General features: G+C 48.0%; 1 protein-coding gene and 1 long non-coding RNA gene across 9 annotated transcripts; one reads left to right on the forward strand and one right to left on the reverse strand.

Moving 5' to 3' along the window:
• Positions 1–10,439: 10,439 nt before the first annotated feature.
• mef2d (myocyte enhancer factor 2d) lies at positions 10,440–91,369 on the reverse strand. 7 transcript variants are annotated; one of them, XM_070965559.1, is made up of 13 exons: positions 91,150–91,369; positions 57,302–57,672; positions 50,446–50,649; positions 39,172–39,306; positions 33,210–33,441; positions 31,041–31,097; positions 23,056–23,234; positions 22,051–22,071; positions 19,469–19,586; positions 19,007–19,175; positions 17,615–17,683; positions 14,065–14,115; positions 10,440–11,062 (listed from the first exon to the last, which is right to left on the reverse strand). In XM_070965559.1, exons 2-13 carry the CDS (start codon positions 57,353–57,355, stop codon positions 10,612–10,614), a joined length of 1,740 nt encoding a protein of 579 aa, XP_070821660.1. In that variant the 5' UTR covers positions 57,356–57,672; positions 91,150–91,369; the 3' UTR covers positions 10,440–10,611. The 7 variants fall into 7 exon arrangements, with proteins under 7 accessions (XP_070821660.1, XP_070821659.1, XP_070821661.1 ...); XM_070965558.1 differs by having other exon boundaries at positions 22,042–22,071; XM_070965560.1 differs by lacking the exon at positions 22,051–22,071.
• Positions 91,370–115,302: 23,933 nt separating this feature from the next.
• LOC139333584 (uncharacterized) lies at positions 115,303–130,494 on the forward strand. 2 transcript variants are annotated; one of them, XR_011602340.1, is made up of 4 exons: positions 115,303–115,584; positions 120,717–120,994; positions 125,944–126,222; positions 129,314–130,494. It is a non-coding gene; the product is annotated as an uncharacterized lncRNA (long non-coding RNA). The 2 variants fall into 2 exon arrangements; XR_011602341.1 differs by lacking the exon at positions 120,717–120,994.
• Positions 130,495–144,179: the final 13,685 nt, after the last annotated feature.

Here is a 144,179-nt window from a genome sequence, read left to right on the forward strand (position 1 = left end):
TTAGGACAAACCAGTTGTATGGAAAATATACTGTTCAGTCACTTTATCACCAAGAGAGTCATAAAGGTCAGATGCAGAAAGCTGTCAGCAGGCAGCATACAAGCCAACATATAAGGACAGTTAGGTTTCCAATCATAGATTAATTATCAATAAATCTTTGCTTGTTAAATGCAGCTGCTCTTTTAAGACATAAAATCCCATAATAGTCACCAAATCACATTGTTCTTTCCAGGAAACTTCCTAGAATCTAAGCCATAAACCCATAAAGGGCAGTTAAACAATCACACCTTGACTAGCGAACACCAGGAGGAGGTTTTGGTCGGTAACTCTGCTGCTGAAGACCTTCGACGTGCAGCAGTGAACTGATTTATTAGACAGGCCTGCGAGCCTCTGAACCTGCTCTGGAGCTCAGCACACAGTCACATCTGTAAGACAAGGTCAGCAGCTGCTCGACGCCTTCCAGCAACATCCACCTTTGTTTCCTTTGGAGTTTTGTATTGAAGAAGACTCTGTGTGTGTGTGTGTGTGTGTGTGTGTGTGTGTGTGTGTGTGTGTGTGTGTGTGTGTGTGTGTGTAACCCTTGGCAGCATCCCAGCATCAGCGACCTCAAAGTGAGCAAGCTAACAAAGCAGCACCGGGGCCGTCCGCAAGCAAACAGCCGTCCCACGAGACGCCCGAGGAAAAAGTATGAAAGAGGGAACAATGTATGACCTCACCTCCTCTCCCTCCCACCCCCGCCTCCCTCCAACCCCCCTCCCCCTTGTCATTCATTAGTCAGTTTGCTGAACAATGAGGGCTATTTCAGCCTGTGCTCGCCTCCTCGCTGCCCAAATCTGCCCAATGAGAGTCTGAGAGAGGAAGGAAAGTCGCATTCACCGCGAGGAGGCCACAGTGCTGGAATGGCGTTACGGCAGCTGTCTGGCATGCTCATGTTCTCCGCCTGTCAATAGAGCCGTTCTACCAGGAACACCCAGCACACAATCACTGACTGTGATGAGAGGAGCTGTGCTGATGCTCGAGAGGAGAGCAGCAACAAAAGAGACGCAAACAGAACTCATTTGATTCGGTGGAGGATCAGAGTTCTCCGTCTCAGTCTGCTGGAAACGATCAAACACAACACGAACAAATTAAAATGTGTGTAAATCTGCGTGTGACAAACAGTCACATGTGTGCCGAGCTAATTAATGTAATGAATTTGGCCTGGTGTCACGTCATCCGCTGAGCAGCAGCTCCTGATCTTTACGGTCTCGTCGGGTACGTTTGACTCATAAATCTTTAAAAATGTATTCAATCGATGAAATTTACTCGTCAGATTTAAGATCCTCGTACGATGTGGTTTCACTGTTGTTTCAGCTGCTCTTCATCATGTTCAATCTTCAATTTCATCTTCACTTGTGCACAAAAGCATTCTGTGTTTTCAGGGTTGATTAAAGGAGTTTGGCTTTTGTTAATAAGGCTCCATGTGCTGTGGAAGAGTGTGTGTGTGTGTGTGTGTGTGTGTGTGTGTGTGTGTGTGTGTGTGTGTGTGTGTGTGTGTGTGTGTGTCGTTAAAAGTTAATCTGGCACAAATCAGTTGTTAGCACCAAATCGTTCTAGAGGTGGGTTGTATCTTTGAATGGCTGCATGAATCATTTCATTCCTTGGCAACTTAACACAATAAACCCTGTTTGTGAGGGTCAAACCGAGCGTCAACAACACGTGTTTCCCGTGTGCCAAGTTTTCACTAACAAGCTCCCTGGTTACCAAAAATCTTGGCAGAGCTGCGAATGAAGTATTGTTGCGTTCAGGGTGACTTATCAGCACAGTTAGGGCATGTTTTCAGCCAATTACAGCCAGTTAGAAAAAGTTAGAAATGTAGAAGTATGACTGGACCAGACTTCTGTTCTGCCTGTTCAAACGCTGGCTCATCTTCAGGTCTTGGTGCCACAAAACTGTGCCTCCAAAGGCATCGACCAGTCAATGCGCTGGGTCCGAACACGCCTGACCAGTCCAGCCGTGACCACTGGCCTCTTAACATGGGGGAGGCGTGTTGGTACGATCCATTAGGGGAGACGTAAACCTCCTCCAGCTCTCTGTGGCGGTGTGTGTGTGTGCCCACGCTCTGATAGCCGTCCGCCATCCGTCATCCCGTCACCATTGATTAACTGCTGATGTCATTGGTGAGAGTGATGGAGGAGCTGCAGAGCTGGGCTGAGGAGGTGCTGCTGTCCCACTTTAGATCTCCATCACATCTGGAAAGAAAAGGCGTGACGGCACAGAGAAGCTGTGAGATGACAGCATGAGTAAACCGAAGGCCTCAATTCAACCACCGAACAAACAACACCAGCAGATTCAGAGCGAATTTTACAAAGTGGACATTTCTGCCTGATGGAGGCTCCACAACAAAGGTAGGATTCATCCTCTGGGAACATGAATGTCTGCAGAAAACATCACGCTCCCTCTCATTCCCCAAAGAGTTCGTTCAGTGGGAAAGTCTGGCCTGATGACAACAGGTGAAGGGCTCACCAAAACCAGAACGGATCATCCTCTGGAGACCTTGAATATTCACAGGAAATGTACGAAATGTTGTGGAGAAAATCTCAGAAGCCGTGATTCTGTGCAGAACTGTGACAATCAGAAAACTTTTGATAGAGATTTAGCGCTCAGGGTGCTGAGCCTCTGACAGTCAGCGTTGAATCTCACTGCATTTCCTCACATCTGTTAGTACAAACGTTTCCGCCTCTCTCTAAACGTTGCATCAGAAGAGGATGTCAAGTTACCCCTGCAGCTCCGTCTCATCTTAATTCTTCTACTCTACTTCTTATCCAGTACAGTAGTTTCTGTGCATCTGACCGACCTCAGGTCAGTTTGGTGTAAGTTATGTGTTTTATGTGAAACACTGTGATTTCCCTGAGGCGCTGAGTTTAATGCGACATGATGACGTTCTCTGACCACAGCACATGAAAACGGTTTCAGGAGTTAAAAACCGTTCCAAACTTTTTGCACCTCATGTTTCAAGAAACAGTTGCGTCACCCCCCCTCGCCTAAACACTCGAGTTGCCTTGTGTCTATCTGTGTGTGAGCAGAGCTTCAGGCATCTGACAGCATTACAAATCCTTCCTATCAAGTCATCAGCGAGCGCGTATGAAAATAGAGCAGAGGTTGCTCTGCAGCGTGCAATCTGCTGCTGACAGCTGCAGGTCGGTGCGCTGATCCAGGATGAGTGAGGCTGACTCCTCGATGGAAAATAAAAACTTTAATCCTCCACGGGAACAATATTAGCGAAGGTTGTGACCTGAATGTTTGAGCTCACAGTCATCTGTTTTACTTCTGACCAACGCTGCTGCTGTCTCATCAGTCTCAAACGACTGAATCAGATGTTTACGTCCTCTGAGAAATCAGCCTTTAAATTGATCCCATCAGAGGATAAAAGCCTCGTTTCCCCCCGCTTTGACGTCCTCGTCACGGCCGTGGTTCAGCTTTTTGTCTGCCCTTCCCGTCCCTCCCTCCTGTCTGTCTGTCTGTCTGTCTGTCTGTCTGTCTGTCTGTCTGTCTGTCTGTCTGTCTGTCTGTCTGTCTGTCTGTCTGTCTGTCTGTCTGTCTGTCTGTCTGTCTGTCTGTCTGTCTGTCTGTCTGTCTGTCTGTCTGTCTGTCTGTCTGTCTGTCTGTCTGTCTGTCTGTGATTGGCAGAGTGGACACAGGTGTGCTGAAGCTGAAGCAGAACCTCTCCAGCTGCTTCTAATCCTGCATTAAATCCTCCAACAAACACTGATCCAAGAACCTGCTCAGTCTTTCTGTTCGTCTTTGCTTCATACCTGTTGACTCTGACCAATCCTGTTTCTCGTCTCAAGCAGACCCCTCCGCTCTGATCTGGACCCCTTTGTCTCGTCTGCTTGGCCTCAGACTCCTGTTGAGCCCAGAAACTTCCTGGACTCTGCAGCTCTGTTATCCACCCACTGGTCTCTCTTCATATTCGACTCCCTTCCCCTGAAATAAATGACCTTACCTGACTCTGTGTGTGCACCTGTCTTCACCTCTGCCTCAGGTTGGGGGTTGGGCGAGGACATGAGGTGAAGGTGGGAACATTTTCTGTCCAATGACAAACTGTCCTTGAAGCAGCATCATGTCCAGGTGAACGCTGACTTCAGAGATTCAGTGTGGAGTTCCTCTTTCATGACTCTTTAGTTTCAGTTTGATGGACCTCAGGTGTTCCTCAGCAGTTTGAATTTCCATGAGACATGATGGACAGACATCAGCTAGAGACAGGATTTCAACTCAAATAACAAGAGACGATAACAACACAAAGGCAAGAGGACGCACAAACGTCCAATTCTGTCCAAATACTCCAAATGTCACAAAACCAAACCAAGAGGGAGATTCTGCGAGGATGAGGACTTAAATAATTTTTTCTTATTCAACTGATGGATTAAACTGAAGGGAAGACAAACTTTCCACGTAACAATCAGAGCTGTCATGATATCAACGTGACGAAGCGTGGGCGAGCCGAGGCGGTCACTTCCTCTCTTGGTGTGTGTCTGCCAGCAGATGCCCACACAATAATCTGATCAGCGTCTGGAAACGAGGTTACAAGCAGACGGGCCACACCCATGAAGACCCAGACAACAGAGGACGGCGAAGAGGAAGAGGATGACTCACTCCTCCTCCTCTCTGAGCCTCAGAAAAACTGAATTCACGACGTTTTCAGGCGTCCTTTGGGTGCTTCGCACTGTGCGGCCTGATGCTAATGCTAACCTACACTGTTAAACGTGATACACTGAAAACTCGACACTTCACACACATTTTGACATTTTAACTCCTGAAGTGCAGAGACAAGATCAGAAAAATGGCTGCCTCCATCTCTCAGTGGATGACCGCTGCAGAACAATCGGAGAGTGTGTGTGGTTATTATTAGCGGCCTGTTGAGCTGTGTGTGTGTCTGTCGGAGACATGAGTCCACCGGCTGCTGTGGACAGACCAGCTGAATGTGGCAGCTGACCTGGCAGGGTTTCCCAAAAAGCTTCACAAGTGACGTGAAGACATAAAGCTGGACATCCTGTTTGGAGACAGAGCACGCTGAAACAAACAAAACGTGTCTGTCCTCGTCTTCATTCACACTGGACAGAGCTCAGGTTTCCCACGTTTGGGTTTGCTGTGAACGCCTCACAGACACGTTGACTCCTACCAGCTAACAGCTGCTTTTACACACCCAGCATTCCCAGCATTCCCTCTGCTTTTAGCTCGGTTTGGGTCTCCACCAACCCTTGAGAGAAATGTCCGTCCCTTCAGCTGCGAGAAGCTCGTCCAGCTCATCTCCGACTGTGTCTGCAGAGACAGTGACCCCGCTCACCTCTCATGTATTCGTCTGATTCGTTGTTAAAATAAAATACTGATCAGTGCAGCTTTAAGGAAGGCGCCAAACTACAGCGTGAAAATACCAAAAGTAAAAAGTCTCGCACTCAAAATGAGTACAAATACTGAATCTTATCAGATGTAAAAATACCCATTATTTAAAATGTAAGAGTAAGAGGTAGCAGTGAAGTGATACTTTTTGCCAGACTCACCTGTTGCTGCTCACTCATTGGCCGCCTAATGTAAAGTGGAAACAGGTAAAACAGACTTTACTGACTATAAAGAAGCTTTTCCTTCTCTGAAGATCATTGACGTTGACATACGTTGTTTTTCCTGATCACAAAAAGCTAATTCTTCGCTGTCACACGTCAACATGTGATTGAGAGTTTTGACGTTACGTCGAGATGAAAGAACAAAGACTTCTTATGTTAAGATGAGACAAACTGCTGTCGTGTGATTTATCTCAAGGAAACAACATTTAAATGTATTAAAATGTGTCATTTCAAACATTTTGGGCTTCACTCTGTGCGCAGGTGGTGCTTTGGCTTCCTGATTGTGTCTCTGAACGCACCTCTGTCACGTTTTGTCCACTTTGACGAATGGTTTTACTAAAACATCCAAGAATCAGATTTGTCTCTGAGGGCTTCACAGTATGAAGCAAACATTCATCCTGAGACCTTTGACCTCATCTGTGGGAAGAAGAGGAGGAGGATGAGAGGAAGAGCAGCTTATTCCTCTTCTGCACTGAATCAAGAAGTTTCTGATGAATCTCTTTATTAGAAATGAACATCGTGGTTATTTTGCATTAAACATCTTTTTTAAAACTCTGGCTCTTTCGAGGTCACTGGAGACTTTGGTTTGTGTTGCTGAGTGAAAATCAACTGAAGGTTTATCCAAGTAAACAAACTGCAGCTTCCTCGTCCCTCTCACAGATGTAAATGCAGCTTTTAAAGTTATTTTTTTAATGTTTTCAAAGTCTGCTCAAAATGTAGATTATGGTATTTTTAGTTATTCCACTGCAGCGTCACACACTTAGAGTCATAAAAAATCAGGATGAAGTTAAAGTTTAGAAACATAATGAACACATGGTGGAGAAGCTCTTCCATTCTTTCAGTTTGGGGCTTTAGGAGTCAAACATTTACTAGAAAAACAAACTGCAGTGGTTTCACATCTGAAAATGAAGGTCAGAGGTTGAGAAGATTCTTTCACTGCTTTGGAAAAAACCTTTCCACACTAAAAAAAAGAGCAGTTTTATTCAAAATCAAGTGGACATGTTGGAAATTTGAGCTTCTCCAGCCACCAGCAGCTTCCAGTGCAGCCCTGCAGCACCGGCAGCAAACGTTAGACTGCCATCTAGTGGCCACAGCGCGGTACTGCCGCCACATCCCAGACAGGAGAAAGGACACAGACTCAAACCTTCTGTAGGTCAACTTGTCTATTTAATATATAAAATACGGTAAAACATACGCAAAAAGGGGAGGAGGGTAAGAGGGGACCAATGATACTTTGGTACAATAACAAACACTTTTTTTGTAAAAGCAGTATAGAATTTGTAATAACATATCAGTGCATACTTTATTTATGAAAATATACACAAATTGTATATCATTCTCCAAAAACAACAAAAAATTATCTTTACAACAAAAAAGCAGACTAGCCGAACACAATATATTAGCTATAATTTATTTTAAACTTTTTCTTCAGTTTTTTTTCTTAAATGTATTTCTGTGTGATGTATATTTGTGTCGATATTACATTTTATTTCCTATAACATGATTCACTCTTTGCTTGTTTTAACGCCCACATGCATTGACATCATTGTGTCTGGTCAGAAATAAGTTAGACGTGTCACGCCGCCCCCCCCCCCTCCCCCCGTGCGTCAGCCCGTGTGGACCGAGACGTTTGTCCGTTGGACTCCAGTCCGCCGCGCTCGCCTCCGTCGGCGGCCACACGTGCACTAACATCGCTACCCTCGTGTTGTTTCATGTCATAAAAATCGTGCAACATTAGTAACACCCTTTTTGAAGAAAAAAGAAAACCCAAAAAGAGAAAACAAAAAATATATTTATAGAATATTTTTATATCATAAAATAAAATAAAATTCCAAATAAAACAAGATGCCTAACCTACACAAAAAAAAAACAACGCAGGTTGCTACATCATCATCGTCATCATGGCGACCCGTCGGCGGGACGACGATGACGATGATGATGATGATGATGATAATATCAATTCTCAGAGAACAGTTAAAACAGACTGTCACCAGCACAAAGTAACACTGGAAAGTGAGTGAGACTTCTAAACATCATTATACAGGAGCTGTTTTTGGGGGTGGGGGGGTGGGGGGGGTCTTAAAACTCTTCATCAGCTCGATTGTCTGTCTATTTCGGGATTACAGCGCCCCCTGGTGGCGCGCTAAAGACCGTGCACGAGCCGCCACAGAGGACGGCACGTCTTCAGCGGGGGAGGGGGGGTCGAGGGGGCTTTGTTCGAAGCTCAGGTGGGACAGTCCTAACAGTCAAAGTGTTTCCACTCGGGGTGGGGGGGTACGTTAACCCAGACAACCACTACTCACACACACACAGACACACACACACACGTGGATGAGCGATTGAGTGACAGGCAGAGAGGATGATGGGAGTCGTGTGCGGTGAGGCCGGGAGTCGGGGGCTGTGTCACCCGTGGAAATGACCCCCCCGTAATCTGACGTGGTGTCATTTCAGCTCTGACGCGTGCTGTCTGGACGGAGTCAACACAAAGAGTGTGTGTGTGTGTGATGAAGTGTGTGTGTGTGTGTGTGTGTGTGTGTGAGATTAAGCAGAAAAGCCAAACTGAGCGAGCGACGGGGTGAGCGCGAGGTGACGCGGGGCTGCGCTCGGGCAGGACGTGGTGAAAGCCGCCGTCGACACGTCGGCGCTGCATCGAGGAGGTAGTCATTAAAAGATGAAGAGTCGCTCTGAAAGCTCCGGATTAACGGCGAGCGACAGCTTTTAACGAGCTGGACGGAGGCGGCGCGAGCGTCAGCGAAAACACACGTGCACTCCCGACCTGGACGTCTCTGAAATCTGTCCCCGGCCAACTAGAGACCAACTACGACTTCCTTCAATGTCTTTTAAATACAAACATGGCTTTTAACGCGAGGACACAGAGGCAGGGACAGGACCGGGGACGTCCTCGGCTCTGGCTCTTTGATATGTTGACAGACGATGTCTGTCTTCTGCTCTGATATGAAAAAAGACAAAAAGCTTCTCTGCAAACCTTCTGATTGAGACTCTGAACCAATCAGGTTTCAGCTGGAGAGACTGAAACGACATTTTAGAGGTCAATTAATCACTTAATTGATTTTTTTTTAAATATTTTGATTGAGTTTACAGTTGGTAAACAAAACAATAACATGCTCATTAATATGCCTGATGTTTCTGTCATTATTCAGATTTTTTAAATAAAAATGTAAACACTTTTACTTTGAAACTTCCTTCGATCCCTTTTTAACGATAAATACGTTTTAAATACATTTACAGCCTTTTGGAAAGGCTTTTAAATTACATATCGTCCTACATATCCGATTTAATTACGATTAAATCCGATCAATTACGAGCACAGTGGTCCAGACAGAACAGGAAGAAATGATTTAAATCAAACTCCAACAAAACTGAATTTGTTGGATTAAATAAAAAGTGCACGCATGAATCTGAATGAACCAGCCAGCCCCGGTCTCACCCCGGCGTGTGTGTGTGTGTGTGTGTGTGTGTGTGTGTGTGTGTGTGTGCCTGTCGTGGGCAGGTGTGTGAAGGTGTGTGGGGGGGTGGGGTGGGGGCTCAGGTAAAGTGCGCTCCGTCGGTGACAGAGTCCGAACCCTCGCTCACTCCGAACAGTCTGAGTCGCCACGGCTACGTCTTCCCTTTCCGCCTCTGCAGCGCCCTCTCTTGGCTTGTCGACATGTTACACGTTATTTATTTACACGCATAAATAACAATAAAAAAGAGACGATCCGCTGAGATTCAACGTTTCTCCTTTTGTCTCGCTGAGGGACGTCCTGCCGAATACGTGGTTAATATGTACAATCCCTGCTGTCGCTCCGCCTGAAGCTCTTTAAATATCTGCTAGCATAGGACGGACGCCTCGTCCCCGTCACAGCAAAGCCACACAGCTGACAGATTGCTTATGTACACGCCCCCCCACCCCGCCCCCCTGGCCCCCCCATCGTCCCCAATTCAGCATCAACCGTCGATTCAAAACACGAGTTGCTTCACAAAAATAATTTCAGCTGTGAGACTGAGAACGAACATTTGCCCAAATTACTGTTAAAAAACGACCAGTTGAGGTAACAAACCCGCACGCACACACACACACGCGCACACACACACATCAAACACACACACTTCTCAGCATCTGTTGGCGAGATGCGGCGACGTTAGGAGAATCTGCGTCGTGTCATCGAGCTGCAGCAGCTCGTCCCTGATTCAAAGAGAAGCAGTCTTTGACCACGTTCAGGTTAAGACCTCAGGGGTCGTCAGTCTCCTACGGGGGCTGGGGAGGGACATTTTCATTTAGTGTCTTCATATTCAAAACTGAGGCGAATCCAAACTCTAAAGATCAACAGTCAAAAGGAGAAAACGGCCCCGGCGCTCCAGAACAAACAAGAATCTACAGCGACAGCATCACGACGGCGGCGGGGCCTCACCTGCCGCAGCGCAGGTGTGCGTGACCAAAACTTACTGAGGAACAGGAAGGACACGAGGGCGCCGCTGAGCCAGCGCAGGGCATGCTGGGAAACCACGCCTGTCTGCTCTGCCGGCGGCTGCCAACGCGTCCGCAGAAAGAGTCCGAATTTCGGGTTTTGATTGGAAACTCACTGACCGGTATTGAAACAGCTGAGTGAAGTCCAGCGGCGCCACGCTCTGATTGGTCGTCCCTGGTCGCCGGCTCAACCCCTCGAGGGTTTGTGTGAGTGAAAGTACGTTACAGTTCACACGTGTGTGCACGTTGAGTGTCAGTGTCCATACATGAGTGTGTGTTAGCATGCTTGTGTGTGTGTGTGTGTGTGTGTGTGTGTGTGTGTGTGTGTGTGTGTGAGGTCAGCGTTTCCTGTGTGGACAGAAGGTTGATGGCGGGCGTGTGTGTGTGTGTGTGTGTGTGTGTGTGTGTGTGTGTGCGCGCGGGGAAGGAGATCAGGGGCATCAGGGCTGGTGGGGGCATGTACACAAGCCACAAGTACACATCTCCATCTCCATCCTCCGTCTGTCCATCCGTCCGTCCGTCCGTCCCTCTCCGCCGCACTCTTCATGTCACCCAGGTGTCCAGTCTCATCCTCTTCACGTTGGTCCCGTCCTGCTCCTGGGGCTCGGCCGAGGAGGGCCGCAGGAGGACCATGGTGGGCTGCTGGGCCCCGGCGCTGGCCTGGTGGTGGAAGTCTGGCCCCCCGCCTCGTCCCTGGGCGCCGTCGTCCCGGTCGCTGCCCTCGTACGAGCTGCCGTTGCTGCTGAGGCTGTCGACCGGCGAGCGGCCTTGACCTCCCACATCCAGGCGCAGGGTCCCGGGGTAGGCGACCGTCACCAGACCTTGTCCCTGGAGCTGAACCTGGCCTCCTCCGCCCACGCCGCTGCCGCCGCCGCCGCTGGTGGAGCTGGGAGTGCTGCGGTCGCGGTTTGGCGAGACAGGCTCGGACTTGATGTTGACGTTGGGGTTTGTGTTGACTGTCAGCGCGGCGCCCTGAGGTATCTGACCCACCGGCCTGCAGAGACGGAGGAAGAAAAGGAGAACAAAGGGAAACAGAGTGAGAACCGACAGGAACAGGAACTTCACTGAAGAACCACCTGTGACATCACACGACAGCAGACCTTCATCACGACAGTTTGATGGAACACAAAGTTCAGCCAGTGTTACAAAAACGTCGATGGACGCCGTCGAATGAATGCACGAAGACTCTGAGGCGATGCTGTAACCCAGGCGACGGTGGGCGACATGGACGACAAGGACACACACTCAAGAGGACTACATGTAAGACCACACAGAAGCACAGTCCAGAAGCCATGCAGCCCGAACCGCTTCGCTCTCCGGATCTGGTCCGTCAAGGCTGATTCAAAGCAAATGGCAGCTCGTGACACAAGTCTGACGCTAAGTCAGTGGAAACTTTGGACCTGCCAGGTGAGACGAACAAAATCAACTCCAAATGTCCAGAAAGGGACAGAAAAGTCCAAGCGAGCGGCTTCTGAACTCGAGTTTCAAGAGCAGCTTAACTGCCTGTCAGCTCATCGTAGAACACGCCTCGTCCTCACCAAAGCGTCCAACATCACCAGCTCCGATCAAATCAAACCTGAACTCACGGACGTTTGAGGACGTTTGAGGAACACATGGACGAGTTTTAAAGGCTCAGAGACACGAGCAGGAGGAAGACGTCTGACTATCTGTCACGAACAGCAGAATTACGCTGTTCACATTAGAAACCATCTATCAGGACTGTGTGTTTCCCCTCTGACAGGCCGACGCCGCGCTCTGCTGCGTCACATCGCCCGCTGTGGCTGGACTTTTCCCTGCAGGATGACTTTAACTCTGACTTTCGTGCTGAGCCGCGGCGTGTTGACCAGGATCCGCCTGAAACGGACCTCTTTAGCCGCCGGCAGCGCCTACACGTCGGCGTCCTCTCTTCCTTCCTCACTGGCCTATTTTTAAAGAATGACCACATCCCTGACTGCTGTTCACCGTTTCCAGCTGACGGTGTTTCACTGAGCTCTGAGCTTCACGTCTGCGCTCGTGCGTTCAGGACAAACGTGCCACAAAGCTTCCGTCTGTCAGCGTCTGTGCTTCCACCTGCCACGACTCTTTGATCAGCGCCTCCACCCTCACACTGAGCCTTCACCCCCTCCTCCTCCTCCTCCTCCTCCTCCGCTGGCTGCAGGCTGAGTCGGACCTGTCACTGAGGCTGACGCCGGCTGTCGACGCTGCAGCGCGGCTCGCTGCTTTGACGACAGGATTTTTGGGATGGAGCTCGTTTTCTCCCTCTCTCCCCCAGCCTGACGCGGTCGATCTGAATTTGAAGCTCCCAATTACTGCGTTTCGCCCCTCGGGTGTGTTCTAATATGTCATATCATGAGCCATCTGCAGCGCTGTATCTCTAATATTCCCTCAATTACTGGCAGGCTGAGAGGGAGTTTAAGATAGCGCCGCTTCGGGCGATGTGGGTCTGCGGCACTCAAATGTGCTCGCTGTCTTGCTCCATCTCTGACACGCTTTAACTCGTGCACTCATGCTGTCTTACATACAAATGCTCCTTCCCTGCTGCGCGCGCACACGCACACACACACACACGCACACGCACACGCACACGCACACACACACACACACACACACACACACACACACACACATTCCTCAGCAGCGGCCATGCCCACTTCATCAAACCTGCGCGTCGCGGCTCAGGCCGGCGCAGGCAGATGGATGGCGGTGCCACGGGGGCGCCGTCGCTGTGGCGAGTGAAAACGGCAGCGTCAGCGGGCCGGTGACAGTGATGAAGGCGGGAGCGGCGGTCTACCTCCGAGCGCTAACGACACAGCGAGCACAGCCAGAAGCAGACACTTGGTTACAGCGTGGTGTGATGGGATGCAGCCGTGTTTCCCAAAATGCACTGCTTTCTGAGGACCTGGACGCCGCAAAGTGACCGAATCTGATGGATTTCCACAGCTACGTGCATAATTAACCGTTTGTTACTTCATCTGACAAAGTGCTGCAGTTCAGACTGTAACCCCAATGATGTCATCAGGGTCATCACATCATGGAGACGAATTTCCAACCCTGATTCCAAAAAGTTGGGATGTTTTTTGGGACATAAACTGACCTGAAATCAGCTCACAGTCAATATATTTGATGTTCTTCCTCATCGGCTTCATTGATTTTTGTCTGAATCTGATGCAGCGACACGTTTCACAGACTGAAAGATGTGGAACGCTGCAGAAACACCTGTTTGGATCGTTCCTCAGGTAAACAGTCTCACTGGTCACAGGTGAGAGGACCATGGTTGGAGAGGATCATGACTGGCTGAAGGAGATGAACACATGAAGCTGCTGTCAGTGAACAGTCTGATTATTGGTGATTGATTCTGGTTTCACTGGTTTTACACGGCGTCCTTTTTTTTTTAACAGGAAGCCTCCTTCACAAACTGGGGTATGAAGCGAACATAAAGATGTTGCATCATGGGAAATGTAGGATCCAGTGTGAGAGGTTTCATCCTCTGCTGCTTTGATTCTGACTTTTCTTTGAATACTAAATCACTGACCTGCTCTTAGTTCATTTTTGCTGCTTATCAAAGCATCCTGATTTCACCTTCCCTGAACACTTCTCTCCATCTCATGTAAAATCCAGGATAAATATGAGCAGAGAGCTCTGAACAGCTCTCCATTCACTCCCTGTTTTTGGCCACTTACAGGATTAAGTGCTGTGCCTTATTTTAACATGGCGGTGTGTGTAGGTGTGTGTTAACGCCCACTGTTCCACTCATAGGTCACCTGAAGAACGTTCAACCTATGTCAAACATGTAGATTAGACTCTCGTCTTTTTGGTCATTGTGGTCAATTTCTCTGTAGCAGCTGCTTTGCTTCATCTTTTATCCACACTGTGAGCATCTCCTCACATCAGCAGTCAAAGATTTGAGTCTGCGCCGAGGGTCCGTCGTGCAGCAGCGGATATTTTGGGAAAGCGGCGTGCTGCAGCTGCGTGGCTGAGGCGGAGAGAGTACAGTACCAGCAGAGGCCGTCCTCCCTGCCAAAGAGCAAGTTGGACTGAGAGGCCAAGCTGTGGAGGGAGGAGGAAAAAGAGACAAGCAGGTTTAAAAAAGCTAAAACAGCAGGAGACAGTGGGACGAGGCCAGTCGCGCTCGGTCCAGACAGCTGCGTCAGTCGTTAGAGGCCGAGCGAACGGGAAGCGTTCAGGCCAACGGGATCCTCATTAAAGGAAAACATCGCCAATTCTCAAATCAGACAGGACGTCAGCAGCTTCCAGTTAAATAACAAGCAGAATTCACAGCGACCGCCTTCATTTCTGCAGACGTTTCACTTCCTGTCTTTCATTTAAGAATTGACGGTACGTTTGTGAGAATCAGACATCTGACGACAGCTGCATGCAGGCGGAGGACAGAGCAGGCGGCGTGTTTGGAGCTGTGTGATCTTCAGGTAGCAGGAAGCCGAACGAAGCCGCCGCTGGTTTCTGCGTCGTGGTTGAAACGTGTGGTCGGGGGGGGACAGCGGTTCCTCTGGGGAGCTGTCACTGAGCAGCCTCTGATAGCATGTGTGCACTGTGCCCTGCTGACAAACACTGTGTCCTGTAAGCAATTTAGCAATGTGTGCACTGTCTGAGTGTTTTTCCTCTAAACCACAGCGGAGAGAGGGAGCGAGGGAGGGGGAGACAGACGGAGACAGAGGAAGTGTGTTTTTGTGGGCGAGAAACAAGAACAGAGAACAAGAGCAGAAACTTCAGCCACCAATGAAGCGCTCCCTCCGCTGCGTTAGCGCCACGCTGATGGATGTGAAGTCACGCACACGGATGGATCAAACGGACAAAACAACACTGATGCGCTGGCAGACGACGCGCCGAGAAGCCGCTCTGTTTATTTCCCGCTGAAGTTTCCCAAATAGAGCCCCGTCTGCCGGTAACACGTCGACTCAGCGAGGAAACAAACAACAAATGGCACCCGGAGAGCAGTCCTATCCAAACAGGCAAAGCAGGCGAGAGCGAGGCGCCGCAGAGAGGCGGCGAAGGGGTCGCCGTGACATTAACATTTAGGCTGGAGGGCGAGGAGGAAGATGAGAGCCAACAGGTGGACGCCGAGTCCGACAAAAGAGCGGGAAATAAGCAGAAGTGGAATTATTAAAACGGGGGATGGGAGAGGGCACAGATGACCCTCCCTCAGCCCGCGGCGAGGAAAAGTGTGGACGATGGCGGCGGCTCAGCCAAACCGCCGTTCACTGTTTGGTTGGAGGAGCTTGTTTGCTCGCTGTGAGGCCGCGCTGCGATGAAACCAAAAGCAAACCGGAGCAGCCTGGGCTGCAGAAGCATCCACGTCTGTCCTAGGACGCCGCGGTTTCCCGCTCAGCCGAGAGAACAGTTTGGTGCGCTGGGAAAGCTTCCCACATTTCTGTGGCGCTGGCTCATTTCCAGCGACAGCGAATCTGTCGCTCTGATCCCACACGACACACCAAACCTGCCTGGTGTTCACTGCGGCGGCGAACCTGAGCGTGGAGGAGCTTCAAACGCCGCCTCGTCAGTCCAATCGTGAAGACTACGAACTACTGATCCCGCGGTCTGAGCGGCGTCTCGGCTGATTTAAAGCATTTTCTCAAAAGGTTTCTGATCAATAGAGCGTCAGTGAAAAGCTAAACTGCCAATCACGTGCCGGCACAGCGTGATTGGCCCAGCAGTCCAGATGCTCAGGTGACATCACAGAAGACAAAGAAAACCAGAATCACATTTGAAGCAGGAAGCTGTGATTTTTTTTGGCAGTTTTTTCTGGAAAAGTCACTTTATCATAATAATCAACATGATTGCAGCTTAATTTGGGATCAATTAACGGACTCAGCTCAGCTCACAATACGACAAAGAACCTGCTGTCCTTCGCCTGCACTCACGATTTTTATTACTTATTCAATTTGGACGTTTTGGTCAGTGGTTAATCTTTTTTTTAAATGATCAAATAATTGTTTAAGTGGTTTATCGAGTTTACCACCATGCTAGCAGCTAATGAGGCACAGCAGAGCTTTGAGCTAAATGCTAACATCAGCATGCTAACATACTCATAAAAACATTATTAGCATGCTAATGTTCAGCAGGTATAATGTTTACCTGAGGCTGATGGGAACGCTATATTTTACTCAAAACCACCACTGACCTGAAGGTGGCGCCAGAGGAAAAGGATTCGTCCTCTGGGGATTATGAATTAATCATTAAATTTTAGGTTTGTTTTCTCGGTTCTATAAAGTGTTTGAATGCAGCCTCTGGGTCTGAAGACGTCGCCTTGGCTTCTGGGAGCTCGATGGTTTTATCTCCATGACCTTTAACATTCATTCGCTTAAATAATAAAAGATGAACCGATGATGAAGCTGAGAGTTCGCTGTGAGGACGCAGGTGACGTGAAAAGCTCTCAGTGGAGAAACAGTCGTCGGACGAGCGCTGGCTGCTTCTTCAGAGCCTCTGAGTGCTTTCACGGATCTGTTTGCTCAACGACTTCATGCAATCTGGACGGCCATTTGTTAACGTTCACCGGGCGATGCGGCGAGTTGTGAGCTGCTGAGCGTTCACTATGTACCGCTTCTTCAACCCCCTGGAGTCACAGCTGTTGTATACAATAACAAACAACCTATTATCATATTTTCATGGACAAATTTCAGCTTGTCAGACAGAGAAACACACAGCAGCCTCACTCCTGACAGCTGGCGTTATTCCTTTAAACACATCTCTGCTGTGCTGAGTCTCTTGTTTGTGGCTGAGATTCAGAGGAGCTCTTAAGTGAACTTCATGCCAGGCTGCATTGAGAGGGATGTTAAATGTTAAAGGCTTATTTTGTATAAAACAAAAACAGCCAAGATGAACTCCGACCCGAGCGTGTTGCAGGCTGTTTAACTGATGATCAGACTCCAAATCGCGTTTCATTTAAAGCCATCTATCTAAATTAACCGGCTCTGACAGCGAAGCTACATCTAAATTATTCTCCGTCGTCATGCTGCTGCAGGCACTCGAGGCCTGCGTGTATCTGAGGGACTGAAACCTATGTCTGACTGTCAGCTGACACTGACAGCTAAATGGTGGCAAAGTAAAATTTTAATGCAGTAAGCATGTTGGCGGCGCACAGCTGTGCTCTGGGATGGCGTTCGGGCCTGAAAGCAGCACCCAGAGACGCCTTTCATCGGAGAAGCTCGCAAGGCGCCGCTGCTGTCACACTGCAGCATCTTCCTCTTTGTTCACGACACTTCCAAAGAGCTTCAGATCTAAGCCTGAGGTGGCACGAAAACTCTTCCAACCACCAGTAAAGTGATAATCTGGGGAAAAAAAAGCACCTTGACGAAAGTGAAAGAGCGATGAAGCACAGACACAGCAAAGCAACAACAGGCATCACATTCAAAACACACGGAGAGAGAAGAGGGGTTGACACCATGTTTGTCATGTAGCTGCAGCTACTCTGTAATGTCTGTGGGTTGTTTTGTTATGTTGGCTCCTAACTGAGCCTGCGAGCAGTGCGCTAACTTCACAGATAACAGGCATGGCAGAGCTGCGCAGCGCTAGATGCTATCGTGTCATTCACCTCAGGTTAGCAGCAAAATTGGAGATGCAGTTAACCATCTCCGCATTCTGTTTCTCTGCACCCCACATGCTGTGGAGAAAAGGGGGGAGGGAGGACAAAACAAGAGGGGGTTACAAGCCGCTCCCCGATGCACAGGTTAGCCTAGCCTAGCCTAGCCTAGCACAGCCAGACTGCTACACAAAGACTGAGCGCTAACGGCTGAAATGCTACGACACAGACGCTCTGACGGCGGCTCAGGCCAGGTTAGCTCTGACATTTCAACTTCTACGGATGCAAGACTCGCACGGCCAGCGATGTGCTAACAGAGAGTGGACAAAATAATGTGAACACCTCACTGACACTAACATTTTATCTGCTGTTTGCTGGAGTTTCAAAAGCGACATGAGAAATCTGAAAAACTCGGGCAAAAGCAGTCAGTTAAAGCTGTTTTCATCTGTTTGCTGTATGTGACGGGCTGAGAAAAGGAAGGCTCGCTTTCGAGGGAACTCAAGCTACGGTAGCCTGTTAGGACCAGTTCAGGCTAAACTGAACATTCATGGCTTTGCACAAGCACACAGGAGTTTTCAGTTGTTCTGGATCTGAAAAGAATGACATCTGACAACTCTTTGTTTTCTTTCATCAAGGATGCTTTGGGAGCTAATTTGCATGAACTCGGGGTCGTAGTATCCCAGCATGCACTTGGCATCAACTTAAACTTAACATGACTTCTGTGAAGTTGGAGCTGCTGTGGATGTGAGTTGGCGCTCTGTGTTGAGAGCAGCCTGCAGCCCTGAGACGACGGCTAAACGGGCAAAATAAGTGAAAACACCTGTGTGGGTGGGCCGCAGACGCAGCTTCCTGACTGTAAGCGGCGAAAATAAACAGGGACACTTAAATGACAGGTCGAGTTAGGTCCATTTTGCTTTAAGGTAACAGAGGAAATGTCCTAAAGCTCAGCAGAAGTGCACTTTGGGGGAGTGCAGAGCGACTGGAGGGACACTTTAGACGAGTGAGACCTTCAGGGTAAATTTGTCCTGAAGCTCAGCGTCATTATTCACAAACAAGAAGAGTCTGAAGTAAGAATCAGCCCAACTTTTCCAGTTTAAACGCTGTGTGTGTGTGTGTGTGTGTGTGTGTGTGTGTGTGTGTGTGTGTCTGTCTGTGAGCTGGATGACGCTGCTAGCAGCTAAATGAGGGGGGGCTCCAGCGGGAGTCGGGGGGGAAATCTAGGTCACCACCGAGATGAATCAACCGCAGCTGGGGTGATGCTACAGCTCCGTACGGGCGAGGCCGCGAGTGTTTAGGATCAGCTGACGTGCGCGTCGCCTGGACAAGTCTGCTGGTCGAGGGGAAAGGTCAAAGGTCAGGAAAAGGGCGAATCAATCTCAGCCGAATGAAGAAAAGGGATCTTACACCAAGTTACTGAGCGACGCCAAGCTCAGCTGCTGAGGCTGCTGCTGCTGCTGCTGCTGCTGCTGAGAGACTGCTGGCTGCTGTTGCCAGGCAGCCATGTTGCCAGGCACCAGCCCCGGCGGCGTGAACGTCTGGAGCGCCGTGAGATCAGCGCTCGTCAGCTGGTACTCTGAGACACGGGGAGAAAACAGAGAAAGGGAGAGGAGAGGGGGATTGTTTTACATCACATGTTAATCAGGCTGATCCATATTAATGGAGACCTTTGAAGTGGAGTGAAGCTCGCACACAGCGAACAAAGTGAATATTCATGCTGGTTCGTGGCTTCACGCCGGGAACTTTCCACGTTTCTCTACACCAGCTTTCACCACGTCATGCAGATTTGGTCTTTCCGTTGTTTTAACGCGAGTCTTTCTGCTCTGATGTGAAGGGACACGTCCCATCCTGCCGCCTTCACTGTCTTACCAGTGTTGTAGGACGTCTGCATGCCGGAGAAGGGCGCGAGGAGACTGGGGGTCGCCACGGAGACCACCGGCGTGGTGAGCGGCTGCGCCACCTGGGAGCCACCTAGCCGCTGAGCATTCTGGGAAGACAGAAAGATGGACATTGAGACACTGGAGGTGGAAGAGGTGGGACCTCCAGCTAAACGATGAGCGTTCTGATCTCTTTAGAACTTCAGGAATGTTTTAGAAAATCGATTCTTGGAACGATTATCTGCATCTCACAAATAATGCAATGAGAGTCTGGTACAAGTGTGACTGAATCTGAGATTTTTGGTGGGATTGCAGAATTCTGGTTTACACTGAACAGGATTTGAACCTGTTATCATGTAAAAACTCTCTCATCCATCTGACAATCACAGCCAAAGCCTTTCTTTCTTGGATCTTTGCATCCAGTGTCGTGAGAAAACCTGGTCCGGTTCCACGAGTCGTGCCCTTTTCTCCTTTTATGGGCCGAGCGTAGGAGTCCACGGCACATGACTTCATCCATTTTCGACTGCAGTCATGATAATGGTTAGCATGTGCTCTCCGCTGTACCGGAGAGTGGATGCAGAGACCTCGTAATGCGACTGAGAACAATTTAATGGCACCGTTACTACTGAAATATTTCTCTATAAACACAGCTTGTTCTGCTTGTAGCTGGAATGAAAAACAAATACCTAGCCTCTGCTAACTGAAGCTCGAGTGCAGCTAATTAAGTTTCAAGCCTCAGTTTTCCTGCCACATTTGAAGTTTTATTGGCAGACCAGAGAGTCTAAAACAAACGCATATCTGAAGTCTGACATGATGAAGAGTTACATCACTTGGCCAGCGGTGGATGTTTTATTCATCGTGTCGCAGACGTTTCTGCGAGAGCCTCGGCTCTCTGAGGCGTTTAACTTCTGTCGCACCTTAACATCTGCGTGCAACATGAGAAGCGTCTCGCAGCTCGAGGTGGCGTTTGCACAGCAACGCTGTCGCCGGGGCCGGGCGCTTGTCGATGTAGCGTCACGGTGGGAGGTGTTATGAGCGGCGGCGCCGTGCTGGAGAGTCATGCTGACAGGAACGCATGCATCGACAAGGCTGACAGAGGAGACGAGTGGGGATGAGTGTTTGCGCTGAAAGTGAGTGAATGTGTGCAGAGAGGTATGCTGGGAATTCATACACAACGTGAGTTGTGTGTTTGCTCTGAGGCTTGTGTGTGTTTGTGCGGGGAAATGTGCATGAACACACGTCAGCATGCATGTGTGTGTGCGTGCGGGCTCCAACATGTCCGCCTGCGCTCCAGGTCGGAGACTCTGCGATCGTCCTCCGCTCCGATCCTCGGAGCGTCGACACGCAGGTGAAACCAAACATGCACATGCTGGGCAGCTTCCACACGGAGCGCAGAGTCAGCTGGTCGCTCCGGGTCCCTCAGCATTCCCTCCGTGGACTGTTTGTGCAGCACAAACGTCCCGTTCAGCTCCGCTGTGCCGCCACGTTCAGCTCAGCGCAAACACGATTCTACTTCTGTCTCTTTGTCTTTAAAAAAAATCATTTCTGTCACAAAATGCAACATTGTTACGTTTTTTTTGCTTCTAAACTGGATGTTTGGAAGGAAATAACATGTTTTTATTGGGTGGCTTTTAGATATATTAGTTAGATATAAAAATCAGCAGATTACAGTAAATGCACATTGTTTTCTACATAAAAACAGAAGATTTTTTTGGAAATGGAAAACTGCAGTTTCGTTTCGTTTTGCATTTTAAGCACATTTCCAGAGGGAGTACAAAACACATCTATGCTGCTAAGAGATGTTTTCAAGTCATTAAGACTGAAAAAATATTTCTAAATTTCGGGAAATATGCTTTCTTGCCAAGAGTTAGATGAGAAAATTGATGTCATTCACATCTGTGTGCTAAATCTAAAACTTAGCCAAGAAAAAGTTTGCCACAAAAACTCCTGCACAGACTAAATGAGACACAGTCTGGACACAGCGTGCTATTTAGTGAGCTTTACAGGTGTTTTCAGGCTAGCTTTCGCCTTTGTTTCCAGTTTTTATGCTAAGCTAAGTAAGCTGGCTGCTGCTGGAACCTTCATATTTAACTTAAAGACATGAGCGGTATCAATACTCTCATCTAACGCTCTGCAAGAAAGCAATTAAGTGTATTTGCCAAAATGAAAATGAATATTGTTTTAAATACTAAACGCAAACTGGGAGTGAAAACACTGAAACATGTCCTTTAAAGACTGTGTTCACGCTGTTTTTCTGCATAAATGCTTCCTCTCACTGTTCTGGGACGTCAGCAGGTGAAAGTCCTGTTTGTGACTGGACAGCGAGCGGAGGAAGGAAGCCGTGCGACCAGCTGATCGGCCCGCTGCGTGTCTGTCGCTGCCATGCTCTGAGTCCACCGTGCTCTGACGCTCGAGCCGCTCTTCTTCTATTCTCGTCATAGCGGCGGTGTCACTGAGTCAGCCCTGATGGGATGCGTCTGCTGACAGTGTCACACTCATGCTTGGTGAGATCACACAGAGTTCGACACCACATCCACCAGGCTAAAAGTCTAGAAGTCTATTCACCTCACTCACCAACTCCAGCTCTTCCTCTGTCTGCACGGCCAGTGGAGGGGGGGCGGGGGGGAGAAAACAGAGGACGGTTACCCTCCTACAACAACTGACTGCAGCAAGATATCAACACATGACTCCATCTAAAGTCGACTAAAGTCTAAGTTTGTTCATAGTGAAACTTTTCTCCAGTTTTCCCGTAAAGTCAAAACGCAGCCGCAGTGATCGATGGCTGGCTGAAGGAGAGCGAGTGGATCCAGATGTTGAATGGAGCAACAGAAAGGAGGAACATTCACATCAGGACGTGAGGCATGCTTTTTAAACTGCCTGGGATTCATCGGTGGAAACGTGACTTCTGAGTCAAGTCTGCAGCGTACGACGGAGAGCCTTTGGCTCAAAGGCTGTGGAAACCTAAATTAACTGATGCGCAGAGATGAAAATCTGGAGAGCTGCGTTTATTCTTTATGGTGACAGCCTTTATAGGTCATGGGTGCAGACTATCTCCTGAAATCCAGCTTCCACATAAGGCGAGAACGTTTTCAGATCCTGACGCTAAACCTCCTCCAAACTCCACCTGCACAAACTCGCCTTACGTGCTGGCTTTAACTGGATGAACACCAGCCGTTCATTCGTCAGGGTGCTTTCCTGAGATTTCCTCATTAGCATAAGCAACGCCCCTAAACTGCTACATAAGGTGGCCTGTCGTGGGCTGAGCTCCACCTGCTATCAGACGTCAGCAGAACAAAGCTTTCACGCTGAGATAAAGCTGAACCTGTCGACACATTTAAAGCCTAAATTCAGCCTGAAGGCGCTAAAACTCTGCATCTGTACACGACTTGAACGACAGGAAGGGAAAAATTCTACATGAGAAAAAGGCTGAAGGCGACGATTCTCTCGTCATTCAAACACGTCTCAGCTTCCTGCATGAGGCCCATCGCTCGCAGCTACCAGAAGAGTCCACATTCATCTCTGGCTACATTTTCCGCCCCGTTTGTCCCCGTGTGGCTGCCGTAGCTGTGCCCCCCTCACCAGCTGCATGAGGCTCTTGCCGCTCTGCGAGGTGATGACCCTGAGGTCCGGCTTGCGGCTGTTGACCATCTGAGGGCTGGGCGGAGGCGGAGACTTAGCCAGGACTACTTTCCCCAGGCTGTTCCCGTTGGACACGGAGAGGAGGCCCGGGGAGGCCCTGGCGCTGATGTAGCCGTTAGCTGGGGAGACAGAGACAGAGGGGGACAGAGGTTTAGAGACGAGGGAGGGACGGACGAGGCTGCGTTTGTCTCTTCTGATGTTCTGATGCTACCTGTGAACTCCGCCTGAGCTCGTCAGCCTGCGTGTGCGTGTGCATGCGTGTGTGTGTGTGTGTGTGTGTGTGTTCTCATTAGCGAGTTGGACGGCTCTGTGCACCACATGCTCCTCATCGTTTCTGCGGCTCAAACAGTGATTTTTGGCGGCGCTCTGATTTTTCTGCCGCTCCTCCATCAAACCCTTCCTCTCTCTCTCTCTCCACAACATTTTATTTTCTCTCTCTCCACGTCTTTCCTCCTTTGTTTCAGTCGTCTCGCCGTTCAGTGGAAAACACACTTAATGTCCCTGGACTCTTTCCATCCCACACTGCAAAAAATGTCCTTCTGACTGAATCAGTGTGGACTGTTATTGGGCTCTGAAAGGCTTATTTTCTTAAAGAGGCAGCTTCAGTCCTGGCTGATAGTGACTCGCAGTAACAACAAAACCAGTTTAATACTACAGGTGACAGAATTCAGCGGGAAAACAAACCAATAACAGACTTTTCCATCAGTCTGTGAGCAAACACAGTCTGACTTCATGCTGCAGCAGCTCCAGCAGGACGCAGTGACTCTGAAAGGAGTTTGTTACCTGGCGAGAAGGTGGAGGTGTGCAGCCTGCAGCTCTTCATCCATCACTTCCTGACATACATGAACCTGATCCTGTCAAAAATGGCCAAAAATGACTTTTGTTTTGTTTGTTTTGCAGCCTCACTTTTGATGAGCTCTCTGTCAAACACTGTATTTCCTGTGACTGCTTCGTAATAAAAGTCCATTTCTGCTTGCCAGTTAAATGCTTTTAATGTGAAGCTGCAGCAGCAGGAAATGCTCAGTTTGCATTAGCAGGAACTTCATTTTTATGGGGATGTCAAAAACAACACCCAGTTCATAGTACTGCAATACATAAATACAGCAATCCTTTCATGAGCTGAGAGTCAATCACCACTGTGTGACCTCATCTGAAGACGTTTATTCAAATAAAAGTCTTTAATTATACTTCATATTCTTTTACTTTTAGGCTTTAAAGGATAAGGCTGGTGATATATTTCTTATCGACCAAAGCCAACAATGTGTGGTCCGTCTCTCAACGCTTGGACTTCCTGTCTGTGGCTCATTGGTTCCTGCTGAAGAGGTGAACCTTTAAAAGCAGCTGCTCACTGCAGCGCCTATCAAACATGACTCAAACGGAGGGAAACATGTGTGTGAATTTGTTGGGGACTATTTTTAGTGGTGGATTAATCCATATTTGGTGCTGTAGTGAGTATTTGTGGCAGCAGGACGGCGTGTGTGTGTGAGTCATAGTAAACCACAGTGTGTGTTCATGGTAATGAAGGAACATGTCAGCCGGTGCCACAGTGAGGCTCCTGATGTGTTTTTAATAGTTTTTGGACGACATGGAGCTCCGTGACACAGAGGACGGAGATCAGACGCGCTCGCTGTTCGCTGACGGGAAGGAAACATAACACACCGACTTATTAATTCATGACAGAAAAAAATAAACTTTTGTTTTTTTGCAGTGTGGAGTAACTTTGCTTTTCTGTTTCTTTCTCACGGCCGCATTCCAGCAACATTACAGAGCATCACGTCAGCGAACGCACCCTCCTTTCAAACTGGTCACATTCCAAACTCCTACACTGCAACGCAACAGTTACTCTGAACGAAAGGACAACACCTGAGACACGACAGGCTGTGTGTGCGCGTGTGCGCGTGTGCGCCTGAGACCTCCGCTTCTCAGGAATATTACTGAAACATTCAAACTAAAGTTTCCAATTCTTCCTTTTCACATTTATATCGTTTTGATTCTGTTAAAAGTTTTTTCTGTGCTGCTTCTTTTTTTCAATAAAGCTGAGGAAAAAAAGATGTGTGTATAAAAAGAGGGACAGCAGGGACTTTCCCAGCCTTGACACACACACACACACACACACACACACACACACACACACACACACACACACACACACACACACACACACACACACACACACACACACACACACACACACACACACACACACACACACACACACACACACACACACACACACACAGAGGCTGTATTCCCCTTGGACAGGCAGTCAGGGTGTGTGTGTGTGATAGCAGATAGCAGTCCACCATGATGCCGCCTCCAGACGACAGCGGCATGTGACTCTGCTTCATCTCAGTCACACACACTCCAAGGACACACACACACACACACACACACACACACCCCATGAACTAAACCTGACAACAACAGCAAATGAGCACTAACAGCTCAACGTGAGGTGGCAAGAAGAAAAAACACAGTGACAGTGAAAAGAGGGGTGATGGAGGCGGCGGGGGAGGAAGGGATGAACGGAGGGAGGAGGAGGAGGGAGAAGCCTGAGGTTGTACTGATGAAGAGACCACAGAGGAGGGTTGGGAGTTTGCTGGGGAAAGTTCATCTGGAGTTACTGGTTGTTTCTGACGACCTGCTGCAGACAGAAGCGACTGCTGATTTTAGTGCTTTTAGTCTGAAGGGCTGCCTTTAACACACTCAGTCAGCTTCCTCTTACGTTGTTTGGAGACCCGCGAAGCATCAAAGGCTCGGCTCTGAGCTTATTACTCACATACCTCGGCAGCAGAAGGCTTCCTCTCACTCTGGGCATCACAGTTGAATCGTGGCGTCCCTCCAGGCTCAGTTCTCGGCCCTTTTCTGTTTTCTATATACATCCTGGCCAGATCGTAGCAACCGAGCTAATCTCACAACCCACCTCTCTGATATCAAATCCTGGATGTCCCAGAATATCCTTAAATGTAATGATAACAAGGCTGAAGTCGTTCTGCTCCTCTGGTGCCTGATAGGAATCTGAGGGTGATGTTTAATGCTCAGCTTTGTGTTGATGATCACAAGTGTTTATATCAGGTCATATTTAACTGTAATAGTCCTACATGCTTCCATCTATTCTCAGCTCGATTACTGCAATACGTTTCACTACTCTTCTACTGGCCTGCTGGTGACCCTCGGCCTGCTGAACTCACTCTCTAAATTCTTTTAAATCTCTTCTAGAAACTCACGTCCTTTTCATCGTTTTATGTGCCTTATCTGTTTTTATGTTGTGAAGTACTTTGGAATGTTGTTAAGAAAAGCACAATATAAATATCCTTTACGATTATTTTATTAAAAGCAAATAAACCCAGAAAAGTGCAGCAAAGTCTTCAGAAAATAGGACAGAGGAGGTAGAAAATAAAAAAGGAGGGAAATATTGGTTGAGGGAGAGAGAAAAGTAGAATGTAAGGAACGAGGAAAGGGAGGAAAAGGAGGCAGAGAGTGAAGAAGAGGCAAGGATAGAGAGGAAGGACATAGGGAAGGAGACAGAAGGAGGAAGGACGCTTTGAGGGAAGGGAGGAAATAGAAGTAGGGAGAAAGGGAAGGTGGTAAGGAAAGAAAGGAGGAGGGAGGAAGGAGAGGAATTTATTTCCCAGCAGGCATCTGACAGAGATCACCTGTGTCCTTTGACGCACAGTGGATCCTCCCAGCATCAGGTGTTTCTGGGAAATCCGGCAACCCTGTGTGTGTGTGTATGTGTGTGTGTGTGTTGCGTAACGTGCGCTGAGGAGGCGTGTGTGCGTCAGTGACTGATGGGAATCTGTTGCCGGTTGCGTTAAGTTCATGTTTGTGAGTAAAAGGAGAGGGTGACAGCTTTGTGGTGACCCTGAGTTATGCACACACACACACACACACACACACACACACACACACACACACACACACACACACTGTGTGAAAGTGAGTTTCTGTTTGAGTGTGTAACTGAAATGTGTGTCTCTTGCAGGTGCCCTCAAGCCAACATGAACCCCCCCACAGACACAGCCTGAGGTGTGTGTGTGTGTGTGTGTGTGTGTGTGTGTGTGTGTGTGTGTGTGTTACACTGTACTGTGCAGGTTTTTCAGGCTTTTTTATGTGTTTCTCTGTTCGCTAAAGTCATTTTTAATGGACCCGAGACACTTTCTGGTTTGAAAGTAATTATGAGGATTTCGGGTAAATTGTGGAAAAATATATTTTAACACAAAAACATGTGGAGAAGCAGAGTCCTACCTCAAAAATGTACCACTCCAGCACAGTCAGCCTCAGACAGGGCACAGCCAGAGCAAACTGAAAGCTGTCCTCCTTTATTATATTTGTCATTTTTTAGTGTTTAGAGTTTATTTTTCTAACTTCTGGGACTGAAAAGCGGATTTATCTCCACCCTCGCTTCTTAACCTGTCTGCAGAATAACGTAGTTAGTCTCTGCTCGTCCATGTTGACTGTCGACCGGAGGGGAAACGGATTTCATGAGTGTCCAGGAGAGAAGAGGAGAAAAGACTAAAGAGCTGGAGTCTCTGGTTAATGACGAAGGCAGATTTCGAACAAAGTCGACAAACTTTATCAGCTACTTTGCAAGAGACCCCAAAATACCTCCTCACCCTGCTTCTACACATGCTTCGTTATTACTAGCTTAGCTTACTGACGTGCATTTGGTGAAGCTGAGGGTGAATTTTTAGAGCGCCCTCTGCTGGATCACATGACAAACCTCTTCAAACGGTAAATTTCTGATTCAGAAGGTCACTACAGGTCAAATATTATGCGTCTTTTCCCACAGTCGAACAAATGCTTGAATTTGGGCAGCCCTAGTGTGTGTGTGTGTGTGTGTGTGTGTGTGTGTGTGTGTGTGTGTGTGTGTGTGTGTGTTTGTTGTTTACACTGTTGATGCATGCATGAACACACTCCTATTCTGAGAGTGTGAGTGAGTCAGGAAACATGTTGATGTGTCCGTGGCTTTATTTATGCCTGCTGACTGTTTGTATGTACCCTTTACATGTGCAAGAGTGTTTGAGCGCCCTCAGTGTGTGTGTGTGTGTGTGTGTGTGTGTGTGTGTGTGCGTGTGTGTGTGTGCGCGTGTGTGTGTGATGTCTCCTATTACGCGAGGCCGGGCGTGGGAATGTGAGGAATGCCGAGTGACGTCAATGGTGACATTCCCGGAGCCCCAAGTCCCTGGACAACAGCTGAGAACGACAGATCCAAGAGAGGAGGAGGAGGAGGAGGACGGGGGAGAGAAGGGAGGAAGGGAGGGCGGCAGAGAAGAGGAGAAGATGGGAGAAAAAGGTGGAGATAGAAAGGAAGTGGAAGAGATGAAGGACAAAGAGGAGGAAGATGAGGAGGGGAGATGGAGAAGAAGAGAGGAGGGGACAGAAAAAATGGGGTCAGAGCATGAAGTGAGAGGAACAGGAGGACAGGAGGAAAGGAGACACTGGTGGAGGAGAAGAAGAACGGAGAGAGTGGGGAAAGAAAGAGGAGGAGGACATGAGAAAGGAGGAGGCAGAGAGAGATCAGAGATAACGGAGAGCGAGGGGAGGAAGGAGGTGGATCAGGTCACCTGAGGGGAGTTTTGGGAGGAGGAGGGTTCAGGTTTCGACGCAGGAGGAGTCACCCCGACGTCCGTCACCAAAAAGCAGGAAATATATGTGTAATATACAAATTCAATGTTTCCAAACCTGGAAACTTTAAACCCAGAATAACAGAAACACTCTGAAGTCTGAAGACGCTACACCAACCTAAATCAGAGCACCTGTTGGTCCAAGCTGTCAGCCAATCACATCGCGGTAAGGTCAAGGCTTTTGGAAACGCTGACTCATTAATTTCAAGCAGAACCCAGAGAAACGAGTCCGAACACAACGGCTCACTGCTGAACGTCGTTCAGGAAAGCTTGACTTTAACGGCTTCGACCGCAGAGTGAGAATCCAGAAAGCTGGAAAACGACCAACTACGACTCTATTTATACTCTGACATGCCATCATCCTCCGACAGGAGCGATCTGACTTTGTGATATTACGATCTGCACTTCCTCTTTTGAGCGAATTGTAACACAAACCGGTCTTTCAACAACACTCGTGCATCATAAAACAGACTCATTAATAGCTCTGACACACTAATATCAATATTCCTCTGATACAGCGCAGGGAAGTTAATATAAATGTATTGATTTCTTCAGGCCCACCTCACCGAGACGATGCGTTTATCAAGCGACTATGGAAAGAAAAAGCACCTTCCAACCATATCTGTTACTCCAGGCCGGCTGGCGGTATCTGTGCCGGCTAATGGGATTTAAGGGGAGAGCTCTGGCCAGCGTCAAAGTCACCTCTGAGGAGAGGCCGGTGCCAAGACGAGGGACAGTTGGATCGGGGGGTGGGGCGGCAGATAATTCCAGAGAGGAGACGAGGGGGAACAGCTGAGAGAGACAGGATGAAAGAGGAGGGAGGGGGTGCAGATGGAGAGATGAGGAGGGGGAGGAGCGGCGGGTGAAGACGGGGAGGCCGAGCGGCCAGTCAGGATCCCCGTGTTCGCCGCTCACAGCGAAACTCAAACACTCAAATGTGACGTTCAAAGCTTCCAGCTCGCCTCCTTCCAGAATCACCTCGCAGGCCCCGATTCGCTCAGCCACTCGCACAGTCCGGCTGATCGACCAATCACAGCTCTGCAGGCAGGATTAGGAGCGGGCGGTCAGCCACATGCGTGAAAAATGGCCGTAAGGTGGAATCAGCTGAACAGGCTCGATTTCCTCAATCAGCTGCAGCTTCGCTCTCTTGACATGAGAGACGTCTGTTTCTGAAAGGATTTTATGCACTCTGTGTACTCTATTTATACATTAATACATATTTAACAATGGTAAAGTTATCAATGTCATAGTTTTACTTTGCCTTTATTTTCCATCTCATGCATTCATTTTTCTTTGTTTTTTTTTACTTTAAACATTTGGATTTCTTGCACAAAAGGTGCCTCACAAATAAAGTTTATTGCTATATTTTTTATTTATTTTCTTTCTGTGATCTTCTACACTGGTTTGCGGTGGGCGGGACTCTTCTTCTGTGCACCAATCACGATTTAGCTTCATCTGAACCTGACAGTCGGCGGGTTGGTTGATTCTCAATCACATCCGATCAAACCAGTCGACCGCAGTCTTGATTAGCTGCGTTTGGCAGCGGCTACAGAACTCGACTCAGCAGGAGCGGACGCAGCGTCACTCGCTTCTGATTGGTCAGAGGGAAGGAAACCTGGAGTCTCATTAAGAGGTTTGTTTTCAGCTGATTTCCCACCAAACAGAAATATTCCCAGTGAGGGTTTGTCCGCAGTGACGTCCATGAATCCTTCTGATCAGGTCTTCAAACGTCTCAAAGTGTCAGCACCGTCAGCTGAAGCCATCTGCACGGCTGCACACGAAGGACGAAGAGGGAAATGATGTTTTGTTTGTGTGAATCAGAGAATCAGTCGTCTCAAATTCGTATTAAAATATTGGTTATGGAGCTTCAAGAGACATCGAGCTGGACTTCATGCGTCGGACAAACAGGTGAGAGGAAGGAAAAGTCGAGCTCATACTTTCAGGTATCTGCAGCAGCTGGCGCTCGACGCCGCGTCAGCCATGCTGCCACAGCACGTCGCATGTCTGGAAAAAGCGCAGCTGAGGAGCATCACAAACTTTTCAGCAGTTTTCTGTCCCCCTTTGCAAACTCTCCTCCTGTTTCTCCCCACCAGCCCGAGCCCCTTCTGTTCTTTGGACTGTGGACAAGCAGCTTGACGCTGTGACCTTCAGCTGCTGCCAGTCAACAGGTGTTTGCCTGCTTGTGTGTTTGAGCTGCGCACACGTGACCGCCTGCTGCCACACATAAAACATTCTGCGGCGCTCGGCCGCCTTCGGAGACGTCCGGATAAAACACAGGAGCAGAGAGGGAGTACTCACGGACTGGACTTGGGCACGCTCCGTTTGAGTTCCCCAGATCTCCTCCTAGCAGAGCGCCTGGAAGACAAGAGCACACGAGACGCCGTTCAGAGTATTTACAGCAAACAGAAACCTGAGCTGCACGTGACATTTCGAAAATCATCATTAAATCAAGAGCGTCGTTAAACAAGTGCTGCTGACGCTCACTTCACTCCATGAAGGGCCATAATTGGTTTCAATTCTGCATTAGCAGTTAATTTCAAGTGCCTGTTTCACCGGGTCTCAACTGCTCTTATGGTATATTTAGAGTAAAATCATTTTAAAAGGAGAAAGAACGGATTTAGTTGCCGCCTGTGTTGAAACTAAGGCTGGGCATCGTTTAAAGAACTAAAATATGAACCCCTGAGCTTTTATTTTGAAGTGTATTTTGACATGAGTTGAGCATTTACAGCCAGAGTCGTGAGAAAAGGCTAAACGAGATGCAGACGCCAAACCCTGGTGAAGCAAAGCGAAGCTCTGCGGAGCCTTTTAGCACCTTTCAGTTCATTGTTTTGGGCTTCAGCTTCAGCGTCGCTGCTCAGCTGAACAGAGCTGCAAACACAGAGAGCAACAGTGACCTGAAGGCTAACGCTGCTGGATGTTTAATTAGCTTTATATGTCAATGTTGTGTTTACAGACGCCCCCAAATGGGCAAAAATAAATAAAAATCTATTGCAGCTGCCTTAAAATGTCAAAGATATTCCCAAACAGCACAACATGGATTTACACTTCTGTCTCGTTTTTCCTCCAAAGCAGCATTTTTCTGGCCTGACACTTCTTCCACGTCGCGGTGCACATTCGATTTCTGGCTCTTTAGAAAGGCAGAAACTTGAGGTCATTCAGGGCGGCTGAAGAATATCTGGCTGCTCGGACGCACGGAAAAACACCAATAAGCAAACGGCATGAACCCAATCCATCTCTGGTAATGTGGGATGCATAGCAGGGTACAGCCGAGCATTTGCACGGCTGAAGTTATGAGGAGGAGGAGGAGGAGGAGGAGCGGGTCCATTACTGCTATGTGAAACCCTCTTGCCTCGGAGAACGGCATGTTATGAAAGATGCTGTAATGCATTTGTTGCGCGTTACATCACCTAATTCTGACTTACAATGAGATTACGCTGGTCGGAACAAAGCTTGATAAGTAACCTTGTCTGAGACGCAAAAATGGGGCACAAATCCTTTTAGTCAGAGGGTGAAGGATTGGTTTGCCACACAGAGGCAGCGGGCGGGCGCTCAGGAGCCAAGCAGCCTCGCTCCAGGAAGTGATGGATTCCTGTCATTACGAGGCGCCGCGCACGTCTTTGACAAACAGGAGTTACTCACACGAGGGCCGGACATCAATACAGCGGCTCGCTCTGCTGCTCTGCAAACGCCGTCCTGACGTCTTCACAAACGCGTCTATAAAGGCGGCCCGAAGACGAAGGCGAGCTGTGACACGTGTGGAGGACGCCAAGCGAGCGGACTCGCAGGTGACGACGAGTCAAACTGTCCAGAAAGGAGGCCAAACACAGGAGGAGGGCTAACTAGCCTTCAAATCAGTTTGAGTTTGCAGCGGCCATGTTGTTTCCCTTAAGCTCACTCAGTGAGTGTTCATTGAAATCCTGTCGTTGGCCTGCAGGACGCCGTGATGTGAGGTCAGCTGGAAAGCTACCAGACACCAACAAAAGAGACACTTACAGTCATAATACAACGAACGAAACTGTCTATTTGTCCATAAAGACGAGCGTTTTTCTGTCACATGCTGTTCACATTATTTTGTCTACCTCTGCATACATGTGCTCTGTGCACACACTCCTGTGCTGCTGCGTGCAGTGAAGCATGTCACCTGTCGTCACTTCCGCCTCTCTGAAGCGATTTCAGCGTAGGTTACGGCGCCAAACTCCGGCATTGATCTCTGTGCCGTCGCTGCTTTCAGACATGCAACCCTCATCAGCTGCTGCGCATCAGAGGATTATTCGAGCCAACCAATCAGCTGGCATTTAAAAGAGCGAGCACGTGATGCCGGCCGGACCAATCAGCAGCCGGGAGCGTTCAAACTGGACCTTTATTTCTGTGAAAACGCCACAAATGATTGATTCACATGAGCACAAAGCGGCCGTGGAGCTGCACACGAGCACCTCCAGTCCAGCTGTGCTTCAGCCCGGCGCTTACCTGCGCTCGCAGGTCGCTGCGGTAACCCTGGCGACACGGTGTTCCTCTGCAGAGCTGGTTGCTGTGGCGACAGGAGGCGGGGATCTGTGAGGGTGGAGGTGACAAAGGAGGTGGTGGTGACCAGGGCGCCGCCGGGGTTGTTGCTGAACTGGAGAGCTGCCGCCGCTGCTGCGTTCTGATTGGATACTGGCACGGTGACTGGCATGGAGAAGGTGGGCTGTGGAACTGAAGACTGGTGGAGAGACAGGAAGAGGCGGGGCTCAGATGTGTGCCACCACACACACACGCACACACACACAGTAACGGACAGGTGATCAGTTAGTGATCTGCAGCAGCGCAAACGAGCCCGCAGGTGAAAAACACGCCAACCAATCAGAACAAGAGTCTTTCCAAAACTTCACATCAGGATGAAAACAGCTTCTGTCCAACAGCAACAAACCACAAAGAGAAAAAACCTCGACGTTCATCTGCTCACCTGTCTCCAAAAGAGAAACTACAAATATTCATTTCTGGAAACCTCTGAAGCTTTTTTTTTTTTTTTTTAATGATGTCAAATCAGACGTCAGAAGTTTCCAGAAAGACGTTTTTGGGCTTTTTTGCAGAGTGAAATCGAATGTTTTTAGAGCCCATGAATGAAAGTCTGGAGACTTTTTTCAGGCATACAAACATTTGATTTCAACCTGAAATGACTGAAGAATTGTTTTATCTGATATCAATTTAAAAACGCTGACCTCGGCTCTCATTAAATGAAATAACATTTACCAAAATCTCCACCTTCTCAGTTAATCGACGATATCTGAGTTGTGTTTCTTGAGAGTAAAAGACAATAAATGAACATTTTAGGGCAAAATGACTTGATGAGAAGGTTTCTGAGGACTTCAGTGGCTAAAATGAACAAAAACATTGCAAACAGGATTTTCCTCAAAAGCTACAAAGAGCGTTTTGGAAATGAACTCTTCAAGCCGACACACATCAAATCTCCAACACGCACACACAGTCTCAGCATGCAGGGTGACTCGGTGAAGAGGCCAAAAAGCTGTGCTGCCTTTCACATCTCATGCCGGGTTAAAACTCGTGTGGCAGCAGCGGGTTATTGCGTCGGGTGACGTTCCAGCTACATCCCACCACCCCGCCGACACGCGCTCCTCACCGGGAACGCGAGCGCATCGGACTGCCTGCGAAACGTTCCCGTTAAACACTTTGCATCTCGAGGCCTCGTCGTCGGCTAACGGTTGGAAACCGCTTTGTCGCCTCTCGCTGCTGCTTGCTTTTTAATGGGCGGCTGTGTCGCCTGAGCCGACCTCTGAAGGCAGATGATCGGACAGCTCGGGGTCCTGGAAAAATCAAGGGCGAGGACCTCGGCTCGTCCAGCCACCCGGCCCATTTCACCCTGTTCCAACTCAGTCTGAAAGAAGGACTTCTAATTATAGAATATGGGCCAGCGCTGCGCTGTACTGCACTCAGAGAGCCTGGGACCCAGTTTAACGCAGAGGAGGACGAGGGCACCTTCCTGCCCTCCATCTCTGCCTCTTCGTCCCTCTGCAATGCTTCAGAATTTTGGATTTTCAGCTGAAGTGACTGAAAAGAAGACGACGAAGTCTGGTTCTAATTACAGGGAAAAAAGGAATTTCCTAGAAAGAGAAAAGCTTAATTTAACCCCATATACATTTTTATTTACTATCTATTTGTTATTGGACAGTTAAACCCATAAATCCTCTTGTAAAATGAAGCTGGCACTACATTTTACTGCTGTCTGTTCAAGCAGAAACGACGCGCGAGGTCAAACTAGCAAACGTCAAAGAAACCTGATTCTTCAACTTTGTGAGGCGCAAAGTTCACCCATCAGAGTCTGCACAGGAGACGGAGCTGGACGCTAAGTGGTGACCAAGACAGCAGCTAACAGCACTGCACCACAGCACACCGGCCAAGCAGAGGGTGGAGGGGGGGACGGGTGAATGGAGGGGTGGATGAGGGGGTGGAGGGTTAGTGCAAAGGGGACGGAGGTGTGGAAACACTACAGAAGGGTTATCCTCTCGGGGCTGAAGGGGTTCAGGTGTTTAGGTCTGATCCTGAACAGGACGGGACCGTTTGGCTGAACGGCACGAGGGAATCGAACCGGTGACCTTTTGTTTAGACGACGCGCCAACCTCAAGGCAAACTGTAGATCAAATTAAAGCGAGAGGAAGTCTGAGCAGCATCAGACGGCGCGTTCACAGGAAATACATCTGTGCAGATACATCCATGAAGAAAATCTGACATTTCCTCATTTTAAACACTAAAGTTTTACAGAGTTTGTTGGTGGCTCGTCTGAAATCTCTTGGAGGAATTTAGATTTTTCACCTCTAGTATTTCCATTTCTGAAACTCTCGTCCTGTGTGCATCATTTTAACTGCATCAGGAGTCTCATCAGTCTCTCTGATCCGGCTTCATTTTGAGATTTAAACATCCAGCTTTGGACTGACGCACGGCTCGTTCCTTCTCTAAAGCTTGCAAGGAGACTGACTCCTTTCTGGCAAATTACAAGTGACTTTAAATCAGACGAGGGTTAACTGGGCCCCGCTCGCCGTCCTGCAGGCGCAGGCTGAGAAGCTGTCAGGTGAATAGATGACTGGGAGCTTCTCTGGAGGCTCGGGTGAGAACAAAAAGAGGGAAGAGAAACTACCCTGTTTCCCTCAGAGGAGCTCTCTCAACCAGGGTGTGTTTCCTGGACGCGAGGCTGCATCACAGTGAATTTAACTCATGGCCTGGTCTGCCGTTCCCTCCCTCTTGTCCTGGAAGCCTTTTGGATCTTAGGATCGACGCTTTGTGTTTGTTGTGATCTGAACTCAGAGGCCACATGGAGAAGCGTCTGTTCTCTGTATGTAAATCTGTGCAGCACTGCAGGTCATAACCTCACATCACTGGATCTGAAAGTTTGCACTGCGACAACATTAATCTCAGCGTGATCGTCGGAGTACTGGGTTAAAGTCAGCATTTCACTGAATTACAATCTTAATTATTTTGGTATTTTAACAGGATCTAAATGCCTCGGTGCTGCTGAGGGAACGCCAGAGTTTACTGATTATTCGTTGTGAGGGCCAAAAACGGGAAAAGTGAATTAGGAGCGATTAAATGTGCAGCTCGAGCAGCATTTTCACTTCCATGTTTCTCATTCTGAGCCTCTGCAGCAGACATTCAAGACGCTCAGCTCCTTGCTCAAGGGCACCGCAGAGCGAGCCGTTGAAGGAGGAAATCTATTTCTTATTCAATTTCCCGACACAGAATCTCAGAGCCAGAAAAGGATCAAACCAGAGGCCCTGCGGTGGAAAAGCTCCCGTCTTTCTGGCCTAGCGCGGCGGCAGCGTGACAGCAGCAGCTCTGTTAGCTCAGGGCTCGTCTAGCCAAGTGTCCTGCCCGCTCTGCCTCGCCGCTCTCTCCCCACCTCAGGAGGTATTTTAGTACAAGTGGGATTAAGCTTGTATATCCCGGCCCCTAGCTGTCATGCTGGGGATTATGATGCTGAGGGGAGGAGTGGGTGGTGGTGGTGTATGCTTCCGTTTGCCGGTGCCCTGTGAAAGGTGTGCTGGGCAAACCGGGCAGGCTGGCGGGCAGAGAGGCTGAAGGGCAGCGCGGCGGTGGGGGCGGGGACGCTAGACGCTAGCGGTGCTCGGCCGGCGTCCAATCATCGAGCGCCAAGAGCCGCGGCTCTCCAGGGGCGGTAGATTGAATCTATTCTCCTGCTTTGGCGTCGGAGAGTTGAGAGGCGACTGGTTTTCTCCGTCGCTCTGTGCTGACACACATGAGGTGGATGTGAGAGAGCTTCTGAGCTTTGGAGGAAAAGTCCAGTTTTATGCCTCATTTTGACTTAACACCAGCCCGCCAGCCCTCATGGCAGCGCATTTCTACGCCTTCAGCTGCACACACGCTGCATTTGGATTATTTTAACAACTAGAGGTTCTTCTGAGTCTAATGAATGCATGTATGTTCATACTCATGCAGTCCCTGAAGGCCACACTCGGCGCTCGTGTCCCAGCAGCGGGCTGCTAAAGGTCAAACATTTTGTTCACAACCTTTCTGATACGACTGAGCCTCCAGATTACAACAATCACGTTAAAAAGCATATTTAAGGTAAAAGATGGCTAAAACTGGTGATTTGGTGTCTAACTCTCCTGCAACGCCTCAACGTGACTGCGTCCCGTCCCAAGTGACCAATCAGAGGAGCAGGCAGGCAGGAAGAGGGGCTGTAAATTGAGTGCTACTCATTAAAGTGACATTAATGGCATTATTGAGCACGGAGGAGGAATGAATCACGGAGAAAGTGGCACAGCAGCGGCGGTAAAGAGGGGCCTGGCAGAGCGCCAGTCAGGAGGCACAGCCTGCATCATGTCAGGACCGCGGCGACCTCAGCGAGCGACCAGCAGCTAGCAGCGGACGCCTGGCCTCCTCTCTTACCTGCATCGCTCGGCTTGGCTCAGCGTGTCTGCACGCTGCACGCTCGGTGTCGGTGGCACAACGCACCAAACGTGCGGATCATTACCATAAAGCATGATTTCCTCTCGCGGTAACGGTTGCTATGCCAACTTTTGTGAAATCTGGGGACCTAGTTAGCGCTCCTCTGCCTCTGTTGTTTATTCTTGTACATTACTGAAGCTGCAGAAACAGTGTATTAAAGGCGTAATCCTCCTGAGGAGCGGCTGACTGTGATGACTGAACTTCAGATGAATAATCACAGCAAAGCGCGCCCTGTTTGGTGCGACGCTGCTTTTTCTGAGGATCTCTTACTCACAGAAGTCATATCTGCTGCTGACATTTTCCTCTCCTTCTTCTGGAGTCCTACCAGTCCCTTTTTTAATAAAGCACGATATGAGATCTGTCGGCACAGGTGGACCATCTCACACGCTGTCCAGAGGACATAACACCTTCAAAAATAGGCTCTGGAAAAGTGACTCTCGAGCTTTGGAAATGCTCAAAGAAAGTTGATTTACTGGGATTTTCTAACTGGTTCGGAGTTATTTCATGGTTGAATGGAGGACTTCCAGGACTCTAAAGCTGTTGGATGAGATGGGAACCAAACTGCTTTGTTTTTAGCTGCTCTTCCTTTAAGATAACTGTGGCTTCTTAGAAACCGGATGTTTTCTTGATTTAAAAATCTTAGTCGGTGAATTTTCCTGTTCCTTTGGCAGGTAATTTTGCTTATTTTAAGAAATATTTCAACCCTTTTATTGCTTTTGAAGGCCGATTCTTCGCAGCGATGACGGTCATTACTCGGTTCCAGCTTCTAAAACATGAGGCTGCTTCTCTGTTGTGTGATGATAAAGTGAATATTTTGGGGTTTTGGATTGTTGGTTGGACTAAATAAAATGTCACCTTGAGCTCTGAGAACTTGCGACAGACATTTTTCATCAATTTCCGACTTTATAGACGAAGTTATTAATCGATCGCAGGAGAAAACAATCTGCAGATTGCTGCTTTTAAAGCTAAGATTTAAAGTTTGCCGTGACGTCAGCTCGGCCTCTCCGCCCTACCGCTCTTGCTCGGGCACACACCATCGGAGGGGGTCGTGATTTGGCGGGTGGGGGGAGGTGCTGTTGGTCAGAGGTGGAGTGAAGGAGGTAAAGGGGTGGGGAATGGTGAAGGCGAGTGCTCTGTGAGTAGTCAGGCCGCCGTCAGCAGCCGGAAAAAACCTCCGGCAGCAGCGCACCAGCATGAGGAGGGGGCGGGGTTACACAGAGGGGGGCGGTACTCACTGACAGCCTATAGTTCTGCATCATTTTATCAAACTCCTCGTCAATTTTTTTGTATTTCTCCTCAGTGCGGGGGGTGAGGGAGAAGGGCTCCTCGGGTTCTGGGCTCTCAGAGTCCCGGTGCTCTTTCTTGTTCAGAGCCTTCGTTCCCAAACAACAGACGAGGAGGAAGAGAGGTGGATAGAGAAAGAAGAGAAAGGGTAGGTTAGATAAGGTGACAAAAGTGTGACGGTACTCACGCCGTAGCGCTTGAAGAGGCTGTCCAGGTCCTCGGTCTTGCGGTACTTGTCTTCGTTTAGCGGGCTTTGGTCGATGGAGTCGTCGCCGTCCGGCTCGGGGCTGTTGCAGCCGTTAAAGCCTTTCTTTCGCAACGTCTGAAGCGGTCAGAGAGGGGTAGAGGAGGAGAAGGAGGCACGTTTATGTTTCATTTCTCATGCACATTTCGGGGATGTTCAGACACTCTCTGTGAAGCCACGTTCACTTCACTTCACAAACACAGACGAGCATCCTGATTGCAGCGACGCCCACACTGCTCGCTGCACGGCGAGCGGGAACAGTTTGACCCGGTGATGACACACAAGGATGTTGTTTTCTAGCAGCGTCTTGAAGAAGCAGAGAAGAGGCCTCGCAGATGACGCGTTCTCAACCTCTGATAAACCTCGATCGATTCGCGAGGGCAACATTTGTAACATCTGCCGCCCACGCCAAAGACATTTATTACCACCGAACCTGCACTCGCTCACCCGGCAGGTGCTCGCGGGAAGTCACGGATTAAAAGGGTGAAGGAAGCGCTGACTGAAACTCCAAATGGAGAAAGCTTTTGAAATGGACGGATGTGGCTCGCTGTCGCTGCCCGCGGCCCTTTTCCAGGGCGGGAAACTCACCCGAGCCGCATGTCAGAAGCCACACCGAGGCATCGCACCTCCACACACCGGCTAATCAACAGCGTTACTAATTGGTGTGAAGCTTTGCGCTGAGGAAACCGGTTGAGCGAAGCAGAAGGGTAGAGGGTGTGTTAGGAGGCGCGCGGCGGTGTTAGCGCCGTGGCTAACGGCAGTCAGGTTGTGTCAGTGTTCGCACACTTTGGATAGGGCGAGAAGAAACAGAGGGAGCGTGGGGGAGAGAGAGATAGAGGCTCTTACTTTGAGAGGATTCTGCTAAATGAGATTTGCCGTTAAGTAGCTTTGCCTGGTGGGTTCTTGACCACACAGCCAAGCAGAGATCCTCGCAGCAAAATGGATCTTAAACTGGAGCTGGAAAGCCCTCTGTGGTCCAAATACAAGCTTTAGCCCTGAGTGGCATGAGATGAAGAAGAAAAAGAAAATCCCTCGCCTCGAAATCTATCAGCAGAAAGACAGAGAACGTAGCACACTGCAAAAAATATCTCCCCTTATCGAGTCGTTCTTCAAACTGAAAATATTACAGCATCTCGAGACGAACATTACATCACGTCTGCTTTCAGGAATTTCATGGAAATGATCAACAGCGTCTCGAAGCAGGAATAATTAAAGCTGATTTTAGGAAACACTGGAAACAAGCAGAGCAGATGTTTTTAATTAGATCTGAAGAAAACAAGTGAGTTTTACTTCATTTACTACAAATCATCATTCATTCTTTGCATCATCAAACCGTTTTGCAAATCAAGTCGAATTGAAGATCCATAAAAGCTTTTTCTCTGCTGTTCTTCAACACTGACACATTATGAGCTTATGAAGGTGTCAATCACTCAATCCACAGTTAAAACTAACAAAAACACTGCTTTGTCTCTTTTTACAGCGTATGATTTCATAGATTACAGACAAAAAACTCTTAGATCATATTCAACATTTCACACCGCCGATATTTCCTTTAATTAATTATGCTGTGTCAGATGTGACTGCGCTCGAGCGGCGGTCTGATTAAAACATAAGCACATGTTCTGCGACTCCCACTGCGCACGATCACGGCGAGGCGAGGATGATTCAACGGCGTGCAATTCAGCGGAGCCGGCGGGAACTCGTACCTGCAACAAAACCCCGAGGAGGCAGAGACACGGATTCTTTCATTTCGGATGAATTAGTCTTAAATCCCCAAAACAGGTGAGGACGAGAAGGTAATGACGCCATGAGGATGTTGGGCAAAGAGACTTTCAGTTTTAATAACAATAGCGCTCTCTGATATGAATCTCATTAAAACTGGAAGCCGTTATTATCATGGCGGTGGTGTCAGAGCGGCGTTTTATCTACCCACAGAAACGTGTTATTAGACAGATTTGTTCCAACGTGGAGACAGTCGCCTGATTCAGCTGCTCGGTCTCACCACAACAAGTCAGCGCTCTGATCTGCAGCTTAATGCAAATTTAACGCACGCCGGGCCGCCGCCGCACGCTTTGTTGTCCGCAGTTCATAGAAAACACTCAGCGGCGGCCGGCGTGCTGATGCGTGCGTGCGTTCTGACCTAAAAATGGAGGCGACAAAAGAACCACAGGGAGAATAAAACACATAGAAATGAAACATCTTCAACATGACAATGACGGCGTGTGACAGAGGGCTGCGTGGAGGACGTGATCGAGGCGTGGACCCCTGCCCCCGACTGTCAGGACACAAAGAGATAAAGAGGCTGCAAACAGAGCCGTGCTGGTGCATCCTTCACATGTCCTGACACACACACACACACACACACACACACACACACACACACACACACACACACACACACACACACACACAGCCTCGTACTGCAGCACTTGTGAGGACCATCGGTGATGTCACCCAACCTGGTCGACACTAACGACGTCTGACTCGACCGCGACTGAAAGGATCCCAGCTCCAGCTGGACTCACTGATAGAAGATAACAGCAAAGAGGAGCGTCAACGACATCACATGGCAAGAAACACGAGCACGTCACATGATCAGGGCGTGAACTCACCGATCATTTACTAAACCAGACAAAAGTGGAAGTCAGCACGTCTTGAAATGTTGCTGGTAATTTTTATACATGAGGAAAACTACAGTTAGTATCGCAGCTGGAACAGGAAGTTAACCCTGAGGAACAGCGCTGGGTGTTTGAGGTGATTTTGGTGCAGTGGCCGCTGTCGGTACTGCAGGTCACATGACCAAACCGGCCCAGAAAGGCTTTTTCTCCCACTGTAAACTGTGGTGGGTGTTTAAATGCTCAGACTGGAAGCTAATTTCACTTTCTGCCCACATTTCGTCTCACTGCTCGTGTTTCTTGACCATCTAGCTTTGTTTCGTCGTCATTAGCTCGGCGAGTTCAAGGAATTATGGCCAAAACAATAACTATCAATAAACCAAAATTATAGATTGAACCACGTGTTAACCTCAAAGAGGAGGACATTAATACTGGATGTTTCTACGAAGTCCCGGATCACATTCATGATGTCTGTCCCCCTCCCCCGGGGACGCTGGGCCAGCTCTCAAACAGCCTTCTGAGGAGGTGAGGACGAGACAAAATGTCCTCAAACACCAACACTTGTCCTGAAATGAAACTGGCATTACTGTTCGCACAGCAAGCCTCCTTCTTCACCTCCACGCTCCTTCATCACACTCTTCAGGTGTGTTTTTTGGACACCGCCGGCGTCTCTCTGTCCCTCGTCCTCTCCTGTAACACAGCTGATATTTTGTGAACGCTACAGTACAAACATGGGCACCTTTCCCTTTCTCTCTCTCTCTCTCAGCTTCTCTTTGTTTCCTCTCTCGCAGTGAGCATTTTGTGTTACAGTACACACACACACACACACACACACACACACACACACACACACACACACACACACACACACACACACACACACACACACACACACACACACACACACACACACTCTCTCTGTAGTCCACTGATCAGCTTGTCTCTCAGTCAGTCAGCCATCTGTTCACCTGTCCGCCGTCTCTTCCTCTCTCCCTCTATTGTGTTGCCAGGGTAAGATTCACCCTGCAGAGCACCACGCCGGCCTCTGACTGGCTGTGGCGGCTCACAAGCCCCGCCTCCACCTCCCTTCCCCTCTGGCTGGCTCGCTCGCCCACCCGCCTGTCCGCCCGACCTCTGCTTCCAGCTCTCCGCCAAACGCTGCTGCTCTCTCGCTCTCTCTCTCTCTCGCCTTCTCATCTCTCGGCCCGCCACCTTTAACGCTCTCTCGCTCTCTCGGAGAAAAGTGCAAAGTCTCGCACTCGTCCTTCTGTGTTTTTCGCCCTTAACATCTCTCCCTCTTTCTTGTAACGTCTCCATATGCGAGGCTCCCTGGCCGCCCATTTCCTCTCATCCTCCTCCTCTCTCATCTTTTTCAGTTTCTCTCTCTCTCTGTCCTCTTTTGCCCTGCTCTCTCTCTCTCTTCCTCTCCCTCTCTCTCTCTCTCGACCCGTTCCCACAGCTCTCCCATCATATTTCCTCTCCCTCGTCCTGCTCTTCGTCTTATTTCTCGTCTTGGTTGCGGCTGAAACATCTGTCGTCTTTGCTCGTCTTCCCCGCTCGGTGCTCTGAAGCCGCAGTCATTCAGATCCTTTACATGAACCTAATTCTGCTTCTCCATCTTCAAACATCACTTCCTGTCTACTCTGAACATCTGTTGCACGTCTGCATGCTTTACTCTTCCCGAATCATCTCCCCCCTCTTAAAGGGTTTCATGGAGCTCTTGCTTCTCCTAACGGGGGGTCTGACGATGGAGGCGTCCTCTAACGTTCAGACGCAGAGATCCTCTGGGGCAGATTTGTGATTTCAGGCTGTATAAATAAACCGACTTGGCATCAGACGCCTGCTCAGACTGTTTTCTTCTTCTCCCTCCTCGTTTAAATCTACATTTTCACACAGGCAGAAGCTAAAACCGTCCCGAGCGCCGGCTTGTGTTTTAACATTCGTTCATTTAGCTTCTCTTGAAAAACACATTTTTATTCCTCAAAGTAAAGTGTAAAAAAAAAAAAAAAAGTATTGTTTTGGGACAGAAACTCGTTGGCCATTTGCCCAGTGACGACCCTCAAACGCTGTCTTTGTTCATTCCAATAAAGTTTGATTCGGGGCGTTTGCAGCTTTGTGTGTTTGTCGTGTGTTTGTCTGGATCCAGACAAAGTGAGGCAGCAGGCAGCGCCACGCAAAGCTCAAAACAATGTCACGCACACACACAGGCAGCCCCCTCCTGTCAGTCATATGGGACATCGTGTCCGCCGTCCCTCCGCTGCACCAGCTGCTCAGATGTTGTATTATGGATCAGCAGTTGTTGTTTCTTGCGTCGCTAACCCACCAAGCTGTGAGACGCTCGCTAAACGCCAGCTCGCCTTCGTGAAAGCTCCAAAATTTACTGCTCAGGTGACCCCGGCGAACACGTACCTGCTGAGTCGTGTTCGCGGCCTATTGTTCAATAAATCATCACACTTCCTGTTGAAGTGACAAAAGGAGACCACTTCCACCTCCTTACAGGAAACAGATCAGGTTGGATTCATCATGTCTAATGTGCTGTTCAGCGTGTTTTCTTCTTCTTCTCCCATCGCCGCCGCCCAGCCGTCAGGCCTCCGGCTCTGCCTGCGATTATTTATCCATGAGGTTAATGGACTCGGCTCTCGGTGGCTTCGGGATGACTTGCTTGGTTACAGAGGAAGCCGACCGTGTGGGACGTCCCTCCTGAAACAGAGAGCGTCTTGGCCCTGATTGGTGTTCATCTGCCTGCTCTAATGGAGGCTGAAGTGGGGGGGGGGGTGCGACGACTTTTGTTTCAGAAAAGCTTCATATCTGTTTTCCATTGATTATTTAGGGGTGTGTTTGGGTGTTCATCACTCACTGTCTCTACAGTGTGACTGTGGAAACGAGACACTGATTCATCAATCAAGGACTTCCAGTACTTAATATCTTTTTAATGGACTCTTGGCCCTTTTTCATTGCAGGACTATTAATCAATTTGCAAGAAGGATCGAGGTTTCCGCTGTGAGCAGAAAACTGTGCGCCGCAGTGACATCGCCGCAGTTCCTTGACCTTGAAAAGCTGCCGAAATTCTGTTGTAATAACGAGAAATCACTTCTAATTAGCCGCTCGTCTCGCTGTGTGCAAAGCAACGACAAAAGATGCTTCAGAAGAAGAAGAAGCTCTGCCGCCTCAGAGCAACGTTAGCGTAGCTGAGAGCGGGAATGAAAGATTTAAAGAAAACAGACTTACGCCTCTTTACCAGTCTGTTTCCTAAGATATTGATGGATGGCGGTCGATTCAAGTGTGCACAGGTGTCTCGTCTTTTATTTTACCTGGTGACACACATGGACTCCTCAAACACAAAGCGAGGACACGTCCTTGGCATCCTCGGCGGAGGCTCAGGCTTCGACTGGATGCGTAATTATCTTTGGTGAGTCACTGTTTATTCGTCAGAGCTCGTCAGGCTCGTCTTCGTTAAGTTCGGCGCTTGAAGGCTGCTTGAATTAACCATCATTCAAATGAGCCTCAGCGAGGGCGGTCAGCTGACCCACCCAGGCTGACCAATCACGTGTGTTTAAGCACGGGCCTTCCAGTGACCTCGTCTAGCCCAGATTAGGATATGACAGGTGTTTAGGAGGTCGTCAACGCTCGGACAGCAAAGGAGGATTAGCGCCTGCAAACCTCTCGAGCCTGCAGAGGTTTGAAAACATCCCTCCATTGTTTTGTTCTTGTGTACTTTTTGTTGGAAGTCTCGAAGCTGTCATGGCGGCGAACAGAATCAGCTACTTAAGGGGCGAATCCAGTCAGCTGGGATACGTGAGGCTTCCCCGGCGGCAACCCAGGAGGATCGGGGCGGAGCCCGAAGTCCTTAAGCCCTGCAGCGAGACTCGCCGGTGAGATGCGGCGTCCTCGAGCTGCTTAAAGAGAAAAAGGGCATCCCCCTTCTCCGCCCGCCTCCCCGCCTCTCCTCGCCTCTTCACCGCCGCTCTTTCAGCATTTCGCTCGCTCGTGTTCCCTCTGTCCCTCGCTCTCCTCCTTCCTTTGCCCTGATTGGGATCTGCAGTCAAGCGGATTAACACATTCTGGCAGAAGAGGCAGGCTGCCCACACACACACACACACACACACACAAGCTGCACACACACACACACGCACACACACACTCTCAAGCAGCACGTGCATCGCAGAGAGGGGCTGCGTGTGCACATGCACGTCCTCGCAGCCTCACGCCGGATTGAAGGAATGTCCGACCGTGTGACAAAGTCCATGTTTACACACACATGTGCACACACACACACCCACGCACACATACAGTGACGTGAACTTAAGTGCATCTAAGCATCGCTGTGCATTGCACCATGCACGAGTGTGTGTGTGCGTGCACCAATGAGTGTGTGTGTGTGCCTGCGTGACTATATCCACACTTCATAATTCATACTCAAAGCACTTGCTTGGAGAGACTCACGGAGGCAGAGCAGCGAATGGGCACATTTTGTGACTATCCAATTATCCTCTCTCTCTCTCTCTCTCTGCCTTTCTCTGCCTCTCTCGCCCTCTGTCATCCGGCTCGTCTCAGCTCCGTCCTCGCTGTCACACCATGCCAGTGCAGATAATCTTGTGACTTTAATAATTATCGTATAACTCGTATACGTCCGCGCCGCATCATTGGGCGCTCGGCCCCGACTCCCCCTGAAAGTCCCATCGCGGTATGTCGAGAGCTTCTGACACACGTGACCAGTCGAACACGCTTCACGTGACGCGCACAAAGACGGGAGGCTGACAGAGAAACTGCTGCTGCACTGAACCACGGCGATAAATAACGAGTTAAATCAAATAAACGCCTGCAGACCTGCAGGAGGACTAATTAACTCAGGCTGTTTGTTATTTTTGTTTCCACCTCTTTCTCAGCGTTAAACAAGCTTTAATAAAACTCAACACTTGTTTCACAGCGCGACCCTTTCAGGGACCAGAGGAGATTACGGCCCTTAGCTTTAAAGGGCTTTTAATGTGGAGCTGGAGTAAATAAAAACCTGTCTCAAATACAGGCCTGGCTCTGGTTTTAGCCGAGGTGAATCTGAGCATTTACTGACACTCAGAAAAAATGAGCATCAGCTGAACCTTTAAATACCGAAGAGATCTGAGGAGGCCTGAATGTGTTGACTCAACTCTGAATATTATTTTCTTAGCATTTTGTTCGAGTTATAAAGATTCAAAATGCCACTGCAAATGCAAAAAAATAAGGATTAATGGAGAACGGTTCAGCGCCGACGCTCAAACCCGCCTGACGAGGAAGGACGAGCTGCAGCACATCTGGCAGGGGGGACATCTGAGGACAGACGCCGGAGCAGAGAGTTCCTGAATGCCTTTGGCCTACAGAGAGGACGGGTGACAGGACGGAGGGAGGCGGTGTACAGGCCAGTATAGGAGGGAAGCTCCCATGTAGGACACACACACACACACACGCACACACACACACACACACACACGCACAGAGGCCGTCACACAACCAAGAGGCTCACCAGGCCTGAATATTGTATGAGGCGTTCTCATGGGCCACTGCAGAGCATGCAAACAGAGAGAGAGAGAGAGAGAGAGAGAGAGAGAGAGAGAGAGAGAGAGAGAGAGAGAGAGAGAGAGAGAGAGAGAGAGAGAGAGAGGTGGACTCATGCATGCACACACACATGCACGCACACACACACACACACACACATAAAGAGAGAAAGAGTCAGAGTGACATACTTGAAAACACAAACACATGTATGCACACAAACAGGGCCAGTGGAGCTTGAGCTGATGTGGCCCGAAGCAGCCCGACGCCCTGCACACACACGCACGCACGCACGCACGCACGCGCGCACGCACACACACACACACACACACACACACACACTTGCATATGCTTAAGAGCCATCTGCAGCTGCAGATACAGCCTACAGAAAGGCTTTACTGCTGACACTCTGAGACGGACAGAGAGGGAAGGATGAGAAAAGAAGGGAGAAACGGTCGTGACCGAGTGAATCAGGAGATTAGGAGGAAGGACAGAGAGGAAGAGGAGGTGACAGAGAAGCGGAGAGGAAGAATACGGCGTCAGACTCTGCTACCTCGCTCTAACCTCCTGCCCACTCAAATCCAAAACTGCTTCACCTGCACTTTTACTCAGATTTCAACCCTCATTGGACTTCCTCCATATTGGACTGAAGCCATGATAGCTCCAGGGTCACTGGACAGAACTACACCCAGACCAGGCACCTTTTTAACTTATCTGGGATAAACACACGACAGACAAAGAGAGACGTGAGCCTTAGACCATGAGTTAAACATGGCTCCGCAAAAGAGGCGGGTTAAGGGCTGTGGTTAGCTCAGACGTGTCCGTGTAACAGGACACCGAGGACCTGATGCTAAAGACGTTCTTAGACAGCAGAGATTCCACCTAAAAAGTTGAAAAATACATCAGAGGAGAGGATGATGAACTTCCTGTTGGCTGCTGCGCCGTTTTGTCTTTGGATGCTGCAAATCTGTTAAAATATGAAGAGCGAACCCCGAGAACACGCTTGACTTTTTCAGAAACACGGATGAAAGAAACGCTGAATGAAAGTTGCAGTGGAGGAGGGACCTCCAGCGCAGCAGCCAGAGATTGATTCAGATGTTTGTGGATAACTTCAGACAACTTGGAAACGAGCGATGCCTTAAAGCAGCAGTCAGAGGTCGGAGGAGCCTCCCGGGGTTTACGAGGGAGAATCGACCAACCCTCGAAGCCGATGGGCTTCTTCCAATAACGCGTTTGATAAAACAGTCTGAAAAGGGGGATAAAACTCATCATTTGGTGTCAGAGTTGAGCGCTCGTGGGACGCAGGTAGGCATCGCTTTGTTCATAAAGGCCGGACCAAAAACTGGAGGAGAACAAATGGCTGAAATTGATATTTAATTCTGACGGACGTTTTTTTTTTTTTTGCATGGCCATCAGGAGTCCAGGAGCAGCTGATAAAAGCAGTCCTGATAAATAAGTGGCGGTGACTCCGTGTCCACAGTGTCTGTGGTTGACCAATCGTGAACTCCTGCAGTGTGAAAACAAGCCAGAAAAATACTGAAAGCAGAGCGAGATGCAGCTTTAAGTCCACGCTCCATATGAAGCCTAAGTGCTGCGGCGCGGCGAACGCGGCTCGCTGAATCATACCTAACCATCTCGTGTTCAATTCATGAGAGGGCCATTATGTATGAAAGGGTCAGCTAGGCATGCGAATGTGTTCGTGTTCGCCTGACGAGCTCCGGCGAAGCTTTTCCCACAGGCAGGAGAGACGTTAGAGAGGAAAGATGGATTCCTGTTACGCAAACAAAAAGCGGACTGACTGCCCTCACACCTTCTCTCCGACCCCATCGCTGACCTCTCTTCTGGTCAACATGCAAATGAACGAACATGATTTTTCAGCCACTCGACGGCTCTTCTTCTATCCGGTGGCCATTTTGTGCCGCGGTGGTTTCCAACTGGTTCCAGGCGTCGTCCTTTGGCTCGCTGCTGCTGTTGTTGGAGAGGTATCTGGGTAACAACGGGGCCGATGTCAGAGGGGTGGGGGGGGATGAGGCCCAGCTGTCCCTACCTCTGCCCCCCCTGCAAGTGAGCAGGCAGTAAGCCAGAGTACAGCCATAAACAACACCGTGATAGACTGGACTCAACAGCCCAGAGCTGGGCTAAACTGGCCTGGACTGGTCTACAGCGCTCTGAACTGGACTCCTACGACGTTTTCAGCCTTTAAATCTGTGGACACTCAAAATGAAGACAGAAAAAACTGAAAACAGGCTGCGCAGCGTCTTTTCTGCCTCTGACATGTTGGAAAAAGAGGAGGCTGATCCGCTCTCATGTCGAACACGAAGCCGCAGACAGGAGGCGGTTAGCTTAGCATAAACACAGGAAACAGGGGCCAGCGATTAGCCTGGCCCCGTCCAAAGCTAACACGCAGTAATCCCACTGTGTCGCCACGACTGGTCGTGTTTGATTCGTGGCTCCGGCTTCATATTTAACACGCTGATCTTCTCATCTCTGCATTAAAGAGTTTCTCAAAAGGTCAAACTCTTCCGTAAAGGCGACCTCGTTTGTCGTAAACTATCATAACTTTGGTGTCTTTTTGCAGCAGGAAACACAACTTTTTTGAAATAAAGTCCATGTGAAAATGAGTTTAAACAGATGAGCTGCTTTTTAAAGAGCCTGGTGGCTGAATGTTGGTCAAACATGGAAAAACTAGAAAGAGTGAGACATGGACATACAGGACCAGGCTGGATTTAAGCCTGGATTTAAGCTCATCCTGGACCAAAGACACAGGGAATCAGAGTTAAACAGGCTGGACCGTAGTGAACTGGGCTGACCTCCATGGACTAGACTAGACTTAATTCTTTAAGTCAGAACAAGGCTGGAGAGGACGGTATAGTTTAGTTTCAGTCTTAATGATCCCACTGGGGTTAATTAACTCTTAGTTTAGCACTTAGTAACAACAAAAACCAGATCAAACAGGAAGTAGAGAACAGCTGATTGAACTTCCACACACATGGATCTCTGAATCTGTTATTTTGAGGAAATTCAGCCTTTTGGGCACAGCACTTCCTGTCGTCTGTCCCCGCCGCCCGCGCTTTACCTCGATGATGTCGGCGTTGGTCCGGCTCTCGTGCGGCTCGTTGTACTCGGTGTACTTGAGCAGGACCTTGTCCATGTCGGTGCTGGCGTACTGGAACAGCTTGTTGGAGTGGTTGAAGATGATGAGGGCGATCTCGCAGTCGCACAGCACGCTCAGCTCGTACGCCTTCTTCATCAGACCGAACTTCCGCTTGGTGAACGTCACCTGTGGAGTGAGGAGGAGGAGAGGCGGTAACGAGGAGGAAGATGTGGTACATTTTAATGACTTAACGGTAACAAAAGACAGAAAAGTCTCAGTTAGATCCACGTTTTCCAAATGAAAAGTAACTTTCATGATTCTTCTTTGACATTTTGGCAAAAGGCAGCCGGCCCATCAGCAGGCTGGAGGTCTGGTAAGACGACAGCGGGTGGATGCACAGGTGGATGCACAGGTGGATGTGTTCACATACGTTCACACATTTTGCAGAATGAAGTCTCGCAGATGACAAAAACAAAATCTAAGTCATAGCTTCAACACTGGCTGGATTTAAAGGAGAACTTTGAGATTTCTGCTAAATGTGAAGATGCAGCCCTGACAGCTAGCTTAGCTTAGCATAAAGACTAGAAACAGGGGGAAACAGCTAGCCTAGCTCCATCCAAAGGCTAAAAAAATCTGCCTACAACCACCTCTAAAGCTCACAGCTGATCATTTTATTTATTCGTTTGTATTTTAAAGAGTAAAAATGAAAACTCGTGGACTTATTGTGAATTATGAGCCCGACTACTTCCTGACTGGGACCAGTTACTTCCTGAAGTCTTGCTGTAAACCACACAGATGATCTACATCTAGATGATGTAATGAAGGGAATCAGTCGAACAAATGGCCAAAACAGCTGATCAGTCATGTGACTTCACTAAGTCAGTATTTATTTAGAAAAAGAGGCTAAAATCTTTTAAAATGAAGCTAGCAGAAACACTTTTCTTTGTTTCACGAAACTTTCTCTAATTTTTCCATCACACCTTTCGAATGCAGTAAAAACACATCGCAGGAAACAGCTGCTGACTCTCGAGCTTGATTTTAGGAATACATGGTGCTTCCTGGACGGGTGGGCTGCTCCTTTAAGGCCCAGCTTCAGCTCATCCTGTCAGTGCTTCAGGCTGATCGTCGAAAGCATTTAGGGCAAAAACAGGATTGACTGCGTGAAAGCACTGTGTGCTTCAGGAAACAGACTTCAAGACAGAGTGTCTAAACATGCTCTCTTTCAAGCGCTCGGTTTGTGTTTAGCACATCACACACACACACACACACACACACACACACACACACACACACACACACACACACACACACACACACACACACAGGCTTTCTCTCATCTCCACACACTCCTTTTCCCCCATCGCACTGGTTCTGCTCGTCGCTTTCACACTCCATCATGCTCTTTTCCATGCTCTCTTTCTATGTCACACACTCTCTCCCGCTCTGTTTTCCACACTCTCCTTCTGTCACACATTATTTCTCTCTTTCCCTGCCACACACACAGACACAGACACACACGCACACACACACTTGTGCGAGCCCCCTCAGTGGTGAACAAGCAGAACAGAACTGGGAGTGTAGCTGAAGCACAAGCTCCCTCGCTGTCTGCTGCTTGGCTTCAGAAGCGCTTCCCTGCTCTAACCAACTGGTATTTCCAATCCGGGGAGATTTGGCTTTGTTTGGATTGAACACACAGCGCCGCACAAACACAAACACACACACGGACGGAGAGATTAAGACGAGAGAGAGAGAAGGGGAGGCTTCAGGTAGCGATACAATATCTGCTGTCTGACACGAGGGAGATGCAAACAAAGAGTGTGTGCACAGATGGGACGCTGGAATTAACCAAGATTTGGGATTATGTCACTCCTCAGGCCACGCCCACCAGTGACATCAGCACACTTTCCCTCAGACGTAAGGGCGAAAACACCTGTGGTGACATCACTGACGGCCCAGCGTTCTTGGACGTTTTAGCAGTTTTGTTCAGGATGCGACCCCCTGACCCGTTCACGCTGCAGGTCTCCATCCTAGAGCTCATTCAGCAGGTAGCAGACCTCACCTGCTGGGCTCAGAGGAGGAGGAGGAGCCTCAGCTTTCCATACTGGCTTTAAAACGATGAGCACGCAGCTCCTAACCTCTACCTGGGCTCACCTGCGCCGACACGGGCTGCGTTTGTTTGGCTCTGCCGGCAGCACAGGCTCGAACTGAACATAGCTGAAATTAAGTGAATGAGGAAAGAAAGAAGAGAGAGAGAGAGAGAGAGAGAAGAGAGGAGGAGATAAGATGAAGACATCGAGGATGAAAGGTGGAGAAGCAGCCATGTGAGACCTTCAATCTCTCCACCTTTCTCTCTCTCAATCACTCCATCTCTCTGGTATCTCGACATGTCTAAGCCTCTCTCATCCGTCCTTCTCTCTCATCCCTCCTTCTCTCATCCTCCTCTCTCTCTCCTCCTCTCTCTCTTTCTCTCTCTTCCTCCTTCATCTTTTTTCTCGCCCTCGTTTTCTCTTCCTCTCTCGCTTCTTCCACATCCTCCCTCCCCTCCCACCTCCCCCATCGCCCTCCCCCTCCCTCCTTTCGCACTCACTCACTCATTGCTTCCTGCTGCCACAAATCAAATTATATCGGGGTCGTATCCATGGGCAACCGACTCTCCTCCTGCCTCCCCTCCTCCCCCCCATTTCCCACCTCATCACACAGTGCCACCATCATCTTACCTCCCTCGCTCTCCCTCTATCCCCTCACCCCCCACATCTTTATCTCACTGTCTATCTACATATCTCTCCCGTCCCCTCCCCTCCTCGCTCTCTCACACACAGAATGAGAAATTATGTGGCGATGCTGGAGGGGGAGGAAATTACGGCTGTGCAGGATGACGAGTGGCTGTGATGAAGAGACAAGCCGCCGCTAACCGCTAACAAATTATAAGGTCACCCACCGACGCCGAAAACAAACAAAACGACTGCAAACATCCCAAAAAAACCTGCTTTCCCTCCTCCTCCTTTTCTTACGAGAGGTGGGCGGTGGGGGGAGAGACTCGGGGTCTCAGTTTCGATCCTGAAAACTGCCACAAAGGATAAACAAGCTGGAGGTAATCGACATTAAGAGCCAGGTAACCAATGGCAACTGCAGAATAAGACATCCTCAGTGAGGAAAGAAAGAAAGAAACAAAGAAAGAAAGAAAGAAAGAAAGGGGGCGAGTAGTTTCATATGTGTGTGTGTGTGTGTGTGTGTGTGTGTGTGTGTGTGTGTGTGTGTGTGTGTGTGTGTGTGTGTGCGCGCGTCTTGGCGAGGTTGTGGTTGTGTGGCAGATGGATGAGGAAACCACCACTGACAACCACAACCTCCTCTCGCTGCTTCCTGCAGCTGAAGCCTCTCTCTCGCTCGCTAGCTCGCAGTCTTACTCACACAATCCGGTCTGAACGGTCAAATCTAGAAACCGATCGACGTCACGCAGCTTCCTGAGATCAACCTGGAGCCGTTAGCGCTGACGATGGCTACATCACGCGTTAAACTTGCTTTTCAACTTCAACTCTGCAGCACAGTGCGATAACGTGACACAGCTAACTGTTAGCTTAGCACACTGTTTCAGGCTGTTTCAGGAAGTGAAATCCAGCCCGTGTTCTCATCATCAGCGACTGACTGTTGGACCATTTCCAAGCTTTGAGGAGAAGTTCACCATGAATCCCGAGGTGCTAAAGATCCAATCACGAGCCTGAAATGACGCTGCTGACTCACAGTGCAGAGAGCTGAAGACACTGCAGCTGGAGTCGGTTTACGTGCAGCAATGACAGCGTTTTGCTTCCTGCTGCAGCGATGAAGCACTTTGGCTTAGCAAAGGCCACTGAGGCTCATGGGTATTCTGGTGTTTGGAGCCACCAGCCATAACAAACTCTTCCTGAGAGTTCACTTCTTCTTCTGTCAAAGTAGTATGACAGCGTCATAATGGCGTCACATTGGGTTGATACTGTGAAGCTGTTATTATCTCGCAGGTGGCGCTAATGCAACACTTAAGGACGCCAACCGCCATAAAACTCAACAGAAGAAGACGATGACAGCACCTGTCACTGGGTCATCAGTACACTTCTCATCTGCAAGCGACGCATTTGACGCAATGAAGTAAACTACTGTGAGAAACATCCAACAAAGCACAGACGTTAAGCCAAAACCAGGGCAGAAACCGAAGCCGAGCAGAGGAAGAGTTTTCTCGACACTGCGTAGAAGCTAACAGCTGACAAAACACGTTGTTTATACAGTCTGGAAGAACTTAAGTCAGCCATTACTTGATAAACATGAGAAGAGCAAGGAGCACACGAACGCGGCGAGCTAACGCTAACAGACAGGCTAGTCGAGCTGAAAGGTCCAGTCGTCCACCAACAAACTGGATTAAAAGCAAAGGAAAGCTGTGTGTAACGTTGCTCTCGAACGCCTCATGAGGCTGAACGCTCACGTGTCCTCTGATGAGGAAGATTCTGCTTCACTGAGGCGCCTCACAGCGAATGTTGGAGGTGCACAAACTGTCAGTGGAGAGTTAAGAGATGCAGTCTGCTGAGCTTTGGGTGCTGGTCTTTGATGGATCATCCTCTGAGGAAGATTTGATCCTGTAGCCAATACAAGGCACCTGAACATCAGCGAGCTGCTTGAACTGTGTCTTCCTCTGCCCCTGAGCAGAAAAAAAACCTTGTCTGTCCCCGACTCGTCCCACAGAGACATGCGACCTGCAGCCAGCTGCTGACCTGCGCTGCCTGACGATGCAGCTTGGATTTAAACCCGTCGTGTATTTATGGACCTCGGCCGGCCTGAAGGGTCGCAGCGTCCGTGAAGAGTCAACCCTTCCTCTCTGATGTGAACGCCATCCAAAAATAAGACCCATCAGATCAGTCCAAAGCCTTCCAGCCCTGTTTGCTGTTCTTCCTCGTTGGTCTTTGTGGCATTTGAGATGCTGTCACGCTTCCAGCCGGGGCCCACACTCTGAACGCTGTTTGTTTTGTGGAGCTTATGGCAGCATCTCTGAATCAACACGTAGGAGGGTGACGGGCTGCATGTACTCCAAAATTCATTTGATTTCCTTTCAGAACCGGCGCTGTTCATTAGCTGAAGCAACGACGAGCAAGCGTGTGAAAAGCACTCATTTCTTCAGCGGCTTAACGCCCCGCTCCACTTCAGCCCAGCGGACTCGCTCTGAGTGCTGCTGATAGAGGAAACAGATCCTGTTTAAACTGCTCTGGATAAGAGCGTCCCATAAACAGAGAAGCTGAAATGTAAATGCTGAGCGCGGTTTGGGTTCGATATGAGCGGCGAAATGTCAGCGGCCCCGCTGTCTGCCGCGGCGATTCAGACGCCATTTGCTGCTTGTTAATCGCCCGATCGTGGTCGATGAGTGATCTTTGACCCGGACGCTATGACCACGAAGTACCACAGAGTGCATCACCTTATTGACAAGCTAGCGGACACCTGATCCAGACACTGGCTCCATTAACCAGAGCCTGCCTGACCAGAAATAGCCCCCCCCCCCTTTCATGTCCAATTGTGTGCTGATGAATAACAAGCCATCGTACTCCGCTGACCCCCTGCAGGCGCCGTTTGTTCTCCTTTATGGAAATGCAACCTGCTAAGATTGATGAGGAGAAAAGCGAGGATGATTTTCCAAACCCCACGGCCAGCTCGCTCTCACGCTGCTCAGGTCTTATTCAGTTCCTCTCCCTCTGCCTCTCTCCGTCTTGTTTTTCTTCTCTCTCTGCTTTCTCTGCTTTTGAAGGTGGGCACGTCAAATCCATTACTCAATCTGCTCAATGGAGCGAGGCCCATTTACCAGTTGACTCATTTTAGATGGATCATTTACCCTTTCATCCTCTCTGACAATGCCGCTGATGTAACCAGAGGGGCTGAGGCTGTTTTTTCGGGGAATATCATACTTTCCTGCTCTTTTTCACTGTAGGGAGGAAGAGGAGCGGAGGGGGCTGTCTGAGAAACCCCATGATTGCTCCGTGGAGTCATGTGAGGCTCATAAAACACGATGCTATCGTATTGTTCTGCTGAGGAAACAGCGACGATGTTGTTCATGCTACATGGCACATGTGAAAGAAGCAAAGATCCCTGTGGGAATTTGTTATCGCATGAGCTAGTCTTCTGTCACCGCAGTGGAATTCAGCCACGGAGGACTGGAAATTATCCCTCCTCGGATCGGAGAGGAATATTTAGTCACACAGGGAGTTCAAGGCAGTCAAACGTCAGATTTATTGGATAACATGATGACGAACGCAATCGTGACGAAACCTGCAGCTCTGAAATGTGTTCGTGCTGCTGCCTGCTGACAAACATGAGCTCCTAAATGTTCTGTGTTTAGAGCTGTGTCACGGGGTCAAAGCTGCTCAAGAGTTCAACCACACGCTGGAGCAACGGCGGCTCCACAGACAGCAGGCGGAGACAACAACGGCTGTGATTGGCCGGCTTTGGCTGCTCGTGTTTTCCTGATGTCTGTGAACAAACATTAAGCAAAGCTGAAGAAGTAATTCTGAAGTAGTGAGTCAACGTGAACCTTTCCATTATTACTCTACATGACGTTGTGAGTGACGCTCTCAGAATGGACAGTTTTTCCAAAAGATGGCTGCCATGACGGCACCAACGTGTGCAAACATCACACAGCTACCACCACCCACCTGCAGGTGCATGCATTACCTTCACTCATTAATGTATTCAGGTTCCTCCGTCACCTGTCCGTGTGTGATTGATGCTCTAATCAGGCAGCTCATCGCAGACGCGGCTGCTAGCTGACGTGAGCTAAATCAGGAAGTTATTACACATTCAGATATTGTTGCACAGCTTCGCTGTCACTGACCTGTCTGTTGCGTTCGTCGGTGATCCTCTGAATCTGAATCTTTTTCCTCCCCATGTTTCCGGTGTTGCGGTGGGAGGGGCGGGGGGAGTGGCGAGGTCAGAGGTCACGGACTGCTGTCGTTGTAGCTCTTCCTTCTTAAAACGTTTCTTTCAGCTCGTCCTCTCCGCGCACGCTCACGTCGGGACGCTGTCACGCCGTAAATTTAACAAAAAAAAAAAGAAAGAAAAAGACAGGGAGGAGGAGGAGAGGAAGAACGGGGTTCGGCGGGCGGCGCCCTCTTCAGATCATGGTCCTGTTTCCGGGGGCAGGTCATCCACGCTCAGGCTGAACCGGGGTCCTCTGCCCTCCCCTTCACCTCAGCTGGGCAGCTCCTGAAAAACAACACAGAGGCATTCATCAGCGTGAGAGGAGGAGACGGAGGGGGGCACGAGGCTTTGTTTGCATACTGTGACCCACTTTAGCTGCTACAAACACTGTATTTGCCTTCACCCCTGATATGCAACCAGAGAATAAATGATGCAGCGAAGCATTTGAGGCGCCGTCAAATCAGAAGCACATTGGGCTGAAACATGAAGGCGTGGGGGGGGGTGGAGTGTTTGTGGTGCTCCATGCAGAGCAGGAGGCCCTCAGGGGCCCGCGAGGAGGGAGGCTGTGCTGTGTCAGCTTCATTAGAGGCATCACCGCCACATCACTGATCTGCTGGTCGCCCGCGGCACCCGGCTGCCCGGTCGGGGCCGCCTGGCACGCCGAATGTGATTCCCCAATCGAGAGCAGTGCAGCGAGGAGCCGCCGAGTCTGTGAATTCTACATATTTTCCGTTTCCAAACGCCGTCTGATTTCCTGACATGAAACAGGTCTTCTGTGTGTTTAACAGGACCCGTGGCGACCTGACAGCTAACACTACGTGGATGGAAATGACTCCACGTCGCTGCACATCACTCTTCAACTAACTACACAGAAGATCTAAACACGAGAAGCCATTTCCATTCCTTCTGTACTCTGGTTTTCCAGACGAGGACAGACTCCTGACACGTCCACCAAGCCGGCACGAGGAGACAGAATCTAAAGACAAGCTGGCCGATGCCGTTTTGTGTACATTACGCTTTATTACGAAGCTGCATGCCGACCTGATTTCACGCAACGCAGACAAAGATGAAGAGCGTAAAAACGTGCATCTAACTAACTGAGCATGAAATACAGGCGTTCTGTCGTATGCTGCGACGCCTGATCAAAAACATCTAAATATCAGCTTTCAAAAGGGCAAAGCAGAGCGAGGAAGCCCAGAGTGTTTCTGCAAATTCATGCAAACTCATGAATGAATGAGAAGGCGGCAGCAGCAGCCCAGGAATGGCAACAGAGGCGAGGACCGTTTTAGGCCCCGTTTCTACTATTTGTGGATCGGCTTTAAAAATAGCGCTCTATATATACATACAGAGTGTGTGTACACACAGCACAGTGTGCGCACACACACACATACACACACACACACGACAGTGGGAGCCAAGTGGCAGCATTACAGAGCTGAAGCATCTGGAATAGACGCCACACCAGCTCTCCAGCATTGTTTGCATTCCCTGTACCTGGGAGAGCTGCAGAAGAAGAACGCCCTTATTTACATCCATTCTTAGGAAACAAAGGACGAGAAGCAGCCTGTCATGAGGCCGACGCTCCTTTTGTGCTGCTGCACGCTCGTTCAGAGTGGATGCTTTGCTTTGAGCTGCTTATGAATTATGCACTGATGGGAGAGATTGGAGGAGGGCTGGAGAAAGAGGGCGTAATGAGTGTCATAATTGTTTTGTAAAAAGGCTTGACGGCGAGCAGGAAGCTGCCAGAGCCTGTTTCTACAATGAAAGTGTACAGTGAGCAGCAGGAGCTGAATGTACGCTACAGGCAACATCTTTCATTAACCCAATAATTCTCAATAATTCTCTAAAATCCACGTCATCGTCTCCTCTGACTGGCCCCGGTTTGATGACGGAGTAAATCACAATGATTTCACCTGGGTAGCGCAGGTGTTCCTACTATGTTGTGCAATCATTTAGCTTCTTGGAAAGGTGTTAGTGACAGAATTCAGCTAAATAATACAGAGGTGTGTGGTCACATCCTCTTCGTTAGCCGCCGAGCGAGCGAGCGGGGGACTCGCTCCAGTTGTGCTGAAGTTCAAAGGCAGCGCGCTGAGGGATTTGTCTTTAGGCTGTGGGCTGATCACACATGAAAAGGCTGCTTTATCTGCCCGGGGTGGTCAAGTCTCGACCTTTTTACCCTTCATGCTGCCGGAGCTCGCTTCCCATGTCTGATGTCAGGCAGAATCTCTTCGCTCACATGGGAAGCAGAGGGCCTGGAGTGTGTCTGCTGCCTGGCTGAGCAGCACAGAGTGACAGCGAGGCTCTGGACAATGAAAAGATAAACGCTGATAATTAGGAAACTACAGCAGACCCAGATTAGAGCCCTGGGGAACGCCTAAGAACATTCAGACAGCTTATTTCACAAGGGGCCAATGACAAGCTCCTTTATGTTTACAGGCTTTTGAGGAAAGTACAGCTGCTACAGTCACTTCATTCCTACAGTTTTCAACTGCAGACACCTGAAACTTTATCACACCTGTGCACACACTGGGCTTCTTGATAAAGCCACACGATGCTTCTTCCCCTCTAATGTGAGACGTTATCGTGCACATTTGCATCGAGGCAGCTAAAAACAAAACCTCCAGCACACGTTTGATACGAAACATTAAGGTGAAAGATAGATTAACCATGCAAGTTGTTTTAGAAAGGTTATTTAAAAGGGATAACAGCATAAAACAGAACCTGGGAAAATAAAGTGTCTTAGCTGAGCATTAGAAATGGTCTGAAACATAGAAATAGAGACACTATCACTGCGCGAGTGTCTGCGCTAAGCTTTAGAGAGGGCACATCAGGTCGTAGCCTCGGGACAGCCGGCAACAAAGATTAGTCCATAAAAGAACAGTTAGAAAATGTTGCAGCGCATCATTATCCCTGACATCTGTTGCTGCGGCCGTTAAGCATTTCAAAGCTTCAATCTTCTATTCTAGAAAGCCACAAGCAACGTTTGGATTTCCACATTTATTCATGAAGGCAGAGTCGACTTTCTTTTCCAGCAATGGCGTCTGAAGCTTCCCAGTACAACCAGTCTCCTACAGCCGGCCAATAAGAAGCTTCCCCTGAGCAATCAGGGGTTAAGTGACTCGCTAAGGGGCACGTCACCCAGATTTTCCCAGCCGGTCGAGGTTTGTGAACTGGTGACCTTCCTCCTGACAACCTGCCCCGCTCTCCTCGGGCTAATGCTGCCCTCGATATTACTGATACATGGCCACCGACGTCTGTGCCCGAGGCTGAATGTGTCAGAACCTGCAGGGACGGAGCGCAGGGCTGTGACTGAGTCATGACACAGAAAACAAACCGCTTACATGCCACAAAATGCAGCAGGACACCAGCGTGTTTTCAGCCTGCCCGGCGTCCTGTCGGCTTTTCCGTGAGGGAACATGTGATGCAATCAGATGACGATGTGGCTGCGTGTGTGCACGCCAACGCCGGCCTGATACAGTACAAAATTTGGGTCAAATGCTAGTGATAATTAGAGCAGAGCAAAATCTGAGATATTTTGTTACACTGGCAACATTAAAAATATGCAAAATAAGCTATCAGAAGTTCCTGTTTGCAACGTACACTGAACACACAGACATGCATCATATACACAGTGTGTGATTCTGATCTATGAATATGACATAAAAACAGAAATCAGTCTGCGATTAATGAAATTACTGCAGAAGCATCAGTGTGATACAGATTTGAAATGTGTATGAGAAAGTCTGATGCTTTAAAATTATGATTTTACAGTAATAACTATAATAATAAGCTGAGATGATGAGATGAATGAACAGAGATATTCAGTGCACCAGCAGGTCGTGTAGCGTAACAGTTTCTTATTCGGATGAAGTGAAAATAAATGACGAACTGCACTTCCTGTGGTTGTTTTCAGAGACATTAACAGATGTTTTATACCCTAACACTCGACCTCTGCTGCACCACTGCTCTGCAAAACCCCCCAGCCCTGTTCATGTGGCTGATTTTGATTCTGAAGACAACACAAAAACACGATGATTCTGCAGTTAAAGTCTCTTTTCTACGTTCAGATTTGACTGAGTTATGTCTCCTCACAGTTTGAAAAGCTCCGGTCTGCAGCAGAAAGTCATCAGGCCAAATCATTTTCAGTCATTTAGAGGAGAGGTCAGAGCAGCGCTATCAGCATGCCCACATGATAAGTCTCTAATACAACACCGACGCATCAGGATATCGCTCATGCCTGAGCGTGCATTATCTGTTCGTGTGTCTCCGTTTGTGTATCTCCCTGCATGTCCACCCTTTACTGTCCAGGTGTGTTAAGTGGCAGCCGGGCAGCCTGAAGCAGAGCGATAAGTCAGGGGTCGGGGGCTGATAGCTGAGGGTGGTGGTGAGATAGTTCTCGGCCGCTGGAGCCCTGCCAGAGGACTGCTGAGACATCCATCACTTCTCCCACTCAGCACCCACATCTGCCCAGCCCCCCACTGCAGGGTCCACACCGGCCCAGACTGGGATCCCCAGCCTGGACTGAGCTGGTCCTCTGTGGCTTAAAGGGGGGAGAGTGGGGGCAGATGCTGCAGATGTCAGGGGAACATCATCTACATAACATGTGCTTATACAATGGTGATGAAAACAGCCAGCAGGGATGTAAAGATGTAACTGTTTCAGTCAGAGACAGGGCCACAAATTCAAGGCTAAATCACACTCTGCACGAACTGATTTCAAAGGAAATAACTGAAGCAATAAACTCTTATTTGAAAGAAACGCAGCTGAAGTGCTGTGGAGACTTGATACTGACCCTGAACTGAAGCACGATCACCAGTCAGCAGCATGTCAGAGAAAAATGAAAGCTCCGAACGTCACCCAGCGAATCACTGGACACTGTTTACGGATGGCAGTTGGCATTTTAGGGGGGATTTCGTTCTCGGTTAGCACTTACATGACCAAAAAGTGAGTGAATACAGATTAATTTTCCAGCTTCTGTCAATAAATACATATTTTAATTCATCTACGACTCCAATTCCAAAAAAAAACAACCAAAGCAGAATCAATCATCAATAATCAAACTGTTCACTGACAGCAGCTTCATTTGTTCATCTCCTTCATCCTTCATGTGTTCACACAGTGGTGAACTCGCTCCATCCTCTATGAGCGACTGAGCCAATCATGATCCTCTCACCTGTTTACCTGTGGAATGATGCAAACAGGTGTTTTTGGAGCATTCCACATTTTTCAGTCTGTGAGACGTGTTCCAAAAATCAATCAAAGAGATAACAGACCATGTTTCTAAACACATCAAACCTGCAGTGAGAGAGACGAACTCCTAAAACTCAAAATATTTCTGCTTCTGGACGTCGCTTTCTCGCTGCTTCACGCTTCACTTTTTTTTGGTTGCGCCTTGAGGCGAAGAATTGCTCCCATAGGCATCACATGTTTTTAACTAAAGACACACAGGATGAACTGACAGTATCTTTATAAAGAATGAATACTCAGAAAAATATCGCCCAGCTTAAAGGAGGCGAGTCAAAGCAAACTCTCAGTCAGCTACATCAGTCACTCCTGATGATATCGATGCTACTCTACGGCCTGCTGGATGGAACCGAGGTCGTATGTGATGACATCTTAACAAACAACGTTAAATGTACGAAAAGATCGGTTGGCGGAACATCAGAGGAGTCATCTCTCCAGAGCTTCACCCGCATGTGGCTGCTGCAGCCATGACCTCTGAGGACGCCGTCAAAATGACTGATCCTCCCTCAGTTTTAAGCCCGTGCAGATCAATATTTCACCAATATTCATTCATCACTTGACGTTTGCTCAAAGCAGCCCAAACAGAGATGACAAACGATGCTATCAGACGCTTCACACGAGTGGGAATCACAAGGAATCAAATCAGCAGGTGTTTGAGGCTGCGGCGTGCAGGACAGCAAAGATGGCGGGGACGAAACGATGGACATGAACGTACGCTCCGAGCTGTTAGCTGCATCCACGTGTGTCCGCCTCAGTCTACAAACAGACATTAGCTCCTTTAAAGCACCGCAAACATGACTGTCGTCACGCTTTGAGGTGAATCTGAGAAGCTGCTTTATTTAGGAGCAAGCCACAAAAGACAGAGTTGATACCACTGTGATCATTTTCCAGGCTTGCAATATTCTAAACCGTTAAGCATCTATTAATTACCAAACTCATGGATCTGTTACTAAATCTGGATCATTGTCTCACCAACATCTGAAACAACACACCAACGCGGCGCTTACATTTCATCAGCGCAGCCTGGATGTCCATTAAAAAGCAGGATATCGCAGCCTCTGCTGCCTCCATTTCAGCCATTCTTACTCCGTCCCTCTGAGCCCCCCAACTTCACGAAAGGGCGACACCGAATCGCTGGAGTACCCCTTTAAGCTGCAAATATCTGCCGCGGGGTCACTGTCATCAGAAAGGCATTAATGCCAGGGTTCATACGCAGCTCGCCAGCATCAAGACACACTGTACGCGTGAATAAAGTCTTCGAGGGGAGGGGGTCGTCGAATGGGCTCGTTCCTCATTGGGGCACAGACAGAACCGCCGACGGTGTCGAGGTTGGAGGGTTGGGGGTAGCTGGCGTCTAACTGGGCCACTGAATTCCCTCATCTGACCCAGCAGGGCTCGGTTTGCGGCCCAACCTTGAGGGTGTTCTGCCAGCACCAGCTGCGTGATATTTACAGACTGTTGCCGCATGTTCCCGGGCAACCATTGGACACGGCTGGGCCGCGCTCAGGCTTCAGCCGCCCAGCGTGCGTCTTCGATATATCAACAAAACCCTATGGCGGATTCTGTGGTAGGAGCGTCAGCAGGTGGAGTGAAGGGGGAGCATTGTAACAAACAGCGGAGGGGGGAGAGGAGGTGGAGGGGAGCTGCTGGCCTTCTATCTGAAGCCGGGCTTGTGACTGTGATTGTGCCTGTGAGTGTGCACTGCCAACCCTGGCAGTGGAATATGATCTCCCCTTCCCCCTCCTCCTCTTAACCAATCATGGGTGAGTCTTTGGAGAGGTGGGGGAGAGATGCAGTGCAAAGGCAGCACTTCTGAGGTGGTGGTGGTGGAGGTTTGGGGGATGGGATGGGACGGGGAGGGGAGGGGCGGTGGAGAGATCTGTGCCTCTCGGCTCGTGAATCACGCCCACGCTGCCGGGCCGCTGTCAATACCGCAGTCTACCCGAGCATGCACATACACTGTCAAACACATGCATAAAAACACACAAAGAAAAACACACACCCACGCGTTTAACACAGGGCGCCCAAACTGTCACTGATCTGCTGTTTGTGCTCATAGCCTCTGGCACGAATACAGCAAAAATACCCTGATAATACCCATAATACACCCCTGCGCGTACGTTTGAGCGCGCACGAACACACAAAGATGCCTTTTGTCCAGCAGCTCGGAGAGCATGTGGAGCGCAGAGGACTCGCTGGCAGGTCGCACAATACTCGCAGTGTGGCTCCTTGTTGATTCTGAGTGCTGCCCCCGTCACTGCATCGCCGGCGTGGACTATGCGGTTTGACCTGTCAGGTGACATCAGCGCCAAAGGCCAACAGAGGCACACCCACGGCCGAAAGGTGTGAGGTGATTGGCCGATCCAGCGGAACAATGGGAAGGAGAGATCTCACAGTTAGAGGCGAGTTTTCTGTTTACGAGCTGCTGTTTGCAGCAAAGCAGTTCACCACGAGGGCTGAGTGCCGCAACCACTATCCATCAATGCACAGATTCGTTTTTGATTAATCATTTTGTGTATAAAATGTGAAATCTTCCACGCAGCCATTCACTCCCATCGGTTCATCTCAGAGTCCAGAACGCTTCATTGGCCAGCAGCAAACCCAAAGATACTTTACAACTGTATAAAACAGAAGGCCTCACATTTAAGATGCTGGAGCTAATTAAATTTGAGTGTTTTTGCCTGATAACTGATTTTTCTGCTGATCAGCTGATCCTTTCAGAGCAAACAGCGAAGCAGAAATGACGAAAAGTCAGGGGGAAAGCAGACAAAACGCTTCGACGTGCAAACGGCAGAATCCGACGGGAGCCGGGCCGCTTGTTTTTCATGTACGTGTGCAGCTGTTGGCTCTTGGGTTCGGCCTTGTGTGTTCACACACTGTCCTGTGAAAGGCCACAGGTTCAATCCCAGCAGCAGCTGCTCGTCCTGCCTCTCTGCAGAGCCGCAACTGGACATCTGAGAATCAATTAAATTAACTAAATGAAGTTCTTCTCAATCCCTTGTTTGACCAAGAGTTGAGAAAACCTCAACAAAACCTGTCGTCCGTTCACTGTATTCATACTTTCATTCAGACACATTCAGCTTTTCTCTGTTGTAGAATGTAGAAATTGAGTGTTTTTCTACTTTTTTGGTTGTTAGTAGGAAAAAACATGACATCTGAAGACGCTCCCTCGGGCTCTGGAAACTTGTGATGAGTCTTTTTCACCATTTTATGGACCAAACAACCAGATGAAAGATCCTGAAAATAATTAGCCAATAAATCAATAACGAAAATAATCCACAGCTGCAGGAGTGAGCTGAATGATTGATGGACTAACGGTGTCATGTCACTGAGGAACTGTGAATTATACATCCACCACTACAGCTACGGCTGCGTTTCATCAATTTATTAGTCATGACTGATCGTTTAGGCCCTTGTCGGTCTCAGATCATCAGTGACCTAAAACTTTAAATCTGATCAATCGGGGCCAACAAACACATGTTTAGGAATGTGCTTGAGATAGTAAAGTGAGCTTTCTAAGAGCGTTCACAGGTTTCCTCCCTCCTCCGTCACAGCTTTTCCCATCGCCTTAAATCTGAAACAACAAAAGGTCTGTGACAGAAAAATGCCCTCTAGACAAAACACTGATGACATCAATGTGACACCGGAGGCCAGAGGGCGTGCACGAGTGTTTGCCTTCACCGGATGAACACGTTCCCGTCAACGAGGCCTCACACGAGAGCCAGTCAGGCGAGATGGAGGCGGCCGGCTGACAGCGTAAATACAGCCACTTATCACGAGCACTATCTGCTTTATTTTCATGAATGCAGGTGAGTGGGATGAGGAATGCTGTTGTTTTATACCTGTCTATTTAAAGCCTTATCTGTCATTAACTGTGAAATGTGGGCACTCAATAACAAACAGTCAGCTGCTGCTTCCAGAGGCGAGCTGCCGTCCTTTCAGCAGATCTTCTGCTGGCACACACAGTAAACATGGCTGTTTATACGCATGGTCACTCAGACCCACGAGGTCCCTCAGCTCAGAGAGGAGACGGAGCCAGGGCGGCTTTGTTGTCAACATACCCGTCGAAACAAGTGTCGAGCAGCTGCTTGGGGCCCAACACCGCAGCGCCGGGCCGTTTGGACGAGGCAGAAACAGGCGCATATAACATTATTATAAACGTGATGAGTGATTAGCTCGCCTCAGGAGAGCTCATTTTGTCATCATCTCAAAATGAAATGCTGGTTGCGCCGCTCAGCTAACCATCTCTGCAGCGTGTGAGAGTGATCCCGCTCAGGTCTGAGATTTGCTCGGACCACTTTACGTGATAAAATGAAGACAAACACCTCTGGGCCACTCAACACGGGTAAACAACTTCCTGATATTTACTGTCTGTTCCATACGAGCAGAGCAAACAAGGTCAAAGACGAGCAAAGAAAGCGTGCGATTTCCTAATTCACAACACGGTCTGAGCGGGCGTCAAGGGCACGGGGAGCGTGAAACTTCAAATCGAGGAGGAAAAGGAACAGGTGTGATGTTACGGGCTGCGCGACAACACCGTAAATCTTCAGACAGACGCCCCTGCGCTCTCGATCCCCTATCAGCAGATCTGGGAGCAGAGGAAGGTGTCAGCTCGGCGGCTGATGATGGAGAGCAGGCCACACTGTAAGTCACCTCGCACTCCTCGCTATCTGCCTCGTAAAGTCCTCGGAGGCGCCAGCAGGGCACCCCGCCGATGTCTTCCCGGACTGATTGGAGAGCTGAGGACATTTCTGAGACCGTCTCTCGCACTTCGGCTTAAATCAAGCATGCGAAAGTTGAAGAATGTTAGTTTTAGCCAGAGGAGGAGTGACGCGAACGCTTAAAAACAGCCATCAAAAATGACATTTTCTCTCAAAGTAATTACGGTTTTAAGCGAAGCGGCGTTGATGTCAATTCAAAGCAATTACCTCGGACGAAACACACACACACACACACACACACACACACACACACACACACACAAACTTAGAGCTGCAGTGGTCGTTCTTACCGTCAAAGATTAAAGATGCCACGAGGCCGTATGCAAGTGCTTCGACGCAAAGAAATAAAAAAGCTAGATTCTGGATTGAGGCCAGTTAATTTTAAAAAGAGCTCCAAGTGCGCGATAGTCCAAGTGAAGGCTCTCAGAGGGGGACGGTCCTGCTGGGGGAGAGGGTCCAGCACATGTGCCATCGACCGCTGAAGTGACAACTGCTGCTGGACCGCCTCACTCTGGACGCCCCAAATTACCCTTCTCACCGAACACCCCCGGCCCCCTCTGCTGCTGCTGCTTGTCACCCCCCCCCACCCCGCACCTCCAGCCACAAACCCCTCCCAGGTCACCCTTTGCCCTAATATGCCTTCAGCAACTGCCACCAATTCATCAGTGTCTGCTGGCAATTGAGGTGCTTGATGTTCGGCTCTGTGACAGGGAAGTTTTTTTACTGCAAACTGTGTACAATTCAGAGCTACAACTAACAATTACTGCCACGATCAATGTGTCATTAATGTTTTTAATTAATCAATCAATTAATCATGTGGTTCACATAATGTCTGAAAATGGTCAAAAACACCCGTAAAAAGTTCCCGAAGCGGAAGGTGACGGCTTTGATTGGCTTGTTTTGTGACGGGAAATTTCACTGTTTTTTTACAGCTGATCGTTATTGACAAAATAATCTATGATATTGATCATTAGTTGTGGCTCTAATCAGGTTTCAGTTAGACTGTAAGGAGATGAAATCAATGGCTGCCTGGGAGGAAAAATACAGCCGCAAACCTAAAACTGTGTGAAGACGGTCAACAAAAATGGAGTGTGTGCACATACAACACTGTGTGTGTGTGTGTGTGTGTGTGTGTGTGTGTGTGTGTGTGTGCGTGTCACTAGCTGCCGAGCTGAATGTGTCAGATCCTCGTTGCGCACCAATCTGTCCCTCGTGCACGTGTGTGTGTGTACATCCTCCATTTGGATCATGAGCTGCTGGCAGCGAGGCAGCAGCTGTCTACATACCTTTTGTTCCAATGGACCCTTCGAGACCCCCCACCGCCCCTTCCCCAAATCTACACACACACACACACACACACACACACACACACACACACACACACACACACACACAGGCATGCTCAGCTGTTGGACAGTTCAACACACCGGTAATGTCTCGTGCCGCTCGGCTCGAACTCCCTACACTCGACTCTGAAACAACTCGTCCACCGTCAGGCTTCGCCGTCTGCGCCGCCACATTTTCACTCCCTGTTAGCCGTGACGGAGGCCGCCGCTGACGGCCACGATCTGACGCCGCGTCCAAAGCTGTGGAAATCAAACCCTCACTGATCTGAACTCGCTGCGGTGCGGTTAGACGACAGCGGCGAGGAGAGGACTGTAAAAGGAGAGATTCGCTGTCTGTGAACGTTTGCGACAGTAGCTCCGCTTCCCAAGGAATGAATCTCAGCCTCTGCCCTTTCCTGACCTTGAAATCTCCGAGGGAGCCCGGAGGGTGTGGGAAACGGGAGGCCAGGAGTCTGCTAAACAGTTGTGTCATTGAGTTTCCACACAGCGCGGCTAACGTACAGACGGACGCAGGCGCGTCTGTGCCCGGAGCCCGACGGGTTAAACGAGGGGCAAAAATTCCTCGGGCCCATTTGGTCTTGAAGCAATAACTTATATGGATAAATCTGCGAGGGGAGGCCAGAAGAAATGAACTCCCCTCGTCCGTCGAGGGCAGGAAATCTGCCCATGGATGGGAAAAATACACAGCACCACTAAACACAACAATCCTCATGTCACAGCAGTGAGGACACAATTACTTCCACAACAAACACAAATGCTATGCTAAGGCCTTATCTCGCCACCCTTTTCCAGGTTTTCCCCCGGTTGCCATCCACATTTGTCGTCCATGTGCACGGCTGCCTGGGGGCCCTCCGTGTTGAACACAGGGTGTTGGCCCGAAGCCTAAAACGGGGATCTATGAGCCTACCTCCGCTCTTCCTGAGACAAACGCCAGCGCTGGCCAAGACTGTGTGGTGCTAGTTACATGTGGTGGGGATGCGGCACCGAGGAGAGGTGGGGGAGGCACGAATACAGAGAGGATATCTATTCTCTCTCCTTTCACAGAGCGGTGAGAGGAAGCAGCTTCTTCGCCCAGAGGCAAGTGTATTTATGTTGAAAGGAAACACAAAAGCGTATAAGCTACAGCTCTGGCAGTGATAAACATCCATCCATCCACGGAGCTGCAAATACTTGGAACAGTTTTGTTTCTGTGTGAAAGGTGTGCTACCTGAGTGATGCGCCATCACAAAGACAAACGCAGAGGGTTTTGTTGAAGACAAGCTTATTTGGTACTTTGTCTTTGTAGCAAATGACTAATAGGTTTGTGAATAAACATGATATGCTTTCAAGGGTTTGACAGTGAATACCCTGATTATGCAAATCTGCCTCCCTCCGGAGGACGGGGTAAATTAAAAAAATGACAAAGCTTTTCTCTGGTGTGGCTCTGCTGTGAGCTTTTCTCTTGTGTGTGACCTACATTATTGAGGAATTCTCCACATTTTTGTCACACTCTTGACAAATCTCGCAGCATAATACGGCTCACAGGGTGAACATTTTCAGGAGGAAATACACAGAAACGCACCATGAGATCGACGCGTTCACAGCAACACTGATGCACTCCGTGTTTTACTCGACTTCACGTTTCCAACTCTCAGTCCACTTTCACCCACCGACTAGTCTGCACCATCAAAACCGACATTACGATCCAACACCAACACGCTGTTTCCTGCAGAGCCAACTCGCCTGAAACACCACCTACACCGATGTCACAAAAAATTAGCACACCTTAATGAAATCCAACACGTCAGAGAAGACGAGCAGAGGCGTAATTTCACACGGCAGATATCATATATTTTAGGAGTGTTTAGGTCTCAGTCTACATGCAAATCACCATCGTGAGACCGGACGACGTGTCGTGATACAGGCGGCATCGCGGCTGCGACGTGTTCTTTGTGCTTGAAACTCTTCATCTTAATAAAAACTGTGTATAAGATAAATTTTGCTCAAACAGGAAGTCCTATGTGCATACTGAAATTCTTCTTCAGCTCTTGATTGCCTTCTGCAGCAGCATCAAACAAAGATCACTGACACGACATGTCCCGTTTTAAGAGCTGTTGTTCATAAATGTTAGCCCGCAGTCAGATTTTATGATGCTGTTTACCTTGAGAACATGTGAGGTGTGCTGGTTCAAGCTTCAGTATGAGAGTCTGCTGCCTGCAGCTCAGCTAACAGCTCAGCTAGCTGCTCAACTAACAGCTCAGCTAGCTGCTCAGCTAACTGCTTAGCTAACTGCTCAGCTAACTGCTCAGCTAACTGCTCAGCTAACAGCTCAGCTAACTGCTCAGCTAACAGCTCAGCTAGCTGCTCAACTAACAGCTCAGCTAGCTGCTCAGCTAACTGCTTAGCTAACTGTTCAGCTAACTGCTTAGCTAACTGCTCAGCTAACAGCTCAGCTAACTGCTCAACTAACAGCTCAGCTAGCTGCTCAGCTAACAGCTCAGCTAACTGCTCAGCTAACAGCTCAGTGTTAGCGTCCTACCTGCAACACTGATCTGAGAGAAAAGGCTTTAAACTTCGTTACAGGTGACGATGGCAGTGATGCAGACTGACTTCTGTGACAAACGTTACGCGTTTTCTGTAGCTGTTTCATAATAAAAGTCTCCAAGTGATTCACCTATGCAAACCTTTTAATGTGAAAGAAGAGCAACAGGAAATGACCGCTCTGAATCTGCAGTCATTTGATATCTAATAGTTCATGATGTTCCAGGTGAAATGCTTCACCGTCGCCTGCAAAGATCGATCAGCTGATCAGGATCTGGGGGCCGCTGAGCTGCTGCTGTAACGGGGTTTTATGACTTTTTTTTACTATTGACACTTCTGTCTACTTCCTGTTGTTCTTCATGACATTTTTTCCAGAACTTTTTTGGTTGTGGGGCTTTTCCTCGTCCAAATCCAGAGTGTACGGATAGGTCGCCGTGCAGATTATGAAATCATTACGGTCAAACTTGTGATTCTGGGTGTGAAAACAAGCTTCACAAAGGAAATTCACACTGTTTTTTGTCTTTGATTTCTGCTTTGTCACTCTCTACGCGCTGGCTGATTCTGCATGCTGGTCGGCTGAATTCAAACCTTTACTCCATCATCCTGAACTCCTCTCAGGTGAACTGCGGCTGTTGTTCTACCAGAAGCTGAAACAGCGAACAGATCTGATGCTTGGAACAAATGAGGTGAACAAGGCTGCTGTTGTTTTTAGGACATAGTTTGTGTGTCATGCTTTTACTTTCTATTCACCATCACATCCTCTGGGTAGGAAAGTATCCGCATACGACATCAAAGTCTAATTTGGGCGAATAAAGCAAATCAACAGCCTCTTGCACAAGTGTTTGCTGTAACCACATTTCTGATTTAGGATGATTAGACAAATCTGTTTTTCCGCGAAGTTGTTAGATGTCTTAATGTGCACAGAATCGCAGCATTGGAGCATCAGTGTTAATGACTGAATACACATTTCCTTCAAATCTGCGTGTCAGGTCAGCACCCAGCTCAGCTAACCCGGCTCTCCCAGTCCGGGGAACTTTGGTATCTCCCAGCCCGACAGCTAAAGGTTAAAGGTCAAGAGCGGCAAGACGAGCCCTAACAGACGCAGCAACCTGTCCGCCTCGCTCAGCTGCCGCCACCCAGGCTCCGGCCCCCCCAGAGCTGGTCTCTGCAGCGCCGAGCCTTCTGCTTTTCAAGGCCGCCACTCGGACACAGGAGCTCTTTCAGGAGACATTTCTTACAGCATTTTTTAGTAAATCCGTCCCTGACATGTCCCAAAACACAGATTCAAGCCTGTGCTGTTCCTCTAAAGCTAAATGTTGTTCAAAGGTGAAATCTATAAATTCTGATTTCATACTGAGGAAAACTTTGTTTAAATGTGTTAAACATGCTAAGCTTTCCTGTCTCTCTACCAAGCGACCTCAGGGAAACAAGACCTCGCCGTGTTATCCCAATTAATGCTTTATGCTTGTTGCTCTGTTATATTTTAATCTATCAAGTAAATTAAAGCCATAAATCACTCAACACCTGTGACTCCCACGCCAGCATGAGCGGCTGGAGAGCGGAGAGACGTTTCGCTTACGCCCAGAAAAATAAGAGCAGACGTCAGGAATTAAAGATTCATCGACGTTAATTTCAAAGAGTTGTTTGGATTAAGAGGTTTTCTGGAGAGAGGGTGGGGGTGGGGGGGGGCTTTTAAATGATCATTCTTGTTTGAAGTGCTATTGGAAAAATCGCTCCGTGGCCAAAATGGACTGTTATTGCTCTGAAGATAAACAGCCTCCTCCAGCCTGTTGGAGCTAAATGCTAAGAGAGCAGAAAGGTCGTGTGCTCGCTCAGAGACTCTTCATGTTGTCACGCCGGCTTTGCGATGGACGGGTGAAGTGTTGGGGGTGTCAGACTCTCTTCTGCCAAACTCAGGAGTGTTTCATGACCCTGTGTGACCGAGCTCTGCACCTCAGCGCTGATCGGACCGACTGAAACACGTTCACGTCAGGAGGTTAGATCTGTAGGTTCTGTGTTTTACTCTTTGATCAGATTTTAATCAGCATGCAAATCATCTTCCAGCAAAGCTAGCTGGTGAGCGTTCATGAAAACAGATAAATGATGAGATCTGCAGCTGTATGCACACACTGCCACAGTCTGCAGGGAAGGGAAAAAAACAAACCTCATTCCCAACAAGGAAAGGGCCAACATGAAGACAACGTGAGGCAGAACGAGCATCAGGCGACATTTAAAGCAAGATTATTCTTCCTTTGAGGACGTACAAGAAGTCTCTGAGGAGTCTGTTTCAGCCGAGGAGTCCTGAAGGTGTTCGTGCAGGTGTGAGCAGGATGAATGAATTATCATGTTCATGTTCCTGAAGCTAACACATGAGAACACGCAGAGAGGAGCTGCATCAGACCATCATCACTCCTAAAAGTCTGCTGTCATCCATTTAAACATTTGTCCGTCTCATTTATCCAATGAGAGCCAACTGACGGGCAGTTTCATACGCCGTGAGCTCGGCGGCGCCTCATCTGTTCTGTTGGATGCTCGAGGTGTCCAGTTACTCCAGAAAATGAACCGATGACGAGGACGGTGGTTAGCTGCAGAGAGGAAGAGGAAGCGGAGACGAGCTGAAAGACTTCAGAGGTCACCACCAAACAGCTGAACACAGGAAAGAGTCCAGTTCAACCAGTCCACCTGTTGACAGACGCGGTGCCATGAACCAAGCGAGGAACCTTCTTCCTCAAAAAAATTTGAAAAAGCTGCTTCAGGACGTCCAGATGTTCATCTACGAGTCCAAAATCATCTATAATCAAACTGTTCACTGACTTCCTGAAGTCCTCTGAGTTCATGTGTTCATCTCCTTCATCCTTCACGTGTTCACAAACTGGTGAACTCGCTCCATCCTCTATGAACGACTGAGCCTTTCATACCCAACCATGATCCTCTCACCTGTTTACCTGTGGAATGATCCAAACAGGTGTTTCTGGAGCGTTCCACATCTTTCAGTCTGCGAAACGTGTCGCTGCATCAGATTCAGACAGAAATCAATGAAGCTGATGAAGATGAACATTAAATATGTTGACTTTGAGCTGTTCTCAGGTCAGTTTGTGTCACAGAGGATCAGATCAGCTGATCACTTCCTGTTTATTTATGTTTTACAGAGAGGCTCAACTTTTTTGGAATCAGGGTTTTTTGGGATGAAAGCTAAAATTCTGTGCTTCCTGTCATCCGTTCTTTAAATCTGGAGGGTTCAGCTGTTCAGACTGACACAGGATCCACGAGCAGCAGAGAAGCACTGCGAGAGCCTGCCGTCATGGCGGTCGACGCGGCACAAGACGCTGTGTTTTGCACAAACAAACAAATCCCAAAGGCGACGAGGCGTTTGATGTGCAATGGGGCGTTCAGGGCCACACGGAGCCGCCCCCGGCCTCCCCCCTCCCCCCAACCTCCCCGAGCTCCCTGACATTGACTAACACACACATACACTTCTCCTCAGAAACAGCTGACGTTTTAACAGGCTTACAACAGCTGACAGGCTACAGGTGGGGCAGAGGGGACCCTTCATAAGCCCTCCACCCCTCCCCCTCCTCCTTTTAGTGCCCGGCTCATAATTCCCTTCAGCAACACACACACACACACACACACACACACACACACACACACACACACACACACACACACACACACACACCTGTTGTGACTCCAGAGGAATTGTCCTCTGTGAAAAGCCTTCCTTCATACTGTATCACCCACCTACTCTCTCTCACACACACACACACACACACACACACACACACACACACACACACACACACACACACACACACACACACACAACACACACACACACACTCTCTCTCTCTCTGCCTGTCAGTGCATTAAAACAGGCTTTATGACCCTCCAGCATGTGTTGGAGTGGCTCAGGAGTGTGTGCGCTGTGTCCGACTGTAACAACAGATGCTGCCGTGGACCAGAGCTGCGGGCTAAAAGCACTAAGCTCCTTTGCTTTGCTTCGCCGGAGCCGGCGGCGGCATTACGGCGAGGAGAAAACCACGCTGTCATGTTAATCCATAATCATTTTAACCCACAATACCCAGGTTTTCACTTCAATCACCGCCGTGTACAATCACAACCGCAGTTTGACCATACGATGCGGATCTTCCAATCCCGAGGTCACGCTTGAGTCAGGAAATAATCGACCTCTAAGTCAGCTCTGTTAGCATCGCGGGTCTGAGCGTTTCCTCGATCGTTGACACTGAAACTTTTTGGTGGATTCTGCAGCGACGCAGCGAGACGCTTCCTTTGACAGCGGCTGAAAGGCTCCATCACAGAAGCCTTATTGAGGATTTTGGCGGCCACCCCTCGATAACGCTCTCCTGACGCTTCTGTCATACAAAGTTTGGTGCAAAGTGAATGGCGGCGGAGCACAGGAGGGATATTTAGGACGACGAGCGTCGGTTTGTGGAGAGGAGCAAAGCTGGAAAGAAGAGAGGGGATTTGAAAGCGCAGCACTTCTTTGGATTGGGTGAGAAACCATGGGGTGAAAGAAAAAACACATCTTTGGATTATTTATTCTTGCTGCGTTTGCAAAACAGAGCAGAAAAGAAGTTTCCGTAACTTCCAGTGCCGACTTTCTAACCACCAAATCTGTTCTTCCTCCTCCTCTCTCATCATCAGAGGGTACCGCTAACCTACTGCGACAAAGAAAACGGTTTATCGACGCTCGTTTACATCTTGTAGTTAACTCAACAGGCAAAACACGCAGGCCTGGCTCGTCAGAAGCACGGCTGAAAGCGCAGAGCTGCTGGAGCTTCTTCTCTCTAAATAAGACATTAAATGGTACAGAAGCTGTAAATCCACTGACGCTGGTTTCCAGGGTGCTGCAGGCAAACACGTCCACTGAGGCCATTTATCATAATCTGTCAGGATCAAGGTAGATGTCACGCAAGAGGTGGCCAGCCTGGACACAATAACGTGAACAGCTGGGCAGGACAGTGCCACCAAACGGGTTTACAATGAATACAACGTAAATATTCAGACTGCGAAGGAGAGCTTTGACTCCACTCTGCGCGCCGCTGACGGCCATATTGGCAGCGAGGCAGCTACGTGGCCTGACGTTAAGCAGCATACTCTGCATTTCTATTGAATTGGCTGCACAAACTTTGCTCTTAAACACTTGAAAGGACTCGAGTTCTGTTTTTCTGACGCCGTCTTAGGGCTGTAACCTTTGGGAGGAGGCAGGTGACGGGTTAACGACCACTGTTCAAATCCGGTTAGCCACCGTCAGCCGGCGCTGGTGTCTTTAAACCATGACCACAGTCTTCCTCTGACCATAACGCCGCCATTTAACCAGCAGAGGAGAAACAGAAAGCTGTTTCTTACAAGGCTGACAAACTGAAAACTCCTCTGCAAAGATCAGACTCTGAGTGGTTTTCTAACGTCGAAACAAAACGAGCGCAGCGGCCCGATGATGCAGAGACATCGGAGCGTATTCTTATCTCGCCGTCCCTCCGCTCTCACTTTCCCCCCTCGCCTTCCTCGAGAAAGCGGGAGGACTCGTTCTCTCTGAGCCTGGTGCTGTTCCAGCTGTAATGTGATAACCAGTTCAATAACATAAACAACTGCCAGAATCCTCCAGAGGAAGGATGCAGAGAGGAGTGTGTGTGTGTGTGTGTGTGTGTGTGTGTGTGTGTGTGTGTGTGTGTGTGTGTGTGTGTGTGTGTGTGTGTGGACATGAGTCAGTGGGTGGATGTCTGTGTGCGTTTGGTTTTGCGTTTGGAGCGCGTGTGGGCTGGAGAGCAGGAGAGGCCTGGGCGAGAGGTGAGGACGAGTCAGCCATTGAACACCATCAAATAAAACGTTATCTAATGCCTGCGCTGACACGGCCCGCCACAAAACAAGTACGCTCTCTATCGACCCGGAGCGCGGCTGTGCTTTTGCCCGCGAAAAACACTCTTCGCTGACGCCGTGAGCTGCATTCGCACATCAGAGCAGAGAAATGGATTTCAGCAGCGCTTTAAAGGGCCGTCGGGGTATCCGAGCGCAGATTTAATGACTTCTAAGACCTTTTTAATAGCTCAAACATGTGGCAGAGGGGGCTGGAGCCGAGGCCCTTCAGACTCAAACAAGAAGAAAGACAACACAGAAGCTCTGCTCTGAGGTGGAGTTTGATTACAGCGACACGAGGCCTGCGGCGCCTCCTGAGCCGAGCATGGATGCTGGAACGAAGCCGCGCCAACCATCCTCTTCAGACACGAAGGACGACATAAAGAGGGCCAGCACGCAGACCCAAACCACGCTGGGTTTGATCCCATCCATCCTACAGGTCCACACATTGCAAGAGATGTTTTAAATTCTGAATTATGTTTCATATTTCATCAGCAGGCGGTCTTCAGAGATGAATAACGATGCATTTTTGTCAAAATTGTGTCTCCAAGGTCAAAAACTTCATCATCAGGAAACACAAATTGAATAAATGAGCTAAAATACACTCATTAGCGAGCTTTAGAGGCGCCAGACCAATGCTAGCTGCTTCCCCCTGCTTCCAGTCTTTATGCTAAGCTAACGGGATGCTGGCTCCACCTCCACATCTAAAGGACAGATGTTCCTGTAAATCCTGTTTTTGCAAAGCTGTAATTTATGTTTGCAGAGTTCTTGGCGGCTGCTTCATGTTGAGACTTAAACTCTGGTGCTTTTAAAAGTTTGGCTTCACGTGCTGAATATAAAACACACTTTTATTGTGCTCAAAGTGACGGACTTACGAGCGAAACAGACTGTTTTGGTGCTTCAGAGCTTCAAATGACGAACAGCTGCAGAATCTGGACGTTACAATGAATTTATTCTGCTGTATTCACTCCGTAACGTCTTCTGAAATCTTCCTTGAAAGGGTGCATTTTGAGCACAAATACACATTTTGTCCCTGGATAATACTGGCACACATGAACAGATACAGTGTATGCATTCACGCATGAACTCACATACACACGCCTGCAGTCACAGCAGCATCACACGCTCACACACAAACAGGAGGAAGTGTGTGACTCTGGAGGACTGGAAAGGGGATTTTTCAGCTCCTTCTTCTTCTTCTTCTTCTCTCCATGGATCCCTTCCCAACTCTGGGTACTCAACAACCGAGGAAGAACGAAGAGGAATGAGCTGCTTCCTCCTGTGCCCCCCCCCCCCCCCACACACACACTCTTTCTCCACTTTAGCTCGTGGCTAACTCAATGAGCCCCGCGCAGATGGTCCCATAACACCACCGCAGCTGCGCGACCGTAAAACAGCGCCACGCCCCAGCGAGGAGGAGGTTGATATACATTCAGATATTCAAATGAGGCCATAACCTCTCCGCCGCGCTCGGCTGGAAGTGGAGGAGAGGTGTGGGAGGAACTGGATGGGAGGCAGGGCTGGGGGGGTAGTTGATGATGAAGAGCAGAGACCTCAGATAAAAGAGAGGCAGGGTGAGGAAGAGAGGTGAGAAAGCGAGGGAGAGGCTCAGAGAGGGGGGAGTGTGAGAAGCTCGGGTGTCGTGTTTCAGCTCCTGGCTCGGCCGCTTGCTGTTTCAGCTGTGCCGGAGCGCTGGCCAGCAGCCCCTGCTCTCACGCCATCGTAACCCCGTCAGCATGGTGGCACGGCACGCTGCAGCTGAGAGCTTCCTAATGCTTATTTCCCCAATCTCACACACATCTGATGTTTCCTTCTCAGCATTACTGGCAAAGAAAAACGGCCTAAATTCGCAGCTTTTCCCTCCAATCTGGACCACATGGATCTGTGGCGCCAGATCAGATCCTAACGCGCCGCAGCCTGCGTGACACTCCTGTTTAAATGCTTAAAAAGCACGGAGGTGACTAAGCTAATCTCACGTCATTCATCTGAAACAGTCGTCACAAGTTTGGCACCGAGGCGGCTCGGCCGAGCCAACATCAGCAAAGAGGAAACAAGACGGGAAAGAAAGCCAAAAAGAGAGCTGGTATTTAGGGAGACGCCTCGATTCAGACAAAACCCGAAGGAATGCGGTGCAATCAGCATCAAAACGTGTCAGAATCCAGGCAGAGCAGAGAAACCAACAGAGGAGCGATATCACTGATTGCTCAAGCTCGTCTTTTTCAGCGTTATTGGCAGTAGTATGGGGTCGCAACCTACAATAAATAAACTGTGATCCAAAGGATGTCAAACTTAAGCAGCAATTTGGAAGAGAAGATGAAGGCCAGCAGCGCGAGCATCCTTCACGCGCTGCCTCTGCCGAGCAAGAGGGTTGGAGATGTTGGCATGCACTGCAACGAAACCAAATCTGGCAAAAGCAACTTACAGTATGAGCTACTATTCAAGTTTTGAGTCAGCAGAAGACCTTTGATTATGAAACACTTGTGCGTCTGGAGGCAGAGCGAGCCGTGTTTTCTGAATACTGAATGATGCACTTTCCTAAAACAGATGTGTGGCGTTTCAGAGGGAGCTGGATCTCTGCTGTATCTCCGTTCCCTCGCTGCTTCCTCCTCTTGTAGGTGTGGAGCGCTCCTTGATCCTCGTCCCGGCTCCTTCTGCCTTTTTCTGTTTTCTTCCTCTCTAATCTTTTGTGATGCATTGTTCTCGGAGCTCCCTGGCAACAATACCACATCGACCTCCGGTGAACCCTCGGTGTGCACAGCGGAGCCTGCAGCTCCAGTCGTTGGACGGAGGAGCCTTAATCCAAGCCCGATATAATGCAGTCGATGGCTGCTTGTTGTTGATCCTGGTTCTCGGTAATCCTCCTGGGCTGCGCTGCTCTTACTGGATCTCTGGCAGCATCAGTAGCCTTTGATTCCAGCTGTGTTACGGAATATTGAGTTATGAAATGTTTCGCACGCGTGTGACGCAAAGATCGCAAGGTCACCACTACGACACGGACATCAAAGCTAGGACAGGTTTAGTATTTCTATCAAACATCAGTAGGACACTGAAGTGAGTTTGAGAGCTTCAACTGCTGCGTCGCCCTCGAGCAACGCACCAAACACCTCCAACCTCCGAGGCAGCTGTTCTCGAGATGACCTTGACCTCCGACCTTCATGAGGATGAGAGCATGTGAAGGTCTTCAGAGGCAAAGCAATAAAGTTCACACGCTGAGAGGGGATAATACAACATTTTAGAATAATATAAATTATATAATGATGTCACACTTACATTTATTTAACATCCAAAACTGCACAAATATTTTGCTATTTTTTGCTTGTAAATACTGTCTATATTTAGTTATATTGTATTTTTATTATATTATTTTAATATTATATAATATGCATTATAATACATATTATTCAATTCAATTCAATGTTCCTTTATTAGTCCCGCAAGGGGAAATTCCAGCTTACATGGATGGAGTAGTGTAACGAGTGCATGCAAATTAAAAACCACAGTACAAAAGAGTGGGATAAAAAGAAAAAACATCGTCCTAAGAAAATGTACATAGTATTTACAGACTGTTTCGTACATGTTGGATTGCACAGATTATTGCACAGATTATCATTATATAATGATATATTTAGTTTTACTTAGTTATATTTTTATTTCTATTCCTGCTTACATTTTTTGTTACTTGTTACTTTTTTTCTAAATTTTGTATAAACATTTTATGTTTGCCTGTGTGTTAATTGCTACCGCAGCAAAATAATTTCCCAAATTGGGATCAATAAAGAAGCAGTCTAAGTCATTTTATTTCACCACGTTAAAGAACGGGACTATCCTCACGCGAGCGACTTGACAAAGCTGCCCAGCTCTCTGAAGTACCCGCCGATAATGATTTCCGGATTAATTTTGATTGATTCCAGTCAGCAAAAATCCAAAGCCTGTCATGACGGCTCGGCTTGCACATTTTTTCCTCCATAAAAGTCAGATGTGGGGCAATTTCAAACCAAAGAAGATGAGGAGCAGAAGCTAACAGAGGAAGGTGTCGCTCCCGCCGAGCAACACCTCCAACCTTCATTCCCATCCCCGTCACAACCATCCAGCTCTGTTCGCAGAAAAGTTGGATCGTTTTCACTAAAAAAAGGAACGTGAAGTGATTCCAGCGTGTGTTTGCACCATTTTAGGAGTTTTAAGGAATTAGCATTTGGCGATTATCAGGCTATGATTGTGAATCGTAATTATGCCGACCAATAAATGAAATTTTCATCCCAAGCCGAACTGAAAGTACTGCAGGCCGTCAATCGAAGGTACTCGTACTGTGTGTTTGTGATGGTTGAAGTACACGACAGCCCGGCAGAAAGCACACAGTGAAACGTCCAAAAAGACCAATCTGACCACTTCAGCTTTCACTTTCATTCGGTTTAATCACTTTTCCTCTGGACTGGAGTTTTAAATAAAGGGCCGTATTGCTGAAGGTTGCCAGAAGCTGAACTAAATGGATTCGAATTGAATTTAAGTGGATTGTGACACCACGGCCCAGTCAAGGTCAAGCCAGGCTGCTTTGTGAGCAGCGCTGCAGCCCTGAGAGTGCTCCAGCTCCTGTTATTTAAGGTTAATCCTGCAAATTGTGTTGGGTTTAAGTTGCATTTAACCTACATAGACGCCGTTAGGTTGTGTCTTCATGCCGGACCCCCGTCCTCTGATCCCACCACGCGCCCCATTCAGGGTCTGTTTGGGTGGCTTTGCGTCAGATGACCTCTTTGGTTGATAAAGAGTATATTAAAAGAGAGAAATGCAACTTAATCTGGATAAAGCGAAACGGAGCGACTCCTAAAGGGAAGAGATCACAAAACAGCAGCCGGAGATGAAACGCAGCGAGAGGCCGAGAGTCCTCCGGATCCTGTAATCCCTGATCAGAATACATGTTCGTTGCGTTCAGTGGTTTCACTCGCTTGTTTCTACCTCAAAATGAGGTCAGCGCAGATTTCCATTTTGGCTCTAAAGCTGGTTATTTCCAGCAATTTCTTCCGAGGCAGACTGGATAAATTTAGCGCCCTGAACAGGGTATTTTTAGCAGAAATCAACAACCGAGTAGGGATTTACCACACAGGTTTGTTTTTTCATTGCAGCGTACGCTTTATGTAACAGACCTCTGCAGAACGATGGCGGTGGACGGTGTGAACGCACCCGCTGAGCTGTGTGACTAATGTTGCTCAACAAACAAAATTATTCCACAATTAAATCAGCACTGGAATCAGAGCGGCCGATGCCGAGGTCAGCGTCTGGCTCAAGGGCACTTTGGCTGAACACTCCTACAATCCTGTGACCTTTCAGATTACAAGACCGTCTCTTTAAAGTCCTGCTGCCCTACTTCTCCAGAGTCCATCATCTGAGGACCGAGCGGAGGAACTCCTGCTCCGTTTGTCTGCCGCATGAATGGAAAGTCTGCAGTAAACCACAGACGGTTGGTTATAATTTAGGCCAGGGTGACGGTCGGGGCAAACACTACCAAACAGGAATCTGGGATCAAATGTTGTGTGTGTCATGGCCGCTGAAAGCCGAGACCGGCGGCCGCTATTCGTCCAGAAAACCACAACTGAACATTTTCAAAGCGACTTCCTGATGTTTCAGATCGAATTTCACTGATTTAAAGTCATAAATGAGGAAATGAACAGCCTCAGGAACCAGTTCAGGACGTCAACGCTTTCCACAACATCCGAACACTATGATAAAGAGTTCAGTTAGATCCACGGATTAAACAACACGAGACAACAGAGCCAACGTCTGACGGTGAAGTAACGACTAAAAACAGCAGAAAGGGAAGCCGTCGGCCTCCAAACTGGCTTCATTTTTGTCTTAGAACGTCATTTGGAGTTATTTTCCAGGCCAATGCAGTCCAGTATTCGCCCTCTGAGCTAAGTTTTTGGTTTCTAGCTGCTCCTGAGGGAATTACCCGGGTCTTTACCTGCTAAATGCTCCACTACGCTGCGCGACGATGCTACCAGAGCAGCGAGAGTGAACCGAAACAGACAAATTGTGGCCGGACAGATAAACAATGAGCAGAAATTCAGCACAGAGCTCCATAAAGCCGCCAGGAGCTGCAGATTCAGCTGATGAGTCTCTGGAGGTTCATCACTGAGAGAAACACCTGAAACCATCAATTACAGCCACTTTACATAAAAGGCCTTCATTTGTTTCCTGTATGGCTGAATGTGTTCGCACAATATTAGAAGTTTTAGTTCCTTTCTTAAATGAAGTGACTTCCTGAAAAGCTTTCTGGGTTCCTGGAAAGATTCCTGTGACCAAAAAGGACTAAAAAGAAAGACTGTTGTTTCCCACAGTAAAGACAAACCGAGGTTTGATTCCTGCCTTTCAGAGTGAACCTTCTGCTCTGCTGAGGAACAAAGACTCAGTCGCTGGAATTTCCCAAAAACGACTGAAGGACTTATCACTAAATTTCAGTTTTTAAATTTTTCAGGCCAAATCTCTCAATAAAATCACATCTCAGAAAAAAAATCCATCCATAATTGACACGCAGGGTCGCATTCAACTTGAAAGTTTCATTAAAAAATGAAATATTGCTGCTGTTTGAACGAAGTGATGAAGAGCAATAAAAAGTGACTGCTGACATGAAAGCGAAGCACATTTTGAGATTCTATTAAATCTACGAGTCGTCTCAAGGGCTCCGCTTATGAAATACTTATGGTTTTAAGGCGGAATGGGCTGTTTGTTAAATATTGAACGGAGAATTTAAAATGGCGTAAGCGGTGACATGTTTGACTCTTCACTGACCCCGTTCGCTGCAGTCAGACGGAGGCAGAAAGACAAACGGTGGAATAATCCAGCCTGAAAACCCAGAGCAGCACCTCTAATAATCAACTCAATAATTAGAAGTTTGATATTATCAGACGGCTTCTGGCATCACAACAAAAACACACCGCAGGCCGTCTGACGGTTCGCCGCCTGACCCGCGCCGACTTATTTAAATAAAGCAGCCGAGCGGCGCTCTCGGAGGGCAGATGACGTTCTTAAACGCATCCCTCCTAACGGGCAAATGTGATTTGTTTGCACAAAATGATTTAAAGGCTTAATCATTAATTTCCTCAGAAGCTTTCGGCAAGGATAAACACGCTTAAAAATGAAATTTCAAGTGCTGATCTGCAGCACTGCCTTTCATTTCGTCTCCGTCTTTGTTGCTCGGCGCTCGCTGCTGCTTCCACACATCAGCTGTCAATCAAGCGGGGTAGGCGGATTTTGGGTTTTCTTTTGATGAAGTTTGGGTTTCTGGTGCTGTGTGAGCTGCTTCTTCTTCTTCTGTTTGCTCCAGACATTAAACGCATCACTTCTTTGCTGAAGATAAAGCGTCTCAAAGCCGCCCAAACAGCACCAGACACTGAGCAGTAAAAAAAAGATTTCATGAGTAAATTAATGACAAAAATCCTCAGAAAGTACTGATATTCAGATACGCTGAGATCACAGCATGACCAGAAAACCATAAATTATCCATTAAAATAAATGTATTTTCAATATTTCTTAAATGGATCTCAAAGATGAACAGATTCGGCTGATTTTGATGAGAATTTGACATATTTGGGTATCAAAATAATTCAAAATAACAAATGATTATGTGATAGTCACAGCCTGGATATGCTAAAATGTAAAAACATATAATTATTGAATCAATGGCACATTCAGGTATGAGCTGAAACATCAAAGGAGACCGACAGGAAAATAATCTGCAATAAATCTGATGAAAGATAAAAGCTAACGTCTGCCGGTCGCAGCCTTTGTTATTACAGTGCAACATAACTTCATTTCTATGAATATTACAGAACATAACCAGACGGAGGTATGAGAGCAGTGATGGCGCCTGTGAAGCTTCAACATCAGCTGAAACGGAGGCAGCGAGCGTCCTGAGTGTCCAGCAGCAGCTGAGCAGCTCACCCAGCCTGCAGCCTGTCCAACACAAACACAGCTAAACCAACAGCAGGCTGTTTGAAGGAGCCTCCGTCCTGAAGCGCCATCATCAGCACGAGCTGCCCTCCTCCTCCTCCTCCTCCTCTTTGGGGGGGGTCTGCATCACCTCCCCGCCTCATGGACTGACCCCCCTCCATGTGCTCATTAGCTTAATTGATGTTTAACCCGTAGATCAGCAGCTGATGATGATGGCTCAATTAAGAGCTTGCTTGGTAGAGGACAGGGATTAGTCCTGAGTAAGTACGGCAGTTTGCTGCCCTGCAGCCGTGGCCCCTCTGGACCCTGATCCTTCACCGCGGCCCCCAGGGGTCCGAGCAGGGAGGACATGTTGCCAAATACTGCCAAACAACCAGGAGACAATTACAGCGAGTACAGCTGAGTTTTTACAGGCCTGATGATTATTTTCATTAGCATTTCATCTGTTTTCTTCATCAATCCATAAAAAAAAATCTATGTTTGGTCCATAAATGTGATCAAATGGAGAAAAGTGTCGATGAATGATTAACTGATCATTAAAACTTCCTCATGATGGTTTGGGACAAACTTTTTCTTGACAAAACCACTTATAAGAAAAGCTTTCTTAGCACAAAGCTGCCATGCAAACCAGTGAAGAAGCTTGTAAAGCATCAGTAATCTGATGGTGCGTTCAGGGGCAGCTGTCTGACGTGTTGAGGAAACATTTCAGTCAGAGCTGAAGGAGGTTTAAGGTTCAGGTCTGAGCCCAACATGCATGCATGTAGGCTGGTTTGGTGCTTTTAGGACGGCGAGACGCCAAGACCTGATAATGACCCTCTGTCCTCTGTCCTCCAGCGTGCTGCTTCATGGACACTGAGGTGGACATTGAGGTGGACACTGACATCTGACGGAGAAGGTTCTTAGCTCTGAAACCTCAGCACAGGAAACTGGGCCCAGGGCTCACCACAGACTGGGCAGGATCGATGCTCAGATTCACTTTTATTCCTCAAGTATTTCCAGCTGCTGAGGAAATGAAAGCTAGTAAATTAGAGCAGAGCAAAGCAGGTTCACGCTCAGCCAGAAATACAGATTCAAATGATTTCTGAGAAGTGCCAGAAGCTCTGGTACGGGGAAACGACACTTTATGGAAAACGTGCTGTTACTTCCTGTTTCCAGCGCTTTCAGCCACACCTCATGGTCTTCATTAGGCCATGGAGTTTGGAGCGTGAACCTCCTGTACCTGATCAACAGACTCATCCAGTCACCATTCAACATGCATTTTAAATGGGCGTCTTCATGCCCGTCCACCCACGCTGCCACTGAAATATGCTCTGCTAGCTGACATGACCGGAGTCACATGACTCCTGCTGACAACCAATCGAATCCAAAACTGTGCCACGCTGAACTTCTCCACTCTGGTCGAGGCCAAAGAAAGCAAACAGGAGGTGCGAGGAGTGCCACCAGGAGAGGCAAACCTCGCCCGGTCTGGCTCCTCCACCCTGCAAGCACAGAAGAGAGGCCATTTTGAAAGAGCAGCAGGGGGAGAGTGGATTGCGAGGTGAGGCTCGCTGCTGCTGCTGCTTCCCACATTAAGTGGCTGATGGTCTCCTCTTTGCACAAAAACACCTTTGGCTTTAAGTTCCATTAAGGCAGAGCGAGCGAGGATGCTTCTGTCCCTCTCTCAGCGAGCCGGGCGAAAGCGCAGCCCGCCGATGATTGAATCATAGCCATAATAGCAGAAGGCAGAGGCCTGCTGCGCGCCTGAGTTCTTCCTGTTCTCCTCGCTCAGCGTGGGAACAGCCGCCGACAAAATCTGCCCTGGAATCAGCACACAAAAGAGGCCGTGAAAGCAAGGCGACCGGAGCAGGTAGTAATTGCTCCTTTGTGCCGAAAAGCCTCGTCCGTTTGAAAAGGAGCAGGGCTCGCGGTGCGAGGCTTTCAGTCCGCCGGCGGCGACGGGGGCACGCTCGTCTAACCCGGCTTACAAGAAGCGTTTTTCCGCCGTGGTGGGACGAGAGCACGGGTCAGCTGCATGTGAAAGGCTGTTCTATTGAACGAGGCTGAGGCGGAGCTGAAAAGGTAAATAGCCGAATCAATGAGGGGGCAGCAGACGGGCCCTCCGCGGCGCGGCGGCGGTGGCGGCGGCTCGCCTCTGTGCGCCACTAAAACTCAACGCTTCCTTTCTGTCCACTTTCCTCGCTGTCAAACTTTCAGCCTCCGTGGCATGCGGATGTCATTTTGTGCTCCCGCTGGCGAACGCAGCCCGGCCTCACGTCGACACTCAGCCGGCCAACAAACACATCGGGAAAACTAGACCCCAGTTAAAATTACAGTGCACGCCAAAGCCCCCATTCTGCTGTGGATCTGGGGGGGTCACGACTGACGCACAGGGCTGGTAAACTCATCAGGATGAACGTGTCGCCGTTCACTTGCTCTTTGGTTTAATTCATACGAACGGTTTGGATGTAAGAGCGTCTGAACGTTCAGTGCTTTTATTTCATCTGGACTGTCAGAAAATCAGGAAAATCTCTGAAAGAAAAATCACTTGTTTTGTCCAAAAAACCCCAAAACATTCAACTTAAATCCTCACATTTGAGCCAGAAAATATATTTGTTTGTTTGTGTTTTGCTTTAATAAAAGACTTAAACTAATAATCAATAAGCCAAACTTTTCAATATTTCAGGGCTGATCAAACTAAAATCAATGTCTGATCTGTGACTGTGCATGAATCATTTTCTCATCTGTTCTCTTTTCTTTTAGTTCAGTAATAAAGCCAATAAATCATTCACGATGACACATAAACGGCACGTTTGGTCCATTATCAGCCGCTCTGGAGCTTTCGATCCTGCATGATCTTCCTCAGCAGATGGCGTTTGGTTCTTTTCTGAGCACTTCCACAAAGACTTCTCCTTCATGTCGGCCATGTTGGCTTCGCTGCCGCGAGGCCGACGTGGACGAGAGCCCCTCAAAGAGAAAGAAAGTCTCCAAACAAACTTCATCCTCTGAGGAAGGTCGTTCAACACCATCAGAAGCTCCAGAAGAGCGACTGATGGACAGATGGTGAAAATATACTTTCTACATTTTTTAAGAAAGAGAGAGAAGGAACATTTTTGTTTAAAGATGTTAGAAACTGAGCTCAATGAATCTGTTTTTTACTAATATTAGAGCCCAACAAAGACAAGAGTCAAAGCCAAAGTCAGCGAGTGTGACGCATGTATTCTGATATTTAATTAACGGTTTCACCCATTAATCGAGCTGTCAAACACTCCATGTTTCCACCTCATCCAGTGAGAGGATTAGCTGCTTTTCTCTGTACTAAATAAATAAAACATGCAGAAACTACGGGACAAAAGACACATTTGAAGACAACGGGCAGATTAACTGATGGTGAAACACTCGTCAGTTGCAGCTTGAACTCTGGAGTGATTCTGGGTGTTTGGCACAAAGGCTGAAAGACGTCAACCCTTCACTTTTCAGTGCTGTTGGACAGAAGAAGCTGCTCTGAGGCGCACTCGTCCCGACAGACACTGCTGCTCTCTGTAACGTCTGGGCAGCGCGACGGCCGGCTGCCTGTGTTTGCAATTCAGCAGGAAGCTGCAGCAGGAGAGAATGATTGTACTTCCTCAAATTAGCAGAAGCGAGGAGGGGGCGAGGAGGGCGAGGAGGGGCTGGCTGTTTTTCACCCCGCTGTGTTTTGACTGAAGGCAGCAGAGCACACGACGGAGCACGTGGCCGAGCTTCAGTCGGGACGACCAAAACCCGGAGCGGCTCCCTCACCCGACGTGGACGGACGTTCAGGAGAATTAAATCTGAGATTACTTCCACTATTTAAACCGTCTCCTGAAGTTTGGTCCCGGCGTGGAGCTTTACTCGGCCGGTGCGTGCAGCTTCGCCTGCAGTCACGCTTCTCAGGGACACAAAAGCCCATTACTGGAGCTGAGCCCACGAGTTATCTGCAGCTTAAGCCCCTTTTCACTGAACAAGTCCAGCTACAATATTTTGTTCAATTTATGGATTGTGTTCCTGTGTGAGTACACGAGTGAAAGAGAGAGCCCTCCAGAGACTAGAGACAGAGAGAGAGACGGTGCTGCATGGACGGACGCAGCGCAGGGAGAGGACATCTTAAACTAAAGTGCACCATCAACATTTCTTCATCCCACTAAGATCCAACAGTTCAACAAGCAGCCGAGGGAGAAGGTGATGGTGATACAGGCCTGCTCGTGGTGGGAGGAGGGATAATGTGCGTGTGTGTGTGTGCGCGTGTGTGGTGGGGGGGTTCGGAGCTCCTATTAGCTTTGACATCTTGACAACGTCAGAAACAACAGAGCGTTTATTTTTGTTTGTCAGCCAAAGCCCACGCTCGCTTGCACCTCACACACACGCGCACACACACGCACACCCGCGCACGCACACACACAGGTGCTGACATAAGCCTGTCTCCATGGTGAAATTTGACAGAAACTGGTGAGCGTTTAGTGAGAAGGAGGAATTTAAGCAGCATCAGTTCCTTCAAACAGCTGCAAACTTCCAAACAGGCCTTTGTCAGAGGATGAGGAGCTTCAGAGCGAGGGGACGCAGAGGGACGGGTGAAGACAGACATCTGACGCTGGCTGCTTCGGCTTCCTCTGGACGCCGTTCTGACTCCAGCAGGCGGCTCTGATGCAACCTCGCTTTCACATTCAGGCCGGTAAGACAGGTTTCCTTCCACACGGGCGTCCTGAGTCAGAATTAGCTCATTCCTCGGTTAATATTTACAGCTCTGGCATCTGCAGCTCTCTCGTCTGATGCTGATGCAGGAGCGGGACACGTTCGAGCGCTCAGGTCACACCTGCAGCTCCTTATTACCTGTCTTATGTGGACAAACACTGGTCACACTGAGTATCTGAGGCGTCCTGGTGCCAAAGCCTCGCACAGAGCGGCTAAGCTGACTGCTGGAACGCTTTCCAGCACTGCTCAGCACCCTTATCTGGACTGGCTCCCTCGGGATCCGGTGACACCTTTCTGGCAGCGTGGACTTTACCTGCAGGCGCTGCTGAAACACTCATCTGTCCGCGTTGCAGCACATCCCTCTGCTGCACTACATAATGATGCAATAGATAACAGTTCCTCCTGCCTCCTCCTGACATGAGAGACTTGTCTCCAGAGACATATTCTCATTGCCCTCTAATCCCAGTCACCTGCCTCTGCGAGATGCTGCCAAACCAGAGCTGGATGTGAGAAACCCGGCAGAAAGAGCATTCATCACCCCCCCAAAAGAAAGCTCTGAGATAAGTTGACGGGAGTTTTATTCGGGTTTATTGATGCCATCATTACAGGGCTGCTTCCACGAGCAAAATGGTTTCCGGGTTGGAGGAGGAAATTAGAAGTTTGATGGCACTCTCTCCCGGGAGAAAAGCAATTACGCACAGCAATGAGAGCACAAATGTCGGAAATGGGCTCATGAAAGAGACATAAAATTATTCGACAGGCACAATAGCTCAAAGGATATGAGGAAAAGCACCCAATACGTTTCCTTTATAAAGGAACACAATTTCACAAATCACTACAGCCTTGCTGAGCTAAAACAGGGCTCTCTCTCTCCATCTGCCCACTTTCTCGCCGCTGTTTAAAGCTGCCATTTAACGCGTAAACCAAATTGATGGCGCGATAAAAGTTGCCAATAACCTCGACGCGCTTTTCCCCGAGATTAAATCCACTTGCAGAAATGAAGAGAAACGGCATCAAAAGCGGGCTGACACTTGTCGTAAATCGTTTCTGACAGCTCCTAATGGAGTGTTATCAGTGTGGCGCACAACGCTCAAAGCCGCCGGCTGCGAGCTGTTGTTCAGCGGAGCTCTGCGGAGCCGAAAGCTGCAGCGCGGCGGCCGAAATCCAGCGTTCACCGCGAAACTGACGCCAACTTAGCAAACTACACGAGCACCGCGTGCCCTTGACACAAAACACTGAGGGATACCGAGGCAGCCCGGGCAGCCCCGTGCACAGCCCCCCCAGAGTTCCCACAACCACAACACCGCGCCGGTCACCAACTCCCAGCCAAACACGCAAACGTCTGACGAGCGTCTGGAAACACAGCTGTCAGCTGCCAAAACACAGGAAGAGGCGCAAAATGTGGCACAAGCTGGCGAAGAGTCACTTACCCGAGCAGTGTATCCACATCTGTTTGATGAGACGGGAGGTTCAAACGTCACACTTTGTTGCGTTCAACACGCGCAGGCGGTTTAACGGAAGCCGGGCAGTAACTCTCCGCCGACCGCGGTGGGCTACCAATTAAAAAAATTCTTCCTACTTGATGTACAAGGTAACTATTTAGTTATGGCAAATGGTGCCTAATCTATCCTGTGGCATTGCTTTATGATTGACAGGAGCACGGCCAATGGGGGCGAGCCGTCCGCGCTGCTTCGACCAATCACATCGCCCGCACGGAGTTGGTGGAAGGTGAGCCGTGAAGTAGGAAGGGCTGATGGCGACATCATGTGTTAAGAGTTTATATCCCTCCGCTGGTCATGTTTTGAAGCAGCGACTCTACTTTAACGGCTTTTCTTAATATTTACCAACTACAAATCAGCAGTTCGCACCATTGTTTATTTTAAGAAGCTACGCGAGAGCTCACCAAAAGCAACTAAAACATTTTGTGCGGTGAAAAATATTCATAATTTTTTTTTATTATTATTATTTAAATACAACAATACGGCTGAGTGCCATCATGTAGACCCCTGGCGAGTATAAGTTGTACATTTACTCAGCAGAGCAGACACTGGCGACAAAAGGTTTTCGGTCGGTTATTAGCTTAAAGAAAACGTAATTCTGCCATTTATTTACATGTGCTAAATGCTGTAAGTGTGTAATTATACATTTACTGCTCCGCGTGGCCTCAGCTGTAGTTCGTCTGGGTGTCCAATGAGCGATCACGCTTGAGTCCCCGCCGCCCTACTTTATCATCTCAAGGCGGAGGAACACGATGTTTACAGTGAGCGGAAGAATGACGTACAGTGACAGATTCAGCCGTGTGGCGCGTGAGGCATGTTGGCAACACATGTACAGAAATTTGTCTTCACGCGAGCGCACGTTTTAAGGTGCGCACGTAGACGACGTAGATCCTATTTTACACCTTTTTCACTGTTTCCACTTTGTGCTGTATGTGCGTTAGGGTACGTCACGTCACCGCGGAGCAAATGGCAGCGAGATTTAAAGTAATACAGCTCGCGCGTGAGGCGTGTATTTTGGCGTCAAACGCAGACAGGAAGTTCAGTATTAAAAATATAATCCCAAAATAAAATCAAAGGAAAGTAAGCAAATATATTTAAAGGCAATATTTTATACTCATTTTGTATATAATGTACAAATATATACGGTTGAGTTTTATTTTGAGTCCCTTCTTACGTCTCTTTTTAATTTTTGTTATTATTTTCTTTCTGTAACATCTTAATTTCCCCCATCAATAAAGTCATATCTTTAAGATATATACAAAAAAAAGCATTAACACATTAAAACCAAATAAAATAGCTCTATCATCCAAAGTAGAGCCCTGTGTGTGTGTGTGTGTGTGTGTGTGTGTGTGTGTGTGTGTGTGTGTGTGTGTGTGTGTGTGTGTGTGTGTGTGTGTGTGTGTGTGTGTGTGTGTTCAGCACTGCTCTGATGATCGGTGTGTAAATGCTAAAATGTTAAGATATGTCAGTCATTCACAGCAGAATGCTGTTTTCTCTTCACAGTTTAACAGTTTGAATACACAGTCCAACTTGCAGTGGAGGAAGTGAAGCAATTTACTTCAGTAAAAGTAACAATACTTCAATGTAAACTACTCTTTTCTTAGTCAAAACACTGCATCTAAAAAACTCGGTGCAGAAGGATTGTTAATAAAATGTCATCTAAGTAAGAGAAGTACTTGTTCTGCAGGAACACGTGACTGATTCATCACCATATGTGACGTTATTAAATGTGAGTCTGCATTCAGTTCTGTACATTTCCCTAATATTTGCTTCTTTGTTGTGAAATATCGGACAGTTTGAGGAGTTAATTCAATGAAACCACGTGAGAAGTTCAGAGGACAAATGTCACTTTGGTGAAACGAACAGCTCATCTGAAATATGGCAGAAACCCGTCAGACGCTGAGTTTTTTAAGGGGCCACAAGCTAAAAAGGTCTGGAATCACTGATTTGACAATGTGTCGTATTTAATGAGGTGATACAGAATGTTTTTCTATGTGAAATCTGGTGTTTACCTTCCACCGCTGCCAACCTTGATCCACCATGGCATTCCTGTGTAGCACATACATGATGAGCAGGGCCGGCCTCAGCTGTGCAGAGTGTGACCTCAGGTCATCTCTGAAAGGTGTGAAAGATAGCATGAGTGGCAGCTGGAGTCCAGCAAACACAGTACAGCAAACCAGAACACACGCTACGTGAAACAGGAAACCACTTCCACGTCCCAAGCATTTGAGTAACAGTTAAATCTAAAACAGGGTTTAAAGTCAGGTCAAGAATCAGAGCTGGGCATTTTAGGGCCCGCGGGCCACATCCGGCCCTGAGGGCACCCCTGTCGGCCCGCGAGAGGTCAATCTTACATTAGAATATGAGTGGAAAAGTATTTATGTTGTGTACACAATATAAAAATAATATTGAGCAGAATGAATTCATATAACAGAGACTTTGGGAAGACAATAAAAACCAGAACAGCGTATGGTAGATCCTTTATTTACACACACAGAAAGTCATATCTGCTGCCGGCCGTGTCAGTCAAATTAATGACAACAGATGATGCAGTCTGATGATGTCATAAAGTAGTGTGGCATGATGGGAGTTGCTGTCTTCACTGTTAAACTGCTGATGAAAGTCTACCTGATGTGACTCACGCAGAAATGCTCACTGATGACGCATTAAAGGTTTATTCATGCTACATTTCACCGTCCTCTCCTTCACTCTGAGGAATCATCTGCATGTCGTTGACAGGCGACCAAACGACACGCTGACAGATTTCTCTCAGTGTGAACGTTGTTGGAAACCTTTGGGATAATATAAGTGCACAGCTCAACAGCATATTTAACGTAGGTCTGTTTGTTTTCAGACGTTTTAGTGCAGAAATGTTGCATATTATGCGTTTAAGTAAAAGTACCACAATGTAGAAATACTCCATTATAAGTAAAAGCGGTAGGTGTTGGTGGGCAGCAGTAGGTCTTTATCCCCCCTTTATCCTCCACAGTACAGAGCGGGCAGGATCCTTTATCCGACTGAGGTTTGAAGTTGGAGTCTGTCGCTGCGACAGACAAGTACAAGTACTGCTTCAGTGTACTTATGTACTTAATGTGTTTTTATATTTTATTTAACCTTTATTTAACCGGGTAAGGAGGGAAGACGAGCATTACAAAGTTACAGCATTTCTAAAACGAAACATGTCGAGAAGCAACATGGAACAACAAGACAGCGGTACAGTTCAGTACTTGAGTAAATGTACTCAACTGTGCAGTAACATTATATATTATCCGTACTGCCTACAGTATTTTTATAAGCTGTACATATTGTGGATATTCATGGACTCGTGAAATTGGCATTAAGTATTTTTATAGCATTGAGTATTTTTAGAATCTGTACATAAAGTACATGTACAGAGTTATTTTTCTATTCTGTATCCTGGACACTTTTTTAATCTTGACCTTTCTGTGACACTGTTTTGCTTTTTGTGATACTTGCTGGCTGTAAAACTTCATTTCCCCATTGTGGGATCAATAAAGTCTCGTCTTATCTTATCTTATCTTAGTTACAGCAGGCAAAGCTTCTGCAGAGTTAAAATCCGCCGCAGACACGCGCCTGAGTGTGATGTGCAGTCATCTCTCAGAGGACGTGTGGACTGTCCTGTCACAGTCTGAAGTAACGGGACATATGGAAACAGAAGCACACAGCAGGGAGGAGGAAGGACAGCTGACTCCACCAACGACACCGTCACACACACCAACCCGCTCGTTTGCCTGAAATCAGCTTCACAACACGAGTGACATCTCCAAGAACAGCACAAGATAAGATAAGATAAGATAAGATAAGATAAGATAAGATAAGATAAGATAAGATAAGATAAGATAAGATAAGACTTTATCCGTGGCATGCTGGGGAAATTCTGGGAATAATATATGTCCTTTTAAGTTTGGTGCCACTAAGTCTGAATGATTTGTTAATGAAGTCAATGAAGAATGATGAAGAACTACAAGTACTGCAGTAACTAGTAGTAGTAGTAGTAGTAGTAGTAGTAGTAGTAGTGTTGACGCCAGCTCAGACACAGAGGGGCAGCGCCACAGAGGGAGATTACACAGTGTTTTGTGCTTTGCATAAGAAGCTTATGTGATGGGGCTTTTCGGAGGAGAACTGCTGCAGTCAGATGGACGTCCCGCTGCCTTCCGCTGACGCCGTCCTGCTCGTACAGCTGGGTAGCCCAGCGGTCAGCCGCTTGGCTCCGAGGTCAGGGAAATGCCACGGGAAAAATGACAACAAACAAGCAGAACCAGGCCAGAGTTTGAAAACAGGAAGCAGAGCCCCCGTCATGGCGGGACGAGCCGCTGAGCCAGCTGTCGTTCAGGTTACTGCTGCTGCACAGTGACTGAATCACAGAGCACGCGTCCCACTGCAATGACAGCTTTTTATTTTGTCCTAATACCATCCACCTTCCACTCACAGGGCCCAAACAATAACTACAGTTTGGCGCCACCTGTTGAAGCAAAGCTGAAAGGTGTAGCTTATGAGCAGCAGTGCCAGACATTGTTCTCACGTCATGATTCATTTTCCAGGATTAAGACGTTGTTTTCATGTGTCTCACATTTCAGCGTGAGCTCAAACGTGTCGCCGTGAATACTTTTGCACTTTGATTTAGGTCAAATCTTGAACTGACAAAGATATGGGTGGCACGGTGGAACAAGTGGTAACACTGTCGCCTCACAGCTAGAAGGTCCCGGGTTCGATTCCCACCTGGGGCGCTGGGGGCGTGTCCTCCACCGTGTCCTCGGTGCCTGCTGCTCGAGGAAAGGGGCCTCTCTGTGTGGAGTGTGCATGTTCACCCTGTGTTCACCCCGTGTTCACCTGGGGTATCCTCCATAAAAAACCCACTGAAAAAACATGCAAGAAGATCACCACCTGACCAATGGTGACAACGAGGAACTGGTCCCCGGGCGCCGGTCGGCTGGCAGCCCACCGCTCCTGGCCTGCCGCAGAGGAAGACTTACCAGGATGGGTTAAAGGCGAAGAAAATAATTTCATGAAGCATGGCGTGTGTGCAGTCTCCTGCCTGTAGCATGTGTGTGCAGTGATCAATAAAGTAAATCTTAATCTTAATATGAGTATTTCTTCCAGCACTGCTCACATTCACCTGTAATATTCAGGTGTCCACATACTTTTGACCGTGTGGTGTGTCAAGTGTTCTTCGTTGCCATAGAAAGTTTTACTCTACTGGATTTCAGATAATAGTCTTTCGCACATGAAAGCCAGCGTCTCCAGAGCATCCACGTGGTGTTTTTATTACTGGAGCTCATGTTTGTTCATTGTGCAGCTCTGGGATCAGCTGGTCACATTTAGCCCGGAGTTCACAGATATCAGCAGTAACTCAGTGACCCTCCCGTTGTCTCTCAGCCTGAATATTCAGCTCACAACGCTCTGGAAGATTGCTAATGTGTCCAGGAGGGCGTGAGGTCACAGTGGCTGAGAACACTGCAAATATTACCCAATGTTATGCAATCAAGTGGAGACGCACCGAGTGAATTTCTGATGCGAGGAGCACTGAGAGCTGCAGCAACACCAAATGTTCAACCTCAGAGTTAACCGACATCCAGGCTGATAAATGATCTGCGCCTCTGACGATTGTCTGCTGCTTAAAACACAATGTTCGAGGAGCAGTTCGAGAAGGAAAACACAGAGAAAGGAGGTAAACGCAGGTAACATTAAGCTAAGAATCAGCCATGTTTGTAGACCGTTTGTAGTTTTTTCCTCAGCTGCACTTTGCATTTAGTGCTAATTAGCGAATGCTAACATGCTAACACTTCAGACTGCGACAGTGAACATGGTCGACGTCACACCTGCTGAACACACCTGCTCATGTCAGCGTGTGAGCTTGCGTGTTTCACGTGTGCTGCTCGGCCTGACGAGTTGTGGAAACAGATGTCTCGAGCTGGGACGGAGGAAGCAGGAGTGAGGACAAGGTGTGAACTGGGTGCTTGCTTTTGTTGATTGGATTTTCTCACATCTGCAGATGATCGCAGAGCGCCGGCGGATCAGACCGGATCGTTTTTTCTCGCTTCCTTTGCATGGAGAAGTGAGCATGAAGTCATTCTCACACAGATTTCCAAACCATACTGCGAAGCGGAGGGAAATACTGATTAAATGCAGGGAGGGATGTCGTGCAAAACATTTTATAGAGCCCATGCAAATTAAAACCATTTGACTTTTTGACTTCTTTTGCATCCACTTCCGCTGCAGATGCCTTTGAGCATGGCTTCATACATCATGTTAACATACATACTGTGTTACACCTGTAGCTGCTGCTCATCTCTCTCTGCCTGTGCAGCCTGCAAACTGCTGTCCGCTCTCCGTTGGCCGATCTCGTTGTTCAGCTTAAATTCAGCGTCTGACTCATCTGATTCATCACTTGGAAACAAACTATGATCATCGGTTGCTCCGGGCTCGTCTTCGTTTTCAGAGTATCAGTGCATCGTAGTGTCAGTGCCACCAAACAGGAAAACACTACCTGCTACAGTGTACTACTGCATACTGTGAGTACTGCGTATGCTGAGGGTTTACTCAAGACAAGAGAGCGAATTAGACAAAGTGAGAAATGGTGAGTTTCAGTTGATCTGTGAGATCTGAGTTCACCTAAATTCCTAAAAAGATGCTCTCACTCATGTCCAGGTGTCTCAGGTATCCACAACATCTCATCTGTGATCCTCATTTCAACATAAGCATGTATTTCTACTAACAATGGCCCAGTTATTCAGGATAATCCACAGACTTATAATCCAGTGTTTTCATGGAGGCTTGTGATAGCCACACCTGCTGATCTACCTGTCTCACCTGAGATTTCCTCATCTTTAATAGTTCAGTTTTTGCTTTGTGAAAATCCTCCATGAAAATCCCAGAAATGATCATCTCTTGCTGCTCGTGGAGACATCGAGGCAGATTTTCCACCTCTCTTCTGTCGACCTCATCCCGCGTTTGTGACTCACCCGGCCGTCATCAGCAGATTTCATCATACTTCTATTTTTGCATTCAGCAACACAATCGTGAGTGAATACAGTACAGAAAAGGCTGAAACCATTAAAGCCAGTGTGTTGTGCTGAGGAAAGGATGTTTTCTGGTGGCGGGCAGCCCACCTGTCTGGAAATGAGCCATGAACAGGTGAAGACGTCACGGTCTAAACAGACACACAGCCACCGAGAAAACCAAAGTAAACTAACCTGAATAATATTTTTGGCACAGGTGAAAATGTTTTATTGCTTTAGAGAAAATGAGTGAGTCACAGTAAGTTTGAATCTTCATCTGTGATCAATCACAAAATGAAAAAGTTCCTTTAATTTGTTTGCTGAGGATGCAGGACTTGACTCATACCAGACTCATCTCACTGTAAAATCCCTTCATCAGTTATATTAAAGAAACACTCTTTCATTATTCACTCAGTGTAAGTGGATTATCCTCAAACTGTATGATCAATAAATAAAAGCACGTGGAAACGAAGCCCATTAACGGCTAAAAGTTCCAGCTGGGTGCGATGTGCAGATTTTAGCTTTGGTTTTTACAGTGCGCCACCACCATCACCAAACAAGAGGATGTCCATGAGAGGGATGGAGCCGAGGCTCGTTGTGTTGTTTTTCCTCTCAAAACGCAGAAAACTGGTGATTCAAAGGCAGACAATAAAACAGCCTCCCGAGGTGGTTCTGCATAATCGTCCACTTTAAAGCGCTGTGTTTGATTCGCCGCACGCCGCTTTACGTAAGCCTCCCTTTTATTTGAAGAAAAGACTCAAAAAAAGCCAAATGTTGTGTGTGTGCAGCCTCGTGTTCGTCTGAGCTTCTCTGAAGGCTGCTGCTGACAGGTCACATGGAGAGACCAAACCCAAAGTGTGTTGTTGCTTCGTGCCCCGTGAGCAGGCCGGCCGCTTCCTGCTGAGCATTTTCATCTGCAGACACACGAATACAGCGGACTGCTTCGTTAAAACAAGACTCTGCCGGCCGCTGCAGCTTTATTAAATCCTGCTCAAACACCAGGAAATAGTGCATTTGTTGGGGACTATTTTCAGCGGCGGATTAATCCACATTTGGTGCTCCAGTGAGAATTCATGGCAGCAGGACGTTGTGTGTGTGTGTGTGTGTGTGAGTGTGTGTGTGTGTGTGTGTGTGTGTGTGTGTGTGTGTTCATGGTAACGATGAAAATGTCAGCCAGTGTGACGGTGAGGCTCACTGACGTGTTTCTGATAGTTTCTGGTCAACAGTGGAGCTCTACGGCGCAGAGGAAGAAGAACTATGAGGCAGATTGAGCTGTTTTACTCGCATGCAGACAAATGGTTTCATCCCACTCGAGTGTACAAGCGCACCCAGAGTCCATAAGATGAATAATCAGCCTTCAAATCCGCTTTAAGAATAATGCAGCGCGGTCTCAGTCACAACCAAAGCACATGCGCTGCCTGCTCAGACACACAGGCCTTTAAGTCCGCTCATTTACCAAAATCTGAGAGCTGAGCCATGACCCACGAATCCATGTTGGCGGTCCACACGAGGGCCGTGACCTCGCCATGCAACCAGCTGTTCGATGAGTGTTTTCATCTGCACGCTGTGAGGAGACGTAACAAACGTGACCTTTCAGTGGCAAAAAGACTCATCCTGCAAAGGGTTAATCCACCGGCCACATCTTCTCACAAACGGCTTAACTTAAATACGCTCGTATTTTATTAAACTCAGCAGACTCGAGCAGACAGCAGCATCACGTCAAACTCAGCGCTCTTCTCTTATTCTTTATCTTACATTTGCTGGAGAGATTTTCATTTCAGCCTTTTTGCTAATGCTCTTATCTGGAGAGATTTACAGAGGTGCTTCAGCAGAATGAGCTCATGCTCCTGCAACAGGCTGAAAGTCTGCAGCAGGAGCCCTGAGAGGCTGCGATGTCGCTTCCACTCCCGAAAACACAGTCAATCTGTGATCTGACCGAGAGGCGAACTTTGAATGAGTGATGGAGCCACAGCTGAGGATGATGAGGGTGTCAGGGTGACCAAACGTTCAGACCAAACTTTAATCCGTCTGATTTTTGTCGGGACGTTTCACTTTGTACCAATAACATCGAGCTGCTGCTGGCTTTAGAGGAAAAGTCAGTGGATCCAAATAATCAACAGGTGTGACGTTTGAAGGGCATGTGATCCCCCGTCACCTGGTCAGAATGGTTCAGTCCCCCCCCCCCCCCCCCCCCCCCCCCCAGCAGGCTCACAGGTGACTCAAACAGGACGAGAGAAGAAGAAACGTCGCCGGCTTTGAAACGCTGTCCCGGCTGCATGGTGACAGTGCTGTTTTCAGCTCTTTGTGTTCCTCTTCTGTTTACTCTCCTCTTGCTTGTGTCACTGCAAACCAAAGAAGCTGCTTTTTGAAACTTCTGCCAAATCATAAATAAATAATAAATAAAGTGAGATTAGAAATGGGAGAAGTGCAGGCTGCTCTTCTGTCTGCTCCCAGCCTGATTCTCCACCCTCACGTCCCTCCACGCGCTCTCATCTGCAGCTCTTCTCCTCTTTCCTCCCTCTTTATCCTCCTTTATCTAATGCCAGCTTCACTCCTCACGTCCTCCTTCCCTCCTCTCCGTCTCTCTCTCTTCTCTCTGGTCTAATCGTCTCTCCTCCTTGTTTATTTACTGCTTTCTTAGTGCTCGCCAGGAGATGATTTTGGAGGCTTTACTGTTTTCATGAGGTCTTTTATGAACCACCAAGTGTGAAATGCTTGTGAACGTTTCGCCAGATCTCCTCTTTTTCTCAGTCTGGCTTATTTTCCCTCTTTCCTGTAAAACTTTCACATCAACGTTCACGATGTTCTGGATTTCTGAAAACCTGTGAATCTTCCTCACTTGCCGCTTGGTCTGACACGTCAGGCTCCACTCTCAGTGGATATTTTCCAGACTTTAATCTTGTGGAGACGACTAGCTCATAGTTTTGTTTTGCAGCACATTCACTGTTTGGTTTGGTCACAGTGTTTAAGGAGCAGCTTTACATCAAATAAGCTTTAATAAAGTCTCTGTATGCTCAGATGGACAGAAACTAGCCTGTGAAGACCAAAGCAGAGCTAAAATTACAGGATTGACTCTCACCTCTGCAGCAGTTTCTACTTTGCTGCTTTGTTTCTTGGAAAAGAGCTAAATCTGTCTGGTTTACCTCAAATTTTAGGGGCCATAAATTCACATAAAGGACTGCATGCGAATGAATTTAGAGGAGATGAGCAGTAAAGCCACACGTGAAGGGAAGCTGCCAACACGGTGAGAGCTGTATGTTCAAAGAGCTGCATGAAGCAGCATCAGTGTTTGCTTCACTGCCAGGAGAAGCTCAGACTGAGCAGTTTGAACGATCCATCATCACCAACCACCGGCCGGAAGAGCCGAGTGGAGGATTTTCTGTCTTTAAGAGGAATCCTGAGCTCGCTCCACGTTCACGTCCTGCGTCCTCTCCGCCTGCAGTGACGAGCTGAGGGCTGGATGCTAACTTTAGCTGCTGCTAGCCAACTGTCTTACGTGCCTCTAATGCGACGACGTGTGTGTAACTAATCGCATTTTATTTTCACCAGTTTGAAAGCAGGACTGACGCTCTGCTGCACCTGCTGAACCGACTTCATCCTGCAGCTTCTGGGAGATTAAGAGAATACAGATAAATAAAATGATCCTCACTACATATTATAGCAAATAACACTAACAATGCACACCAACCCTGTGAGGTCACATCAGTAAACTGAGCTAATGTTTACCAGCCTGTGGTGGGAACACACAAGAGAACAGATATAAAATAAAAAATGCATTTGTTTTTGACTTTTCGCTCATTTTTCTTGTGAAAAACTGGATGCTTTCACCTCTTTGAGCCTCTGTGGATTATTCAAATAAAACAGGCTGAGAAGGAAAAGAAGAACTTCCCATAAATCACTGATGTGACGCCTCATGTGGGCTGCAAACGGACATTTGAAGAGGTCACAGTGTGAAGAGGTTGGGAGCCGTGAAGAAAACCACAGACGAGCAGCAGCAAACATCCCTCCTTCTTCGAGTCGCACTCTTCCTCTTCAGGTTTTCGTTTGTGTTCCTCGTTTGGGAGATTTTTTTTTCCATGACAGTAATTTAGACAAACAAGGCGAATCGGCAGCCTCTCTTTGAGGAGGGACAGCCCTACTTTCTGACTCAAAATCTGATTATTTTATCTGAACTTCTCCTCTGGTGGCAGTCCTGGATGGTTACTGGTCTGTTGATGGTGTTTCTTTATTTGTCAGGATGCTCCCAGCTGGTGGACGGCTCGTCCTGAGGCAGTTGTCTCTCTGTCTGTCTTGACCTGCTGCATTGAAGCCTCTGTCCTCTCCCTTTTCAGCTCCCCCATCAGCTGCAGAGTGTGTTGTTCTGTGTAGAGGTGTGTGGGTGCACATCCCTCTCGCTGCAGTGACCCGCTGCTCCGCCGCACTCCGCTTCCACAGCATCCCACCGGCTGCCTAGCAACGCTCAGTGTCCATGGCAACGGAGCCAACAAACGCCCCCACTCCTCTTCAGCTTGTACCCCTCAATTAGGGCTAAATTGTGGCAATCAGGAGAGGAGAGTTGCAGAGCGGATGAGCGGGGAAGGCCGGGGGGAACCTTGGCGTCCAGGTTGAGCTGAACAGGCTCAGCTAACGCTAACGTCCTCAGCGGGGGGGGCGCTAATTTAAATGTGAGAGATGGAGATGGGGTCAAACAGAAATCAGTGCTGAAGGGCTGACGAGCTGTGGAACAACACACAGCTGTGGACTGTGTTTTCAGAGAGAAAATGAGCGACTCAGAATCAGCCTTCACACTGAGGGAAGCTCTGGATTACAGAAAAGGTGGCAGTGATGAGATAATATGAGGCTGCAGATTAGTGATGGAAGGAAAACAAGTGCACTCAGACGGATGAGTGACGGCGTGCTGAGGACACTGCTGCTCCAGATGTGCTTTAGCTCTCTCTTGTGGATTTAAAGCAAACCTACAACAGCTGAAAAAGAGAAGTTTTCCTTTTCAAACTGTGGCATCAGCTCATCTTTGCTCTGTAACTCAGTGATCATATGAGTTTGACAGTTTATATCAGAACATTTCAGGGCTCAGAGCGATGGAATCAGGTCACCTAACGAGCAGAGACATGATGGCTGGACGGCTCGGCCGAACTCTGCTTTACTTCAATGACAGCATTTATTCGTTCAGGTCCAACGTTTTGGAAATTCTCACTTCTGATAATATCTGTGCAGGAGAAATACAATATGTTTACAGTTTGGGTAAAATTGTGTTTATGGCAGATAATAATGGCGGTTAGAGTCGATCAACTAACGCTTAAAATTAAAATGACAATGAATAGATGAAGAAAATGTTTTTGAATCCATTTTTGTTCTATTGGTTTGAGTCTTTGTTGTTTTATTGGCTGTTTTTGCTTTAGATGTTTACATATATTGAGTTACAATTCGAGCTGTTTATTTTCTGCACATTTTTGGTAAGTATGATTGTTTTGATGCCTTTCCACATGTTTTCATCTGCCTTCCTTCAGCAATGACCACAAGCCGTCAGAGAGGGAACAAAGATCAGACCAGAGTCTGAAAATCCTCCTCCGTGAATCTGCAGAGAAAAACTCACCGAGCTCACACAGTGCGCGTGATTTCTGTCTTATGACGCACTTTGAGCTGCATTCCCTGTATGAAAGCTGCTACAAACATAAAGTTTATTATTATTACTGAAAGACAAGAAGTCATATTAAACAGATTCCTCAGTTTTTTGAGTCTGAAACCAAAATGAAGAGCGTCAGCTGCAGCTGCACTGTAGTAATAAGCATCACTGATGATGGAGGCACAGAAAATAAAGATCACACAGACTGACTGCAATCAGAACGTCCCTGCATGAAATGTGTTGTAGTGAAGCCAAACGGCCACTGGAGGGAGACATTAGTCTAAAAATGAGCTGAAGGCCTGAAACTCGGTCTGTCCTGCAGGGGGCGCTACACACCTGCAGGACTAAAGCCTTCCCTTCATGCTGCAGTGAGATCTGTGTGTGCTCACTCATTTCACTCCTTTTAATTTGCACCAGATTCAAAATAATTGAAATTCATATTTGTTTTATTGTGTTTTTCACGTCATGTTTCAGGACAGCAGGAAGGAGATCCGGGCGCCGTGACCTCCTCAGCCCTGCAGCCTGTGTTCATTATCGATGGCGGACTCAGGAGGTCTGAGGGAAAGATCATTAAGGATGTTCATCTGGACTCTTTTTCCAGGAACATCTCAGTGTTTGTTCGAGCTCCTCCAGCAGCTTTGTTCCTGGAGAACCTCCTTTTTCTCTGGAGGGTTCATCCACTCACTCTGAGGATCTCTGAGATGTTCTTCTGCCTGAGGAGCTCCTAAATGAAGCCTTTTACTCTGAGGGGTTCTTGGATAAACGGTGGAAACGCTGAAGAGGTTCCTTCAGACACAAACAGCTGAAGAGCTCCTTCAGGGAGCCTCAGATGTTTTAGCAGTGGATTTTATAAAATCAGGCTCAACTGGCAGAACGTGGAACGTAGAACACACACACACACACACACACACACACACACACACACACACACACACACACACACACACACACACACACACACACACACACACACACCTGACAGGTGGGATGAGCTGTCAATGAGACAATCAGCACACACACACAAACAGTACAGGAAACAATACATCAGACACATTCTGTGATGTTACTGCGTCATACAGGACGATGTCCCTGATATGTCCCTGATAGTCCGTGTCCATATCAGCATAGTGTGAGCAGATGGAGGACGCTGTCTCTCTCATGTGTCTTCAGCGTCATGTGTGTTAGTTACTGGACGTCACGTTGAAGATAATGATGTCAAAACAGCGTGACAGGAAACGGAGCTGCTGCAGAGGACGAGCCTGCTCGCTCCAGACTGAGGCCAGACCACGGGTCTGACCTGTGACCCTGCTGACCTCTGACAGACCAGTGACACCTGAGACCAGTGACAGACCTGAGACCACAGACAGGCCTGAGACCACAGACAGGCCTGAGACCAGTGACAGGCCTGAGACCAGTGACAGACCTGAAATCAGTGACAGACCTGAGACCACAGACAGGCCTGAGACCAGTGACAGACCTGAGACCAGTGACAGACCTGAAATCAGTGACAGACCTGAGACCACAGACAGGCCTGAGACCAGTGACAGACCTGAGACCAGTGACAGACCTGAAATCAGTGACAGACCTGAGACCACAGACAGGCCTGAGACCAGTGACAGACCTGAGACCACAGACAGACCTGAGACCAGTGACACCTGAGACCACAGACAGGCCTGAGACCAGTGACAGACCTGAGACCAGTGACAGACCTGAGACCACAGACAGACCTGAGACCAGTGACAGACCTGAGACCACAGACAGGCCTGAGACCAGTGACAGACCTGAGACCACAGACAGGCCTGAGACCACAGACAGACCTGAGACCAGTGACAGACCTGAGACCACAGACAGGCCTGAGACCAGTGACAGACCTGAGACCACAGACAGGCCTGAGACCAGTGACAGACCTGAGACCACAGACAGGCCTGAGACCACAGACAGACCTGAGACCAGTGGCAGACCTGAGACCAGTGACAGACCTGAGACCACAGACAGACCTGAGACCAGTGGCAGACCTGAGACCAGTGACAGACCTGAGACCAGTGACAGACCTGAGACCACAGACAGACCTGAGACCAGTGGCAGACCTGAGACCAGTGACAGACCTGAGACCAGTGACAGACCTGAGACCACAGACAGACCTGAGACCAGTGACAGACCTGAGACCAGTGACACTGGATGTGTTTCTTAAACTCCAGTGTGATGACCTTTATTTTTATTGTCTATTTGTTCTTTTTCTATTCTTGCTGTCTGTAATGATGTCATTTTCCCAGCATGGGATCAATAAAGCTGTATCATATCTTTGATCTTATCTTATCTTATCTTATCTTATCTTATCTTATCTTGAATCAGCTCAATATTAAAGACATCGTCATCGTTTCATATCTTGTTGTACAAAGTTTCTCCTTCTCCTCTTTCCCTCCCTCCTCATCCCTTTCTCTTACTCCTCTTTCACTCTTCATCTCCCTCCTCCACCTGAACCGCCTCCTCTCCTCCTGCTCTCCCTGCTCCTCTTCCTCTCCCCTCTCTTCCTCCTCTTTCCCAGCTCTGTGCAGCTCCCTCTGTCCTCTCCTCTTTTTCCTCCTCTCCATGTTCCTCCTCCTCCTCCTCCTCCTCCTCCTCCTGCTGTCCCGTGTGAACAGAGCCTCCTTTCTTTCCTCTCTCCTCCTCTTTGGATGACCGCCTGTTCCTGGAATTCAGAAACCCCTCTCACTTTTAATTTATGCGCATATTAATTGCTCTCCATTGTAATTTCCACCGTGGGATACAACATGCAAATGCGCCATGCGTTTGTGCGTGTGCGTGCGTGCGCGTGCCCCCGCGCGTGCGCGTGTCATCCCCCCCCCCCCCCCCTCCTCGGCCAGAAATCCGCCACAGACATTTTCCCCCCTCTGGATGTTCACGCTCACATGTTTAAGAGTTAATTTTTATCTGAATGTTTGAAATGTGAAAATGTAAAAAGGCCGAAAAACATTTTTTTTTTTTTATAATTTAAAGCTAAAATATTTTACCTGCCGGGAAACAGCTGCTGCCTGAATTTACAGAATGAGCTAAATGAAACGAAATGAAGTGAAATCCGTTGATGTGAATTCACTGAATGCTGATGGAAATCAGGACTTCGTTGTTTCATATTTTAAACTCCAGAAAAAACACCGAATCTCAGAGGTTTTAAAATGATTCAATTTAATAAAAATTTAAGTCTTCGCGGCCCTTTTATGGGGTCACATTACTCGACTTTCTGCCCTTTAAACTCATTTTTCTTTAACTCTCTGAAATGGTTAATATGGGGAAATAATTGTTAAAAACGTCAAAAGAAAAAGATGAAAGTGAATAAAAGCGAGGAGCGTTTTTCCAGCGCAGCTTCTGTCTCTGCTGAGTGAAACGTCGAGTCACACTTTGATTTCTCTCATTCATTTCATTAATCTTTATTCATCTTCATTTTTGTCTGATTTTCATTCAACACTCTTCAGTTTTACTTCATGTCGTGTCCAAAACAGGAAAACTCAGATTTTCTTCTTCTGGGTTTTTTATTAATGTCATTTTTGTTTTTTTCCGGTAATATTTTGTTTATTTGTGAGAGCAGAAAATGATCCTGCACGCATGAAAATGAAAGCAGTACAATGTGTTTAATGCTTGTAGAAATACACGAAATACATGTGTGTTTAATTCAGCACACACCTGCTTTAATTATAGTCCACATCATTTCACCTCATCAGTGATTGGATAATTATCAGTGGCTTCCAATGAGCGAGCAGCCAATCAGAAGAGCTGAGCGCGGGACGTTAATACACGTTTCTTTATCATTTATTTCCATTTGTTTCAGAGCCAAATAAATAAAATAAAACTTCTCTGTGAATCAGAGAAAACAGGCCTGAGCTGCTTCAGGAGTTTTCACATTCATCTGATCCCAGATCAGCCAGCAGAGATGCTCCTCACCTGAAATCCGCTTCAATAAAATAAAAGTCAGCTGATCCTTTAATTACAGGACAAACCTTCCCACATTATACATTTTAATTTGTGAATGTGTTGATCTTTCTTCAGAGCTGGTGCCAGAATTCAAAGTCCAACATCAAGCAAAACCAGTCAGACATTTTTCCAGAAGTCAGACTTCTTTGATTTTCTTTACAACTGACAAAATAAAGCCAAAATAATTATTTTAAAATACATTCAGACCGAGTGAGTCGATTAAAATGAGGTGATGTGAGAAGAAAAAGGTGAGATGTCCGGATTCCTGCAGGTTTATTGAGACCATCAGAGAGCTGAATGACCTGCAGGTGGATGAGTGTCTGAAACACACCTCCAACCCCCTCCTCCACCCTGCTGCACACTCCGTCGATCTGATAATCGGTTTATCATTATTAATTATATTCATGGCTCATTATGAAAAGAAGAAAGCAGAAAATAAGGTCAGTGTTTATTTTGAGTCCGCGAAACTGCGAATCACGAGTTCACTTCTTAAAGTCGGATAATGAGCTGTGTAACCTGCTGTAAACTGATCTCCAGCCAGTGATCAATAACCACGAGATGCAAGAAACAATTCAATCAATTTCAAATCTATTAAAGTCACATTTGCACATCAATTAGAAATGTTTTAAAACCGTAAAATGACAGAAACTCGAACACGAATCCTGTTAGTGATAAAGTAATGTCTCTCTCTCTCTCTCTCTCTCTCTCTCTCTCTCTCTCTCACACACACACACACACACACACACACACACGCACACACACACACACACACACACACACACCCTCCACCCCCCTCCCGCACTGAGCGTCCTGCTCTTCATCACGCGCAGGAGGTGAAGCCTGCACAGGTGCTTTCCACGTCACCACGTGTTGCTCTCAGTGATCACCTGAATCAGGTGAAAGTGAGGACGGTGGCGCGTGAAGAGCAACAGCGAGAACTCGTCTCAACGCTCACCTGTCGTTTCCAGGTGAGTCAGAGGTCACGCGGAGGAGGTGGACAGCTCGAGGTCAAACTGCGTGTTCAACAGGACGCTTCTCTCTGCTGATTGGTCCCTTTGAAGGCTTTATAAGCCGTGACTTCATGAATAAATAATTATTTTTTACATTCGTTAAAAGTCAGTGGAGAAAAACTTGTGACGTCTCAGGACGTTTGTCTTCAGAAACACCCTCTGATGGAGAAACGTCACTTATATTTTTAAATCTTGAATTAATAAAAATAAGTGAAACCCACAAACATTTATTCATGAATGAAGAAACACATTTATTGCTGCTTTGTTACAGAATTTGTCACAACCTGGCAACCCTGTTAATGGCTGATCTATAAATCATTAGTCAGTTATTGATTAAGCTTTAATAAAGTCATTAATTACAGCTTATAAAGGTGGAACCAGGCTAAATAAATCAAACTATGGGCGCCATAAAACAGCCGTGAGTTTATCATCAAAACCCTCAAATGGACGAAAATATCCCATTTTTAAAAGACACGTTTGGATTTTTTGTGGATGTGAAGCAGCTCAGCAAACAGAGTTAAAACAGGTGGATTCTCTTTATTTAAACATGAATGTCATCTACAGCCGTAACTGTCTGCAGACGTGAATGTGTGTAAATACCCGAAATGAATCAAAAGAATTTCATTTTATAAATGTGACAAAATTTTGTGCTTGGAAATAAAAAATGCGGGAAAAGTCAGTTTCTGGAAATCTGCTGCGACAGATCACAAATCTGTCGTTTCATCTGTGGATAAGAGGGAGTGTGTGACAGCGGAAGTCTGCACGTTCAGGTGGATTTCTGCAGAAATGTGAGCCTCGCTGGTTTGACGCTGAAGGTGAGGACACGCTGATGGTGGAGGCTTCAGGCTGCACGTGCAGCTCTGAGCAGCATCACTGAGTGTTGGTGGAACAACGTCAGATAATGCAAAGCTCCCAGCTCCTAAATCATCCCTTTAAAGCTCGTGTTAGCCGGAATATCTGACTGCCGGCGGGCTCGACCTAAAAAACTGAAACATTTGGGGAATAAAAGCCTCCTCGGGCCTCCAACATCCGTGTGAAAATCCTCCTCTTCTCTTCAAAGTCCGCATGCAGAAAAGAAAAAACAATCCCCTCGTTTCCCTCCAGCGCCGACATGAATTTCTGACTCATTAGCATTTATGCAAATGAGTTTCTAATTGCAGGCGTAATGACTGTGGCGTGGGAGATTTTTCAATCCGCCATGTTTTTTGTTACTGCATGCTTTACAGGATGCATTTTTTCCCTTCATTTGTTAAAACAAAGGCGGACTTTTCTCTTATTTCCAGCCGCTCATCCGACAGGAATCGTGCTGGATCTGAGCGTCACGTGGAGGAAAGCGCGGGGACTTTTTCTGCGTCTGCAGGCCGCGTTCGTCTGCGCCATCGACCACAGCCTCGGCGTGCCGGTGCGGCGCCGCAGCGGAGCCCCGCTGCCCGGCGCGCGCGGCTGCACGGCGCGCAAAGGATGCTGGAGGTGAGTGTGGAGACGCCTGTCAAAGCCTCCTCTGATGCAACGCGCGCGAGCAAAATGGAAATGCAAAATGGCAGCACATGAATTCAGAGCGGTGCGAGGAGTTTAGCTTCCAGTCAAAGTGCTTTATTCTCCCGGGAGGAATAAAAGTTTTGACCCCCGACAGAAATATTTGTGAGGCCGATGTGTGAAAGCAAACAGGCTGAAGGTGAATTCAGACACACTGAAGCTGTGAGCTCGCGGATGAAAGCAAAACTCGCTGTTTTCTGTCGTTTCCAAATGTTTTCTTTTGTCTGCGCTCAGCCTTGTTTTTGATTTACCACCACAGCTCCCTGCCTAATGAACTATTTAGGAGAACAGTGGTGTGTGTGTGTGTGTGTGTGTGTGTGTGTGTGTGTGTGTGTGTGTGTGTGTGTGTGTGTGTGTGTGCGTGTGTGTGTGTGCGTGTGTGTGTGTGTGTGTGTGGTGGTAGAGGGTTGGTTTAGGGGGGGTTAGTCTGTCTGGTTTGGCACAAGGAGGCTGTTTGGCCCCCATGGAGCTCCAACAATATGGGCAGATTTTGAGGGACAAAAGATCTGGAGCTTTGAGTTGCAGAGCACGTCTCTGACACTGGGACGCTGCTGTACTGGGGATACTGGGGATACTGGGATGTTACACTGGGAGACGGTGAAGCAGAGTGCAGCTCACCTGCTGCACAACAGGTAGCAGGATTTCAAAAGTCCCACAGTCCTTTTATTCCTGCAGAGACATGAAACCCAAAAGAGTGCAGCCTGTGAGTGTGTGAGTGGGCATTTTTCAAAATAAAGGCACAGCTTAAAGATGTGGGTGAGTGGCCTTTAACACGTCTGTGTGTGTTGGAGGGTGAGAAGACTCAGGCCCTTCGTCACATCATCTGATGGTTTCCTCCACCTGAGAGCAACCCTGTGGTCCTGTTTCGCCTCTGTGTCCTCGTTGTCCCGCAGAGATGTTTGCTTCATTTTAAGCTCGTCACTGAGGACACAAAGGAAAGATTAATGAGACAAATACACAAAGATGTGACCCCATGATGTGCGTTTGACTCCCGTTCTCCTCACGTTGCATCATCTCAAAGACAATCATGCTGGTTTCTTATTTCTCCACAAACATCCAGCGTTTGTCTCTGTTGAAGACTAAGTGAGACGAGCTGTGGACACGTCCTCAGCTGGTTTGAGGGTGTGAATGTGAGCAGAAGGTTCAGGGTTCAGATCCTGAGCAGAGACTGGACGAAGCGTCCTCCTCAGCTTCCCTTTCATTCAGTGTGTGTGTGAGGCGTCACCTGAGAAGCAGACCTCACTGGAAATTAATGCTAATTTAAGTGAAAATGAAAGTATTTTCTGCTCGTGTTAAAAACCGTAGAAGCTCTCTGTGAGTAGAATCAGTGAAAACAGACACAAAAACAGCTGATGAGGCAGAAATGATGCGAGTTCACGTTTCCAGATGAGACGAGGTGCAGCCTTTTCTATTCCTACTTGTTTTTCTCTCCACTTCACGGTCTGCAGAACGCTTTAAACGTCAGTGACGCAGCAGTGAAGGAGGTCAGCACGCAGGGAAACGAGCAACACACAACAAACAAACCAACAAACAAACAAAACAACAAGAAGAAAGCTGATTTTCTTCTGAGATGTGAAACATTTTCTGCTTTTTGTCTCTGCGGCCGGCTCTTTTTTTTTTTTTTTTGGCTCTCTGGAAGTGTTTTACATGCTGATCAGCAGCTGAGCTGGTTCACTGAGGTGTGTGTGTGTGTGTGTGTGTGTGTGTGTGTGTGTGTGTGTGTGCTGGTTTAAAGACAATCTGACATCCAAATGTAAACAGAACAACAATCTGTTTGGACTGAACTCAGAGTGTGAGACGGGGCTGCTGATTGGCCGTGAGCTGTGACTGACAGGTCTGTCGGTGAACTTATTGATCTTTCACTGATCAATGCAAACAGCAGAAACAGCAAATGCTCTCTTATTTAGCATTTCATGTCATATGAATACACCTGTTATGTTTATGCTCATTAATAACAGATTTGGCCTTTAGGGTAGCTCTCATGGAGGGTGGCCAAAATAACAGGAACGCCTGCCAATCCAGTGCTCCCAAACACAACAGCTCTTGATGAAATGCTGTAATGAAGCCTAAAATGCTGATCTGAGAGCTGTCGACTCAACGCTGTCGTCTTTTCAAAGCCTGTCGTTTGTGTTGTTGCTCTTTTGGATTTCATTTTATTATCAGGTGTGTACAGTAAAAAAAAAAAAAAGATTTTCAGGTGGGGGACAGTTGCTTTGACTGACTGCACATTTTACTTCCCTTTTAGCTTCTTTGATTCTTTTCACAATAAGATGCACCCGCAGCTTAAATACTGTCTGAGGTGCATGAAGACGTGTCAGCACATAAAGGTTCATGCATGTATGTCACTCTGACTGTTCAAACAATGTGCTTATAGGCCACAGGTTTTAGGAAATGATGAGTGAAATAAACTGAAGGTTACAGATTATTTGTCCTGGTCATGAACGTCTGACGCCAGCGTTCAGCATCATTGTTCACAGGAGCTGCAGAGAAGCTGCTTCTCCTCATGTTGCTCCTGCAGGAGCCTCAGACCTGCTCAGTGACTCCACCTGCACCATCTGCACCAACCTCAAGTCAACAACTTACACTGTAAATCAGTAATTGATCAGCCGTGTGTCGAACACCTGCACAGTGAGCAGGTCCGGTTCACCTGTGGCTGCAGGAAACCTTCATTTTTACACTTTAATGATCGACCAGTTATATTCTTGATTAATCGCTTAGTCTGCAAAATGGCATAAAGTCACAAAGTGACGTCTTTAAATGTCTTGTTTCTGACCAACAGTCCAGAAGTCACACACACACACACACACACACACACACACACACACACACACACACACACACACACACAGCAGCTGGAACCGGTTTGGCATTTGAAAACAATAACTCAGTTATCAGAGCAGTTGCAAATGAATTTTCTGTGCATTAATTAATCGACTGAACTGTTGATGGTGTTCACTGGAGCCACAGAGACGTCGTCTGTGTTCACTCACTTTCAGCTCTTTTATTAGAGTGTTTCCATTTTGTTGCTTCATGTCTGTAATCACTCTGCAGGCTCAGATTTTTTTGATGCTACAGATATGATCAGCTTATGAAATATGATGCACTGTTACAGGTTAAACTAGCAGCAGTGTAACGTAGGTGTGATCACCTGTATGATGCTGCTCACGCTGAAAGCATCGCTAACTGTTCAGTGATGTGGAAAAACAGGATTTTCTAAGCAGCTTTACTTTTAACACTAGAATAAGTAAAATAAAATAAAATAAAAATAATATAGAAATACAAAACTTTGACTTGTAATGCAGTATTTTCATTGTTAAATTTCTAATTTTATTTGAGTAAATGCATGAAAACTTCTTCCACTTCTGGCTACAGATATGTTCACTGTACTAATTACAGTTTTAATTACAGACCTTAAGCGATTGAGCATTTAGTTATATTGTCATTTAAGCTACGGTTGTAGTTGTGCTCATAATTAAGCTTAAATTGAAGCTATAGTTCTATTTACAGTTAATAGCACGGTTAGAGAAGTTGCTGCAGTCACTGTGATATCCTGAAATTAGCCGCAGTTTCAGGCCCCTTCGCGTAATAATTCAGTTACACTTTTCATCCGCAAACATATGAGCTGGATCTGCGCCTCGGGCCTGCGCACGGTAAACTGGATGGAGTAGAGGAGGGTGGTGTTGGAGGGCGGTGGGGGGTTTACCGCCAAGCCCTGCAGAAATGGCCTGATGGGTGCTAATGAACTTGGGATGTGCCACCACAATGCGGAGCGCCCCCTGGTCCACCTCGGTGCCCGGGTTCCCATGCAGCCGACGGAATAAGAGAGAGGGATGATGGGGGGAGGAGGAGAGCTGAGAGGGCTGAGGAGGGGAGGGGTGGCTGGATGGTGCACCCGGCCTATTGTGCCCGGTCCTTAGCCCATTAGCCACCACCAACCACTCCGCTTTCCCAAGAGGAGCTCGAGGCCTGCCTGCCTGCCTGGACTCGGTAACCAGGCATCGGCGAGGGCGAGAGGAGGGTGGAGAGAAACAGTAGCCGTATTTAGAGTTTGATCTCCAGGAAAGCGTCCAAAATTTGGAGAGAAAGAAAAGGGGAGCCCGGGACATTGGTAGGCAGAGAGAACCCCCCGACAACAAACCCGGGGCTGACAAAGTTGTCTCTTTGGCAGTCGCGCCTCCTATTGAACCAGTAATTTATTCAAAGGAGATTTTTATCCCCGCGATCTGATTATTATGATAATCAAGTGACCCAGACCCCCTTTCTTGGCTCTTGTCTGCGGGCTCTGGGCTCGGCGGTGACAGTAAAAGCTGATTTGCACGGTCTTCACCCCCTGGTCACATTCCTGGACTCCTCTGTATCAAAGACGCAGACAATGAGAATAGTGGATGTGCGCACTTGATCCAGGCGCATGAGCGGAGGCCGCAGTCTCCGCCGGGGGCTTTGTGTCAAACGAATACTAGTAGCCAGACAAGATTACACGAAACTTTTTATAATCCCACATGGGCCAAAACGGGGCTCAAAACGACACACTTGATACGTGAAACTCCCGAATAGACCCACAGCAGAGGCGGCGGAGAGGATGCCGCGTGTGTGGAGCCGCTCACGGTGCCCGTTTACGCGTAATTAAGGAATTAATTATGAATCTGGCCGTGAGATTTTACGTTACATGAGAGTGGATGTCAGTGTTTTCAGAGTTCTGTTTGCTTCTGCCTGAAATATAAAATAAAACGAAGAAGTCCAACGTGAATACAGGCGAATAGTTTCCAGGATTTTCAGCCATAAAAGCAGAGAAGTTGAGCATCGGCGCTCATTCACGACCACGTCTGCTTTCATATTGTGGAGGGTGGAGACAAAACAGACCTGCATCGTGTCATAAAGGGGAGGGCCTTGGTGGCGGTATATGTTTTTAGAGCAGGCATGTTTTAAGTTCATATTGCATCTGACGAGAGGAATGGCGAGTGCGAGGCACGGCGCGGGCAGGAGGGGGGGAGGCGAGATCCACCTCCGCGGGAAATAATGGGGATGATAATAAAACAGGGGGAAAACCCGTCCGAGGGAAGCTGAGTGGATGGAGCCAGAGAGACGTCACGGCCAGCCGCAGCCATGAAGACTGAGCGGTCCAGCCTCCGGCAGCTCAGTTGGTCTCCATCTCTCGAGCTGCTCGCTTCTCGGTTTTGGAGAGCGGACACCGCAGCGACTCGCAGACGACGGCGTGAGTATGAAGTAAAAGCTGTGTTTTCTTCAAGGGGGCGTGCGAAGGCAGGTGCGGATCAGCGGCTAAAAAACGGAGGAAAACGCGTTTGCATCCGCGCAGTGTGCGTCGCCGACCTGCACGCATAACGGAGCAGGATGCGTGTGTAGTCTGGATGTGGCAGCAGCAGGCGAAAATGGGCGATGGGTGTTTGAGCAGCAGGTCTTCAGCTCTAAATTAGACCCGTTTCCTTATTTCTGTCTCTTTTCGTGTCTCTGCTCTGAAGAGTGTAAAGTAGGAGGTGGTATTTCATTCAGAATGGCAGCTGCTGGGAGCGAATACGAGGAGGTGGAAACCAGCACAAAATATGCACATTTGATCTTTAATTTAATGTTCTATTTCCAAACTGCATCAAAGGCTCAACAGACAGAATAATTCTAATTAATTCGTGTCTTACACGGAGTGTGGAACAGTGTCCCGTCCCAGTGAAAGGTCACAGATGGACATGCAGAAACCGACCTGCGCTCCGGTTAAATGGTGACAATTTTCAGTGAGACAGCAACTTGTAATTAGACTTGGTTTGGCTCTGCTTTGAGGGAGAACTCCCCTGTTTCACAGCCTCGGTGACGCATTGTGTACAGGCTTCATATGCGCCATTCACAGGGAGCCACAAAGGCCAAAAGGCGCTTCCAGCCCTGATTCCATTTCTCATACACACCTCCAGGCACTTAGCAGGGTCACTTCTCCAGCTCTGCTCGCTGAGGCGGCGGGAGCGGCGGAGTCAGGCAACATATGGCACCAAAAAGCCCATCCAGCACGACACGATCAGGGTCCGGGGACAAAAAGAGGGATCCTTTTTTCCTCTCTCCCTTTCCCCCAAATTAAGCCCTTGCAGGACTCTGTGTGGCCATGTGGCTTAGATATGAGGATTACCAGCAGACAGGCCTGCAATGCATGCGTAATAAGACAAAGTGGTGGCGTTCACACCCATAGCTGGCGGATAAAGGGATCACAAGGCCAAATATCCAGTCCACACGTGTGCGCCGAGTACGAGGCCTGCGCCGAGAACACGTGTGCGCCCCCCGGACACACCGGGGGACAAAACTGTGCCTGTGGAGCTTTGAGAGAGATTTGAAGAAGAAGAAAAAAAAACTCAGATTATGCAACGTTTCACATGATGAATATTAGAGTATTAATGTGTATGCAGGGGTCAACGCGTGAGCAGAGGCAGCGCGTGAATCTGGACACGAACGTTTACAAAAACCTTAAAGCTGGAAATTTGGAATTAGATTTTTAAAATTTATGTTAGAAAAATTTCTGTTCTTTATTTATTGATTGGTTGAACTGGCTGCACCACACACTGCACACACACACGGAGGCAAAGTTGTGTGTGCCGTTGCAGTGTATTTTAGGGAAATAATTTTGCGACAGTCACTGACCATTTTCTTTTGTGTTCCAGCGTAAAGGCGGCAGCTTGTGCATTTTGTTGTGATGACAGCAGCAGCAGAAATGTGCACTGATAACACACGAGCTGCTGAAACATCACACCGTCCACACGACTCAAGTCTGCACCTTTTCACGCCCATCACCAGTCCTTTTTTACGTTTTTCACTGTGGGAGCAACATGCAGTTTGCTGATTGTCTTTATGTTTGATCGGAGGCTTTAGTATGTGAAATGGGGTAATTTGGCTCCTCCGTGCTGTAGAGTCCATTTGAAGAATAAAATGATGGTCTCTTTTTTCCAGGGATCCCTGGAGAGACATTCAGCGGCCTCACAACACGTGGCTTACTGTAGGTAATACTGGCTACCAGCTCTCACTGCCACATCACACAGGCTTCCGTAGTCAAGTTGGACAATTTGGGTAGTTTTAAGGATTAATATATTTCATATATGAGGAAATAATAACCGGTATATATGATGCTCTTTAGTCAGAGGTGTGTAGTTAAGTTCCAGTAAAGTCACACATATAAATATAGTTTTGAGGCAGAACAGTATTTATTATATCTAAGAAGATATTTTCTAAACCGAAAATATGAATTAAATATTTAAACGCGAGTATGATGAAAACAGCCACAGCCCAACGTAATACCATGACAGAAATTCTGACGTTATTTTGTAAAATTCATACAGCATCAGGGGTGATTTGTTCAGCTCTGGCTTCATTGGATGCAGGACGTGTGGAAAATGAATTAACTGATTTCTACAAACTGTAATTTTCAGCTCCACACACCACACTGTGGCTGTGCACGCGTGGTGTGTGTTCATGAGACACACACATCTCCAGTGTGTCTGCTAGCAGGCCCACACCGTCACCTCAGTGTGCCCTTCCATTCTGCTAAATTCAGAAATACTCGAATCCACCTGGAAACATCGCTTTGACGTGTGCGTAAAAGACTTTATGTCGTGCGTAAAAATCGTGCGTAATTACCTTTGTTGCCTCAAAATGCAGCATTCAGTCTGAGTGCAACCTGTGTCATAAAATGGCGTAAAATGAAATGATTTTTCCACGTGGTTTTAATCAGATGATAACCAATGAGATTTTCTAATAGGAATCAATTTCTTGCTAATCAGCGCAGCACTTTCGCATAAATTATTTCCAATTAGAGGCGCCGGATTTGTTGACGTCATGCGCGTCTGGCCAATGGCACAGCCTCATTAGGCTAGTTTAAAAAGAAAGAACCTGGAGCTCCACTGCTGCCTGAAAGGTATTTTTGGATTTTATCTGAGCTCAGACGAGTCGAAGAGAAGAGGCCGCCGTCAGCGTGACACCGTGAGGCTTTTGGTTTAAACTTTGGCTGAAGAGAGACACTTAAAATGTCCTCAAACTTCGTCCTGTGAAGTCACAGCGTGAATAATTTCAGGAGTCAAATGCATCGTGAAAGACGAACATCGTGGCGCTAAAAACCCTCCAGACAAATATTGAAACGCTACCAGTTTATTAGAATTATATAACAGCAGCACAGCCGCGAATAAGACAGTGTTAATGAAGGCACTATTAATGGTAATGGGGAAACTAGTGCAATCTGCATAAATTATCTTTCTCTTTATCCAGCGTGGAAATCTTGAAAATATATGTGATGCAAAAAGGAGTCAAAAAGCTCACAGCATCGTCTGCTGCTGAGAGAGTTCATGTTGCATCAATCCCACGCAAAATAATACGAGAGGCATCAGTGATGAGTTCAAAGACCAACGTGAATCACAGGTTCGCGAATAAACCGGAACATTTTTTAGGATTTTCAAAAAGACATTATGTAGCTATTTTCAAACAGTTGTAGTTTATTATTGTGGCTGAAACACTTGAAATAACACTGAAGTGTGATCATTATGTAACAAGACTCATTTTTAATAGGACTTGTGAAAATGTGTCTTTTATTATTTTATCTTTTGCAAAAAATATGAATTATGTAAATTATTCTCCATCAGACTGAGCTATTTATGATGTAAACATATTTTTTTTACATTAACAGCTACAGCTCAGTGTGTGTGTGTGTGTGTGTGTGTGTGTGTGTGTGTGTATGTGTGACTGCACTCATCTGTGTGTGTGCTTTTGCATTCATACTTAATATCTGATACTGTCTGTAATTAAGAATCTGAACATGTTCAAGTTCACACATAAGGTGTGTGTGTGTGTGTGTGTGTGTGTGTGTGTGTGTGTGTGTGTGTGTGTGTGTGTGTGTGTATGCGTGTGTGTGTGAGTGATCCAGTGCAGCATCATTCTGAGAGCTGAGGCATGTTTCAGCTCTTAAAGGGCCTCGCTTTGTCCTTGTGGATTGAAACAAAGCACCTTGACGAAGATCCTTGTTACCGTGATCGCCTCCTGAGCGTCAACAGAACCTGCTTTTAAAACTGACACAGATTCAGACAGTAGAAGAAGAAGAGGGCCAGCTGGTTGTGGTAAGCTGGAGGGAGAACAATGCCGGTGGGGTCTGTTGTTAGCTAACAGGGATGTAGCCGTCTCTGCTAACGCCTGCGTGTTGCCAGTCAAGTCGTGCTGGAGTGTCCGGGTTTGGGTGTGTGCGATGGAGGCCGAGAATATTCTGCGCCTCGCCCTCCTCTGTCACTCTCTCTCTCTCATTCTCTCTCGGTATCTCTCCATCTCCCTCTCTGCTTTCAGCCAGTCGAGCTTTACTTGGCGGTGGCGTTGGTGGGGGAGGAGTCTGCCACAACAGGGATCTGGGCACACAGAGCAGCTTTAATTAGAAGGGGCCTTGTGCCATGTGCCACCACGGCATGTGAGAGGAGTGTGTGTGCTGCAGCATTGTCTATACGGCTGTATGTGAAGAGGTGTGTGTTGAGCTTTATTTTTGGGTGTTTTTGTGGACGTACGGTATTTGGGTGTGCAAGGATTTGTCCGCTTCATGCTCGGCTGAGTCTGAGTGGGTGTTTTTGTATTGCGTTGCTGTTATTAACGTACATGCACAGACATTTTTCTTCTTTACGTGTGTGTATGTACATCTTAAACCCTTCTCTCTTCGCTTTGACGCCAACCTTGAGCGCCGGCCAACTGCTTTGACATCAGATAATGTAAATGAAGACAAACCAGTTTCTTTTGTAGTCAAACAGCCAGGATCTTTTAATTTAAAAATGAATTTGGGCCGTGGTGGGGGGCGGCGTTTGAAGCCATCACCCTCCTATGGAGCCAGTCAGCGGGTAAGGCGGGTGCGCCATAGGGATGGGCGCTGGGCCGGAGAAGGGAAGCTCGGTGCAATAGCCGGTTTGGACTGGTTTAACAAGTTGCGTACATTTTTTTATTTGCGTCTCACTGATTGTTTGACTTTAGAGAGTTTTTTGATATAGAGGCACTACTCGCCGGCCAATCAAAGCTTTCTTTTCACAAAAGGGGGCTTCTGATTGGCCGAGGCGGTTAGAGGCGGGGCAAGGGGCCTCTTGGTGACATCACAAAATGAAGGGTCAGGACATTTAAGGGCCGCTGTAGGTTGAGCGAGGAAAAAAGGCCCAGAGCCAGAAGAGTAACGTCTTTGTTCGGAGTTGCCGTCGACTGCCGTTGGATCTTTTTAGATTTGCAGACTAATTTTTGGCGTGAATTTTTACTCCTTCCCAAGTTAGTCCGTAATCATTTCAATCCTGTGAAATCAAAGGCATGGAGACATATAACAATGTTTTTAGCAATAACTTTCTCCTCTGCTTTTAGGTCAGAAGTCGGCCCATGTTACTTCGCCTGCGGCTTGAGAGGATGGGTAGCCTTAGGGGTTGGTTGTTATCTTTGGTTATCTAGCTGTATGAGTGATGTACATTCTTCATAAAGCTAGATAACCGAAAGTAACAAGAATCCCATTACGCTCCTGAAAAGGCATCAAGACCCCAAACACGCCTCCTTCCAAAAAATCGCAAACTCTGCCACAAGAAAGGCAACGAAAGAGAAGAAAATGGATGACGTTTAAAGGAGACGGACGCGGAATGCAGCAAAAGGTACGGTGCGTGATTATATGTGTGAGGGTGCATGTAGGTGAGAACGAGCCGCACCACGAGGCCTTCAGATAAACCTAACGTCACCGAGGCTCTGTCTGTATTTTCTGTTTCGAGCATTTAGAAATGCAGAATAACGCTGGTAGAGATGTGGACCTAAATGGGACATTGCTGCACGTATCCCCTCCTGCTCCCTGCAGCCAGTGGCAGTGATCCATAGCAGTACGGTTGGTGCAACAGGATCACTTTTAATCTAATAAGCCCCATGATCCTTGTGTGGGGGGCTGCATGCAGGGGCTTAGCCATAGTATCACATGGCCAGGAGTGACGGGCCCACTGAAAAAGACCCACACTGATTCACCAAAGCTGGTGGACTTTGACAAGTCGTTTAACAAGTCGCTGTTAGCTAATCAGTTTGCTAGCCACTGTGGTCAGCGCGCCACTCGCTTGGCTCCATGAATTTCAGCTTTGCTGCTCGCATCTTTGGCATCAAGAGAACATGCAATATGAAAGAATTCGGGCCTTTCATATCATAGGAGCTGCATACGGTGCTATGAATTATACATATGTTCTGACTTGGATGGGATTGTGTGAGTTAAGAATGCTCCCTCCGAGTTAATCCGGGCTCCCAACTCCCCGCCGGCACCTAAGCGAACAGACAAGAATTTGTTTGAGGCCAATTTTGTTAAGTTAGCCGTTGTTGATTTTTTCCCCCCTTCCCACCTACTCCTTTCTCCCTTTTGCATGAAAAGATGTTTGATTTGGGGTCCCGGCCGTTGTTTGATTTGACGTGACAGTTGGTTTGGTTGTGAATGGGCCGTGGCAAAGCCTCCATTGCATGAGGTGCTACCATGTGGAAAGGCCTGATGGGATCTCGCTGAATGCTGCTGTGTGTGCGTGCAAGGCTCAGAGGGGGGAGTGGTCCAGGGGCAATCAAGCAGAAAGTGCCCCCAGTGACGAGATCCATGTGCGAGAGAGGGAGAACAATCTCAGCCTGAAGGTTCTTTGCCCAGGCTCATGGTGAGGAGTAATTGGTCAATCAGATCTTCAACCTCAAGGCCTCTGATGGCTGATTGAAGGTGTGATTTCTTTTCTGCCCATCAAAGCCAAAGGGTCACTCCTGCTGAGAGGGGCCACTGAGGATTGTTCCCAAGGTCTTGTGGCTTTGGAGCTACAAGGCTAGCAGCGAACTCCAAATGTAATACACAGTCCACACGGCGGTTTGCTGTCTCAACATGGCTCAGCTGAAACGTCGCCCTCCAGTTTGGATGTATTCAGCTTGACGTGGTACAAATTCTAAACAGTTGTGCAGGGCCAAAGTGAAATTCCTGAAAGCTTGCGTGGCAACCTCACCTCACAATGTCAATCTCGTCGAGCCCTGCAGTTGTGCCTGCCTGCCTGCTGCATTGCAGGTGCTGAGTGTGACATTTGAGCTCTGGGCTCAGCTAGCAAGAGAGAGGAACGAGGGCCCTGACAGGAAGTGACAGCCGGAGATGTCACCTTCTTGGATGGCAAAGTAGTACCTGGTTCCCTCTCTACTGTGCTGCGACCGCCGCTGCCTGTACGTCTTTGCTACAGTGCGGTCTTACGAGCGTGGCATGGGTTCGATGTGTTATTGTAAATTAGAGATTAGCGATCGTGCCTAACTAATATCCAAGCACTTGAGTGTTGGTGCAGGTGTATTTTGCATTTGCGCACTTGTAACGGGTCCAATGCAGGCAGATTTTGAGCAGTGTGAAGATAACTTCTCTCTTTTTGCTTCCTTTTTTGTGTCAGTGATAGTGTTGGGGCTAAATGGGAACTGAAGTCTTGGCAGATTGTGTTTATACCCTAAGCAGTGCCCTGGGAGACGCATGTCATGGTGCAAATGCTTTGTGCTGGCTCCGTGTGTGGCACAGTTATATCACTAACACTTCACACCGGGGACCACAGAGCAGAGCCTGTCTTAGCTTCTGCCTGCCTGAAAATGGCACGGAGATGGGAGAGTTCCTAAAAATCACCTTAGGGCCTTTGCTCTCTCTTTTCCTGTGTCCCCTGGCAGCGTCTGAAATAGAAACAGAGTGCGAAGAGAAAGGGTGGAGAAGGAGAGAAGAGGAGGAGGAGGAGGAGGGTGGTGGGTTTGTCTTAGCTTTCATGCACTAGGCAAGCAGATTTAGACTCCAAGTGTCAAATAGAAAAACAGCCATTGTGGCCGGGGTCCTACTTGCCCCCCCACCAGTAGACTTTACAGTCAATAGAGCTAGTCCACTTGTCACTGAGGGACAATGCGCCCCTTTGCCTCCCTTTCACCCCCGCCGGGTCCGAGCAGCCAGACAGTTTTCTGAATAAGACCCAGTGATTCTTGCCCCCTTTTCTCTGGCTCTCTTTCTCTCGACGGAACACACCAACAGGGTTTGGAAAATGGCTTCGCTGTTGGGCCGGAGCAGAGGGCCAGACCTCGTTATTTTCTACGACGTCGGCATTCCCTCCACCCACGTACGCTCACGGAGAAATGAATGTATCTCAGGCAGTTGCAAAAGTCAATGGGCCTCCCCAGACAAAGGAGATTAAGTTGGGCAACTGAGCAGTAACAGGTGTACTTTGACTGCGCTCGGACCACACGGGGGTGACTGCCGTTGTCTGACCCGTCGCTCTGTTCGCCTCCTTGTTGGTTTTGACTTGTGTGGAGATAAATATGAGATTTGCTTTGTGTTCTCAGACGACAAGAACGCTTCAGACCCCGTCAGCTTGGAAGTTTTAGTCGAGAGTGTGCTCGGCCTAGCTGTCTAGCACCGGCCTCTTATCATTTGTGCTGCTTTTGAAAATGTAGCTCAGTTTTGCAACATTTCTTCACTGATTTGCCAAGTTTTCTCCAAAGGGATTCTGCAGATATCTTTAGATCTCGAGCTGTGCTCACCCAGGGGAGCGAGTTAAGGGTAAACAATGCGGGCACACAGAGGAAGAAAGAAATATCAGAGGGAGTGCGGCACAGCACTGAAGCATGAATACATTTTCACATTTAGAACTGAGACAGTGATGTTTTAAGAGGGGAAATATCTTTCAAAGGGAGAAAGAGCGAAGCCTTTTCTATCCATACCTTCAGTATTTTCAGCCACAATAAATCGAGCCATTCGGCAGCAGTATAAACAGAGACGCTCTCAGAGCCAGAGCAAAACAGTGCATGCATTTGTTTGTTTCAGTCGTTAATAAAGCTTTTACCGAGAGCCTCGGTCCTCAGAAAAAGCCCATTCTGGTGAAATGACTTGGCAAAGCATCCGATGGAGGGTCTGTTCAGACTGAAGCTGCTCCCGCTGCCATTGTCTAGCTCTCTCTCACACACCTACGAGTCCAGAGTAAGCACACAATTTCATTGTTGCGTGAGCTGTTAATATCAGAGGCTTCACAATAGAGCCCATTCGCCATATTTGCATAAGGCACTTTTCCAACAAGGACCCAGAGAGGGCTTGAAAGCTGGCCCACTCCAGTGCCAATGGCAAAAAAATGTCAAGTGCCAATTAGGAGAGGTTTGCCACCATTCAGCAGTACCCCACCCCTGTAGTCCTTCCCCTCCCTGCTTACCCACCCCAACTCTCTCACACTCCAAGTCACCCCTGTTTTTATCACCTTATTCCAATTTCAGACGTAGCCATCCCCTACTGACACCCAGAGACAAAAGCTGGCTCCCTCCTCTGCTGGCTAATGGAGGATCCTTTCTGCCGGGCTCAGAGTATTAGCAAAATCAGACAGCGTGCTCTGTTCGCCGATTAGTCAGCTTTCTTTGTTGATTTCTTTGAATAGAAGGGTTCATGAACTATGCGGCTAAACCTGCGAGATATAGACTCCACCTGCTGAATATTGAACTTAGCAAGCTGGCTACATTATGTCACTTTGGTTTGAGACTTGCAGGTGTTGCTAATTGAGGGAAGGATTTTGGTGAAGACAGATGCTGATTTCAAGCAATTAAAAATAACCCCTTTTATCTGACATCCCCAGCGGCCGGCCCGCATTAGTGCTAATAGCATTTAGCCACCTAATGACTTGCTTTAAGCTAGTCCTGCTTATTGTTTTGCGCTGATGCACATACAAATGCAGAGCGTCCTATTATAAGAATGGCTGCAGTCAGAGGCTGTGTGAATCGAGAGCAGCACAGGCTTTGAGTCAGCTGTTCAGGCTCAAAGAAACGCTCAGTAACACCACGGTCGGATTTACCGGAGCTACGTCAAATTCAAGTTAGCTTAACTGGTGAATGTCAACAGTGCTGAGCAGCTGTTTACAGCTCTACCCATGCTGAAAACGCAGCATTATTTCCACTAATGCTTAACTGCAGCTTTCACATGCAAAGTACGTGGTGACAGGAATGTCGAGCATCATCAGCGTCCTTGAATTTAAGTAACGGGGTGTTTACATTAGGAGAGCCGTTGCTACAAAAGGCAGCAACATCAAATAAATAATAAAAAGAAAAGCCGGTGTCCTGTAAAATGATGGGATGCAGCAAATGAAATTTGAAAAAATGAAGTGTTAGACACAATAAAAGAAGGTAATCGTGTTTGTCCAATTGGGCTGCCGTTGTTTTCCACAGAGCGTTTACCTAACTTACCGCCTCCTGCCACTCAAAAGGATTTTTCTCTTGTCCCTTTTTCTCTTTCATTCTTTCATTCAATCTCTGTGTCGAGTTTTTTTCTTTCCCACCCTTGATTCTCAGATGGTTGGATCTGATTTGCATGCATTTGCATAATGAAAGTCATTTGCATGCTCAGGGGCAGACTGTACCATGAGAACAGACATGAAAAGGTGTGTGTGTGCGAGTGTGTGTGTGTGTGTGTGCATGTGTGTGTGTATACATGCATTCATGTGTGTGCGTGGCTTGCATTCGTATGCTTGCGTGAACTACACGTGTGCGTTTTGATGGATAAACCACGTTCTTAAAATTTTCCCTCTTGCCCTCTGATTTTCCCTTCCCGTTTTCTGTGCAGGCTGCCACCGCCGCCGCCGCCGCCGCCACGCCGCTGAAGGAAAGCTGGCAAAAGGAGACTGAGAAACAGAGAAGGAGGAGGAGGGGTTGCTGTTGATTCTGCCCTCCCTCTCTCCTCGCCCTCCTCTGCATCGCCTCTTCCCTCCTCCTCCTCCTCCCTTCCTCCTCCGCTCCATCCTCAGCAGACTGCCCCTTTTTCCTGTACAGCGAGACGCAGCCCGCGCCACCATCTTAGAGTAACGCTGGCATGAAATGGAAGTGGGAAGACCAGTGAGTGCAGGTAACACACCAAACCCACTGCGCCCGCCATGCTGCATCCTTCCACCGGCGCCACGCCGACCCTCCGTCCTCTCCTCTTCCACCTCCCCGTGCCCTCGCTCCCCACCTCCAGCGGGCTGCAGCCTCCGTTTTAATCACCTCGGATATTTTTGCTAATTGCACGATTCGCAAGATGCGCTGATGGGTGGAGGGGAGGGTGAGTCGATGTGGGCGGAGCGTGTGTTGTATGTGTGTTCACATTAAATCACTCTGCTCTCAATGCCTCTCTCAGGAGGCTTTCAGTGGGCATCTGTCCTCTGAAGCGCCATGTTTTCTTTCCCGTTTGGGAATTCTCGTGCCATCCTCACACGCGTGCCCCGACATGGCGGCGGCTGCCATTTTGGAGATCTGATGCAAGCCGTGCCTTCTGGACAATACAGAGGCACATTGAGAACTCATGTAACTGAGCACTCCGGGATGTGAGCAGTATGTTTTGGTCGCAGACACAAATCGAGTGTTTTTGAACCACGTTTTTTGGCTGTAACAGCGAGGACCTTTTGATTCATTCTGAAAAATCTCCTTAAATGAGGTCAGAAGAAATGTCAAGGTGGGCGCATCCGTCGAGTGGGAAGCGATGATATCCATGAGCCACTATTCACACTCTCACACAGGGACGCTGCAGCGTACAACACAACCAACACAAAGCAGAGAGAGGGCAAAATAATAAAGACGAGACGGCGGAGAAGTGAGAAGGCAGGACCTTGATAGGCGCCGTCTCAGGACTGGAAAGCCTCTCTTTGTGTGAGTGGCCGGTGTTGGAGGGCAGTCGGTGCTCAGACAAGTCGAGTATTGTTCTCCCTCAGCGAGCTCGTTATAGTGCAGCATTATTCCAACCGGGGAGCTCCCAACTTTGAAAACTGCTTAAACCAAAACACCAATTAGCATCGGCTGGGCTTGATTAAGTAAGGCGGCCGGTAAACAATGCACGCCATTGTCCTCGCGACAGAGAGACCTCCCTTTGTTTGTGTCTCTGGTGTGGAGGTCAGAGAGACAATGCTAATGCTAACTTACAGTAGGGTGCCTGATCGAAGGGCTAACAGAGAGACCGCTGGTCCCCCCCGCTGGGTCAAGGTGAGGGAGGAAAAGGAGACTGGAAGGCATTTCATCCAAGGTTCAAGGTGACTTTAAGACTGGAAAACGGGTTTCCATCTAAACCTCCTTCTTAAAATTCAACACTGATTTCCAATATTTACACAGACTGAACCTTAAGTGATCGCAGCTCTCAAATTAGGTCACGCGAAGCTTTTTCTGCATTTAAATTTTTGACGATGCAGCCTTTAAAGGCGGAGGCGTCGCTTGGCTTTGCTGAGAGGTGCTGCGGTAACTGTGTCAAACCCAAAGCGCACTAATCACGGCCAGGCCTCCATAAACAGGTGGTAGATTGAGCAAAGGGGGCCGGGGCCGTTCTCAATTTACTGTGTAAATTATGCAGAGCCCAAAACAATGCAAACAGTAGACAGTGGAGTGGCTGGCGTTGGCTAATGAGATGATGAGAAGCCTGGGAGGGCTGGGAGCTAGTGGAGATGAGGGGGTGGGCACGGCCGGCAGCTTGTGTCTGGATCTGTGTGTTCGTGCGAGTGTGTGTGAGGGTCTAGAGGAGCTTTGGCAGGGGAGCAGACACTGCCCCGTCTGCACAGACCCCATCATCAGCACCCCTCCTGCCCAGACTGAGTGCTGCGGGGGGGGGGGGGGGGTTAGCAGGCAGCTGGGGCACCCTGCCCCCATTGCTCTAGCAAGAGCACCAGCCTTGGGAACCTCTGTGGCAGGGGTCCCCCCAACACTGGCACGTAGGGGCCCCCCAAAAGTCTGGCTGCAACCCCCCATCACCACCGTCCCCTCCTCCCTCTTGTCTCCCCAACCACCACCACCACCCCACCCACCCTAATGTGAGGCTGGGGGCCTGGGAAGGACTTCAAGTTCATGGCCAGACCTCCTATTGAGCTGACAGCCTGACTGTTTGCTCAATTCGGCTCCCTATTCAGAGCTGCAGGACGGGGAGGGGGTGCCGCTGGACGGGACACCGCAGCAGTGTGATAGCTATTCATTCAGCAGGGGGAGACGAGTGAAGAGCGAGGGAGAGGGTGAAGAGGGACGGGGGTTCGAGTCGGGGAGCGTAAATAAAAAGTGAGGAATCCAGGCTCAAAGTTTGCTTTGAGCGGTGTGCGCCTCTCTCACACTCTTTTAGACTCTTAATTACCGGCGCCTTCCACTTTTCTCGCTCCCTTTCTCTGACTGTACCCCCCCACCCCCACCCCCGCCCCTCCTCATCCCCGTCGCACACACACACTCATGAACACGCACACGAAATCGCAATCATTCTCATCATCCCCTCTATCCCCTGGTTTTATTAGGCCACATGCTGGGGCTGTAAATTTACCATTAACAAGCTTATTCACTGTAGTCCTCTCAACAAAACAAGACCATGATGCCAATAACTCAAAGCGACACCAATACCCGAAACTGCCTTTTATACCACCACCCTGCGCTGTCGGTCACTCCCCCCTCCCCCTCCCCCCTCCTCCTGAGCTGAGTGCACCGGCGTGATGTAAAATGCCAAGTCTAACGTGATTTTTACTAACAGCTCGGCTAATTAGCGCGATGCTTGTTGATTTCTGCCGCTAAGCGGGACGGCTGCATTATCGGTTCACGCTGCACTCAGTGACCCACTGTAAGATTTTAAGTTGCTTGTCTGAGCTGCTTGAAAAATGTGACAAAAAAAGGGGGTTTGACGGCCTTCTGAAGTCCAACTCAGCCTAGCTTAGGGTGTGTCACATGCTTCCTCTTTGTATTAGCAGCTCGTAGCGTACCAGGCTCCCGTTAAGGCCTTTCAACTTCAGCCCCAATCCCTTCAGCTGGTACACGGAGCTGCGCTCAGCTTCAGCACCCACGAGAAACACCCCATAACTTATTGTTCATGTGTAAAGGACAGAGAGGACAAGCCCTCTTTTGATACACATAAATTCAGTCAAATAACTGTCTTTCACGTGATTGGTCTCACTGCGTTTGGACTCGTGAATTGAAGCTGTGTCTTCATGTCGTCTTTCTCTTTGCAGGTGAACGCTGTTGCTGCAGCGGGATCCAAAACGGCACACGATGGAGGGATAGCGGGACTCCTCCGTCCGGCCAGGACTAAACCAGGACGCCGCCGCTGATGTCGGACTCAGCGGTGAATCCTGCCGTGGCTCTTTGAACCTCCTCGGTGCTGCTGCGATGCATTGTGGGAGCCAGCCGTCGGGCGGGACTGGCTGTGAACGCCTCGAGGTGTTTCAGCAGAGCAAACATCATGATGGACTGTGACTGAGGCTCAGCAGCTTCAGGATGAACTGCTCCAGAATTATGACCCTTGTTTCCGTATTGAGAGGTTGTGCTGCTCGAGTTTGTAATTATTGTTCTTACTTAAACGTGAAGCAGCGTCTTCAGCCACGCAGGCCTCACTGACCGTAGGTCATGCTTGATGAATGTAGCCCAAGTTTAGTTTGATTTCTGTTTGGTTATAGTTGCTAGGACTCAAAGACATGTGAATGTGAGACCCACGGCAGCAGTGAATAATACTGCACTGCGATTGGACGGCTCCATGTGTCGGCCGACACAATGGCGAAGGAGTGAGCTGTCGTCTTTATACTCTATGCAACTGTTTTTGTCGGTTCTTTTCATCTTAAAACCCGGCTGGGCAGAAGCCCTTTTCATCCTCACTCTGGAGTTTTTATTTTTTGGGCTACCGGTTTTTAGACGTTCCTTCGTCATCCTGAGAAAAGGCTTTTGAGGAGCCCGCCTTCCCGTTGTTAATATACTGATACAGAAACGACAGCGTGCGCGAGTGTGTGACAGATGACAGAACACAGCTCAGGTTCATGTGTGCTGAATCTCATATTTGCAGCCTTAACAGACTTTGATTTGACTGTGCAGCCATGAGCCACAGTCTGAGTAAATGTGGACTCACACGTTTAATATTCCTGATGGCAGACGTGTGTTTGATCAGCAGGAAGTAGCTGAGCAGGGCTCATGGCGGCGTGTATACAGAACACACCACACTATTAAAACCCTCCCAGCAGGCTCTGAGCGCTTTGCTTCGCTGCAGTTACCTGCTTGGCTGTAATGATACATCTTTGGGTGAGACATGACAAATACATTGGCTTCAAACACTGCCTTAATTTCCTGTCCTTGACATTAACACACACACACACACACACACACACACACACACACACGCACACACACATCCAAATGCAATAAAGCAAGTACTATCGCAGCCTAATTCATTCTATATTAATTTTCGGGAAGTGGCAAATTTTTTATTACGATTGATAATCTATGCAAATCTTTTAAATATTACTTTAAACAATCTATGTCTATGCAGTGCTTTTGCAATTGATTCAAGGGAGACTATCTTGGCCTAATTTAGAAAATGTATTCTTTTGATAATCATGCACATCCCAGTGCTCAAGACAATTACTTATCTGCCTGGATAAGCTTGAAATTATGTTTTTAATCTTTAGCAAAAAAAAGTCACTCTTCTGATATCAGTCCAGAAGCATGAAAACCATGAATTGTGGTCTAAAATAATTAAATCGGTTGCACTAAATCTCCTTTTTCCTTAAAAGCAGATCAAACATATCTATTGAGCTATGCCTTGGTGCAGCTGATTGTTTTATATAAGCAGCAGTGTTTGTGTTGAGTTCGCCGCTGGTGCCTTTGTATGGAAAACTGTTGGAATAGTAATAAAGGTTTACATTGAAAACAATGGAAAAACGGCTGTCGTGCATGTTTTGTCACTTTGATCTGCGGCAGGATCCTGCAGCCATCAGCGCAAAGGTCGCCGGTTCAGCGGCCACGTGTGCTGTCGGAGGGTCCCCGAGCAAATCGGCCAGCGCGGTGAATCAGTGATGATATAATTCAACGAAACACATGAATGTAAATAACTTCCTATCCACGGAGGCAGGGTGTAGATTGAAGTTTACTGAAAAACAAAAATCTAAATATACCCAATGGCTGGCAGCTCCTTAAATGTTTTGTTTTTTGTGGCAGTCGCGTCTGCAGAGAAATCAACTGCAGTTCAGTTCCAACATTATGTTACAGCCAAATGAAAAGATTATCACAACTCCCCAGAGATCTAACAATTTTCTAAACACCATCAGGGATGTGGGTTTATTTTCTGTAGTGTTTGGCATCGAGCGAGGCAGCCGAGCTCTGTCCTCTTTTAATGTGAAATTAATCAGTGCGAAGACGCTCTCCGCAGTCACCAGCGGAAATCCTGACCTCATTGTTGTCGTATAGATGAGTAATAAGCCAATATGCATCTACACACATGCCATTACGCTTCAGCTGTTCCAAATGTGAGTAAACAAAGAGGCAGAGACGGTGCGGATCGTGCCGGTCGGCGTGCAGCACCGGTGTCGTGCAGGCCGCCGTGTGCTGTGCAGAGCGCTGCGTGATTCGCTGTCTGACGCCACATATGGCAAACGCGCCAACACCGACATATGGGCCCCTCACAATTCATTAGCATTGTCATGTAAAAGAGGGCAATCCCACTGTAAAACAAATGAAATGTAACCCTTTACAGTACAGGTTGATCACGCAGCTCTTTTCATTCATTCCCCTCTTTTATGAAGTCTCCTGTAATTCAATGAAAGAGGTTTTTAACGCAGCGCCCCCCCTGGGTGTCTGCATCCTCGGTGTGCAGCGGCGGAAGCTTTACAAGCTGCTCTCCCCTTGTTTACAGCTGCACTGCGCGTTGAAATGAGCCGTAGTACACATAAACAGCAGCTCCATGCAAATATTACAGTGCCCTTATTAACCAGGGCAGGCTGCAATTACATTATGTCCCAGGCGTTAACATCCAGAGCGCGAGCGCCGGTCCGCCGTGACAACTCCCCTCGCCCTCAGTGTTTCTTGGCGGCGTTATGGCCCTCATAATCTGATTCACAGTTTTTGTCATGCTGCCAAGAGGCAAGTTGCATTAGCCAAGCACTATAGGCCTTAATGAACTGAATGTCAATGTTAAGCACACTAGAGCAAGCTGGAGTGACGGCGTACAAGCAGGCTGTCGTTTGCAGCCATGTTGGATCACAGTCTAAGTTATAGCTGCTCGCGCTCAAAGGTTTGTCAGATCCCCGAGAAAAAAAGAAAAGGTCCACGTGCAGAGCGTCCTGAAAGGACAGGAAGGAGCTGCTCTGGAGTCAGGGTGTGGCTTCCTTTTGACATAAAGCACAAAATGGCTGTTCGCTGCATCCCATCCTGCCAGCGACGGGACTCCAAGATGGCGTCGCTGTGACTTTAACGTTGGATCGCTTGAGATCATTAAAAAATTGAAGGGCCGCACTTTCAGCCACAGCGATTTGATGGACAAGCACACAAGGGCCGGTGGCGGGGGGCGTCCAGAGTGGGAAATGGCGGGTTTTGGTGCTCGTCCAAGGTCTAGGAACTCGGGTGCTGCTCCTTTCACAAGTTCCTCAGAATCGTCATTGGTATGCAGGAATGCGCCCCTAGTAGGCCATTCTGTGTGATTTTGGAGGGAAACGTGTTTGCGACCGGTCGCTAGGACAGAGGATGTGTGTGTCTTTGGATCCGATCGTGGTCAGTGCCAAGAAAAAGTGGGCGTCCGTCCAGATCTGTCCACCTTTGTGAGCCGCCTCGCAGCGGTGCAGCCCGGCAGTCCTGTTCAGCGAGCGAAGACAAAATGGCTTCAGAGGCTTTGACGGGTGCGTCGCCCTGAGAAACGCTCCAATTATAACAAATACAGATGATGAATAAAGAGGTGTGTGTGTGTGTGTGTGTGTGTGTGTGTGTGTGTGTGTGTGTGTGTGTGTTGAGCTGGATTGTTTTGGCTGAAGATTATCGAGGCTTTCCAGATACTCGATCCTCGCAGCGACGGCATTGATGCAGAGCTGCATTTTAGCTCCTTTTGCCCTGAAACCTGACCGGAAAGGTGACCTGAGTAAAGTTGAGTTTTTGTTTTTCTTTTGAATCTGTTCATTCATGACATGAGCTCAGACAACACCTGCACCACACCTGCACGGAGCTGCGTCATTTCTGCTAAAGCTGCTTTAAATTTGGTAAAAACGCTGAAAAAAGACAAAAAATGAAGGTTTAGCGGGTTGATTCCGGTGTTTTCCTGCAGGTCTGGAGGAAATTAAGAAACATATTCTCAATGATTGGCTCTGATACTCCGACAGTGATTGGTTTACCTGCTCCAGGTAATATCTCACCTGAGCTGCCACAGACACAGTCATGTGACCACTTCAACCAGAGCTGGAAATCCAACAAGTTTGTACAATACTGAGGTACTTATACGCTCTGTTATGTAACTTTTCTCATGTGTGATTTCTATGACTTTACACACAAAGCCTCCTCCCATGAAACACGATGCAGTGTTATAGATTAAACCTGCTCGACCGGCTACAACCCCAACATGCTATTTACACACTAATGCATGAAAAATATCTGATAATGTAACACTGGTATGTCCCATTCTGCGTGATTAGCACCTTTATTGTTGATTCTTTGAGTGTTGTTCTGGTACTTTTATGAGTTCAGGCTCTCAGCAGCGTCTGTGTGGTTGTATTCCAGCATGTAGTCAGGTCCCGCTTTGCATTTAAATACATTCATTAGAAACGCTGCTGATGCAATGATTTTATGTTATATTCACATGAGAAAACACCAAAACTTCAACCAAATTTATCCCAGTTTTAACCTGATTTCTCGACTTCTGTTGACCGAAACAGTTTTTCCTGCCAGTGACATGAAAACTAAGATACGGCAGAACCGACGGGGCTGGTGTTTCCTCAGTGCTGTGATGAATACACGTCTGTCAGGGAAAACTCACACTTCAAAATGTCTTTTACAGAAACTCAATATATTTTTGTAGCTTGACAAGCCTGCACTTTTCACTTTATCTAATGGATTTGGAAAGGTAGCAGAATAGTGTGCAGTGCTCGAGGACCTTCCGGCCCTCAACTTAATTTAAAACATGAAAATCACCTAAATGAGACTGACAAGGTTTCCACCTGACAATGACGATGCTTCAAATTCGGGTTTTGTCATTTGCACAGGTAGCATGTAGCTTTGACACTAAGCAACACTAAGCTTAAAATCCACTCACACCCTGAAGCAATTTCTTGGAGCTTATGTATTTATATAATGAAGGAGAAATACTCAGAGAGGTTAGCAAAACTTGCGGCTCAGGCCTGATGAGTTCGACGTCCGGATCACTGAGGATGCTTTTCTTGAAGGCGAGCGAGCCCTGTTGTGGAATGTCAAGTAGTTTGGCCGGGGCGGGTGACTGAAGCGGGAAGTGATTTGACTAATGTTTTCCCTTTCAGAGCGCTCCTCTCCACCACGTCCCCCTCCGTCCTCCCCAACCGCCAAAACCTCCCCAGAAAACTTTACGGTGATGTCATTCATATGCAAAACAGGCGTGCATTCAGCGGCTGAATGTGTGTGCGTGCGTCTGCGAGCGGGTCTGTGTGCGTGTGTGTGCATGTGTTGCTTGAGTGGCTGATTCCATTACTTGAAGGACCATTACACTTGCCTGTCAACAGCCAAAAGACCTGAGAAAAATTAGCAGATTAAATCACTCGGCTCCTCTCCTCCTCCTCCTCCTCCTCCTCCTCCTCCTCTTCCTCCTCTCCCCTGCAAGCATCCAGGCTGCTGTGTCGCACCGTGGAGGTGTTGTGACAAAATCAAAAATGTAATGCACCTCCTTTGAAAGTGGCATCAGTATTTGATCAGTGACAGGTCCTAATTTTGGCGACGAATCTCTCAAAAATGACAAAAAAATAAAAACAATCATAATGGTGCAAGACACAATCAGGGCAGAACTCCTGGGAGAGCGAGGAGCCGGGAGGCAAAATCCTATAAACGGGGGCAAACGGGGAGACTGAAGTTAAACGTGGTTTTACAGTCTTGTAGAAGCAGATTACACAGCAGCGACGCGTTTACTGATGCAGTCGGGTGAAAGTTCAAACGTCGCAGAGGGTTCAGTGGATTTCACATGAGTTAAAAACCGTCGACAGACAGAAATCTGATCGTAATCCTGCAACCATCTCCAGAGGTTGCACCTAGCTTTACTCATCATGGGACGACAGGAATCCAGCAGAGCTTCTCCCTCCAAAAACAAAAGAATAAATCCCACGTCCCAGAATGTGGGAATGAAACCCCCTCGGGTCAGATTAGCATTCTGGGAAAACAAAATTCCCCACTGGGGCGTTTGCCACAGACCAGATGGGTGTACCCCGAAAATCAGCCACACAGGGGGAAGTGGCTGAAGAAGAAGAAGAGGCTCGGCCCCCGGGGAAGATGGAGGAGAGAGTGTGGAAGGAAGAGGGGGAGGTCGCGAGAGAGGGGGCGCGAAGAGTTAATGCCGACAGCTCAACAAAGGCCGCCACCGCCGCCGAGGGCAGAGAGGAGCACGGGAAAAGAGCTAAGGTCAAGGGGACCTCAGGGGGGTTCAAGTTCAAGGCGACTGTCAGTGTCTGCGTTTTAAGAGCCGCGCCACACCCTCCCAGCGCCGACGCTGCCATTTACGGCAACAAGCGCTCCCCCACTGACTCCTGAAGCTCAGCACAGACCGCCCATTGTCTCCCACGTATCAGGGCCACACGGAGGCAAAAGGTAGAAGCAACGAGGAGGGCGGAGGCTCGTCTGGGCCAACGCGTGAGATCCTGGCCCCCGCAGACGAGCCGCCGTCGGGGTTTTGTGTGCTCGCCGGCTGTGGGTGGCATTGTTGGCGAAGAACAGGAAGTGTTCAGTGACTTGCATGAAATGTGTTTAATTCAGTGGCCTCAGACTCTTCAGAAATGGCTCTGCCTGCTGTTTGGAGGTTTGTGGCATTTTTAGACATCGAATTCAGAGGCACAAGTACAGAAAAGTTCTTTTGATGCACCGTCTGAGCCCTAAATGTTCAGTTTCCCCTTTTGTGCTTTGAGGTTTTTAAAAATGGTCTTGGATTCAGACCGTGGGGGCCGTGCTGGTGTTGTTTAAGAGACATGATTTCTGATCCAGGAAGTCCAGTTGGACTAACAGATACTCACAGACGGATTCTGCAGCTCTGGAGCGTCTGATTCGTCTTTTTATGGCTGGACGGGTTCATCACGCTCAAACACTTCGTTGTCTTTAACATCATTTCACACATTTCCCCCAAATTTAGCCGTCATTTCAGGAAACCTGGATCGTCACAATAACGTGGGCCCACCATTAGTGAAAATGTTTGTGATGATGTCATCTGTCAGGTGTGATGAGCTGCCTATTGGCATCAAATATCAGTAGAATATAGTTTTTTATTGATCATTATAGAGCACTTATCAAGCCGTCTGGTCATGTAAGACATTTCATTTTGAGGAGTCTGATACTCTTGTTATGTTTAGGCGTCTTGAATGTGGCATTGAAACGAAGATCCTGCTGCACGTGCAGAACAAAGGCCTAATGAGGCTTTTAAAGTCAATTATATGGATTCTTTCTGCCTCTCTCTCATGTCAGAGGCTACACGAAGATGCCAAAACAATTCAGCATGGAAAGAGGAGACGGACTCTGCCGCCACCTTGAAAGACATCGTGTGGCATCACTGTGAGAATCATGGCTGCCAAGAAGTGAAGTTAAGGTCAGGCTGGTGGCGCAGACTCGACAGGGAGCTGTATCATAGTTTATAGAAGACACAAAGGACCAAACATGCTCCGGCTAAGAGTCGCCGACGCCATCTTCCCCCACACGGGACAATGAAGACAAGCTCCATCGACTTCTGAGCCAATTAGAAAACTCTGACGTCACATGAGCGTCGGCTCCCTGAACGTCAGCGCTGACGCAGCGTTTTGATTGCTGTACTCAGCGTTGTGGATGGCGTCCAATCAGCACTGATTTGTAGGTCAAAAGTTGTCCAGATGTCTCAGTTAAAAGTAGATAAATATGATTGGTGGTGATGTTAAAGCTGCTAAAACAAGCGGTGATACAGTTAAGGTCAGAGAAAGATGGCGGATTTGGTCAAATATGGAAAACACGTTCTGTCTGAGTCTCTGAACGCTGCTGCAGGAAGCTACAGTAAAAAACTCAAAACATGTAAAAATCATATTGATACGAATTGAAAGCATCAGCTGCTGCTGCAGATTAAACACGTGGAGAACATGTTGAGATGTTTCTGAAATGACAAGGAGTTTAGAAAACTTTCACTCGTGTGTGTTTGACGCCTGCGTATCTGCAGAGCACCGAATCAGCGCTGAGCGGATGCTCGCAGCCTTTCAGGACTTCACCGTGCAGCTGTGAGACGAGTCCATGCAGCGTCTTCAGCTTTAAACTCACAAATCAAGTGTTTCAATCGACTTTGTGATGAAGAAGAGCAGAATTCATGAGTGAGGGGGCTGGACGCCCCCCTCTGTGTCTGTACTACAGTTAGAGTCTCTTTATGTTAACTAACTACAAAGTGAAGCCGTCTGTCAGACTGGCTGAATCCAGACCTGGACCAGGATCAGGGCTTGTGGCCTCAGTCTGGGAGGGGTGTGACATTACATCACTGCTGACTAATCTTGACCACAGAGCAAAGGTTCAAATCCATTTAATGAACTGGAACACCGCGAGTCATCCCTCGTGATTTAGAGCCCATTGAAAAAAGAGCATATGTTTGTTTTCTTTTCTGTGACCCGGCAGAGGTCGGAGGTCGGGCAGACCACCGCCACGGCCCCATAAAACACAACATCACAGCTGACCCGTCATCACCTCCCCAACCTCTGCACAATGGAAGGTCAATGAGTAGGAAATCTGCGTCCCCGGGTCTCTTTGTTGCCCTCAAGTGGACTAGACAAACCACAACATGCCCGCAAGCCGACCCCTGACCCCTCAGCCTGCTGGCCACACACCCCCAGATCTGTGGGACGTCTCACTGAAGAGACGGATGTCTCAGCTGCAGCTCGAAGTCTGTTCAGACCACGAGCGGCGGTCAGGGAGGTGGTCACAGTGAGGACATTTGTTTTACAACCCTGATTCTTAAAAAAGTAAAACATAAATAAACAGGAAGTGATCAGCTGATCTGATCCTCTGTGACACAAACTGACCTGAGAACAGCTGAAAGTCAATAGATTTAATGTCTTTCCTCATCAGCTTCACTGATTTCTGTCTGAATCTGATGCAGCGACACGTTTCACAGACTGAAAGATGTGGAACGCTCCAGAAACACCTGTTTGGATCGTTCCACAGGTGAACAGGTGAGAGGATCATGATCGGCTATGAAAGGCTCAGTCGCTCATAGAGGATGGAGCGAGTTCACCACTTTGTGAACACATGAAGGATGAAGGAGATGAACACATGAAGCTGCTGTCAGTGAACAGTTTGATTACTGATGATTGATTCTTAGGGTTGTAGTATTTACGTGAGGACGTGATGTGGCAGCTTCAAATGTCAAGTTTGTACAAATACAGAAAAGTCTGTCCGCTCTGTGTGGAAATACTCTATTTTTTATGATCAATAAATCCCATGAAGAGACCACGAGCAGCACCGAGTGTATCTGCTGACAGATGGTGTGTGTGTGTGTGTGTGTGTGTATGAGTGTGTGTGTGTGTCGCAGCCTGATGTGATGATCTTCCTCCTCGGGGCCTCAGCGCTCCATTGTCGTCCATTAAAACCTCATCAGTGAGCCGCGCTGTCCCACCGCTGTCCCAAACGCTCGTTAGAGCACCGGACGTGGATTCATCCGCTGTTGAAAATAGTCCCCAACAAATCCACGATTTCCCACTGTTTGATTAAAAAAGCAGCTATTTTAGGAAATTACTGACTTTAAAAAAAGGAAATGAGGTGTTTTTAAACGTTTACATTTTCAGCATCGACCAATGGGACGAGGGCTGAGAGCCGTCGACAGTGCAGACGGCGGTGAGACAGTATCGAGCGAGACATCTTCAGTCTTTTTATGTGGGACATCGCCGACGTTAACCTTTAACTTTATAAAACAGGACGAACAAGCCTGCAGCTTCAAATTTTTCTGAACCAGATCAATATTTAGGGACACACGTGATGAAGAATCCTGTTGTCTTTAATTTGTCTTCATTTAAAGCTTTAATATCATAAAACACACAAAAATAAAAAATAATCACTAAAAATAATGAAATTCCATTCCAAACTCTGACTAATGGAACCACCACCAAACACTGCTTTTCAACAAATATCTGACAGATTTGTGCAGAAGATCAAGAGACTTTCCTGCTCTGCACACCTGTCTTACAGGTGTTCAGCACATTTTACAACGAACAGATTCCAGAATGATGTTTTACAGAAGGAAACAAGCTAAAGATGAGGAACCAGCACGCCAAATTTCCTCCATCAAAATGAACTGTCGCTCACAGCAGCTGGTCAAAGCGTTTTTGTTTCAACCCTCAACACCTTTGGGAGCAGAGCTGAAGACGACGCAGTGATCAGCAGTCAGGTTTCTCGTTTTTGAGATTTTCAGTGGAGGCAGAGTGACGTTTTATCAGGTTTATTCATGAGAAATGTCTTTTCCTGCCTCCTCCTTGGCCTTCGACAGGGTTGCTGTTGAAAGTCATTCAGTGAGACTTGACGACGCTTCACTTCAACCAAAACCAAACAAATCAAATATCTCAGACAGAAATCTGCGTCAGCTCTGCATTGAAGCTGAAAGTTATAACCTCAGAGATTTTCATTTCTATAAAACGATAGGTCACAGTGGTGATGGTGGAGTCTGTGACCCGCTGATGAAAGTACTGCAGTATTTATGTATTTGCAGTTTTGTGAACTGGTTGTTTGTGGTGACATTCCCAGAAAACACAAACCACTGTGTTTTCATTTCCTCCTGCTGCACATTGAAAACACCTAACTGACAAAACATGAGATGACTTTTATTTTGAAGCCCTGACAGGAAATGCACTGTGTTTATCAGCGAGCTTCACTCTTCCTGCTTCTACAAAACAAGACAACGTCATTTTCTGCGTGTTTTGACAGCAGATCAGTGTGAAATAAGGCAGGAAGTGATGGAACAAGGAGGAGCCGATGGAGGAGGAGCTGCAGGCTGCACACCTCCAACTTCTCAGCCAGGTAACACTCTTTCAGCTCAACTGAGCCCTGCTGTCTGCACACAGCGTGGAGTCAGATCACAGAAGGACGGAAAAAGGCCAATTATTTCAGACCTGTAGATTTAAACTGTGGCTTTTCCGTCACGTCAGTAAGTTGAGGAGTCAAATCCAGCAGGATGGAAATCACTGAGACCTTCAGGTCAGTGTGAAAACTGCACATCCAGTCTGAGCATGTTTGCACTATAGGCTGTATGTAAACTCACGAGGGGGTGAAAATGTTTATCCAGCCATGAAGCGACATCTAATTATTCAATTTAAACAGCGAAGTGAAACTGGAAAGTAGACAACGCTTAATGGACACAGCATCTTTTGTTATTTACTCATTCTGGCTGTTAATGTCGCCGTTCCCTGTCTCATTATGGGTCAACACAGGAATATGCACGAAAACACACGTTACTGCATCACCTTCACACACATGAGTGCGCGCGCACCCACACACACACACACACACGCACATGCATGGCAGTCGCTTGTCAGACTGGTGCCATGCTCCACCTCTCCTCACAGCTTTCATGCTAGCTCCTGGTTGCCTTGGCAACTGGCTGTGTGTGTGTGTGTGTGTGTGTGTGTGTGTGTGTGTGTGTGTGTGTGTGTGTGTGTGTGTGTGTGTGTGTGTGTGTGTGTGTGTGTGTGTGTTGGCACTGTGTCGAGTACAACGTGCAGAGAGAAAAGGGAGGGCATGGAGAGCAGCAAATGCAGATACACACACAAAAACATGGTCAGGAAACACACACGCACAAATTAATTTATGGAGATGTGAGAAGTGCAGGATTAGCATGACGCCCGGTGTTAGCACACATCCACTTTAGTGGCCTGACGGGGAAACAGACCACAAAACCGCAGCGTCAAACCAAGACGTGTCCGAGCGCTCTCTCTCTGAATAAAAGCCTGTGTTGCAGAATGCATCGCGGTAAAAAATAAAAACAATAAAGGCTACGAGAAATTATTGAATGACAGGAAATGCACAATCAGGGACAATCCAAGGCGGTAATAGAGCGTAATTGACTGCCGCTGTCTGTTAAGTGCCTCCTGTAATTTATGGAGGCTGATTGTGTTTTGTAATGTGTGCATATTGTTATGTAAAAATTCTACGCATGGAAAACATTTTACCTATACTGTGTGTGTGTGTGTGTGTGTGTGTGTGTGTGTGTGTGTGTGTGTGTGTGTGTGTGTGTGTGTGTGTGGCCTACTGTAACTATAGGAGGTGATAAATGACGTGTTTTAACAGCGTGGCAGATGATATTTAGGAGAAATGTTTGCATTCATGGGTCCGTTTGACTGTTTGGGATATTTGACCACATGGAAACGCTGTGACATCATTAACACAGCTCAACACGCAATCCTGACACCATGTTCACTAATGTGCTGCTCCATCGGCTGACGTTGAACTGGATTTGCTCCCATTCAGACACCAGAGCATCAGCGAGGTCCAGCGCTGATGCTGGTGATCGGGTCTGGCTCAGGGATCCGGTTCAGGGGCCGGTCCAGTTCTTCACAGGGAAGTCATTTCTTTACAGGCCTGGCATGTTGAAGCAGGAAAGGGACACACTTAAACTGTTAAAAAAAAGTAAATAAATAAAAAAAAATAAAGGAAAATAATTGCCTAAAATTAATTTTAAATTAATTCATCGTGTGACGTCACATCTGTACTTTTCTGACAGCTGCACTGCAGTTAAAACAATGAAGATGGCTGCACTGGGAACCAAAATCTAGATACAGTAAACCCAAAACTAAAGGTTCAAACAGGTTAAAATAAATATTCTTCTCGGAAGGGAGCTGGACTCACGAGATCACGTGAGCTGAGAATCCATCTTGCCTGGCGGCGAGATGCCCGCTCGCTGGAAAACATCAACAGAAGACATTAGCGAAGATGCTGCTGCAGATGGTTCATCCAATCACGTGCCAAGTACTGATTGACGGACTTCCCTCATGGTGCTGCGTTATAAATCACCTGCAGCTTCAGGTTAATCTGCTGCACCGCCGGCGTCCCAAGAGAGGTCTCAGAGGTCACGTGGTGAAATAAAATATGTAGTTTTTCAGCTCCCCAGGCCTCTAAAGATCATTAAGATGTCTCACCCACATGTCCCTCCCTGCTCAGTGTGACCGTATTTATAGTATTTAGTGCTTGTGTTCAGCACAGAAGCAGCAGTTCGAGCAGAACATCAATCTGTTCTCTTTCTGTTGTGCTGCTGCTGTAGACGCGTGCGGCTGATGTTTCAGCGATCTGAGACGTCAGCTGTAAATGTCAGGATTGAGGCGTCACTCCCTCAGAACCACACCAGCTGTTTGACTCACACAGGGAGAGATCTGCTGCAGGAGGCGGACGCAGCAGTTCATGAACCACAATGCAACGCTGCCTCAGTCTGCTTTGTCTGGCGGCACCTCTGCTGCCTCTCGTACCTCCGTCAGAAAAACACGCCATGCTTTCGTTATCAGTCACTCCGTCCACACACGCCAGCAGCTCTGCAGCCACAATGCTGCTGTTTTTCTGTCTGGCCAGCTAATTGTAGTTAATTGCAATCACCTGCTGGCCCTGGTGTGAATCAGTCCCTAATTAGAGGGTTAGAATGAAAAGCAGCAGGACTCTGCAGCCTTATGACCGGTAATGGCGCTCCGCTGACCTGCACTGCTTGGATCCCGTCTTTCTCGTGTGGAAGCTGCTGTTGTGTTTGACCTGATGTGCTCTGTTCACATCATATGGGAAAGACTGCACAATGACACGAGGGTTCAAAATATTGTTTGTGGTAAATATAGAGCTTTTTCCAATAAATATGGGTTTAATTTCCTTGGACGTCAGACTTCCTCTCCAGGCTCTTCTGTATCATCAAGCGCTGCACTGGATGTTTCAGAGCTTTCAGAGAAATACCCGGTTTTCAAGCTGTAATAGCGACCCTTGATGTTGACGTTTTTACAAGTCAGAAACCGGTAATTACGGTAACTCCCACATGATGCCAATGCAGCTGTTTCTCAGGTGAACTCTGGCGTGGTTCTCCGGCGTCCAAACCTAATCTGACAGCATTAACGTGTCATTACTGAGGATCCGTGGTGCTCGATGTGGCCTCACAGGTGACACTCAGCATCAGCTTTAACGCAGAAATGGTCGCAGTTGAAATGATAATAATGATAAAAAAAGGGCCGCGCGCTGAGGAAAAGCCTTCTGAGAATGAAATAAGACACTTTCACACAAGTTAAGGATAAAAAATACCGAGTCTTTCCTCCCTAAGGCTGCAGCAGCCTAATCTCTAGATGAAAGCTGGCATTGTGGCTAACAGAAGTATTTTTGGATAGCAGGCCCCAGCGTGGGGCCCTGTGGGGCCTCTGGAGTGAGGCCCTGCTCCTGGGAGCAGCCATGTCAGTTTATTTCATCCCATAAGGTTAGTTGTTGTACACCTTAATCCACATGCACGCCTCCTCCCTCTCTCATTCAGCAACTCTGATTGGATTACACCACAGATCAGCCCATACGTGTGTGTGCGCGAGCGTGTGTGTGTGTGTGTGTGTGTGTGTGTGTGTGAGAGACTGCAAATAAGGGCATATGGGGGGGGGGGGTCCACAGAATGATATGTGTGTGTGATTTGAGTTCAGCGCCTTTCACACATCCTTCGTCTCAGCCTCCACCTGCAGCTCCATGTTTAATGGCTTCATCGTCAGCAGGTCAGCAAAATTAAGTCTAAAAAATCCAAACAGCACGGCGTCTTCCGGCGTAAAGACAATAGTTACTGATATTAAAGAGTAAAGATTTGTCTGAGTTTGAACTCATCTCTTCACTGTGAACTTTCTGAACTTGTGATTTCAGTCGTTTTTGACTTTGTACAGATGAACAATTAGTGGATTTATTCCCCCCAAAAATATGAAGAGA

The sequence above is a fragment of the Chaetodon trifascialis genome, chromosome 7, assembly GCF_039877785.1.
Source record: "Chaetodon trifascialis isolate fChaTrf1 chromosome 7, fChaTrf1.hap1, whole genome shotgun sequence".
NCBI lineage: Eukaryota > Metazoa > Chordata > Actinopteri > Chaetodontiformes > Chaetodontidae > Chaetodon > Chaetodon trifascialis.

Excerpts from the sequence above, each read along its gene's own strand:
- mef2d (XM_070965558.1), bottom strand. The coding sequence starts at position 57,355 with ATGGGGAGGAAAAAGATTCAGATTCAGAGGATCACCGACGAACGCAAC. Across the intron at positions 31,098-33,209 it reads GCAGCGACCTGCGAGCGCAG|GCGCTCTGCTAGGAGGAGAT; the intron begins GTAAGCGCCGGG and ends CTTGTCTTCCAG. Across the intron at positions 23,235-31,040 it reads AGCGTGCCCAAGTCCAGTCC|CTAACGGCTACATCAGCGCC; the intron begins GTGAGTACTCCC and ends CTGTCTCCCCAG.